This window comes from Brassica napus, chromosome C8, assembly GCF_020379485.1.
Source record: "Brassica napus cultivar Da-Ae chromosome C8, Da-Ae, whole genome shotgun sequence".
NCBI classification, from domain to species: domain Eukaryota; kingdom Viridiplantae; phylum Streptophyta; class Magnoliopsida; order Brassicales; family Brassicaceae; genus Brassica; species Brassica napus.
In genome coordinates, this window is record NC_063451.1 from 42,974,808 (window position 1) to 43,098,052 (window position 123,245).

General features: G+C 33.6%; 18 protein-coding genes, 2 long non-coding RNA genes, 1 other non-coding gene and 1 pseudogene across 23 annotated transcripts; 12 read left to right on the top strand and 10 right to left on the bottom strand.

Moving 5' to 3' along the window:
* The first annotated feature begins 2,153 nt into the window (after positions 1-2,153).
* LOC106420545 (short-chain dehydrogenase reductase 3a) lies at positions 2,154-3,311 on the top strand. Its single transcript, XM_013861398.3, is given in 3 exon segments — positions 2,154-2,296; positions 2,389-2,907; positions 2,909-3,311. Coding segments are annotated over 3 exon segments (771 nt in total). The 5' UTR covers positions 2,154-2,279; the 3' UTR covers positions 3,144-3,311.
* A 4,568-nt stretch (positions 3,312-7,879) lies between these two features.
* On the bottom strand, positions 7,880-10,634 carry LOC106412133 (molybdate-anion transporter). 2 transcript variants are annotated; one of them, XR_001282495.3, is made up of 10 exons: positions 10,358-10,634; positions 10,132-10,276; positions 9,730-9,898; positions 9,395-9,653; positions 9,219-9,307; positions 8,798-8,980; positions 8,623-8,708; positions 8,418-8,502; positions 8,150-8,347; positions 7,880-8,078 (listed from the first exon to the last, which is right to left on the bottom strand). XR_001282495.3 is itself a non-coding variant. In XM_013853024.3 (9 exons), exons 1-9 carry the CDS (start codon positions 10,554-10,556, stop codon positions 8,213-8,215), a joined length of 1,350 nt encoding a protein of 449 aa, XP_013708478.1. In that variant the 5' UTR covers positions 10,557-10,634; the 3' UTR covers positions 7,880-8,212. The 2 variants fall into 2 exon arrangements, 1 of the variants encoding a protein (XP_013708478.1); XM_013853024.3 differs by having other exon boundaries at positions 7,880-8,347.
* A 971-nt stretch (positions 10,635-11,605) lies between these two features.
* Positions 11,606-12,748, top strand: LOC106416316 (uncharacterized protein At2g23090). The gene is made up of 3 exons (XM_013857176.2): positions 11,606-11,898; positions 11,990-12,030; positions 12,433-12,748. The coding sequence occupies exons 1-3, from the start codon at positions 11,823-11,825 to the stop codon at positions 12,550-12,552; spliced, it is 237 nt and encodes a 78-aa protein (XP_013712630.1). The 5' UTR covers positions 11,606-11,822; the 3' UTR covers positions 12,553-12,748.
* A 4,168-nt stretch (positions 12,749-16,916) lies between these two features.
* Positions 16,917-19,792, top strand: LOC106416123 (casein kinase II subunit alpha-4, chloroplastic). Its single transcript, XM_013856958.3, has 10 exons — positions 16,917-17,376; positions 17,775-17,904; positions 17,995-18,189; positions 18,281-18,438; positions 18,665-18,755; positions 18,878-18,943; positions 19,084-19,166; positions 19,256-19,319; positions 19,404-19,472; positions 19,559-19,792. Exons 1-10 carry the CDS (start codon positions 17,018-17,020, stop codon positions 19,616-19,618), a joined length of 1,275 nt encoding a protein of 424 aa, XP_013712412.1. The 5' UTR covers positions 16,917-17,017; the 3' UTR covers positions 19,619-19,792.
* A 1,187-nt stretch (positions 19,793-20,979) lies between these two features.
* Positions 20,980-21,901, bottom strand: LOC106414536 (PLAT domain-containing protein 2). Its single transcript, XM_013855176.3, has 2 exons — positions 21,747-21,901; positions 20,980-21,632 (listed from the first exon to the last, which is right to left on the bottom strand). Exons 1-2 carry the CDS (start codon positions 21,777-21,779, stop codon positions 21,228-21,230), a joined length of 438 nt encoding a protein of 145 aa, XP_013710630.1. The 5' UTR covers positions 21,780-21,901; the 3' UTR covers positions 20,980-21,227.
* Positions 21,902-27,731: 5,830 nt separating this feature from the next.
* On the bottom strand, positions 27,732-32,616 carry LOC106415489 (putative calcium-transporting ATPase 7, plasma membrane-type). The gene is made up of 7 exons (XM_048765043.1): positions 32,102-32,616; positions 31,334-31,388; positions 29,300-31,245; positions 28,975-29,133; positions 28,729-28,900; positions 28,352-28,650; positions 27,732-28,273 (listed from the first exon to the last, which is right to left on the bottom strand). The coding sequence occupies exons 1-7, from the start codon at positions 32,273-32,275 to the stop codon at positions 28,034-28,036; spliced, it is 3,045 nt and encodes a 1,014-aa protein (XP_048621000.1). The 5' UTR covers positions 32,276-32,616; the 3' UTR covers positions 27,732-28,033.
* Positions 32,617-35,602: 2,986 nt separating this feature from the next.
* LOC106415488 (DNA (cytosine-5)-methyltransferase 1-like) lies at positions 35,603-41,870 on the top strand. The gene is made up of 12 exons (XM_013856218.3): positions 35,603-35,850; positions 36,194-37,675; positions 37,758-39,240; positions 39,346-39,510; positions 39,621-39,816; positions 39,904-40,015; positions 40,101-40,248; positions 40,320-40,517; positions 40,634-40,912; positions 40,988-41,149; positions 41,233-41,451; positions 41,553-41,870. The coding sequence occupies exons 2-12, from the start codon at positions 36,204-36,206 to the stop codon at positions 41,697-41,699; spliced, it is 4,581 nt and encodes a 1,526-aa protein (XP_013711672.1). The 5' UTR covers positions 35,603-35,850; positions 36,194-36,203; the 3' UTR covers positions 41,700-41,870.
* Positions 41,871-43,818: 1,948 nt separating this feature from the next.
* Positions 43,819-44,826, top strand: LOC106414850. Its single transcript, XM_013855432.3, has 3 exons — positions 43,819-43,998; positions 44,378-44,491; positions 44,629-44,826. Exons 1-3 carry the CDS (start codon positions 43,897-43,899, stop codon positions 44,728-44,730), a joined length of 318 nt encoding a protein of 105 aa, XP_013710886.1. The 5' UTR covers positions 43,819-43,896; the 3' UTR covers positions 44,731-44,826.
* A 2,220-nt stretch (positions 44,827-47,046) lies between these two features.
* LOC106416005 (putative glycosyltransferase 7) lies at positions 47,047-49,118 on the top strand. The gene is made up of 2 exons (XM_013856825.3): positions 47,047-47,260; positions 47,651-49,118. Exon 2 carries the CDS (start codon positions 47,664-47,666, stop codon positions 49,008-49,010), a length of 1,347 nt encoding a protein of 448 aa, XP_013712279.2. The 5' UTR covers positions 47,047-47,260; positions 47,651-47,663; the 3' UTR covers positions 49,011-49,118.
* Positions 49,119-52,362: 3,244 nt separating this feature from the next.
* On the top strand, positions 52,363-53,090 carry LOC106413802 (VQ motif-containing protein 29-like). The gene has a single exon (XM_013854545.3). The coding sequence runs from the start codon at positions 52,537-52,539 to the stop codon at positions 52,951-52,953; it is 417 nt and encodes a 138-aa protein (XP_013709999.1). The 5' UTR covers positions 52,363-52,536; the 3' UTR covers positions 52,954-53,090.
* A 647-nt stretch (positions 53,091-53,737) lies between these two features.
* Positions 53,738-55,460, top strand: LOC125591233. The gene is made up of 2 exons (XR_007327201.1): positions 53,738-55,029; positions 55,134-55,460. It is a non-coding gene; the product is annotated as an uncharacterized LOC125591233 (long non-coding RNA).
* An 811-nt stretch (positions 55,461-56,271) lies between these two features.
* LOC106411684 (serine carboxypeptidase-like 10) lies at positions 56,272-61,083 on the bottom strand. 2 transcript variants are annotated; one of them, XM_013852492.3, is made up of 14 exons: positions 60,838-61,083; positions 60,611-60,756; positions 60,457-60,533; positions 60,266-60,385; positions 58,331-58,433; positions 58,220-58,257; positions 58,032-58,133; positions 57,840-57,926; positions 57,666-57,752; positions 57,229-57,300; positions 57,029-57,147; positions 56,708-56,821; positions 56,568-56,613; positions 56,272-56,481 (listed from the first exon to the last, which is right to left on the bottom strand). In XM_013852492.3, exons 1-14 carry the CDS (start codon positions 60,960-60,962, stop codon positions 56,401-56,403), a joined length of 1,317 nt encoding a protein of 438 aa, XP_013707946.2. In that variant the 5' UTR covers positions 60,963-61,083; the 3' UTR covers positions 56,272-56,400. The 2 variants fall into 2 exon arrangements, with proteins under 2 accessions (XP_013707946.2, XP_048621001.1); XM_048765044.1 differs by lacking the exons at positions 60,457-60,533; positions 60,838-61,083 and having other exon boundaries at positions 60,611-60,753.
* Positions 61,084-71,535: 10,452 nt separating this feature from the next.
* LOC106415304 (myb-like protein X) lies at positions 71,536-74,481 on the top strand. Its single transcript, XM_013855964.3, has 2 exons — positions 71,536-71,851; positions 72,029-74,481. The coding sequence occupies exon 2, from the start codon at positions 72,056-72,058 to the stop codon at positions 74,297-74,299; it is 2,244 nt and encodes a 747-aa protein (XP_013711418.1). The 5' UTR covers positions 71,536-71,851; positions 72,029-72,055; the 3' UTR covers positions 74,300-74,481.
* Positions 74,482-75,370: 889 nt separating this feature from the next.
* On the bottom strand, positions 75,371-76,713 carry LOC106369566. Its single transcript, XM_048765045.1, has one exon. It carries the CDS (start codon positions 76,490-76,492, stop codon positions 75,596-75,598), a length of 897 nt encoding a protein of 298 aa, XP_048621002.1. The 5' UTR covers positions 76,493-76,713; the 3' UTR covers positions 75,371-75,595.
* A 4,750-nt stretch (positions 76,714-81,463) lies between these two features.
* LOC106413461 lies at positions 81,464-82,351 on the top strand. Its single transcript, XM_013854234.1, has one exon. The coding sequence runs from the start codon at positions 81,464-81,466 to the stop codon at positions 82,349-82,351; it is 888 nt and encodes a 295-aa protein (XP_013709688.1).
* Positions 82,352-87,029: 4,678 nt separating this feature from the next.
* On the bottom strand, positions 87,030-90,865 carry LOC106414386 (cytochrome P450 708A2). The gene is made up of 8 exons (XM_022708929.2): positions 89,076-90,865; positions 88,665-88,989; positions 88,426-88,578; positions 88,093-88,341; positions 87,918-88,010; positions 87,764-87,842; positions 87,556-87,662; positions 87,030-87,469 (listed from the first exon to the last, which is right to left on the bottom strand). Exons 3-8 carry the CDS (start codon positions 88,549-88,551, stop codon positions 87,242-87,244), a joined length of 882 nt encoding a protein of 293 aa, XP_022564650.1. The 5' UTR covers positions 88,552-88,578; positions 88,665-88,989; positions 89,076-90,865; the 3' UTR covers positions 87,030-87,241.
* LOC111198339 (cytochrome P450 708A2) lies at positions 88,722-89,290 on the bottom strand. Its single transcript, XM_022708816.1, has 2 exons — positions 89,076-89,290; positions 88,722-88,989 (listed from the first exon to the last, which is right to left on the bottom strand). The coding sequence occupies exons 1-2, from the start codon at positions 89,288-89,290 to the stop codon at positions 88,722-88,724; spliced, it is 483 nt and encodes a 160-aa protein (XP_022564537.1).
* Positions 90,866-97,085: 6,220 nt separating the features above from the next.
* LOC106412161 lies at positions 97,086-100,663 on the bottom strand (annotated as a pseudogene).
* On the bottom strand, positions 98,865-98,985 carry LOC125592225. Its single transcript, XR_007328066.1, has one exon. It is a non-coding gene; the product is annotated as a small nucleolar RNA snoR130 (small nucleolar RNA).
* A 1,596-nt stretch (positions 100,664-102,259) lies between the features above and the next one.
* On the bottom strand, positions 102,260-103,404 carry LOC125591234. The gene is made up of 3 exons (XR_007327202.1): positions 103,158-103,404; positions 102,760-103,034; positions 102,260-102,677 (listed from the first exon to the last, which is right to left on the bottom strand). It is a non-coding gene; the product is annotated as an uncharacterized LOC125591234 (long non-coding RNA).
* A 3,210-nt stretch (positions 103,405-106,614) lies between these two features.
* LOC106413463 lies at positions 106,615-108,969 on the top strand. Its single transcript, XM_013854235.1, has 5 exons — positions 106,615-106,843; positions 106,952-107,274; positions 107,372-108,599; positions 108,758-108,830; positions 108,879-108,969. Exons 1-5 carry the CDS (start codon positions 106,615-106,617, stop codon positions 108,967-108,969), a joined length of 1,944 nt encoding a protein of 647 aa, XP_013709689.1.
* A 401-nt stretch (positions 108,970-109,370) lies between these two features.
* LOC106414237 (cytochrome P450 705A12-like) lies at positions 109,371-113,066 on the top strand. The gene is made up of 2 exons (XM_013854920.3): positions 109,371-111,164; positions 111,555-113,066. Exons 1-2 carry the CDS (start codon positions 110,259-110,261, stop codon positions 112,152-112,154), a joined length of 1,506 nt encoding a protein of 501 aa, XP_013710374.1. The 5' UTR covers positions 109,371-110,258; the 3' UTR covers positions 112,155-113,066.
* Positions 113,067-123,245: the final 10,179 nt, after the last annotated feature.

Consider the following 123,245-nt stretch of genomic DNA (forward strand, 5'->3'; position numbering starts at 1 on the left):
ATAAGTGAAAGATTAGATAAATCTACCTTTACAGAACACACAAAAATACATATCTAAAAATAATAGATCTACCTTTAAATTAGTGGAAGATGAGTACCATCTAATTAAAAACCTGCAAAAAAGATAGATTAGTAAGAAAGACATGAGACAAAACTGGAAAATTCATATAAAGTTTGGTGTTTTCAAGTCAAAGAGACTAGAGTAGGTTTGGAGAGTTTTAGTTTGGGAAAAAAGTAAGAACTTTATACAACAAGAAGTTACCAAATGAAGAAAAATCAGACATAAGAACTTACCAAAACGCTCAGATCTATTATGAAAGGAAGACTTCGTCAGAAGACTTCCATGAAGTTCAGACGACTTCCTGGAAGTCCAGACGACTTCCTGGAAGTCCAGACGACTTCCTGGAAGTCCAGACGACTTTGCCAGAAGACTTCCAAGAAGTCCAGACGACTTCCAGATGACTAACAGGTAAGTCGTCCAAGAAGTCTTCCAGATCTGAAAAACCTGCATATCCAAAAACGTTCAAATGACTTAAAAATAGAGAAAATGAGTGGAAGATTAGATAAATCTACATTTATAGAACACACAAAAATACATATCTAAAATTAATAGATTTACCTTTAAATTAATGGAAGATGAGTACCATTTGATTAAAAACCTGTAAAAGAGATAGATTAGTAAGAAATACATGAAACAAAACTGAAAAATTCATATAAAGTTTGGTGTTTTCAAGTCAAAGAGATTAGAGAGAGGTTGGAGAGTTTTAGAATGATGAACATTACATTTTTGTTGCAGCCATTTGAGAGGAGGAGAGAGAATGTGTAAATTTTTCTTTATATAGGGAGACAAAAAATCCAATTAGATTAAATATTTTTTACTCAGACGACTTCCTGGACGACTTACATTTCAGTCGTCTGGTGAAGAAATTAAAACAGACGACTTACATGTAAGTCGTCCAGAAGAGTTTAATATTTTTAGCGGGAAATTAAATATTTTTAGCGGGAAACTAAAATAGAAGACTTTCCAGACGACTTACAAGTAAGTCGTCTGGTTTAAATTATTTAAGCGGGAAAATATTTTTTTTAAAAAAATTTAGGCGGGAATATTTGGACGACTTACATGTAAGTCATCTGTTTTAATTTCTTCACCAGACGACTGAAATGTAAGTCGTCCGAGTAAATTATTCAACAGACGACTAAAATATACGTCGTCCGAGTAAATTATTCAACAGACGACTGAAATATAAGTCGTCCACACCCTAAACATAACCCCTAAACTTAATTATCTAATTAAAGACTTCATAAAATCAAATCAAACTTGAAAAGTGTTTACTATACACATAAATAAACACCTATACACATATAGGTGAAAACTAATTTTTGAAAAAAATATTTTAGTTTTCCAAAATCTAACCCTAACAATACATACAATACTACAACATATGTTTGCCAAACTCCTAAACCAAAGTATTTTATGATTCACTACTTCCACTCATCTATCTTCAAAACAAATCAATTTTATCATATCTTAATTTATATCACTTAAAACTGTTTATAATTACTTGATTTTTATTTTTCACGCATCAAAATATTTTTTTACAAGATTTATAAATTATTTTTAAAATAAACCGGTACCAGACGACTTACACTTCAGTCGTCCAGACGACTTCCAACATCTCAGACGACTCAGACGATTTACTAGGGCTATATTCGTAAAAATTGCTTCTGTTTTTTTGTTTGGTCACAAGGGGCTGAGCTGTAATTTCACTAGGCTTTTAGGTTAGTTTTGCATTTGATTCAAGTTTGGGTATAAGTTTGGGGTTAAAATCAAGTTGTGGGTTAGTTTTGGCAAAAACCCCAAAATTTGAACACTTTCTTTACTTAATTTAATTTGTTATTCTTTTAGATTGGTTTTATTTAGTACTTAAGATTAGTTTTTTGGATTTATTTTGATATTAAATTTTGAATTATGTTTTTTAAATATATTAACTAGATGGTGGTGAATACATAAATAAATAAAAATAAGCATTAATATTTCTTGATATCGGTGTAAATTGAAAGAAAAGTTAACTTTCATTAAATATATGGGTGTTAGGTATCTTTCATTTGCCGGAATTATCCTTGATAACATAGATTAGTTTTAAATTTGAACTTACCTTCTTTCAAAATTCAGTAACATGGTTCTAACTGGAATCGTGGGCCAACCCTCAAATATATGTGTATATATGCACTTAGCCTAGACATGTTGTTTCTTCATATCTTCTTTGACATCAATCAACAATGTCCGGACTCATGAGGTAAGTGCTCCAACACATTATACTATATGTTTTCTAATTTATTTACGTTGTCGTATATACTTGATCGTTGGGACTACCATAATATATAGCAGATTGGATGGCAAGATCACTATTATAACAGGTGGAGCCAGCGGGATTGGAGCCGAAGCCGCTAGGCTATTCACTGAGCACGGAGCCAAGGTGGTTATCGTTGACATACAAGAAGAGCTTGGTCAGAACGTGGCCGTTTCTATCGGACAAGACAAAGCATGTTTTTACCGTTGCGACATAACAGACGAGACACAAGTGGAGAACGCGGTTAAGTTCACCGTCGAAAAACATGGAAAGCTTGACGTTCTGTTTAGCAACGCCGGTGTCATGGAACAGCCGGTAAGCATCCTCGACTTGGATCTCAAACAATTTGACCGGACAATCGCCGTCAACGTTCGCGGCGCGGCGGCGTTTATCAAACATGCAGCGCGTGCAATGGTGGAGAAGGGCACGCGCGGGTCAATAGTCTGTACGACGAGCATAGCGGCGGAGATCGGTGGTCCTGGACCTCATGCGTACACGGCGTCGAAGCATGCACTTGTAGGGTTGATTAAAACAGCATGTAACGGGCTGGGGAAGTATAAGAGTCAACGGCGTTGCACCCTACGGTGTGGCGACGGGGATAAATAGCTACAACGAGGAAACGGTGAAGATGGTGGAGGAGTATGTCGCCGCTACTACGATTCTCAAAGGTGTGGTGCTCAAGGCTAGCCACGTGGCTCAAGCAGCTTTGTTTTTGGCTTCGGATGATTCAGCTTACGTTAGCGGGCAGAATCTGGCGGTCGATGGAGGTTACAGCGTGGTTAAGCCCATGTGAAGAAATTAATAAAAATATTTGGCTGCAGACTCTTTTGGTGTTGAATAATTCTGTATTGTCTTCCATATCTATTCGGTATAATTTATGTTTTTTGAAACAAAATTCAGTGTAAGATCATGCCTAATGCTTTAAAGACTTCAATGGATAAAAGTTATAATAATATTTTGAGAAAAAAACTTATAGAAGAATGTGTTCTAAAACAAAACTTACAATAATGTAACTAAGTTTCTTGTACCAAAATTATAACGGCAAACTATACACCTAATCTCTCCCGATTTATCTTTTTAAACTAAACATTTCAATAAAATAATTTCAACATAGAAACATAGCATACTAAATTAGTAAGGGAACCGAACACTATAGCAAAGTAATACTTCCCAAGTGGGCTGTTAAAATTATTTAATAATTGTTAGAGTATATTTATCCGGGTCCTTAGTGAGGTTCTTAGTGCGTGGACCCCCACAAAATCCTTAAAAATCGGTTACAAAAACTACTAATTAAGAACCGATTTTAATGAGTTTCTTACACTGTTTACGGGTCCCACTAACTCGTGGCGGCCCGCAATTGATTTGCTTTTTTAATTTTTTTTTTTTAGAAAAAAAAATCTAAAAAACCCAAATGGGTTTCTCAGTGATAAACATGGTCTTAGGAGTAGGTACAAACCGCCGGGTACTTTACATTTTATGTATATTTGATATTTGATTTGTCTCGTACAACTATTGAAAGTTTGGACTTCTACTTGATTTGTTAATAAAGACAAACTCCTTGATTGGGTAGGTTCAAATCCTATCTCTGCATATTATAAAAGATGAGAGAAAAACACGAATCTTGTGATATAAGAATCTGTTTAATTCTCACAATAATAAAAAACTATTTTATAGACAAATAACGGGTCTTTGCCTTTGCTTTGTGCCGTGGATTGATGGTCGTTTGAATTTATGTTGTATTCAAGTTCATTTGGTGTGGTTGGTGATAGTTCAAATATTTGATCTGGTTAGCGGGTGGTTATCATAGCTGGTTCAGTTGATAAGACAACTGACCACGTCTATCAAATATTTTCGCTTTGTACTTTCAAGTATATAAACGCTAGTGCTTGATAACCATACCAGCTTAACAACTACAAATACTTGAAAAATCAAGGCCTGCGGATAAGAAAAATGAATATAAGACGAACAATGAGTATTTAGTTATTTATGCTCATCCCTAATATTATGGCCTCAAGTACTCTGCTTGGTGTGCCTTATTAAATAACCAGGATTGTTGATAAATACATTAAATACTAGGTGTGGAACCATCAGCCGCGAGAAAAACGTGTGCAAAAAAGACATTGCAACTTGTAGAGGTGGTTCATATTTATTATTCACTAGGGGGGTGTCGCGGAATATTGTTTTTATTATTGCTAAGAACATGATTTTTTGGATAATGTAATTATGTTGTCGTTTTTATTTGTTAAGATCATTATTTGGTGTTTTTAATGTGTTACGTAGTAATAGATGATATGTTAATATATTTTGTGTTTGTTTTTCGAATAATGTGTTGTTGTATGTATAGTATTTGTTAGTAGTGAAATGAGCATCTAATGTAAAAGAATATTGAATTTCAATAACTTTGTTGATTCTAAGATTAACGGGTTCAGCGTCAAAATAGTATTATATATTTTTTCATATTTTTGAAAATTATAATTTTTAAGATGTTTTTTGCCCTCTCCCCATATTTTAAACTTGAGCCCTCACCGTGTATGTATTTCGTTACATTTCTGGTGTGCGGTGCTTCTCACCATCATCGGAAAAAAACTCACATTTTTCTATTGTTCTTCTTGCCTTCTTCACCTATGAGATTATATGGTGTTTGTTGCAGATCGGGTTTATGAGTTTTCAGTTGTTCGGTTGCTTCCCAAGGCATTGTAGGTTGTTCCAGTCAATATTGACTGCTCCTCTTCTTCCTTAGATTTCAGCTGATGTTAGGAATTGCATTTCCTTGGTTGGGTCAGAGTTTATTCGTCTTTGATTTTGTATTCCTCGTCGTTGGCTTACCGTCAATAGTCTCTGCTCGTTTTGGTTTTCAAGATCTAGTTTTTGGTCTTCTAACTTCTATGCTCTCTTTCATAGCTCGAGGACAGCTCCATAGTTTTTTGATTTCGCTCTGTCTCCCTTTCCCTCTCTATTCTTGCATCTCTTTGCAGCTTTCATCGCATCTCCGGTGGCTCTCCCTTTCACCATGTTTGCCACTCGAGATTTGGATAATGTTTTTGTTCGTGTATGCTATGTGGGCTTGGAAGGTTATTTGTGGTCTCAAGTTTAGTCTCTATTTTTTTGTGGTTGTCTTCCATTCTCCCTCTCTCAAGTTGTTTCTTTTTTTTTCATGTTTTCCTTGGTATAGGTGTGCGGAGTTGGTCTCTTAGAGCTTTGGTCCCTTCTATCCAGAGTTTTGTGGTTTTTCAGTTGCATGTTGTCTTGTATGTTCTCGTTTAGTTTGTGAGGTGTTTCTTACTTTTTAGCTACTGGTTGTGATTCCGGTGTTTTAGACATATATTTTCCTGCTTTTTGGTGGCTTTGGCATTTCGATTATTATTCTCCCTTTGGCCCGCTTTCTTAGTTTATGCGTTGGTTGTCTAGTTTCTTATTCTTAATTTGATTATCTTATGATACTAATAGTGAAATAAATATAATTTGTAAATGAAATAATAAAAATTAGTAAAAATAATAAAATGATGAAAAGTCTTGCTATTTTTAGGTGTGAAAAAATTAAATATTTAAAATATATTTATATTATTTTATTTATTTCTTATATTTTAGAGACCAATAAGTGTGAGAAAGATTAGAAAATACACAATTAGAAATTGATGGAAAAAATTGCAATAATTTAAAAGAAGAAGAATTTAAATACAAAAAAAAAACATGGTGACACATGTCAACAAACCTCTCTTCCACATGTCATAAGAAGGAAAAAATTCAACTTTATATATATAGATATAGATTTTGTTTTAAAATAGTGTATATTTTAAAGTTTTTACACATTAAATTTTAATTACAAATACATTATTCTGTGATAAATTATTTTTCATAACTTTTAGTCAATCAAAATAAACAAAATTAATTTCTTTGAAATTTATAATTTATCAGAAAATCCAGTTCATTGAGGTGAAATTTTAACCTTTGTGCTATAGGGAACTTTTGATAATCACTTACAACTACATATATATTAGGAGTTTTTCCGCGCCATGCGCAGAGATAATAAATCTAAAAGTATAATTTTGATTTAAAAAAATTCTTCAATTTTCAATTTCTATATTTTAAATTTATTAGTTAAAAAATAAAACTACAATGTAATTATTTGTAGTTTTTTTTTACAACAATTATTTGTAGTTTTGTTAATTCAGGTTTACTTTAATTTTTTAGTATGATTTATTTAAATGTAAATAAAATTATTTACATTTCATAAAGATTTTATTCATATTATACTTTATTTAATTACTTTTATTTTAAATTTGTGTATTTTTAAATATATAAATTAGTTATAATAAATATATATACACACTAAATATAAATAACATATATAAGTTGATAAAATATATAATTATAACTACACTTAGTTCAATAATATATATATATATATATATATAATAAAATTTATGATTTCTAAATTAATATAGAAAATTTATCAACTATTACCATATTTCAAAATCATATCAAAGTGAATATCTATAAATAAATATAAATTTGTATATAGAAAACAGTTATTACCATATTTGAGTAATATTGCCAAAAACAAAAATTTTAAAATATGAAATTTTATATATCCTAACTATGTGGATGCCATATCATCTTTTTTTTAGTGACATGTCATCATTGTTTTGTGAGAATGAATGTGGTGATGACACATGTCAAAATCACTTTTCAAATATAATATAGGGGATGTATTTGCTATATACTCTCTCCTTAATGTATGATGTTTGAGAAATTTTTGATATTTCAATATGTAAGATGTTCTTATTTTTCTAGGTAAGTTTTAACTTTATTAAAAACTGTGTAGTTAATAGTATTTTGTTCTCTATTTTGTAATTGTTTAGATAGTTTTTAATTTATTTTTTAAAGGGTAAATCTCCAAAATAGCACATTTCTAAGTTTATGTCACAAAAATAGCTCTCAAAAACTAAAAAGACAAAAATATCATTTTATCTTTAGAATTTTTTTTTTTTCAAAATTTGAAATCTTATCCCAAAACCCCGCTTCCCAACTCTAAACCTTAAAATCTAAGCTCTAAACCCCAAACCCTAAATCCTAAACCCTAAACCCTAAATCCTAAACCCCACCCCTTAACCCTAAACCCTAAACCCTAAATCTTAAACCCCATCCCTTAACTCTAAACCCTAATGTCTAAATTAATTTACCATTGGGGTATAAGTGTATATTTATCTCTTTTGATAAAACATTAAGTACTATTTTGGTCATTTTTATTCTTAGAGATTATATTTGTGACAAAAACTTTTTTAGTGCTATTCTAGTTATTTTTTCTTTTTAAATGATATTTTTAGATTAAAAGTAACTTTCTTAATTGTTGTGCACATGTCTAAAATATCATACATTTTGAAACGGAGAAAATATATAATACTACCAAACATCGAACCCTCAAAAGATGTGTAAAGAGTCTAAAGACTATTGGTTTTGTTGTTGCAAGATCTCTCCGGAGAAGCTGTCCCGTTTACATAGCGTGAGAAATTGATCTTAAGAGACGAATGATAAAAATAGATTATGCAGATTGATTTTTTAAGAACATTAAAATAAGTGCATTTATATTTACTACTTGAAGTCCAAAGATAGTCTTAAAAAGACATGAACAAAACAAAAAAAGAATCAATATTTCAAAATTGATAGAATTCGTTCTCTGCATCTTTGAGTTTCTTCGAGGTTTGTCTGTTTGCTTGCTCACTTCAAGCTGCTACCGAGACCATTAACACAAGATCACAAATACCAACCTGAGTTATGTAAGGGAGCATGTAGATTTACCTTTGTCCTGCTTCCCCTTACGTGGGCAAGTCCCCATAATTAGAGACCAGGAGCTACACAGAATCATAACTTGTGCCAGTCTTGGTGTGGTGACTTTCCCCATCGTCGTAATAAATATATACAACCAGATGCAGAGAATAACGAAACGGAACTTAGAGCCATCATCGTTGAATTCTCAATCTTGTCGGAGTACCCTCTCTGCAATATTAAGATCAAGTTTACACGGAACAGAAGCAAAACATGTTAATGTTTGTAATGGCACACATACCTGTATTAAGCAAAACAAAATAGCTGCATTAGCTGGGACTTGAGAAAGGCTTATCATCCCTCCACGCAATTCATTCGGTACATACCTGTAAATAAAAAAAACAACACATTCATTACACCAGAGACGAAGAAAGATTCTTATCTCAGCTAAATAATCCAAAAAAAACAAACAGATTAAATGCATATAAGAGCATAATCATAATTACATGGTCCTCAGTCTTGCAAGCAAAGGCAGTACCAGTCCAGCAAAGCCATGATACAAGCAGAAAAGTACTATTAAGGTGCTGATTTCCTGCAAAATAATGTGTGAGGGCCTTCAATATGAACGGCACCGAGACTGTTTTTAAAGCTTTTCTGAAACTAAACTAGTAAATAATTTACCTGATAATCATAGGCTACTATAGAAAACACAACCGCAAGTATTGCGTATATGTAGACTAGGCAATCTTCAAGCCGGGGAAATGATTGTCCGCTCATAAGCCATGGGAATACTGTACTCCCAAGCATTCTTGAGCCCAAGAAACATGGATATATCAATCCCAGATTCACTCCTCGCCCATCAGCCTGACCCAACATAACACATTATATATTCAAACATGGACTATCATCATGTGACTGTCTAATCTTATTATAAAAAGATTCTTGTGTGTCTTTGAAATAAATTCTAATCTAAAATCCCAATTTGGGGATCAAAGGGTGTCTTAAACATCACATGAAAGTAAGCATCATGACTAATATGATTTCTGAAACATGACAGTTGATTCAAGTAACTGGAAAAGATGCTAAGGAGGTTGATCAATACCACTATCGTCGGTGCCCAAAGAATCCAAAAGACTGCAGTGGAAAACTGGAGGCAGGCCTGTGCAGTTCCTAGAAACCATATTCTTTTATCTGATATAATTAAAAATAAAAATATCAGTTTGAATCAAATTTGGAAAAAGTTTCGAAGCAAAAGGAAAACAATGACACAGCCCTTACCACCAAGAACATATGCATAGAACACTGCAGAATAATCTCTAAGTGGCAGCGTCTTAACAGGCTCTTTCGCAGTCCGGAAAATACAAACAATGGCCACAACAGACAAGAACAGAGACGCCGTAGCAGACAACGCAACGCCACTCTGAACATTACCATCCGCAAGCCAATTCGCAAGAACTTGACCTCCAATCAAAGAAGCAGACTCGAGAAAAGTCATCAGCCAGAACGTCTCATTCAACGAATCATTCCGCTGACTTTGCTACAAAGATACAAGAACACTCTGTTACAAAAATCAGAACTTTATGTTCTACAAATACAGTCACGAGCACACATACTTTCTCATGCTCCACAACGAGCCAAGTCTCAAACCCAAATGAATGCACGAGACCAGCAAGAGACAAGCAAACGTTAGCAAACCAAGCACTAGGACTCATTGTAATCCTCTTCCACACACCAACAACGAAGTGCAATACGCAATAGAGTAAACAAATCCTCTTCTGACCTCTACAAAAAAACATTCAAACTTAGCAATCACTTGGAAATTTTTCTTTTAAATAAACAATTTTTTTATAAATTAACCATAGGGGTGTCAATCAATTTTCATGTGCACGAGTTCTATATCTCAAGGCTCATTTAATAAATGAATTTAATGATCAGGCTTAATTTAAATCACGAGTTATATGAACAATGTTTAATGAACATCAGCTAGCTCATTTAACTCACATCGATAAACTTACATGAGATCAGAGAGGACACCAAGTAAAGGACCAAGAACAAGAGAAGACGAGTAGCCAACACAGAGATAAGACACCGTTGATTCTTTACTCACGCCATAAGACGCTAACTCCGATTCTCCATACACCGACCATATACCTTCCATCACTGCCGCAAAAAAAAAAGGTTCAAATCCATAGATCTCTAAATCGCGTCGAATTTCACGAAGAAACATACGGAATATTTTACCTGAAGAGAGAGTGTAGATAGCTAGAAACCATCTTTGGAAGCGCGCGAAAGATGAGGAGACGGCGTGATCGAAGGTACCGAACGTTCTGCCTTTGGCGAAGTAGGGGAATAGGAATATCGATAGAAATGTGGAGAGGAGGAAGAAGGCGAAGACGCTTGAGGTTGGCTCCCAGACGAAGCTCTCGATAACCACGCCCATCGATCACAAAAGTCACCTCGCCGGTGAAGCCACGCACGCCGGAGAGAAAGATTGGAGTTTTAGATCTTAACTAATGTTTGTTCGCTCGTTTTAGAAGATTTCAGGTTACATCGGCCCAATAGTGAAAAGATCTAAAGGCCCAACTAAGTCGTAACACACCAAAGGAAAGACAATAAAATAGATTTGGATGTAAAGAAAAGACCGTTTATGTCTGAATTAGACGAAATGCTGTACACAAAATGTAAAATTATTATTTTTCTTCGTTAAATCACATGTTTATATTTTCAATTAGATTTTCATAATTTAAAATTTTTATCTATGATATACTTTTCACTAAATTTCATTCAAATAAATAGAATACATTGTTGAATTGCAAAGTTGAAAAACTCTACATTTTCAGATAATAAATTCCAAATTTGGAAAATCAAAGTTCTATCATTGGGAATCAAAAATCATAAACATAGAACCATAAATCTAAAGGAACTTTATTGTTAAACACATAATATCATTCTATAAAAACAAAATCAAATCCAGTGACATAATATATAAACAAAGTTTGAACCTTATAACAAAAAAAATACACAGTTTCCAATCTTTCAAATTTGGAAAAACTTTTTTTAATATACACAATATAGTAAATAGTACGACTTATAACAAATACAATAGAAAAGTAATTCATATAGTAAAATATAATCAAATGACAAGTAACTTATATAACACATCACTTTGATTAGTTTAACATTCAACCATACGAAAAACTAATACACATACAAACAATAAAAATCATCTATTAACCATAATTGATATTCATTACAAAATTAAAAGAAAAAGCCCGGACATGCGAATCGAAATCTAATAAATTTTTCTCATTTGCCGAAAAATCATAACTTAATTTAGTGATTTCGCATTAGAGTCACGGAAGCAATAATTAAGATCAGTCTCCATTCATACAACGTACGATCAGGCCAATAGGTTAAAAGGCCTAAAGCCCAATATAATAAGAATCGAATTATCTAAGAGGCAATAGCGCGTTGGGTGATTGGTGGATGGTGCAGAAGTGGCGAATTTATTACGGAGTGCGCATTATAGAAAAGAAAACGCAAGTGGGATAATTTATTTTTGTCGTATAAATAACTCTTTATTCAACATTGTCGGCAAAATTATTCCCATTTCTTTCTGATAAATTAGGGTTTGCGTAGTCTCATCTCTCTTCCTCTCTTTCCTTCCTTCCCTGCGGGTAATCTCGAAGCAGACACAGAGAGAGAGATGGGTGGAGGAAACGCACAGAAATCAAAGATGGCTCGTGAGAAAAATCTCGAGAAGGCAAGGCAGGCTGGGAAAGGTTAACCGAACTTAACACGTCCCGATTCAATCAGAGATTTCAATTCAGGGTTTTTTTTTTTATAACATAACTGTGTTTTGATCTATTACAGGAAGCCAATTGGAAGCAAACAAGAAAGCTATGTCGATTCAGGTGATCTCTTTTACTTCTGTTTATGATTCAATTCTTGGTCATTATGTTGATATTGAATTTAGGGGGTACCAAACCAAAGTTTGGTGGCATGTTTTTTTTCGTAGGAATTGAATGTTTCAAATTTAACTATACTAAATACAACTTATGGAACCGTGAAACCTTAGTTTAAGGTCTTTGTAATGGTCCTTAATGCAAGAGTTGATGATGCACAAGTTCTCATGGTTATTGAATATTGAGTCGTAACCCATTTTACTTTCTTGATGTAAGACTTATCTTGTGTCGATTCAAAATTATTGACATTCATATATGAATTTGGTTAATGTTACCACTAAGCAGCATCGAATATTGAGTTGAGTGGTCTTTCTATTCATTAACCTTTTGGTTACTGGTTGGTTTATTCAGTGCAAGGTTTGTATGCAAACATTCATCTGCACAACCTCGGAAGTGAAATGCAGGGAGCACGCTGAGGCCAAGCATCCCAAGGCAGACGTTGTCGCTTGCTTCCCACATCTCAAGAAGTGATGAAACTATCATCTCTCGAAAAAAGGATTCCAATGTAAATGTATGGATCCTTCTTCTACTATGTTTGTATCATCAAGTGTCTTGTGTCAACAAGATTAGTGGTTCTGTTTCTCTTTCTACTTAAAGACCTGTTTCAACAATAAGTCTCTTGCTATTATAATTATATCATGAATGGAACTTCTTTTGATGGTTTTTAGTTCAAAAATATAACATCACAGTATTTAGTTTAAACGCACTAGAAAGCACCAAGATTTTGTTTTCACAAGAGTTCGTAGTCTGCTGCTCTCAGCTTTAACTTGAGCAAATTATGGATGAGCTTATAAAACAGAGTACCACAGCTCATAAGTCAATGGTCTGTAGATGTGAAAGAAATACCTCTCACCGTCACCGGCCAGAGAGCCAATTACCGTAAATCACTTTGTTTTTCTCAATTGGTATAATAGCAACCAATTCCCTTTTGCAATGTTTTGAAATCTGTCGCGTACTTGCGCTTGAAATTTGTGGTTGAACTGACTCGATATGTAATCTATTTTGGGTTTTAAGAATGGAAAAATTCCTTAAAAATACACGGACTAATTTTTATTTGCTAATAAAATACACGAACTATTTTGGATATCCGTTTAATACACGAACTAACTTTCGTTGCCTATTAAATACATAAACTTTTGAAATTCGCAGATTTTACACAGCGTTTTAAACGGCGTTAACTATATTTAACGGAAGTGACGACGGCACTAGTGTTTAATTAACACGTGTTTAGATTTTGAAAATAAAATTTCGTAAAAATACACAAACTATTTTTATTTCCTAATAAAATACACAAACTATTTTGGATCTCCGTTTAATACACAAACTAATTTTTGTTTTCCATTAAATACACAAACTTTTGAAATTTGCAGATTTTACACATCGATTTAGACAATGTCAACTATGTTTAACAGATGATGTTAGTTTTAATTAAACAAGTGGTTTAACTGTGAAAAGCACGCTCACCCTCAACCAATTGAAATTAATTTGAGTTACTTTCAATTCGAGTTTGGTACCCTAATATGTTCCAACCTATTTTATTCTCCAAACTATATTCATTTTCTTCTTCTTTACTTTGATTTCTCTTTATATCGATTCGAAGTGGAGTCAATTTCCATATCGTGAAAAAGGAAGAAGAAAACAACGTAGTTTTAAACGAGTTTCTGATTTTGGAATTAGTTTAGTGTTATGCATTTCTAATTCGTGTTTTTCGCTTTGATAGCAGTGATAATGATTCAACGTTAATTTACACTATGATAAATAAGTTTAGTGTTATCAGTTAGGTTCCACGTATATTCTTTCTACTATGATCAAAAAATTTAAAATTTCATCAAAAAAAAATTTACACTATGGAAGCGTAATAGAGAAGAAAGCTAACAATATAATCTATCGGAATGATTTTTAAGGAATTTTTTTATTCACAATTTAACCACATGCTCAATTAAACACTAACATTATCTTCACTTTTGTTAAACATAGTTGACATTGTCTAAATCGATGTGTAAAATCTGAAAATTTCAAAAGTTTGTGTATTTAATAGAAAACAAAAATTAGTTTGTGTATTAAACGGGGATCCAAAATAGTTCGTGTATTTTATTAGCAAATAAAAAATAGTTTGTGTAAGAATTTTTTTTTTTACAATTTAAACACATGTTAATTAAACACTAACGCCGTTGTCACTTCCGTTAAATATAGTTAACGCCGTCTAAAATGATGTGTAAAATCTGTGAATTTCAAAAGTTTGTGTATTTAATAGGCAACAAAAATTATTTCGTGTATTAAACGGAGATCCAAAATTGTTCATGTTTTTATTAGCAAATGAAAATTAGTTTGTGTATTTTTAAGGAATTTTTCTGAATAAACCTTGTAAAACTTTGTTAAACCCCAAGACTTGGCTTCTATTGAACCCCATTTATATATTTATTTTATAATACATTTAGTGTATATTTATGAATGTTACAATGAACGGTGGTGATATTCTTGATGTAAATCTCCAACTTTGAAAAAGTTAGCTATAAAGGATTCTAATTTAATCGTTTGTTTCAACACTAGAGCTGGTAGATCTCCAAGTATATAAAATCTATATTATAATAGATCAGTTTTTGCTCACTCCTGAGCGCGCCACGTCATCGTTTTGTGGGTCCCACTTTTAAAAAGTGTAAAAAAGTGTCAAGCTCATGGTTCGAACCCGGGTTATTAAGATATAAACACCAACATTTATACCACTAAGCTAACTGATACCTTTGTACATTGATGGCCGAACCTAATATATATTTATGAAGGTCGGAAGCCCTTGCTTCTTCGGCTTCCTCTGAGGGTCGGACCTACAAGTGTGTTATGGTTTCATTTTTAAATGGGATTCATCACGTTATATGAAAAAAGCTTAAGTTTGCAACAATTATGGTTTTCCTATATTGTAAACTGTTGTAGTTTAATATGGGTTCTTTTCATCATTGTCTCAAACAAGTCTGAGTTACAGAGTTACGCCGTGTATATGTTCGTAATCTATTTTTTCACCGGTGAACTCTTCATGTCCCCATCTTAAATCGCTTGATCATAAATGTTCCTGATTTGTAGCCCCTCTGTAAACCATATATATATGATTCTCATCTTTGATGAACTCAATCTGCATCTCCACAAAACTCATTGATTCCTCTTAGCTTTAATCATCTTCTAGAAAATGTTTCTCTCTGCCTCTCCAGTTCGTCAAACCGGCGTCCCGGCGTCCGTCACTCAACCTTCGAGTCTCTCCGTCTTGGTCTTAGTAGTCAGAGCATATCCTCTGGCTTCCTCCGCTTATGGGATTCCCTGAACTTCAAGAAAGACAGGGAGTTTGTGGGAATCACGGTTCTTTTCCTCGATGAAAAGGTAAGTTAATCTTCGATCTATCACACTTATTTAACATAATAGTTTTAATTTATTTCCTGATTCTTTGTTGGATAATACTATTTGCAGATTCCGTGATTCATGGGTTTACTCCCGTCGGACTTGCTAATCATTATATGCCATCTTTGAAAGCAGATTCCATTGTGAAAGTCGATCGTTTTGAGGTTGCTAGGTGCTCCAAGTGATTGCGAACACAAACCTAGAAATTGGTAAACATAGCATATTTGGCAGCTCCAAGCAAGATTACAATCAGGCAAATTCAAGTGGAATGACATACCAACAACTGAAACTGGTAATTAGTCAACAACTTATCCCATATTTTCCTTATCTGAAAAAATCTACTGTGTTTCTGATCTATTTTTTCATCTACGCAACTTTAGCCTCTGTCATGGATAGCTCTCTCCCAAGGATTGCATTGACTATGGTTTCTGGAAAGAAAAAAATCTTGCTCCTGAAAAAAGACCGTGACAACTCTGTTGTAAGATTTTAGTTTGTGCAGAACAAAAAACCTTGATTTATTTTCTATTTAGTATAGTGATAGTTGTTGACAATCATTAATTATTTGTCAATATGTTTTTTATGCGGCATTTCAGAACTCTCCATTCCAAGCGGAACAGCAGATGGAAGCTAATTTTTTTGGAAGCTCCTCGACTTCAAGACAGAATCAGAAGATAGATGTTGGTGGGAGCTTAATCAAGGGAATACTTCAGAGAAGTGAGACGGCCTAGCCAGACTTCATCTATTGTACAGCCTGAGCAAAGAGTGGAACCCACAAAACACGAGAGAAGGAAAAACAAAACACGAAATTAACATATTCAAATATTCTCTCTTGCATGTCTAACATCTGACGCCGACGAAACTCAACACCCACGGCAGACGAAGCTGATGCAAGTAAACCTCTCATCAATCATGCTTAAAATCAATCTACGGTTTTCAATCTCACAAACTAAAAAACAATTTTACCTACATGAATCGGAAAATTAGTGCTCACATTCCCGACATAGAGAAAAAAATGAGTTGAAGTTCTAACAGTTTTTTCAGTATTAGACTAAACCACAGATTCAAGGCCCAGTTATTTTGAAACCCTAACATTTTAAATCCAAATTTATTATATTTTTTCATGCACTATTTGATTTATATACAAACAACTACCTAAGTAAACACTAACAAGTTCCATCACCCTCAACTTTGAACATATAAGATATAAAAATATCAACATATGACTTCATCGTTCATTCTTATATCAAACTCATCAACCTATGTAATATCCAAAGTCTCATCAATCACATTATAGACAAAAAACAATAAAATCCCGTAAACAAAACTATACAATACTCCTATAATGTAGCTGACTCCGCGCTTGCGCGGGGACTATGCACCTACTATAGCGAAAATTACTCAAAAGATATACAAAGAGACCCAAACGTCACCGTTTCATGCCAGCGAAGCTAAACCAAAAAAAAAAAAAAAAAAAACGAAGACAGGAAAGCAATTCGTTACCCTCTCTTTCATAAGTCTATTATTTAGAAGAGCTTTATTACTAAAATGTTAAATGGCCTTTAGGCCTTACGGATTCACAATCTCCTCCTCCCTTCGCAACGCTTCCGCAGCCAACGGCCGCCTCTTCTCCTTCCTCTCCACCTCTCCTTCTTCTTCTTCGTCGAAGAACCTCCTCTCGTCTCTCCGTGGATTCGCCTCTAGCGCCTCGCTCTACCGTCAACATCTCCGCCACCACCAACAACAACAACAATCTCGCGCGAAAGGTTTAGATAAACCGGAGACGATGGCGCAGAAGATCGGTAAATCAATCCGGCGTGCCGGTGCGCCGTCCAAGGCTAGGGTTTACACCGATGTCAACGTCGTTAGGCCTAAGGAGTATTGGGACTACGAGTCCCTCGCTGTTCAATGGGGGTATGTATGGTCTTCCTTCTTAACCTAATTACATCGCTCTCTAGGTATGGAGATTCGTTTGCGATTGCTGGTTCTGGAATCTAGGTGGAATGTTGATTTACGGTTTACATATGTGTGTTTATCTTGAGTTTGTGTATGGTGTGTGTTGCTATTTGTGTTTGAGGTAGCTTCGTTGATGATGATGATGCAGTGTGTAGAATGATTATGCGATTATCAGTGTTATATGAGATAATCTCTTTCGTCTTTGGTATGAGATTGATTTGGTATTGCTGGTTACTTTTCGTTAGTAACCTCTTCAAAAGATCACGATGGTGGTTCTTGGCGTTATAGTTTTGTGTGGTGTGGTTTATTTGTATGTGTATCATTGTTTTGAGGTAGCTTCTTTGATGATGGTGCAGTGCACAGGATGATTATGAGGTGGTGAGGAAAGTGGGAAGGGGGAAATACAGTGAGGTCTTCGAAGGCATCCACGCCACTGATGACGAGAAATGCGTTATCAAGATTTTGAAGCCTGTGAAGAAGAAGAAGGTTTGTAGAAAGATTCTTGAAGTTAATGCGCAGGAGGAAGTGTGAACTTTCATCTCTAACATAAGAGTTTTTTGCTCCTCCTTGCTGCAGATTAAGAGAGAGATCAAGATTCTGCAGAACCTCTGTGGCGGGCCAAACATTGTGAAGTTGCTTGACATTGTTAGAGATCAGCAGTCGAAGACGCCCAGCTTGATATTTGAACATGTGAACAATAAGGATTTTAAAGTCCTCTATCCGACGCTCTCAGACTACGATGTTAGATATTATATCTATGAACTTCTAAAGGTAAGCGATCAAGTTTTCTTGAACCCTGGTATAATGAAATGTTCCTTGATACTCTGGCAAAAGTAACTCGGTATCCATTTTGTTTATGCAGGCGTTGGACTTCTGCCATTCGCGAGGAATCATGCACAGAGATGTGAAACCGCATAATGTCATGATTGATCACGAGCAACGGAAACTACGTTTAATTGACTGGGGTTTGGCGGAGTTCTACCATCCTGGGAAAGAATACAATGTCCGTGTTGCTTCAAGGTAGTCCTTTTGTTGCTAATCTCTCTCAACTGCAAGATTCTCTTTCTTGTAATTGTCAACTATTCTCATAGAGGTTTTAGCTGAAATAAGTAGATAGTTTGGATGTATAGATGATTGCATGCATTGAGATATTAGAACTTGCAACATACTATTATTAATTATCTGGCTGATGTATGCCTAGCGTTTGCTTTCAAATTTTGTTTCTCACTTAATATCTTATGAGCAGATACTTCAAAGGTCCAGAGCTGCTGGTTGATTTGCAGGACTATGACTATTCCTTAGACTTGTGGAGCCTCGGGTGCATGTTTGCTGGAATGGTTAGCGTTTTAAGCTATAACTTGTTTATTTGGCTCTGTATTGATAATAAGTTCGTCAGTGCTGATTTTTTAAAAACCATTTTATACTCCATTGTAGTATCTGATGCTGAAATTTGCTGCAGATATTCCGCAAGGAGCCCTTCTTTTATGGTCATGACAATTATGATCAATTGGTCAAAATTGCAAAGGTATCATCTAACAAAAGCGTTCGTATTTGAGCCATCGTGTCCCTTTTATCACTGAACAGAGATGACATTCCTCCAAGTTATAGCTACTAGTAAATATGATTCTGTAATGGTACGATAATATCTGCTAATAATCATGGCAGGTACTTGGCACAGACGAACTCAATACCTACCTAAACAGATACCGCATAGAGTTGGACCCTAATCTTGCGTCCCTCGTTGGGAGGTATCTTTCGATTAATAGTGTTCTTGAAAGCTTTCATTGTTCCTTTTTTAAGAAGCTTAGAACGATGCACTCTTGTTTTTGATATATAGACATAGCCGGAAGCCATGGTCAAAGTTCATCAACTCTGAAAACCAGCACTTAGCAGTTCCTGAGGTACATTTTATTTAACAAGCCTTCGCTGATTTTACAGATGAAGATGGCTCAGTTAGGTTCCATTTTACTTTTGTTTTGAATCAGGCGGTTGATTTTGTGGACAAGTTGCTGAAATATGATCACCAAGAAAGGCCAACTGCTAAAGAAGCAATGGTAATCAACAGTTTCGTAACCTTATTTTTATAAAATTATTAGATTTTATTAACTCGAATTGAGAATATGTCGATTCTTTTTTCCAGGCACATCCGTATTTCTACCCGATTAGAAATGCCGAAAGCAGTCGCACCCCTCGCGGCTAATGATCCTGAAACATTTGGTTGTTCAGTATTTTGATTTTCATTTCTCTACGGATTCTATTTGTTTAAAATCAATTGGCCGTGTTTCTTTCTCTCAATTGTGTGTTGCTGTGTGGTTTTTCTCAGTTTCTCTTTTGAATCTTCTATAATATAAAATCTAACATTCTTCTTTTAACACATCAGTTTGCCTACAGAAATGGTCGAGTTTTCTGGGTGTTTATAGAAAAAGTTATGGTTGTTTTTTGGGAAAATATATTGAAAGAAATTTAAAAAGAAAAAAATAAAATATTTAGTTTATAAAAATGCATCTATGTTCACAAATTATTATTATTTTGCACTAGAAATATCTAATATAAAGAAATATAGAGAAAAAGACAAAAATAGCACTAAATTAAGTTTATGTTTTCAAACTAGCACTCAAGGTCAAAAGTCATAAAAATAACACTTAGTATTTTATCAAAAGGCACAAACTTAGGGTTTAGAGTTAAAAGGGTGGAGTTTAGGATTTAGGGTTTAGGGTTTAGGGTTTAGAGTTTAGGGTTTAGGGTTTAGGGTTTAGGGTTTAGGGTTTAGGGTTTAGGGTTTAGAGTTTAGAGTTTAGGGTTTAGGGTTTAGGGTTTAGAGTTTAGGGTTTAGGGTTTAGAGTTGAGAAATGAGGTTTTGGGGATAAGATTTCAAATTTTGAAAAATTAAAAAATTAAAATTTTCAAATGATAAACTTAGAAATGTGCTATTTTTGTCATTTTAGTTTTTGAGTGCTATTTTTGTGATATAAATTTAGAAAGGTGTCATTTTGGAGATTTGCCCGGAAATATATCTAAAATGTATTTAAAATACTTAATAAGTGGAAATATGTATAAAATTGAAAGTTAAACATATATATGATTTATCTTAAACATATATAAAAATGAAATTGATAAACTAAAGCATAAATCGGAAAATTCAGTTAAAACTAAGGTAAATCGTCGCAAAAACATTTTTTGAACAACATATATATAATTTCACTAAAGATTTTAATTCTTCACTATAAAATTTAAATTTCAAAATTATAAATTTTCAATAAATTTCACTATTGATGTCTTTTATAATTTCTTTTAAATTTGTGTGTTATTAAATTCTGTTTTATATTCATTTTTAAGTTACTTTCGATTCTACTATCACTTGTAGTTGTTGTTTTTGGTTATCAGTTTCGTTTAGTTTCATTATTTTTTTTGTTCCAAAAACATATAAACTGTACCGATATTTATGAACATTGGTTCGATTCCAATTCAGTTTTTGGTTCTCGGTTTATATACCCATACCTAATCCAATTGATTAATAAGTTTGATAATTTAAAAATACATTAAACTAAAAATGAAACAAAGTCCAACTAATCATCCATCTCACATATAACAAAAATATTATAATTTTATACAATGGGATATTTTACATAACTGCCAATTTGCAATCCCAGGCTTTATTCAATTTACATATGGGCAATAGCACACAAGACAATAATTTTATTTAATGCACATATAGCCAATAAACGTTCACAAGACAATATAGAACAAGTCTTCATGACACCCGCATTCATTTATTGATTTAAACGATTGAATAGAGACTCTTCTTGATCTCAGACAGGGCAGTTGCTCCGCTCGGCATATAGCTGATTCGGCGGCTCATCGACGGCAAGCCACTGCTCCACTGTGAAGCGTTGATGCTTGCTCACACTTCCAGGCTTGCTCGTCGTTACATCCACGTACACAACATACCATCCCGGCTTGTAGCCGGAGTTGTCAGAGTTTAGTCTCATAAAACATACTGGGCCCGGAAGACACCGCTCCGTCCCACTGAAAATGTCCAGATTACCGTTTTCAAAGTAGTCGTGACCTTCTGGCATTTTCCCACCCCAATTCACTAGGTCTTTAATTTCGATGTACTCTTCGGATTGATCGGCCAGTACAATCCCTATGACCGCATCTGTGCCGGAGTCGGCTCTTGTTCCGGTTTGGACATTGATTGTGTAGGTGCAAGTTTGCTGCGAAATAAAGAGAGAAAAATATGATTATAGCCAAATAGTTTAATCTAATTTGGCAAGATAAAAAAAAAAAAGTCATAATCTAGGAATAATGATGAGATTTGGGGGACATACGTCCGCCGATGCAACGACTGAGTTGGTGGCCATAGTTAGTGATTTGAATGTGAGAATTAGGCATTTGATCTGTCCAACTATTTATAGAGTTGGAGACTAGATATCTCTCAAGGAGAAGAGCCCATTTTTAGTTGTTTTTTTTAGTAGAGTGTGAAGTTGACGGGACAACAACAGAGAAAGACATGTACAACGTTTTCTTTGCTTAGATTTTTTAAAATTATTGGATTAGGTGGAGTGGAACATATAATTTTAACATATATGGCATAGATGACATCATTGATCGTCGATTCGAGATGAAGCATAACATCAATAAGTGGACATCTATGTGTTTCAACACATTGAATAAATTTAACACATCTTAATCCACCTTAGATTTAACAATCTATTCAATATTTTCATTATATTGATTCTACAGTTGAACAATTGAATGTTGTGTTCAAACCACATTCGCCAAAGCACCTGATTATGGAATAGAGCTCTGGAGTTTGCTTGAAACGAAGTCCATTGTAAGTGGTCTTATCGTAAATCTGATTAAATCTAACATAAAGTAGAAAAAACATTAAAATTTTATTGGATTGGATTTTTTACATTATTGCCATCCCACGTCAAAAGACGATATCGCAATAGCACAGAAGACGACAATTTTATTCATTATACATATCGCCATTAAACGTTCATAAGACGAGTCTCCAAGATACCCTTATTAATTTATTGATTCATACGATTGAATAGGGACTCTTCTTGATCCCAGAAGGGCAGTTGTCCCGTTCGGCATATAGCAGATACGGCGGCTCACTGTTGGCAAGCCATTGCTCCACTGTGAAGTGTTGATACTTGCTCGGAGTTCCAGTCTTGCTTGTCTTCACATCCACGTACGCAGCATACCAACCGGGCTTGTGGCGGAGCCGTCAGAGTTCAGAGTCATAAAACATATTGGGGTCGGAAGACACTGCTCCGTCCCAGTGAAAATGTCCAGATAATCGTTCTCGAAGTAGTCGCGACCTGGTTCCATATTCCCACCCCAACTCACTAGGTTTTTAATTTCGTTGTACTTTCCGGATTTGTCGGCCAGTACAATCCCTATGACCGCATCTGTGCCGGAGTCATGTCTTGATCCTGTTTTGACAGAGATTGTGTAGTGGCAATTTTCCTACAAACTCGAGAGAAATAATATAACCCCAAGGAATTAAATTTATAACCAATTAGTTTAAACTAACTTCACTAGGTAAAAAAGTCATAGGAATGACGATGAGATTTGGGGGACATACACTCGCCAATGCTTGAGAACAAAGAGGAGGTGAATGTCATGACGAGCCATAGTTAGTGATTTGAATGTGAAGAGTAGAGATTTGTTATGTCCAGCTATTAATAGAGGTGGAGACTTAAGATTTCTTTCAAGGAGAAGAGCCCATTTATTAGCTGCTTTTTGGAGTAGAGTGTGAAGTTGACGTTGCAGCCTCAAAGAAGACAATTACAACGTTTTCTTTTCTTAGATTATGTTAGATTAGGTGTAGACGGTGGACAATATAATTTTAACATTTCTACTACGACAAGATTAGGTGGAGTGGATCATGTAGTTTTAACATTTCTAGTACAACAAGATTAGGTGGAGTAGATCATATAATGTTAACATATCTAGTATGACATACATGACATCCTTGATCGTATTTTAGGTTGGAAATGTAGCATAACACACATTAATAAACTTAGGGGTTGATCCATTTATTAGCTGCTTTGGAGTAGAGTGTGAAATTGCCGGTGCAACCTCAAAGAAGACAAGTACAACGTTTTCTTTTCTTAGATTATGTTTTTTTTTTCTTAGATTTTAGATTAGGTGTAGTGGGACATATAGTTCTAACATATCTAGTATGACATCAGGTATAGTGGATTATTAAATTATTATTAGCATGCATTTAACGTTGTTTAAAGAAGTCAGTACAACTTTTTTATTTTCTTAGATTATGTTTTATTAGATTAGTTGAAGTGGATATTATGATTCTAGCATGTCTAGTATGTCTCTAATTCATTTCAGTACCGCGCCTACACTACCGGGGGTCCGGGGAACATGAATCTAATACTCAATCTAAACTATTAAAACATGAGTACAAATAAAACTTGAACCTGACTTTTTCTAAATAATTACAACTTTGTGTCACTGTATTTAATAACATCAATTTACAAAATAACTAAACCATCGAAATTATAGCACATCGCAAAGAGTCATAGCCAATTAATTAACTGTTTAGTATTGTCTACAAAATCAAATCATATCTATCCAAAATTCCATTCCATACTTTTATATACCAGTTGTTTACGTGTTTGAATACCATTTATTTCTCGGTTTAGTATCGTTAGCATAATCAAATATATCCAACCAAATGAAAATTCAATATACTTCTTTATACCAATTGTGTAAAACCTACCGAAAAAAATCGATTATTCAACCAGGCATGAACTATTTGTCATCTAAGTATTGTTTTACACTTTAAATAGATAGAACTAAGTCGATCATCTTAAGTTCAAAAAAACTAAGTCGATTATGTTTTGGTCGATTACAAAGAAAATTAGTTAGGTAATGGTAAAATATATTTTTGGTCCACCAAACCTAAACTCATAATTACTTAGCACAGTTAAATCAATAACATTTAAAAACCTTTCCTATTTTTCAGCAATCATCATCGTTAAAACAATAACAATTATACTAACGAAAACCTAATGGGCTGAATTAGAATTAAAATTATAACTATAATTAAATTCGTTTTTGAGCATGGCCCAAATTAGACTTATGTGTCTCAACGACCAGTTTTATAATTATAATTTATAATTACTGTTTTTTGTATGGCCCAAATTAGAAATTATCAAATCATTTAGTGTTTTTGTATGATTGTTATTAATTATACAAGAAAAAATAATAAAACCTATACTCACATGTTTTAAAGGTATTTTTAATACATTCAGTAACAACATAAAATTCACTTGTATGACATGTATTTCATAATACCATTTTTAATTATATTGTACACTATTTTTATTAAATAAAATAAATTTTATATTTTAATTTATTTGTTGTTAGTGTTTGGTTTTATTTTATTATAAATGTAATCATAAAATTTATTAATATATAAATTATTGATACCGTATAATTACATAATTAATCCGACATATTCCAAAAGAAAAAGCCACACGATATATTAATAAAATATATTTTTAAACAATACACTAAAATATAGTAAAAGTGAAACCACTTACTTTTCAAGTATCCCTTCGTGTTTGTTTCGGATCTATTCGGGTTTTTGGTTTTCGAGGTAAAAAATTTAACCCCATTCGGGTAGTTATAAAATTTTGGTTTGGGGTCGATTCAGATCTTTGCGGGTTTGGTCAAATTCGGATAAGTCATTTAAATTATTATTTTTAATTTAAAATTTATATATATTTTAAATTTCTCAAAATCTAAAAATAAAAATAATATATTACATCTAAATTTAAATAATGTATGCCAAAGTACCTAAATTTAACATATAAATTGGTTTGGTATGAATATTTGGATAGAGAATCCATAGATATTTCAAGTATTTTTGTTGTTTTGAGTATTTTTTAGCTATTTTAAACATTTACTTTCAGAAAATTAAAAAATATCTTATATATTCAAGATAATTCTTATATTTAAATCTAAAAATAATTGATATATTTAAGTATATAATCTATTTCGGATGCATTCAGGTATCCCAAATACTTCGGTTCGGATCGGGTTCAGTTCTCTAGTTACCAAAATTTTAAATTCATTAGGATATTAAAACAATTTCGATTACGATTTGATATCACTTTTTCGGATCGTCGGTTCGGTTCTTCGAATTCATGATTCAGGGGTTTTCCCCATCCCTATTTTATATGTTTATATAGTTTGTAGAAGTGAAATACCTGCGCAGGCGCGCGAGTCAAGATCTAGTGCTATATTCTTGTCTAAGACATAAAATACAGAGTGTATTCTAGCCACATTTTTCATATGGTTAGTTTGTTAATTTTTGTTGGTTATATGCCCCGATTTCTCTTCTTCTTCTTTTTTTTTAACATTTCACGACAAAAGTATCAAAGCACCTTCCCTACTAACATGTTTATTGTAAGTTTGTTTATCATATTTGTTTATTATACTTGTGGCAAATACTATATACTTCATCTATTGTATGTGTCATGTAATTTATCTTTATATTATGATAAAAGTCACCATCTTACCAACCAGAGCCGGCCTTGGAGGTAAGCGGGAGAAGCGGCTGATTCCGGCCGTCATTAAATTATCAAGTTTAGCGGCCACATTTTCACAATATTTATCCATAGCTCCAGTGGTAATGGTGAAATTTGAGCTATGTGAGGGTGTTCGAGACTCTACGCAGTAACATTTTTCTAAAGTTGTTTCTTTTTTAAATAATTAAACATAAATAGGCCACTTTTTCTTCGTTCTGCTTCCAGCCCGGTAAATACACGGACCGGCTCTGTTACCAACTAACATATTTGTTTATTATAATTACATTATTGTGTTATATATGATGAAAATCCAGCATATTCCTATTAACATGTTTTGTTTATTAAATTTGTGTCATCGTGCATATATATAATTTGATCTATTGTGTATTTAATGAAGACATGACAATTATTGGTACATCTTCTAATCGCCGAAAGGTAAACCAAAATTATATAGTTATCCAATTTTAAAACTCTCTTAACTAAATCCCATCTCATTATTTTTTCTTTGTCTCCGTCACTGCTTTCAGGTGGCCGGCGTTCTTTACCGTCACCGGAAGATGCCACAACTCTTTCATCTCTTCTCAACTGTCTCATCAGTACTAAGGATGAGGGATTTTAAGGAAAGGGAGAGCGATTATATACAGTGAAACCGAATTGTTTGGTGTGCGGGGCACTTAGGGCAAGTTTATCGGGGAAATTAGGTAGTTTCTTAGCGAGGTGGGCCCTAACGAAACACAAAAAACGATAACAGAAAACCCAGATTAAGGATAGACTATTGTTAGGGTGTTGGACTGTTCACGGGCCCCACTGACACGTGACGACCTGCAGTTGGTGCATCTTTTTAATTTTTTTTTAATCAGAAAACAAAAATTAATTAATTTTTTTTTAAAGAAACCCATTAAGGGTTTTATATAATCATGGTCTTACAATTAAGATAGTTTAGTCAATTCTCTTTAAGAACAAAGAAGAACTAAATAATTAAAATGAAAATTTAATAATTGATATTTTTGTTCTATATTTAAGTTAAAAATGGGAGGAAACAATAGATAAAAATATATTCCTTGTAAATAATGTAAAATTAAAAAAAATGAAGAGAAATTTATTATTTTTACTCATTCTCTTTTTTTTTTCTGTGCAACGTTTCTATTTATTTTCCTGGTCACTATTTAGAGACTAAAGAAAATATTATTAGTGAATTTTTGAGAGATTTTTCCACCAAAAAATAATAAAAAAATAAAATATAAGGAATGTGTAAAAAAGGCATATGATTATTTTGTAACATTCTGATTTTTGGTATATATGCAAACGCTTAAGAAAATTGATTTGATTATCTATGTTACCAAAATTCGCTTACCTTTTCGGGCACACATCCGTTTAGAAATTCATAGTTGAGCGTGTTTGAACTGGACTAGTAGAAGAATGAGTGACCTATCGGGAAATGATTTGCGATATCATGCGAGTGAGGCCAAAACACAGGGAAAAGTTATGTTGTGATTACATGATCAGTAAATATGACTAATGAACCTTCCAAAAATTAACGCACTGCCGGTCGCAGGAATGGCCCACGGGCTGAGAAAATGGACGTGAGAGGTCTACTAGCCGTATACGGTCGGCGCGTTACAGATTTCTCACTTGAGAAACTTAAGAAAAATGTTGAAAGACTAGTGTTACACATGTGTACATGTCATTTTAAAATATTTTATTTTTAATAAACAACTGAATTATTTTAAACTGCTAATATAATAATGTCTAGAGACTAAACTCATGAATGCATATGCTCTAGGTGTCTTTGATGATCTCCTAAATAGAACTTAATTAATGGGTGAATTGTGAGTACGAGAACACAAAGGGTTATTTTTGAGAACCAAGGAAAATACGGTGTTGAATCACAACAATAGGAAACTATTGGTAAATAAATAAACTTATTCAAAAATGGAACAGAAAAAAAAAAGAGATGAAAAGTTGCAACCAAAAAAAAAAAAAGACAAAAAACATTGCTTGTGTCAAAAGGAACTTATATTCTGTGAGAATAATAGGTTTTCTCAGCATTACACTGCTATTTTCTTCAAGCCAGCAGCGATCGGCATCCCTAAGAAGCCAACGAATATGCTGAAGAACCACTGGACAAATGTGAGAGGTGTGGTGCTTGCAAATGTCCCCAAGAACTCAATGATTATGATCTGAAAGAAAACAGTTACACCAATAACAACCACGAACACATAGTTGTCGAGTATGCCTTTGAATACATCGATCTCTTCCATCTCCCGCGAGCTTATCTCATTGAAGACCTGAACATTAAGAACAAAACCAGAGTACTCGTAATACCCACTTTTGAGTGTTTTGAATATTTATGTTTTTTTTTTTACCTGACAAAAGACGAAACAGTTGAAGATAAGTGTGTTCAACACAAGAGTAGAATCAGAACCAGCAAGACCGAACAGTGACTTCCCTTTGGCCTGTAGAAGCCAAATGATAACGAATTGATACACAGCTTGTCCTAAGATGTTCCTCCACATTGCGTTTGTAATGAAATTCCCTTTCCTTCCAACGGGCATACGTTTCATCAGCTCGTTGTTAGGCGGCTCAGTAGCTAGAGCAAGAGCTCCAAGCGTGTCCATTATCATGTTGACCCAAAGCAGCTGGACAGCAGTTAGAGGAGCACTTCCTGTGTAAAGATGCATAAACATCGTAAAAATGAAAAACATTTAACATAACTAAATCAGCCAGTTTGGTTTAAACTCACCGGTCAAGCAAGCTGAAGAGAAGTTAACAATGAGGGCGACAACATTGACCGTTAGCTGGAACTGCACAAACTTCTGGATGTTAATGTAAACCGAGCGTCCCCATTTCGCCACTGTCACAATTGTACTGAAATTATCGTCGAGTATGATGACATCTGCGCTCTCTTTTGCCACCTAACGTCATTGCAAAAAAAAAGTTTTTGAAGAAGTTTTGAGCCTCTTTTTTTTTTTAACATTTTAGACCTCACCTCTGTTCCGGCAATGCCCATTGCTAATCCTATGTCAGCCTCATGGAGTGCTGGTGCATCGTTCGTTCCGTCACCAGTCACAGCAACAACTTCATCAAAAGTAGTCCTTAACTGCTTCACAAGTGTGTGTTTGTCCATGGGAGAAGAACGAGCCATCACCTGTCAAGAGAAAGTTTTTCGTTTCAAGACTTCAATAGATCAAGAAAAGAAAAAAGTCTAAATCAACCAACGAGCTGTTGGCCTAGTGGTAAAGGAGTGTCTAGTAGACACTCGAAAATACTATTTACAATGTTTGGGTTTTTATCAAAAAATGATTGATGATGACCTGAATCTTGGGAATGAGTTCAAGTAACTCTTCCTGATTCTTCTCTCTGAACACAGGACCTTCAATGGCTACACCATCATCAGTGAGGATTCCACATTCTCTAGCAATAGCTTTTGCAGTGTTAATGTTGTCTCCTGTAACCATTCTCACCATGATACCAGCACGGCGACAAAGCTCCACGGACTCTCTGACTCCAGGACGAACAGGATCTTTGATGCCAACGATGCCTATGCAAGTAAACCCTGAAGCAGGGATACCTTCGTCCGCCGAGAACCCATTTTCGATATCCATATAAGCGAGGCAAAGCGTGCGAAGCGCTTCATTTGCAAACTCGTTGATCGTAACATTCAAGTACTTGATAGATTCTTCATCTAGCGGAACAGCTTCACCACTCGAGTTGATAACATTTTGGCAAGCAGCTAAAACTATTTCAGAAGCTCCTTTGGTGTGAGCGCGAACGCGTCCTCCTTCAGGTAGCTCAATGACTACTCCCATTCTCTTCTTTGTGGAGTTGAACGGCTCAACTTTGATGACTTTGTAGGATTGCCTCTCTTCTTGGAACTTACCTCCAAGAGATAGTCCAAACTCCAATATAGCAGTCTCCGTTGGCGTCCCCAATATCTCCGTCTTGCCTTGTTTGTTCACAACAACTTCGCCTCCCGTGTTATTAAAAATCGATTGTTGAAGTAGTTTTAAAGCAGCCTCGGGGATGTCAGACTGCAAACTCGAACTCTTGCTCGCTACATCTTGAACACTCATGCAAATGCAAGACTTCACAACGGTCATGTGGTTGGTTGTTAGAGTACCAGTCTTGTCGCTGCAAATAGTAGTCGCGGATCCCATCGTCTCACAAGCTGCTAAGTGTCGAACAAGGGCTTTATCGTTCATCATTTTCTTCATCGCGAACGCGAGGCTAAGAGTCACAGCCAAAGGCAAGCCTTCAGGAACCGCAACGACAACAATCGTCACAGCGATGGCAAAGTATTCAAGAAGCTCTAACGCTTCGTCTCCTGACCACCTCCAGTGAGTGCTCAACGAAAGCTTCCTCATGAACATTCCTTGCACCAAAACCGCAAACGTGACAACGGCGAAGAAGAGACCTATTTTACCAATGATAGTTGCAACTCCGTTAAGTTTCACTTGCAACGGAGTTTCGTCGTCGCCTCCTTCGCTAAGAGTGGCCATTAGTTTCCCCCACTGTGTTCTCATACCAACTGTTGTAACCATCATCTTACAAGACCCATCTTGCACTTTAGTCCCGGAGAGAAGAAAAGGGTTCTGTGAATTCACCATGACAGGCTCACTCTCTCCAGTCAAACTCGATTCATCGATCACAACGGAGAAACCCGAGAGGAAAAGACCATCGGCAGGAACCTGATCTCCAATAGCGAGATGAACAATGTCACCAGGAAGCAGCTCATATATAGACAGCTTCTGTCTAAACCCGCTTCGCGTAACCTGAACCGTGATCTTCTTTTTTTCTTTGTCTAAATCCCTGAACTGCAAAGATTGTCTGTAGTCACTAGTCGCTGTGACGAACACGACCAAAAGGATACTAGCGACAATGCCAAGACCATCATGCGACCCTTGAGGCCATCCTTCAGTTGCGATTCCAACTATCAGAGAGAAGAAAGCGCAAACGCCTAGAATCATAAGCGTCATGTCATGAAGGGCTTCCCAAACGAATATCCAGAAACTCTTCAGCTCGCTTTCTGCGAACTTGTTGATTCCGAAAAGCTCTTGCCTTTGGACCAGCTGATCAGATTCACCTGAGAGACCAGCGTTAGGACACGCCTTGAGCTTCCCATAAAGCCCATCAACTCCACCATGAAACTTGAGCTTCTTCACATCGTGACTTTCCACTATTGATCCTAACTCATCTGCACAAATGTCATATCCTGCAGCTTTTACCTCTTCAGGCACGGTGTAGTCACTTGGAGAAACTCCTGAAAAAAAAATCCATTTCAAAATTAGAAAATAACATTTCACACAGAATGCAAAAAAAAAAAGTGAACATTCTGATAAATTACTCACCCGAGATAAATTGGAATGCGGCTTTTGACACGAGAACTGCAATCTTCAATTTCTCCTGGATTGTGAAAATTGCAAATATATAAATTAGGAGGGAAAAATTACAAGTTCCAGGAACCTATAGATCCAAAACTAAATCAATCTCACGTTAGATGTTATACAAGTCGTGACAGGATTATTAAAAAAAAGTAACCAAATAGACTAAACATATTGAAATCAAAATTTTAGGTCAAATGGCCTAAAACAAAATTTTAGGTCAAATGGCCTTTAATAAAATTGAATGTGTGAAAATAAATGAAATATACATGAAATTGATATACCTTTGTGCATTAAGCTTATCCTTATATAGACTAAAGTATAGTATACACTTTTAGTTCAATAAATATTATGCATGTTTACCACTTGAATCATATTGAAAACTGTGAATTATTTCACCATATACTTTTATAAATAAAAAGTTATGTAAATGTTTTATGATTGATCTATAATGGTTCTGCAAACGCTAAGATCATCTGATTTACACAATACATAAAACGGTTTCGGCGATAGCCTAAGGCACGTTCACAATAATACAGCGTAGTATTCTATAATCGGATGTGATTAGTCCCGTTGGGGTTGTGTCCTATGTTTCAAAGTTTCTAAATAACATCCTATTAAATAACATTGAGTTAAGGAAATAGAAAAAATCTCGCATATGTATTCATACAAAAAAATAGACTAAAAGTGTGCAACCATTTCAAACCATAATTTGAAAAATACAAGAAGAAGCACCTGATTGGTCTTGCGCATGGCGGCAGCTTCGTAACGCTTGGAGAGGTTTGCCGTGAAGCGAAATCGACGTTTTGGATTCTTTACGACGCCACAGAGATTCCGCCATTTTTCGAGCACTTCCTCCGACGAATGTTTGGCCTTAACGTCAAAATTCTGGTTCAAGTAACTCTCCATGTTTACTCCTATTATGGATCACAGCTTCAATGGCTGTTTCTTATGTAAAACGATCTCAACCTTTTCTACTCTCTTTTATTTTATGTTTTTTTGTTTGTGGAGGAAGAAAATAAGAAGCAGAATAATCGCAAACTTAAATGGAGAAGGGAGATGAAAGCGAGTTTTAAGATCTGAGCTTTTTTAAGCTTTGAGAAATTGACCGAGTCCTTGGTTTAAGCAGAGCCGAGTAGCTTAAAATTAAATTAAATAGTTTCGCGAGATTCAATTATGCTAATCAAAACCCAATCATCCGGTTTATTAATAAGAGTAATAATGTATATGAAGTAGTGTATTGTTTATGCACGTTGGTATAATATGCTACATACATTCATGCAGGACGTATGCATGAAGAGCAGGGACATAATGAGTTATGTTACTGTTATTAAAATTTTCGTTGCATATTAATAAAACACAATAAAATATTTTCTGTTTGGTCATTAGTGCGATGAATAATATACATCAAATTTGGTACAGCTTTATTCATAAAACACCAAATTTGATGTGATTGTGTAGTTTTTGAAGCTCCATTGATGAAATAGCATGAATTTTAGTGTTTTAGAGTCGTATTGGAATTGGCCTTAGAAGAAAATCTCTTCCTACATGTGCATTAGTGATTTTCGCTCAAGTATTCTAATTGTTTAAACTTCAACCATAAACTTTTCTACTTTAGTCAAACTGATAATATTAGTATTATAATTATGATATACTATCAGTAGTTATTAGACTATATGAGTAAACCGGTTAAACCGAATATATTAAGTATAAATAGATACTAAAGTTGTAACAAACATTATCAAGTTAATAACAACAAACTTCTTCTTCCTCATGATTGAAGCTCCATCTCTTGATCTAATAATAGTATCTAGAGCAAGCAATTTTCATTTATGACAACAATTTTCAGTATAATAGCAATCAATTTGAGATACTACAAAATACTGATAATAGCTACTTCACAAACTATTTTTTTTTTTAAAAAAAAATTCAAAATCACTGGATTAAAAACCTAGTTCATCAAAAACTTAATAAAAAATTTATGTTAGAGAAAGAAATTTTTATGTTAGAAAAAGAAAATTTATTTCTCTTAAAGCAAGCAATTATCGTTTTCTAACATTAAATTTTTATTAAGTTGTATTATTTATTAGGTTTTTTAACTGGCTAACTGTGGTTCATTTTCTTCAAAAAGTACAAAATGTATTTTTAGCTATTTAACCATGAAAATCCACGTTGTTCAACAAAAAAAAACCCATGAAAACCCACGTAATATCCATTTTTTTTTGTCTAAAATATTGGTAGATACTAGATACTTTGTCTATCCGTGACTGTAAAACTAAAACTATAGCCACAAATATTTTATACCTAGTTTTTGGTTATTTATAATTTTGTATTGCAGTTAAATAGTTATGAAAGGAGTTGTGGACATATGATTGCATCCAAGTGTTGGATAAATCCATTGGTAGCTGTCAGTTGATATGTTACCATTGTTTACCTATTACATGTAAAAAAGTATTACATAAGACAAACTATCGAGTACACATTGATATGAAAAAAAGCTTTCCCAACTTCTCGACATCAACACTAGTCAATTCTAGAATACTCTCTCAACGCTAGGTCGATTTAGAGAGTATTTTTGAGAAAATATTTTACTTAGGTTTCTCATTAAGAAATTTTTAGTATTTATATGTATATATAATTTGTAATTCTTTTGATAATAATAATATTTATTAAAAAAAAAATCATCATTATTTATAGAACTTTTACTAATAAATTCATTTAATAGGTATTGTTAAATAATAATGAAACTCAGAGCATTTGTGTTTGAGGATTCGAACCATCAGAGATTACGGGGAATCTCAGATACACAAGCTCGTTCTTCGAAACTACATCGTGGTGGTCTAGTGGTTTCCACTAAATGAGGAGTTGCCATATTGGTTTAGGCCAGAGATCGATTCCCATCTAGTGCGAAATTATTAGCTCTACATGTGACCACGCGGATATGGACTCATTGCTTACGATCCATTTGAATATCCGGGAGAAGGTCCACGCGGAAATTATTAGGTGTGTATCTTTAATAGATCCGGGTTTAACCATTTTCTTTGTAAAAAAAAACTCGTTCCTCGACCATCACTTGATCGAAGATTTCAATGTCAAAAAAATTGAGCCCTCACAAATCTTTTATTTTACGAAGTTGTTTCTTAAGTTTTCCTTTTGTTATTACCACTACTCCTCCATCACTCTAGTGAGTTTCGCACACACATATTTTGGTAGTTTAAAGTACGACATATCGAACATTGGAAAAATCCTACAGACTTAAGAAGAATTTTCGTACTCCATGAGACATACACTTCACAAACCAAACATAAAGTCAATTCTACAACTTTTATGTATAAAGCTCAATGGTTTGTAACAGTGTAATGAAGTATATATCAGTATATATATCATTCAGAATAAGATGAGTCTATAACTAATGGCACATTATAAGATAAAAAAAATATGAAAATTGACATGAAATCTTTGGCAAAAATATTGTAAGGTATAGTTGCCTATAGGGGTGGGCGTTATGATACACATTCGGATTCGGTTCAGATCTATTCGAGGTTCAGATTTTTGGGTTAAAGATTTTAGTCTCATTCGGGTATTTACAAATTTCGGTTCGGGTTCGAATAATCCGTTTAAATTATTTTTAAAATTTTTAAATTCATTATATACTTTAAATTTTTCAAAATCTAAAAACAAAATAATACATTACATATAAATTTGAATAACGTATGGAAAAATACCTAATCTTAACATATAATTTGGTTTTACTAGAATATTTGCATAGAGAATCAATAGATATTTCAAGTGTTTTTATAAGTATTGTTTAACTATTCTAGTTTGACTATTTGTATATATTTTTAAGTATTTTTGAAAACTTTAAAATATCTTATATATTTTAGATATTTTTATATATTAAATATAAAAATTATCAATATATTCATGATATATTAAATCTATTTCAAATACATTCGGGTACCCGAAATACTGCGGTTCGGGTCAAGTTCCGTGTTTCGGTTCTTTAGATACCAAAATTTTAAATCCGTTCGAATACTTAATCAATTTCGGTTCAGATTTGATACTATTTTTTTGGATCGGATTCAAATTTTTGTCCAGTCCTGCTTGCGTAACTGGACAGGGGCTAAGTCCCGTTTTTTAAAATGTCAATAAATATTTCTAAAAATGCTGGAATATCAATCATAATCTTTTTTTTTCGTGGGGGTAAATGGAATTAAATATCTCAAGGATTTTGTGGACTGCCCTAAAGAGACGCGAAAGAGATTTTAGGCGGGATTTGTCTTTTATTTTTTCCCCTTTTAGAACAGAATTTTTTAGCGCCGGTTGTTGCCGCGCGTCGCGTCTTTTCGCTCGTCTCTCTCCTTCTTATACCTCTCTATAACCCAAGGACCCATTAGCGAAACCTAAACTCGTCGTCCTATCTTCAATCGCTCTACCTCTCTCAGGATCCTTTCACATTTCTCCTCTCGATTTCGCTGCTCAACGTAAGTCTCCTCTACTGTTCCGATCTCTAATTACAACGCCCCAGCGCTCATTGCTCAACGTTTTTAACCTAGATTCGAACTAACTAACCTGAAATTGCCTGGAATCTTGAGTTGCTTCGCCTCAATTTCGCTTTCGATAGCAAGTTTCTGCCGTTTTTGATCTCAATTTCAAAACCCTAGCGCTCTAATTGTTCATCATTTCAACTTCGATTCGAAGGATCTAACTGAGATTTTCGCCGCATGTAATGCTTAAACCCTAGATTTCACTCTAATTGTTCAACATCTCAACTTAGATTCTTAGTATCTAACTGTTAATTTTGTTTGTTTTTTTGCTGACGTGTAGGTTTTTGGAGATGGTGAGTAACGGAGCTAAGGCTGGGGAGCAAAAGAAGAGACCTCTCCCAGAGATCAAAGTAGACTCAGACGGCGAAGACCTCTCCACGCGGAACACTAGGCCGAGGCGCGCTGCGGCATGCACCAACTTCAAGGAGAAATCCGTCCGCATCTCCGAGAAATCCGCAACCGTCGAAACCAAGCAGCATCAGACTGTGGAGGACGAGGTCGTAGCTCTGCACTTCACGGCATCTCCGCAGATCGGCGACGAGCCTCGTCAGACCAGGAGGCTGACTGATTTCATTTTGCACGACGCGTATGGAGTCCCGCAGCCTGTGGCCATGGTTGAGATCGGTGACATTTTCGTCACTGGCGTTATCTTACCTTCTGGTGAATGCGCTGACGAGGAGAAAGCCAAAGGCGTGAAGTGTGATGGCTTTGGGCGCGTGGAGAATTGGAGTATCTCTGGGTATGATGATGGCTACCCGGTGGTTTGGTTCTCGACGGAGCTGGCGGATTATGACTGTGGTAAGCCTGCTACAAGCTACAAGAAGATGTATGACTATTTCTATCAGAAGGCGTTTGCTTCCGTGGAGGTTTATAAGAAAGTGGCCAAGTCTGCGGGTGGGGACTCTGATATTAGTCTTGATGAGTTGCTTGTGGCGGTTTCGAGGTCTATGAGCCTTGAAAGCAAGTGCTTTTCTACTGATTTCTTGGTCATTAGAAATTTCCTTATACGTCAGGGAGAGTTCATATATAACCAGCTTGCTGGTTTGGATGAGACGGCCAAGAAAGCTGAAGCTAGCTTTGCTGAGATTCCTGTGCTCGTTGCTCTTAGAGATGAGAATAGTAGACTTGACAATGGTGCTGTTCTGATGGAAGGAAGACCTTCTAATGGGGTTCTGAGGATTGATGGAGTTTCTGAAGCTGCGAAGTGCGAGGCCTTGGCATCTGATCAAGAAATGGTTGACGAGGATCAAAGATATGCTAGAATTATGCAAGACGAAGAGGATAGGAAAACTATGCAACGGCCGAAAAGAAACAACGGCGCAGGTTCTGCATCTAATAAAGGCTACGTAAAAACCACTGAAGATGAGATTGCTGGTGATTATCCGCTCCCAGCTTATTACAAGAATTTCAAAGATGAAGCAGATGAGCTTATAGTTGCTGATGACTATGAGGTTAACTACGAGGACCTGCCTCGCAGGATGCTGCACAATTGGGCTCTGTACAACTCCGATTCAAGGTTCATATCCCTGGAGCTTCTCCCGATGAAGCCCTGTGCGGATATTGATGTGACCATATTTGGATCTGGTTTGATGGCAGAGGACGGTGGGTTCTGGTTTGGTCTAGATGATCCTGATACTTCTACCTCTGGACAGCCAAAGAAGGATCTTGAGGGGATGCCCGTATTCCTCAGTCAAATAAAGGAATGGATGATTGAGTGGGGGTGTTCAACGATCTCAATTTCAATACGAACAGATGTGGCCTGGTAAGCCGTCTATTCTATTGTTTGTTCCCCATATTTCTGCATTGCTTTCTTCTTCTTCTGCTGATGTCTCGGGTATATGCAGGTATCGACTTGGGAAGCCGTCAAAGCAATACGCCCCTTGGTTTGAGCCTGTTTTGAAAACAGCTAGGGTTACGATAGGCATTTTTGGTCTGCTAGAGGAGCAAACTAGAATGTCTAAGCTCTCATTTGAAGATGTCACGAAAAGGGTGTCTGAGTTCCAGAAGAACCATAAAGCTTACATTTCTTCTGATCGCTTGGCTGTTAACAGATATCTAGTCGGCCATGGGCAAATTATTTTGCAGATGTTCTCAGAATTTCCTAAAAAGGATATCCAGAGGTGTTCATTTGTTAGCGATCTTGCAAGGAAAAGGGCTGAAAGGCACAACACAAGATGGACCATCAAGAAGAAGAAGATTTTGTTTAAAGTAAATTGTAATCCAAGGGCAGGCATGGCACCTGTGGTATCCAAGAGGAAAGCTATGCAAGCAACAACAACTCGTCTGATCAACAGAATTTGGGGAGAGTTTTACTCCAATTACTCTCCAGAGGAACCCGTGCAGGCAGTTGGTGCAGAAAACGAGGAGGAAGAGGTTGAAGAGGAGGGCGAAATTGAAGAAGATGACGCAGAGGAAACTGTACCAGAACCTGTTGAGGAGGTTCAAAAGTCTCATACCCCTTTGAAGAAAATTCGAGGCGTTTCTGGTAAAACGGAATCAAGTTGGAGTGGCGAGAGTCTAGGAAAAACTTCTGCTGGTGAGCCTCTCTATCGACAAGCCCTTGTTGGAGAGGAAATAGTGGCTGTAGGTGGTGCTGTCGTGTTGGAAGTCGATGGAATTGAGGTCATCTATTTTGTGGAGTACATGTTTGAAAAATCAAACAACTGCAAAATGCTTCATGGAAGACTCTTACAAAGAGGATGTGACACTGTTCTGGGTAATGCTGCTAACGAGAGGGAACTATTCCTGACTAATGAATGCAAGACGGTATCGCTTAAGGAGATAAAAGGAACAGTCAGTTTTGAGATACGATCAAGGCCATGGGGGCATCAGTTTAGGAAAGAGAATACCACCGCGGACAAGCTTGACCGGGCGAGAGCAGAGGAACGCAAAACGAAGGACTTGCCTACGGAATACTTCTGCAAGAGTTTGTATTCACCTGAGAGAGGGGGTTTCTTTAGCCTTCCACTAAATGATATGGGCTGTGCATCTGGATCCTGCAGTTCATGTAGGATAAGAGACGATGAAGAGAAAAAGACAGAGATCAAACTCAATGCTTCAAAGACGGGGTTTTCGTCCAATGGGGTTGACTATTCCGTTGATGATTATGTCTACGTAAAACCAGAAGATATAGATGGATCGAAGGAGGCTAATGGGAGATTTAAGTCTGGTCGTAACATTGGCTTACGACCATTCGTTGTTTGTCAAATACTGGAGATCATCGTCAGAAAGGAATCTAGAAAGGCTTCCTTTGAGGTTAAAGTGAGAAGGCTTTATAGGCCTGAGGATGTTTCTGACGAGAAGGCCTATGCATCAGATATCCAAGAGGTATATAGTGATGTTCAAATTAAGTTGCTTTGCTGGTTTCTTCATTTGTGTTTATTACAATCTTTTTAACTCTGTTTTTTCTTCCTTTTTTGGAATTTGTTTTAGTTGTATTACAGCGAGGACACTGATGTTCTCCAACCAGAGGCTCTAGAGGGAAAATGTGAAGTAAGGAAGAAAATTGATATGCCCTCACGCCGTGAGTATCCAATATCAGAGAATATCTTCTTTTGTGAACAGATCTATAACCCGTCCAAAGGTTCTCTCAAGCAGGTACATATTTTTCTAAAATCATATGATAGGTGTCATATAACTCATTTGTTATGATTATTGCTGTTTCCGATACAAAGTTGAAGTGTTTCTTTGATCTGACCTGTAAACAGTTGCCTGTCAATATCAAGCCGAAGTACACTACTGTTAAGGACGACGCACTTTTAAGAAAGAGAAAGGGGAAAGGGTTAGTGACTGAAACTGATTCTGTGACTGACAAGCCTGAAGAGGTATCTAAAGAGACGCATCTTGCTACACTAGATATTTTCGCTGGTTGTGGTGGACTGTCTCAGGGACTTGAACAGGCAGGTATGTATTATCTCCAGTAAACGCTTCTTTATCAACCATAAAACCCTAGAACTAGTTGGATTCATGGGCATGCTTTTTATGTACAAGGTATATCGGCAACAAAGTGGGCGATAGAGTATGAAGAGCCAGCTGGGAAGGCTTTTAGAAAAAACCATCCCGAAACAACAGTTTTTGTTGACAACTGCAATGTGATTCTTAGGTAAGTAACCGACAAAGATAAAACACTTTCTCTTCCAGTGTGGCTATTTTCTGTGTTGAGAACTGTTGTTTGAAATGATCTCTAGGGCTATAATGGAGAAATGTGGAGATCAAGATGAATGTATCTCTACTAAAGAAGCTAATGAACTCGCTGAGAAACTTGATGAAGACCAGAAACGTACTCTGCCACTGCCCGGCCAAGTGGATTTCATCAATGGAGGCCCTCCATGCCAGGTATATGTTCTGGTCTTTACAATTGTGTTGAATAAGTGAAAGAAAAGGTGTTAACCAGTGCAATTTTTCAGGGATTCTCCGGTATGAATCGGTTCAACCAAAGCTCTTGGAGCAAAGTTCAGTGTGAAATGATATTAGCATTCTTGTCATTTGCTGATTATTTCCGGCCAAGATACTTTCTCCTGGAGAACGTGAGGACCTTTGTGTCATTCAACAAAGGGCAGACGTTCCAACTTACTCTGGCTTCTCTTCTCGAAATGGGTTACCAGGTAAATACCACATTTGTGGTCTCCTGCTCCCTGTTCTCCATTTGATTGCGTTGGCATGCCGTTATATTGTATGTGAAATTCTGAATTTAACATCTGTGAAATATGATGTTTCTCAGGTGAGATTTGGGATCTTGGAGGCAGGTGCATATGGGGTTTCCCAATCTCGCAAAAGAGCTTTCATCTGGGCAGCTGCACCAGATGAGGTTCTCCCCGAATGGCCTGAGCCGATGCATGTCTTTGGTGTTCCTGAGTTGAAAATCTCGCTATCTAAAGGTGTACATTACGCTGCTGTTCGCAGTACTCAATACGGTGCACCTTTCCGCCCAATCACAGTGAGAGACACAATTGGCGATCTTCCATCCGTAGATAACGGAGAATCCAAGACGAAGAGAGAGGTATGAATGATGTCACACATCAGGAGAAAAAAGTATCAACATGTAGGAAACTCATATGATTCTTTTGTCTTGCAGTATAAAGTTCAACCAATCTCGTGGTTCCAAAAGGAGATAAGAGGAGACAATATTGTTCTCACTGATCACATCTGCAAAGAGATGAACGAACTGAACCTCATTAGATGTAAGAAAATCCCAAAGAGGCCAGGTGCTGATTGGCGTGACCTCCCAGAAGAAAAGGTCAGAGTCTTTTATATCAGACTGGAAATCAAAGGAATAGTTCAGTGACGCTAAATGCTACAACTTGTTTACCCTATTTTCAGGTGACGTTATCAAAAGGGCAAGTGGTAGATTTGATTCCATGGTGTCTGCCAAACACTGCGAAGCGACACAACCAGTGGAAAGGACTGTTTGGGAGATTAGATTGGGAAGGTAACTTCCCAACATCAATCACTGATCCTCAGCCGATGGGTAAGGTTGGGATGTGTTTCCATCCTGACCAAGACAGGATTATCACTGTCCGTGAATGCGCCCGGTCACAGGTATATAGATATTATGTTCCTAGTCAAGACGGAAGCTTTTGATTTGTTCCTAAAGTCGAAGTAATGAAATTGATTGGTTGTATTATAAAAAATTGTGGCAGGGGTTTCCGGACAGCTATGAGTTTCAAGGGAACATAATACACAAGCATAGGCAGATTGGGAATGCAGTGCCTCCACCTTTGGCATTTGCTCTTGGTCGGAAGCTCAAAGAAGCGGTTCAACTCAAGAAGGTCCCCAAAACAAACTAGAACGGTGTTTCCTTTTTTTTTTTTTTTGTTTTGGCAAACGATTAGAACTTTTTCAAACACGGTTTGATATTATAGTTAAGTCGCTGTAATAATCATCCTCTTGAATATTTTAGACATCATGTATTATTATGTGCTCAGATAAGTTGAAGAAAAGAGCTTTGCTTTAGTGCACTTTCACTATGTCGTCGTCTGTTTGAATTGATAATAATACATGATGTTCGATGTCAATAAAAGTAACAAAGACAAATGTTTGAGTAAAATGTTTAATTAGCTGGAGTTTTTTAGACCTTTGAATTTTGTTTAGTCATTTTTATCAGTGACAACAACTATAGATATTTATATATATGGAAAATGTTTTAAAATTTATCATAAATTAATTTGTTATTTGATGTTATATATTGTGTCATATTGTTAATTTATATTGTTCAGTATTACTACATAACAATTCGCATTTAGATTAGTTATAGTGCTTATACATTAAAGCTATTAAAAGAACTTGTTATAAAAGGTATATTAAAATTTTAAAGTTAAATTATAAAACATTAAATGCTCAATCCAAACGTAAAACATAAAATGCTCAATCCAGACGTATGTCAAAGGCATATAGTTTAAATCCAAACATAAAGATTTTGTATAGTTTGCAAAGATTTTGTAATCTTTGATTATTGTTACAGGATGTTTTTTCTGAACAGTAATACCGTAACATGTTATAACTAGATTTTGAACTTGCGCCTCCGCGCGGATATATGTTCAAACTTAATAGATGTTAAACATTGATGTTACTATTTCATATTTTTTGAGTTTTTAGATTTATGTTAACCCAAAATAAATTCGGTTCATTTTATTACTAAAATTAAACCCAACATGAAAAAGTAATTATTTCTAAATTTGTTGTTGATTGTTTATATTGTGATGGAATATTAAACAAATCAAAACGATTTATTATATAAGATATTTGTCAATTAGTAATACTTAACTACATTATCCTATTTATAATGTAATTATATATTTATGTAAATTTATAATTCAAAATTTTCAAAATAAAACATCTTATGTAAATTATAAATAGATGGGTTGATATATAAACGATATGTATTATATTAAGAACATGACAAATAAAAAAATAACTATTTGGTAATTAATTTATTAAAATGGGCCAAAACTTAATTACAATGTTAAAACTTTATTTTCATCACAATATATGTGGATTATGCTTTAGTTATATCTTAATGGACCAAGTCCATAAAATACTAAACAGGTTAGTCCGGTTAAATGATATGATTTTAAACGTGATTTGCAAAATAAGAAACCCAAAAAATCTTGTGCTAGTTATGTGAATGATTTGATATCGTGATTGTTACAAAGATTTGCTAGATTTAAGAATGTCATTTTTTTTGGAAATTAATAAATGATAAGTTCTATCTAATATAAGTGTTTTGATTCTCCAGACTGAGAAAACATGTGGTGTTATAAGATGAATATGCGATGTAATACAAGAAGAAGGTACTATCACAATTTAATACAATGTTTTATCAATGGTTTTCTTAGCATATGTAGGAAACCAACTCATCTAGTTTGATGATTTTTAATGGTTTGGTTTAGTATCAGTTTCTAATTGTATGGTTTAGTAATGAGGCAAAACGCTGTGTTTTATTAATTGTATAGTTGGTTTAGTAGTTTTCTAGTTTATTAATAAGGCAAATTGTGTATTTAATTAAAAATCAAAACTCTATGTTTAATATCAGTGGCATAAAAAAATAATTATTGAGCAAAATTAAAGGTTAAGTACAAAATGTACTTCACTTTTAATAGATTAGATGATTTAAATACTATTACATATTTAGTGATTCAAATATTGTTATATGTTTTGGTAAACCATTTAAAATTTAAGTGATAATTTTTTATCAGTTAGATAAAAATATGACTTTGAATTAATAGAATAGATTTATGAATAATAATCTATATCTCTCTCTGGGAAAAATATCTACATTTTAAAAGTTGATCAGTAGGTATTAAATATAAATATGTGCATATCCACCAAAATTAAAAGATTTGAGTGTTTTTTAACCATCCAAATATATTATTTCCTAAATTTGCCTTATAAATTTCCCTTATAAATTTGACTCTTCACTCGGTATATATCACAAACCAAACAAAACATTAAAAAGAGAGAGAAAAGATTAAGAAGAGTAAAACTATGTCAATGTGTAACATCCTAATCTTCGCAGCCCTTTTACTCAGCTTCATGATTACTGCTTCGGTAGCCCGTCCATACTCGACTCTCCAGAGCAACGATACGGTGAATATTCATTTTCTTAGATTTTTTGTTTACTTTATTGATTATATCGATTTAACTCTACAACAAAACCAAATTGAAACTGAGAAAATATCATATCTATCATATAGAAAACCCCAATTGTTTTAATATTTTTCTGTTTGTATACGTTACATTAATATGAAAGACTAAGAAGTTTTGGGTCCGAACGTTCATACATCTTTCTAGGATGAAATCCAAACATATTAAATTAACTTTTCTAAGAGAGTAAATCCTTTCTAACAAAACTTTTTAGATCTCTATTAGATGGTCCAAGAGTTTTAGCTACTAGATCCACATCTTGTTGATGTATTTTTTATTTATCAAATTGTTGACAACTAAAATTGATTTTAAATGTATGAAGGAGACGGAGAAGAAGTGTGAAACGAACGAGTGTCTGATAAAATCGACGTTGGATGCTCATCTTGACTACATCTATACCCAATCGCCTCCCCCGAAACTGCATACAGTCGTTAAAGTAATCCTCTAACTATATGTCCATCGATTTCTATTATTTAGTAATAATACATTTTTCACAATATAATGAATAGTAAATCAAATGCTTTTAAAGTATGAATTGAGAAATTAACTAAATTCATTTTTAACTATTTGAAGGAAATAGGAACACTATGTGAAACGGAGGAATGTTTGATGAAAGCAACGTCAAGTGCTCACCTGGATTACATCTACACTCAGAAGTCTCCTCCACAACATTAAGCCAATCAATAATTAATATATTCAACTTGTGTTCCTTCAATTTCTGTTGTGATCTCCATATTTCTATACTACCAATAAAAACTTAATCAACAAAAACTTAATACTGTTTATGTTTTATTTTAAGTGGTTTCTGACCTTAAACAAACCAAAAAAAACTCTACAAGTAAATGAACAGGACACAATGGTCACGTCAATGACTCACTCTACACACGAGCGTAGCTGCTGCATCCAAATCAGAAGATATGCGTACAAGCGGCTAAGCCTCTTCTTACCGATGGCATTCTTGCTATCTCTTCAATGCTTTGATCCATCTAAGGCTAACTTCGTCGAGAACTTGTACAAGAGCTTGATCGACTTGCCTCTTATCAGCATGCCAAGGAACTCACGACTGTAGCTACCTCCGCAAGTACAGCTAAAGCAGGGGTGCAAGCCCCGTGTTTATAAATATCTTTGCTTTCTTTATTTCCAAGTAAGTCTGCAAGCCTAAGAGGATCATCGTACCTTTGCTTTCCAGACCACAGTTACTAATTACTAGAGCATGTCCATTCATCTTTAAGCAATCTCCAGACCAAGTTCCTCAATAATACTTTTCTGATAAATGCCAAATCAATTAAATTAATATGACATAAATTTTATAATAATTATTTATCAGAATTAAAATATTTTATAATTATGACTATACTCATATTAAAACCTAGTTAAAAATTTAGATGTTTTATTGTCGCATAACTAATAGTGTGATCAGATTGCATGTTGCTTCATTTTGATGTTGCATGACTGATCGTGTAACTAGTCGCAAATCGTGATTTTAAATCACTGATATATTAGCTACTAGTTTTGTCATAAAACAGATGTTGCAGTCGCATATCGCATAACTTGTAATGAACAATGTTTTGGGCACGAGTCACTTTGACATGTGCAATAACAAAACCATAATTATTCATATAATAAAATTAGAATTTACTATATGTTTTTAAATATTCCGATTATTTTAGTATAACGGCTTCGTATCTTGTGCCTCCTCATTAACTGTGATGGGCAAAGAGATGCCGCTCTTTGTGACTGTCTTCGCTGGCTAGGGATAGGGGTGGGCGCAAGACCGGTATTTGCTTTTTTACGAATACTTGATATTTGATTTACCTTGAACGAGTAATAAATTTTTTGACTTGTACTTGATTTGTCAGAAACGAGTGCTTGTTATTTCGAGTACTTGTCCAAATATATGTTACTTGTCTTGTTCGATTACTTGCTACTTACAAGTATTTATTAATTACTTGGATATATTTTCAAATTTCTAAAATTTATTTGATAGATAATATTTACTTGGATATATTTCCAAATTTCTAAAATTTATTTGATAGATAATATTTTACGAGAGAAAGTTACGAGAGTTTGTTTTATTTACTCGACTTGGTAAAAACAAAAAAGTTATTTTAAATAAAATATTTGCACCTAATATAATATGGAATTCGATAAGAAAATATTGTTTATTTCTTACAACAAAAAAATATTTGTTTAGGGCTTTAGTTTTTGTGGTTTAGTTATCATTTTTTAGTCGTAAAACATGTAACGAATAATATCAAAGCGAGTCGTAATTTTTTTTGTGATACTTGTTACTTTCCTTGTACTTGCAAGTAGCAAAACTCAACGCCTTGATACTTGACTGGGCAACGACGACTACTTAGAAAAAATAAAGGCAAGTATGGATCAAGTAGCGGATGTAAAGCAAGTACCGAATAATTGTGACCAGCCCTGATTAGGGATTGGGAATACGATATAAAAGTATACCACTATCTAGCTCCAATATAATATGATATGATAAGCCATTTTTTATCAACAGGTCGAACCAAATTAATCAAAAGAAGCATATCACTTTCAACACCGTAAGCCGAGAATTGCGGGTGCAATAGTAATTTAATTTACCTAAAGTATCGTCAAAAATTGGCGGCACTTAACTGGTGTGGGATACTGCAAAGTACAAACTTTTGTAGCCAAAGGAGTAAAAGTTCTCTTTTTTTTTTGCTAAAATAGCAGTAAAAGTTTTAAGTGGTAGTATGTGCATTATAGTCTAAAAATAAAAACTAAACTGATGGTATACAAATATAGATGATGTAATTAATAAGCTTAACTGAGAATTTCAGTCTGAGATAAGTTATAAAAAAACTTTTACCTTAGAATGAGCTGAACTGAGGTTAAAAATAAAAAATAAAAAAATAAATTTTTTACCCAAAAAAAAAAACTGAGGTTAAAATTACAGGAGAAGAAAAAAAAAACACTATCAACTTATATATAAATCCAACGGGCCAAAACACTTTATTCAGCCCATGAGCCCTGGATCCCGAGAAAAGATACGACGTCGTTAAACACTGTCGGTGTCTGAGTGAGAAGCAAAACAAGGACTTGCAAGTTTCACATGGCCCTTCCCCCTACTTTCAAGTTTCATAGTATCACTACTCTCTCTTCTTCATTCCCAGTAAAAATTAAAAATTCACATTCGAAGCTTCTTCCCTCTCTGGAATTTCATTTTCAGGTAAAGTCCCCATTTTTATTCAGATTTTGTTTGTGCTTCTTCTTATTTAGTATACCGGTTTGATTAAATCTCTGCTAATTGCTTAAAGATTTGTTCTAATCACTTATACACTTACTTAGATCCGATAAAGATTGTGATTTTTGGTTCAAGTATAGAAATTTAATACCGTATACTGTTTTGAGTAATGGTTTATACAAAGACCAACACTCAAAAACGAAAACAAATCTTCCATAAATGTGAATAAATTGAATTTCAATTGACTCTATGAAATCTGAAACAATTCAGTAATATATCAACCGAATGACTAATGTCACATTAATGTTAAATTGGAAAATAAAATAAAAGTTATTTCCTTTTAGTTAAAAAAATATTGCATATTTTTTTTTGCAGGTAAATATTGTGGATGGTCTCGCCTGAGGCATCGCATTTCCAATCATCTCCGATGGCAAAATACGCCGGAGCAAGAGCCAGACCGGTCATCTGCTTCAACGACGTCGTTCTCTTCCTCGGCGGAGCTTTCATGTCTCTCATCCTCGTCTGGTCTTTCTTCTCCTTCTCAAACTCCCCAAACCTCACCTTCTCCGCCGACAAAACCGACGCTTCCACCAAATGCACTCGCGGAATCGATATGCGGTACGATCCAACCGACCCGGTTTTCTACGACGACCCGGATCTATCCTACACAATCGAAAAACCGGTTAAGAACTGGGACGAGAAGCGAAAACGTTGGTTAGAGCTACACCCCTCGTTCATCCCCGGATCCGAGAACCGGACGGTTATGATAACCGGTTCTCAATCCGGTCCGTGTAAAAACCCGATCGGAGACCATCTCTTGCTCCGGTTCTTCAAGAACAAAGTCGATTACTGCCGAATCCACGGCCACGACATCTTCTACAGCAACGCGCTTCTCCACCCGAAGATGAAATCGTTCTGGGCGAAGCTCCCGGCGGTTAAAGCGGCGATGATTGCTCACCCGGAGGCGGAGTGGATCTGGTGGGTCGATTCCGATGCTCTCTTCACCGACATGGATTTCACTCCGCCGTTTCACCGTTACCGTAACCATAACCTCGTCGTTCACGGCTGGCCTGGAGTTGTTTACGATGATCGGAGCTGGACGGCGCTAAACGCCGGCGTTTTCCTCATCAGGAACTGTCAGTGGTCGATGGAGCTGATTGACACGTGGACAAGCATGGGCCCGGTGAGTCCTGACTTCGCTAAGTGGGGAGAGATCCAACGGTCGATATTTAAAGATAAGCTGTTTCCGGAATCGGACGATCAGACGGCTCTGATCTATCTGCTGTTTAAACACAAAGAGGTGTATTATCCTAAGATATACCTCGAAGGAGAGTATTATTTCGAAGGGTACTGGTTGGAGATCGTACCGGGTTTAGCCAACATAACCGAGCGGTATCTCGAGATGGAACGAGAGGACGCCACGTTGCGCAGGAGGCACGCCGAGAAAGTGAGCGAGCGATACGCTGCGTTTCGAGAGGAGAGGTTCCTGCGAGGAGAAAGCGGCGGGAAAGGGAGTAAACGGAGACCGTTCGTCACGCATTTCACGGGGTGTCAGCCTTGTAGTGGGGACCACAATACGATGTACGACGGTGACACGTGTTGGAATGGGATGATCAAAGCCATTAATTTTGCTGATAATCAAGTGATGCGTAGGTATGGGTTCGTACACTCGGATCTAGGCAAGACCTCCCCACTTCAACCTGTACCGTTCGATTATCCTGATGAGCCCTGGTGATTTTTTAAATGAATTTTTTCCTATGTGGCTCTTGTTGTGTGTTTAATTTTGTTTTTGAACGCTTTAGATGGTGGTTTTATAATTTTATATGAGTTTACTATTATAATCTATGATTTGAGAATCTTTTTGAGTAATATAATGATTATTGTAGGGCGTATGAGATAAAGAAAACAGTATCTTAGTTGTACTTTTTTTACTTTTCCATAGAGTGAGCCATGATGAGTGGGATTCTTCGATTTGTTGTCTTCTATCACTTCTCTGTATCTTAGATTGTACTTGATCTCTCAATCACCACTAGTCTTTTTTTCATAAAATATAATACTTTATATAATGTGCATTGTAAATATTGTTGGGCCTCGGAAATCTCGCCCCTTCTCCAGGCTCCAGCTATACAGAAGTGTCAATTGGGCTCGGTACAAAACTCTCGCAAAATCCGTAAATATTTAAGGTGTCCCAAGAAGGCAAGAAGTGAGTAGAGAATGGTGGTTACCTGCGAGGGAGGTATTTAAGTTTGATCTTGGCTTGCGCAGAAATAATTTATTCTATTAAAATATGAGTCACTATTTAAGTTTGATCTTAGTTTGCCCGGAAATAATTTATTCTATTAAAATAAAAGTCACAATTTCTTTTTATGTGTGATTTTTTTTTTAAAATGAACTTTCTCTAGAAAATTATTTCATTTATTTCTATTGATATTTTGATATCATTAAAATATCAAATCTTATATAATCAACACATATAACAACTTCACCTATAAAAATGTCATAATTTTATTTTTAATTATAAAAATTATGTTGACAAAAAAAATTTAACCAAATCTTAATAAATTTTTAAAAAATATTTTTATAAAATAATGCATTAATTAATTTCGTAATTAGTCATATAATATTATGACAAATTAATATTAATTAAGATTTTATTATAAAATAAAAAATAAAATTTGTATGTTATTTTCATAAACTTTTAATTACAGTCTATATTATATTAAAATAGAATGACTATATGAATTAAATATAAAATTCTATTAAATTGATAAATGAACTTATTTTATTTTTAAAAATTCATTTAAAATATCATGCACCATTAAGGCAGGTAAAAATTTGTAATCTATGTATAATATCTACTAAAATAATAAGTCTAAATTATTTAAACATAAAAATATATTTACCTATAAATCATGCTATATACTAAAATTATAGATGCTAATGGATATTTTTTAAACACAACAAGGAAATATAAATGATCTTGAACAAATATCTGTTCTATAGTGTAACTATATAAATTAAAAAAAAATATTTTGTATGCAAATTGTAGAATTAAAAAGATATATTTTGAAGGGGTTATATTTGATTATTTATGATTATGAATTTATTATACCAAAATTAAAATTATATTAGTATATAATAATAAGTAATAACAAAGTAAAATGAATAAAACAAATCTTAATATATCGATAATGTCAAATAAAAAACACAAAAAATAAGATTATAAAATTACATTATATATAATATTAAAATATAAATCATATATTTAAAATTTTTACGATTATATTAAAGCTATTCATTTATAGATGTGCGGGTAAAGCTCTAGTTTGATTTATATTCTAAATCCCGACCTGACCCTAACAGAGTTATTAAGAGTTCGGGCTTTTCGAGAAAAATTTCTAATCCTGATGTTATACTGCCCTTTTCACCATTTAAAAATATAAGTGTTCACAAAAAATCAATTTCAACTTTCTGTCATTAAATACAAAGTCAGTCCAAACTTTTTTTCTGACAAAAGTGTGTGTTTTTATACAATTTAAAAATTATATTATAAGCAAACTAAATTTAACGAAACTTAAATAATCAAATATAAATTAAAACTATATATAAGAGACAACAAAATTTATCGCAAACGCAGTCAAACTTCCACACTTTATATTCTAATGGAATACATGTTTTACACGAAGAATAAAACACAATTTATCGAATTTATAATACAACTCTTGTAATAATTTATACTAAAATACATAAATAGTTAGAGTTTAGATTCGCAATATAAAACAATATGTCAATATCAAAAATGATTTAATTGATCATAATAATGATACAAAATAAACTGATATGTACAGTTTCAGGTTTTTTAACAAGTTCGAACTCAAACGAACTTAAACTCAAAATATTTGAAATCCAAATAGGCATAATCCGAAAGACCCCGTTTCTTGTTAGATTTATATAACAAAGCCCAAATTCGGTTATTTTATGGTTGGGCAGATCAAGATTCTATCAAATTTAATTTTTGAGGTTTTAAGATAATTTTACTCGTGAAACTTATCTATCCAAAGCGAATTAGTAATAAGATGAGTGTGTTTGATATTAATTTTCTTATAATTTGTTTGATAATATTTCACATAACATAAGATAAAACAAGGTTCAACAAATAGATAGGTGGTAAGGAGACACTTTGCATAGGACTAGCGTTAACAATTATATGTTTATTAATTGTACATCTTATATTTGTATTACATATTTTTATATTTTATATGTTTATTTAGAAAATGACTTTGAAAAATATCTATTCAAAAGGAAATCAAACAAATTAGTGAGCTTACAGTAAAAAAACTGAAGAGAAAAAATATTATCATTTGTTATAGTCTTATAGACAAGACAATATAACTAAATTAGTCATAATCCACTCTTATGTTATTTGAGTAAACCAAAACAAATTTGAGTCTGGTTTGAACTAATTTAGGATGATTTAAACTAAACGATATTCTATCCGTTCCGAAATGTAAGATGTTTAAAAGAAATTTGATGTTTTAATATGTAAGATGTTTTCATATTTCTAGATAATTTTTTAACCTTATTAAAATCTAGGTAACTAATCAAATTTAATAGTTTTAAATTGTAGTTGGTTAAATAGTTTTAATTTATAGTTTTAATAATATTTTTTAGATAAAAGATAAATTTTTTAATAAGTGTGTTTTACCTAGAATATCTTATACTTAGGAATGGAGGGGGTAATTGTTTATATCATTTTTAAAAGTCTTTTTGGTTATGATCGATTTGTAGCTTAGAAAGACAAAAAAAAAAGGCTTAGAAAGACAAAATATGCATCTTCTACACCCGAATAACATTGGTTAAAACAATGTTAAGAAGTCATATAAATGACCAATAAATGTCATATGATTCATAACACACATGTTTACCTTGAATAAAACACATGTAAAAGCCAAAGGTTATTCATATTGCTTTCCCACCTAACATTTAAATTAAAAACCAAATAACAAAGCACACACACGTTGAAAATTCAATTCCGCATTACACGATATTATTTTAATATTCTCCTGAAAGTCAAATCCGATTAAGCCGCAAAAGAAGATCAGAAAACGCTTGACCCACGCTTAAAAAGGTTTGACATATATACGCGCATACACACACACATATATATAAATATATGTACACACAAGCCATCAAGATCACAAACACTTATCTTCAAATCCTGATCAAATCTTTGTCTTGTAAACACAGAAAGTTCTTAAGCAATGGAAGCTACTTCACAGCCTTGTTTCTCTCATAATTACCGTAGATCATCTGAAAACTACAACTCATCGCTCCATTCGACACGAAAGCAACCAGCAAAGCCATGGAAAAGACCCGTAACAGCTTCGCTTCAACGAATGCATCCCAGAGTTTACCGAGTCGAGCCTGTGAACTTCAAAGAGTTGGTTCAGAGTCTAACCGGCGCACCACAAGATCATGAGAGAGATCAGATGCATCAAGTTGAAACTAAGCCACTACTCAAGATGCAACACGGTCTAGTTGAGGTTAGGCAGCCACTCAAGATTTTCCATGAAACAACAACTCAAGAGAACCCAGTGGCGTTTGATCTGTCTCCTTCATCATCTCGTTTTTGGGAAGCTTTCCCTCTTCTCAGTCCTGCGAATCTATCAAGATGGTAGGAAAAAAGAAAACGAAAAAGCTTTCATTGATTGCAATTCTTGAAATTTATCGCTAGAAAGATGTATGTATACGAAGAGAGAACACTTGTTACTGTTACATTACAAAACATCTGTTTTTATGAATCTTTTTCGCGCTCTCTATTGATATCAGTAGTTCCTTAGCTGCGACATGTGAAGAAAAAGCTCGTCTCTGCCTAAACCAGATACAGGCTGATGATGATAGAGTCATGTTCATCGAACTCAATGTTTTTTAGGGTTCTAACTCCACTAATAATACCAGTAGACTAAAAAAATATTTAAGAAAAAATGGACCAAAATTATATATATTATTGACGACTGGAAGCCCATGGCTTCTATAGCTTCTGTCAGAGCCGGACCTGGGTATTAGTCAAAATCCAAAGAGGGTGTTGTCTATATATAACTCTCTCTAATTTTTTGTTTAAAAGCTTTAATGTTCTCGTCGGGTGTTTTTCCTTTGGCCACTTTAATTTCGTCACATTACACAAACACAAAAGTCTACAGTACCTGAAAAAAATCATCACAATATTAGGACAATCAAGAAAATTCTAAGAACAAACAAAAAGACCACATGTATCATACATTGTTGGGGCCAAACCAATTCTCACAATCAAGATCAATCTTCTAAGGAGGAGATTCTATGTACACTAATCTGAATGGAAAGTTTTGACATGTAAAGAAGATGGATATACAGGCCGCACAGACTATTGAAGCTGTGAAAAAGGCAGGAAATAATGATATCTGGGTAGGCTGAATCAAGTCAGAAACACTTTATCAATGCTGTTATTGCCGAGCATAATGAATGGCACGAATTTGAGAAGCCTCAGGAGCCAAACGAAGGTGACTTGATACCAAACTTGATATCAAAGCCCAGTGTCGATCGATACCCTCCCATCATTGATATCGGGGAATGTCACGGAAACTTCACAAAAAGACAACATCGATCGGCAGCTTCCTGTTATAATTCAGCACGCAGCAAAGCCTCGTATAGCGATTGGAGAAAGGGTTAAGTCTAGACTGCAGTATGTACCCAGACATCTCAGAAGGTCTATTAGTGCTGCAAAGCTTGCTGGTTTTCCCAAGCGAGTGAAAGAGTTCATGAAGATGGATCTTTTGATGATGCTTATTACATCGTTTTGGTATGTTCTTCAGGGATTGGTATGTTTTTGGTATGCTTTTATTACATGTATCGTTTTTGGTATGTTCTTGAGGTGATCACTCAGAACCATGCTTTAATGCTTTTGCTGATTCAGATTGGGCAACATGCCCAGAAAGTAGATGTTCTATCACTTGGTACTGCGTTTATTGTTGAAACTCTTTGATCACTTGGAAGTCTAAGAAACATGACACTACAAGAAAACATCCTCCATACCGATGACATTTTCCGAGAAATTTGTTTGTCTGAAAAGTTGAGACGGCTTTGTGAGCATTTTCCGAGAACACAAGAAATTTGTCGGAATGCTTACAGAATTTTCCGATGAATCATTTTTCTTGGTATTTTCTCGGAAACTATTGTTGGTATCTTGTCGGAAATACAAATTTTTCCGAGGGATGAGTTTTGTCGGAAGATCCTCAGGTGTTTTTATCAGTAATTTATCGGAACAATTAATTTTCCGACGATTGATTCTCTTCTCAATACATCATCGGAAAAAACAGACAGAAAATTGTCGGAGTATTCCGATGAAATACCGACAATTGTGTTACCGATGAGATACCGACAATCCGACGATTGATTCTCTTCTCAATACATCATCGGAAAAAACAGACAGAAAATTGTCGGAGTATTCCGATGAAATACCGACAATTGTGTTACCGATGAGATACCGACAATGGTTTCTCGCCAATTTCTCGAAAATTATAACTTTATATCTATGGGGTATGATTTCTTCTTTTCCTCATTCCCATCATCTCATTTCTCCTTTACCTTCGACTGTCTGCAACTCATGGGCAATGGTGGTGATGATTGGCGGTGATGAAACAATGGAGAACCTCTCCACGTTTCTTCTCTTCCAAGCAACAACAAAGCTGATGATGAATTGATGACGGTTTGGAATGACGGTGATGACCACGACAATGTCTCGGTTTTTAGATCTAGATTTAGATCTAGATCCAGTTTTGTTTTGCATATTTAATTTGTACTAAGGAGTATTGTTGTACTTTAGTGGAGGCGGCGAGTTGAGGGAGGCCCTGTTTTCTCTGCATTGCCGGGGGCTTGGTTACCGGAGCGAAAACATGAACTAAGTGCTCTGATGGCTTGACGGTGGGTGAAGGCTCCGAAACAGATACGTCGGTGTTCTGGTTTTGTCTTGCCGGAGACTCTGAAACTGCTTCTATCTGCCGGTTTGTGATTAGTTTTGTAACATTTTTCTTTTCCGGTGAGATTTTTGGGTCGGCTCCTAATTGTACGGTGGTTCTCATGTCTCTTTATGTAAATTATTTTTTAATAAAGAGGATCTACACATGTATGTTATTCATGAAGCTTTTTCTTACCATGGTTTTCCATTAAGATGGAGATGATACACCTCCATGTATGTATATATATGTATATGTATGTATATATATATTTGTTTTATTCAATAAATAATTTAAATTTCTGATAAGACTCCGACGTATTTTGTATCATCGTATTTCATCGCCTTATTTTCGGTAATTAGCGATAAATGTTTCCGACAAGTTCTCCGAGAATATAACGCATCGGTAGTTACCGACAACTATCCGACATACGTCTATTTCCGACGCCCAAACTCCGACCAATTATGGTTTCTCGGCAAACAGTCGGATACACCTTACTCCGATGACGTTCCGACAAACATGTCCCTCGGCATGGAAGACGTTTTCTTGTAGTGTGATATGGTGAGTAGGAGTAGAACTGAGGCAAGGTATATGAGTATGGCTCATGCTACTTGTGAGCTTTTGTGGTAGCAACTTCTCACCTGCCTCCACATTGGTGTTACTAGCTAGCTTTTTTTTCTGATAACAAATCAGCTATGTACATAGCCACAAAACCAGTCTTTCACGAGCGCACCAAACATGTGGAGATAGACTGCCACACGGTCCATGATCAAGTGAAGAATGGTTTCTTACGGTTTATGCACGTCTCTAGTGCTAATCAGAATGTGGATATCCTCACCCAACCTTTGCATCCAGGTCCATTCAACTCTGTATTTGCTCGGATGTCTACTTCAAGTCTCTTTACTCCACAAGCTAGTTTCATTTCAGAGACTTGAGGAGAGTGTATTACTTGATATAGAGTGGGTATACTCTGGTTTATATTAATGGTTATTATTTGGTTTAGCTTCCTTTTACTAAACAAATGTATATATAGTGAACCATGTAAAAAACTTTACGATCAAGAAGTTTAATTTTATTTCACTCAATAATACATTTAGCATTCCAAAAAAATTATGCTTCCAAGGCCATGAGTCTCTTTTACAAAGCATGGCCACTGATCCACCTTTGGAACATGATAAATGTCTCGTTTGGTTTATACTCTGCTGTGTGTCCACCTCCCTAGCTCAAAACATCAGTAAACACATTCTTAGTGATGCAAATTATGCAATGCTAGTAAAATGTTAAGTTGAATCAAGAAGACTTACTTTGATGGTCGCATATGTCATCTTATTGGAATAAGTTCTCGTGTATCTGTCAAAAAAGAAGGCAACATTGATTTTTATGTGAGTTTGATAAGCTTACAATGCAAAAAGATAATGAACGAACAAGAGATGATTATATATACCCAGCGATTTGATCTTCTATCATCCATGGCCTCCAGTCATCAATGATGGAGTAATTCAGAGATTTGATCCAAGCTTGAGTTCCTTGGAATGGCATCGTGATGTCATGATCACCACTGTTTACCACAAATCACACAAATTTTATATTCTTGAGTTTGTACGTAAGAATGGACAATCCAGTTTACGATATTGTTTAGGTATCTGATCTTAGGCTTTATAAAAACTAAAACCAAATGAAGTCATTTGTATTTTAGTTCAGATTGATGAAAATTCGGATTAGTTTCCAATTTTAGTATAGTTAAGAAAATAGAGTTAATTCAAACCTATAAATAAGAGATCGATATCCGCTGATGCTGTTATTCATATGATAAGGTACGCTGCTTATAATGTCTTGATTGTATGGAATAGTCCAGTTACATCGCTGCCAATGTCCTTTAGTCCCCTGTATCAACAGATCGTCAAAATTTTATTCTAGAAACTTTCTTTATATCATCAATGATCTTAAATTAAAGTTGGCGTATACCTTTTCAACATGAAGAGCTTCGCGAACTCTCTCGTTGTTGGCCCAACATTCAATGAGATAATATAGATAATACTGTCGAGGCAACCATGTGTCTCAATGTTTCAATATCATAAATTTATACGTTCTATATATCAGTTGCTTCAATCGTTACACATGTTATACCTGAGACCTTTTTTAATGAAAATCATCTATGTAATAACTGTACATAGCAGTATTGTCATTCTTTGTTACTCCATTTTAAGCAGTATTTAATTTTACTATATCTACGATATTTTCTGTAAGATTTGTTCCCACTAACATTATGAACCTACGATATTTTCTGTAAGATTTGTCCCCACTAACATTATGAACCGAATAAGAGGAAAACAGATAAAATCCTACGGGTTTCCCAACCCTTTTAAATTGTCACTAAGATGGCGGAAAGATGCATTACTTACATAACAATCAGGAGATGTATTTGATGAATTACTTTTGTCATCGCAATCTGGTAATAATATATGTTGTGTGTTTATTTTGTCAGTGCACTGCAGATAAAAATAATAATTAAATTTAGTTTAATGTTGGTATTTAGTACTAAAGAAAAAAAATTGATTTAAGTTCACAGTTTGTACCTTATGGTATTCTTCAACAAGTTTCAAACATTTTGTGTTACGTGGATCCACATTTCCATAATTTCCTTCGCAATTTCTCTTCAACGACTGTTAAAAAGATCGTGTAAACTGTTGTGTCATTTGAGGCTTCACAAGTGATATAACTATACGAAAATAAAGATAACTCGGAATTAGGCTGCATATATTACATACCTCGTATAGTTCATCAGAGATTAATGACATTCCATGTGAAAATGGAATACGATAGTTTTCTTCAATTTCAGGATATGTTACTGGGTTTCCCAGCACATAACCCTGGTTTTTGTACAGAATATACAATTATGAACTTTTAGTTTTAGAAAAATGTACAAAATAATTAGAAGCAGTTAAATATTAATTACCTGTAGATTAATGAGAGGTTTGCAACATATATAATTTCCTGCATGCATCATAGTGCCAATATCGTTAAAACAGATACAATATCAGATACAATATCATATATAATTACCTACCTTTTGAGATTTCTTGAACGAGTGCTGGAATAGTCTTGCCGGAATAAGAATCTCCGGTAACGTAAAACGGGTTGGAGAGAAACTGTGGATGCTTGCTTAGCCACTACCAAAAAAACACATCTAATCTATTAAATTATACTAGGACCATGTTATTAATAACATCTTAACTAAAGGATATTCTCAATATACTCAAATAAGAAATCAAACAATTTCTTCAGCAATCATATAATAATAAAAATCAAACCCATTACTCTCGAAATCATAACAATAGAATATTCATTTTTTAACTAATAAGAATCCTAACGAAATCCTAGCTAAACAAATAGTAATACTCAATATCCCCATTATTAATCTGAAACAAAACCACGTGTCGTCTAAACCCTATCTATACTATATAGTACTATCAATCCCACAACTCTAACTACACACTGCAACCACACAAACTGAACTTCCATTTTTACGATGGTGCCTCCTAAAGATATTATAAGGAAATTAATTAGATCATATATAAACATTTCAAGAACACAGAATTTTAAAACCAAAATTTACAATGAAATTATTAATAATTCATCTAAACCGAATGTTTAACACTAAACTTTTTAATATGATGTTTCAATTTTTTTTTAAAAACAATATGTTAACATAAGCCTTGACATAAAAACCAAGAACCGAACAAAAAAATCAAAATCAAAACCAAAGCGAATTCCATAAATAACTGAACGGTGACTATATCTTTTGACAAAAAAATCAAAAATTTAAAATATGAACCGAAACTAAACCGAATACCAAACACCCAGATCTATGTTAACATATGACAATTATCATTTCATCTAATTGTTTTTTCACCAAAATAAAAGTATCAAAATAAAATTTTATACAAAACACTAAACTTTTATAAAACATATATTCTCATAACTTATTTTATGTTCAAATTTTCTTATAAATAAAAATATACCGCCTGCGCGCAGGTTAAACTCTACACACTTAAATCTTGGTGTTTTAATTGATAACCCTCGCAGTATACCAAGAAAATCCTAAACCAGTTCAAATATGATGGACTACATCAGCGAAGGCAGTATAAATTATAAAAGCTTATCCGTATACACAGATGCCTAGGCAAAAGTTGGATAAATGTGTATTTTACCTGTACGTATATACTCCTTTCGTTTCACGATATAAATAGTTTAGAATAAAAACATTAATGTTAAGAAAACTGATATTTTATAAAAAATAATATTTAATTAATTAATTCAACCAATTATGAAAAAATTGATATTATTTGATTGGTTACGCTATATCCAATAAATATAAAAATTGTCTAAATATTTGGAAACTACTTATATTTTGAAACAAAATTTTTTTTCTTAAACTACTTGCAATAAGAAAGGGAGGAAGTAATATGTTATGTATAATATATATACTTTATGCTGATTGTGTTTATGTATGTGAAGTTGAAATCAATATATTTTAATTTAAGATAACTGGATAAAAAATATATTTCAGAAATAAAATTATGTATGTAAATTTTTTAAATATATATATGGTTTTAAATATATAAAAACAAAAACATGCTTTTAGACATATACAAGTACAACAGTTTTACATATATATTTAAATATTTTATAACTAAATGAAATTAAAAAGATTTCTGTGAACAAACTAATAGATGTAGAAAAATAAATTAAAAAATAACCAATGTAAATAATAATATTAAAAAAATTAATTATCTAATATTCTTAAAAAAATATGTACGCAAAATCCATCCAATCGTGCGTATAGACTGCAAAATTTCAACTCTAATAATATCCAGTGTTTGAATTGTTTTAAAAACCGCCTTAAGCATCGCAAAGCATAAAATTGGGACACTGACTCTATACACCGAGAAATGTAACATATACAAGAGCTTTAAGAAGACACTTAAATTTGCCATATTACCTTTTGAAGAAACTCATGGATCATCTTTGCTTCATTTGTGTCACTAGTTTTATCAAGTGGAGTTCTTGAGTAGGAGAAGCCAGCTCCAACAGGTTGATCCAAGTATATTATGTTCACCACCTGAAAATGTGATCAAAGTTAAAAATAGGTCATTGGGTTTTCAATTGACTAATAAGCGTACTTTTGGTTACCTGTGTCCATGAATATGTAGAAGAGACCAAAGAAACTAGACTTCCATTGTAAACCTCAAACTTCAGACCCACAGGTCCTAATTTTTGGTTTTTACCACTTTAAAACAAATTATTGAAAATCATGCTTAGTGAAAAAGATATTTTATAGATTTACCATTCTCAAAAAAAAGGCCTTCGAGAGAAGAGCATCCAGGTCCTCCGTTTAACCAAATAAGGAGAGGATCTTCTTTTGGATTCTTCTTAGATTTGATGAAGTAGTAGAACAATTGCACTTCCTCTTCCTCACCAATGCCGATGTACCTTTCGTTCAGAAGAATAGCAAACTACTAATTCCAAACTCAAACACACATTGGGTACAAAGAAAAGAAAGATTTGACAAACCCTGTTTCAAGCTCGAACGGAAGAGGGCCTTCAAAACCGGGAAGAAACTTGACGATAGAGCCACAATCAACATGATGACTCAAGACAAGTAGGAGTAGAAGATAAAGCTTTAGTGTCAAACTCATTCTCTTTTAATTTCTAAATATTGAGTCATTTACGGAATAAAATGAATTTTTATACTGTAGGTAGCATTTTGCTACTACCCTCCTCCGTCCATTTTGAGGCACGTAGTCAGTACAGCAACCATTCATCTTACCTAACAGTGATAATATTGTACAGCTCGTATCATCAGCAATCAGCACTGTATAATGACGAGATAGTGTCAAGGCTTCAGCTCGTCTCAGTATAATGGATTATATATTTATATAGAAACTTTTAGCGTTAGTAAAAAAAAAAATTAGTGAAAAATACGTTCAACTGCAGATAATTGGGGAAAAATATTTTAGAAATTTAATACAAAACCTTTCAACTGATATTTCATTTGTATTTTAAAAAATTCATTAGTGTTGTTAACTAACACACTCGTCGGTCCACTGGGAATAATGGGCGACCATTTTGAGAGTCACGTGGTTGGTGCAGCCACCATCCATAATATTAAGTCATAATAACTGATAAGAGTGACAATTATTTTGGAGTAATAATGTGAAAATGATACGGAGAAACAAATAAAACTAATGGCAAATCAAACCAGAATAGATTTATCTTCATATATCTTTGTATTAACTTATCATAAGACACAATTATCCTTGTACTAATGAAAACAATTATAAGAAATTGTATATAACTCAAAAAATAAAAACCAGTAATATTCATAGGAATATTTTACATGTTTTCCTATAGAAAAAAAGAATTAAGACACATTTAGCATTTGTTGATCTAAGTTTTTAGAATGTATATTATAACCGTTTTTACAAGGATAAAATTAATATTCTAACAGTTTTACGTTTTAGATTGGTTATTATACATATTGTAATGTTTTCTCTATCGTCTATCTAAGTTTAGAATATGTCTTTTACAAAACAAAAAAAAAAAGTTTAGAATATGCCTCTGCCATAATTATAATTCATGAGAAAGCTTTAATTTTTTTTATTACAAATATATCACACAAAGATCAAAATTAAATATATGTTTTATTAAAGAGGTAAAATATATTTGTATTCCTATGATTTATTAATCTAAATTTAAGATTTAGGAGAATGTATTCAATATAAAGTTTGAGGTGATTTGGTTTTTAGCGAGGTTTTAAATGATTTCAATAAATTGAAAAATTTAAGGCGATTTTTGTTAAATCACTCTAGAATATCACCTAAAACTATGAGATTTAAGTTTTATTTTTATTTTTAACTAAGAAACTCCACTCAAACACTTTAAAGTCACTTAACTTAAAATATTTTCAATAACAGTAGATTTCGTAGTACTTTATGAAATGTCAAGTTCAACAACAGTGAACTTTAAATGAATTTTAAAATTCATGTTTGAATAACATTAAATTTGTCATTTTAATACATCACCTAAAACTCTCAGTTGAATACACTACCTCCTTTCCTTCCCCACAAATTTTAGGGTGAAGTTTTGGGGATTAGGTTTACTTAAGAGAAAATATAATTATGATTTAAAATTTAAAATAGTAATTTTAAAAATATTTTTAAAAAAGAATTTGGATTTCAAATAAATTTTCAGAAAAGATTCGAAGACTTTTTTTTTAAAGTCAATTTTTTTAATCGAGTAACTTTTTCTCAAAAATAAAATATTTTTTTTAATTATTTATTTATATTTATATATCTATAGAATAAAAATATATTTGTCATTTACCTAATTAATAAAACATTTTTTGGTTATTTCTTCTTTGTGTGTACTTTTAATCAAAAAATCTTTTGAAACATTTACATTGCAGGTCACATTTTTACTTATTTATTACAAGCTAGGTTCTACTACCAACACACTTTCTCTTAACTTTTCTTTCTTTTATCGTTAGGTTTACTAACTAGAACACAACCATTTATTCTAATTGGTGGGTCCCTCATTTCTTTCTTTTTCTTCTTTTATCAGATCTAACACAACTCTTCTCTTTTTTTTCTTTCTCAGATCTGACGCAAGTTCGTTTTTTCTTTTTCTTTGAACAAACTCTATCTCTCTTCTTCTTTCTTAATTTTTCTCCATTGTCATTTCTCTCATTTCTCCCACCGGCCACCACACAACATTCAAACCTCTCTCTCAAGTTTTGCAGATTTCTTTCTTTTTTTATGTACTAAAATGCAATATTATTTTTTATTTTTATTTCATATATCCATTCAAAATTAACTAGCTATTGGACGGATTGGATCCAAAATTTACTACCTATTGGAAGTCTGATTGCTTCAGCTACTACAGTCCTACTGGATTTGGACTCACTATTCATTTATGCAACTCTTCTTCCAAATGTACAAGTTTATCTATTCATTGATTCAAGTCCATTTATTCACAATCTTAGCAATATTCATATCTAAAATTTCTTCTCTAAAAATCAACTTCACATGGCTTAGGTACTCGTTAAGCTCTTTCTAAGTATTATTTAGTTGTCGCTGCGACGAGTTTAAGCTTGTGCATTTCCCAATTCTCATTTCTTGTGCGTTTTACAAATGTTTTTGTTTTATTTGTCTGGTTTTGAGATGTCATGGTTTCATAGTGTTTTTTTCATTTCATAGCCATCATTGTAAGCATTTTAATATGTGTCCCCTTCGTGTGTGGAGTACTTCCGTACACCAATTTCACAATGTACATGTGTTGTACACTTAAATGGTAGTGTCAAAGGAACTTGTAACCCGAATCTCCATACCTCCGGTCATGCTAATCCACGATGGATCTGCCTTGTACTTCTACCGTCATTTCGAACTGATTCAAGACAAAATTACATGAACTGAGTCAAGACAACATTACATGAACTGAACTAGTCATGATGATTGTGTACATATGGATACCATGTTTGTTTACGTTAATTATGTGTACATATGGATATCATGTAAATATGAATATCATGTACATGTGGATATTGTATTTATGTATACACGTGGATATTGTTCCCACAAAGATCCAGTCCATTCATCCAACGCAAAATACATCTAGTGATACTACATACAATTTTCTAACATAAAGCAATCAAAATTTTGAAGTATAAAAATACACATTTATGTTTATATTGCAATCCACGAGTTCTCGATCTCTAATGTCCATATGTACACACTTTCTCTATGGTCCATATGTACACATTTTTTCTAATGTCCATATGTACACATTCTCTTGTGTACACTTATTTAACTGACTGTACAGATGGTTGGTTTAAACAATATCCACCCACCCCATCAATGAAATATGTGATCCAGTTTACAATAATGTTTTAAATGGTTCTCAACGTAGAAAGTATTCAAATAAAAAATAATAAATGAATTTGCAATGGAGTATATTGGTATTGATATATGTTGAAAGATTTACATTTTTGTGTACATGTGAATATCATTACATCGGTGTACACATGGATATTGTTCATATGTACCGGCTCCTACACCAACAAACACAACATATACATGTCAAACTATCAACAAGAATACTCATATCTACATTACTTATTACATGCATATACACGCGCGTACACATGTACAAAATCTTGGTTGTTCATATGCACACACGTGTTGTTGTACATCCGACCACAGTTTTGTCAAAACACCAAAACTAGCAATAAGCTTCGACCTTTTCCTCCATGCACCGCTCCCTCTTCAGTTTATGTCATCTCTGTAAAACAAACAGAAACTAGAAAAAAACTTATAGAACTTGGAAATCTAGAACCGCACCCCTAAATCGAAACTTTAATCTATAAATCAAAACCCTAATAGGAGTTTTGCGTAAATCTAGAACAGCGCCCCCAAATTGAAACCCTAACACCTCACGTCGAGGCTTTTACCAAACTCGAAAAATCGAAACCCAGAAATCAAAACTCTAATCCCTAATCCAAAATCCAAATCGATGAAACTAGGAGGAAGGAAAGTATTTAACCTTTAGCCTCGCCCTTTGAAGCTCTCCGCTTTCAAGACGACATCATCTTCTCCGTCCGAAAATCTTGTTCGTCAGCTTCTCCGTTCTTACACCCGTTCTCCGTTCTTTGGTTTCTCTGTTCTTCGTTCTTATTTTTAGTGGAGATAAAAAAAGAGTAAAGAAACAAAACAGTTACTTTCACAGGTAAAAAAGAACAATTAAACCCAATCTCATATGAGATTCGCGTTCGCCACCACCAAACCAATTGTTTTCAAATTTCAAAAAATCCTAACCAGTCCAACTAGAAAGCCCACGTCTAATTACTTAATTGTCCATTCTTGGTTTTGCTTTTTGAAGGTTAAACTTGTCTTCAACCACTAAAAACTACCTTAGTAGCACTTTATGCTCTGCAGTGTAGTAAAAAGTGATAATGTGTCTATATATGAAAATAACTCAAATCTTTTTAGGTTCCGAAAGATTTTCTCACAATTCTTTGTTTTTCTTTATCATAGGTTTGCACTTTGCACTAAGTTTAATTTTCTTTTAAACATTAACTTTTATTATATCTTTTATTCCATCATCTATTCTAGATAAACAACTTATTTTTGCGTTTATGCTATGTTTTAAACCGGCTATAAGGTATAGTAAACCATACATCATTGTTCTACCTAATTTTTTTTGTCAACTGTTCAACCTAATTTAAAACGTGTATTCTAAATTTTCACTATTATTAAATGAAAAGTGGATCTTTTCCAAATTTTGGTACACCTATATGCAGAGAGATTACGAATCTTAAATAAAGCTTCTAGAATGTTTCCAACCCTACAAAGGTTTGGCACTTGCAAATTAATATCACATGCCTAACCATCATGAGAGATGTAACAACGTATGGTTGCTGAGCATCGTCATAACCTTACAAAATAATATATACAGACAAGATAATTCAAAAGGCTAATAATATCCTCGTAAAAACTTGTGTCTGCTGTTTGAACAAAAAAAGAAAAAAACACGTGTGTCTGCTGATGCTACAACTATAGAACTAAAGACAGTATCCTATTGTCTCCTTCCTGGTGTGATCATAACGAGTCAAAATTTGATTAGACATGAGCAAAAAAAGTGTTAAACTGTTCTGTTTCTTGTGTTTGATCGATCCCTCATTAGAGCATTTACCATATATTTGTTATCGGCTGCTTGTCAACGCCACCACCGAGTCCTCTCTTAGATCCCTGGTTCATTGAAGAAAGCAAACAACAATGAAAAAAAGTTAGCATAAAAAAGATATAGAAAGATTTATGTGTAAAACCTATAACACAGAAGTACTATATCAAAGAATAAGATGATTTTCTCAAATTGTTGTCTTTTATTAGATATTTCTTAAACAAATTACATTTTTTGTTTAATTATATTAATTCGATTTCACACATGTGAGTTGACATTGAAATTCCTAATCTACCCAACCTTACAAACACAACATCGTTTATTCACTCACACAAGAAATCTTACACGGTCTCACAAAATATCACATAATGCTTGACGTACTCGTCTCGCCCTCCTGCCTTTTAGAACACAAGATCTCTTCTTTCCAGTATCCTGATAAGTCTAAATCTCCAATATTCTCTTATTATATTTTCTTATCTTTATACATTGTACAAGAAAACCTTTTCTTTATTTTCTTGTTTAATAACTTCATCCAATGAAGCAGTGGCCGTCACAAATCATTGTATGCAGATATTCACGCCATAAAATCTTGTAGGTAAATATTTTCACGTCACCTTTTGACTTGCGCATGTGCAAACTTTGTTGAACACTTTGTTCTTGTGCTACAGATTCCATGTCTTAACAATCTCCTATTTTTATGTATGACAATCAAGAAATCTGCACATAAAACAAGACACACACCACTATGCAAGTACTAACATGTAAGTAACTCAAGACATGATTCAAAACTACAAAACTTAAAACCATCTGAGACTTGAGACATAGTAAGGACATAACTAAACTGTTCAAGACTCGTATTAATAGTTGCACACATATGCTCAGTCACAATCACATGATAACATACTTTCCATGTCTAACTAACCCATCAAAACTCATGATTTTTCTTCCCATGCTTGAGTGCATAAATACATAAAAACCATTCATAAACACTTACATGCAAGATAAAAATTCCCCCATGATGGATCAGTACTCGCTTGACATGTTCCATATGCACACCTGTTTCTTAAATCACACACTTAAACCAAACAATTAAATCATGCCGATCAAATCAAAGGAAATCGGTACATGCCAAGATCTGTGCAACATGATGAACTATTTCCAGCGATCGTAACACATGCAGTTTGCACAAATGGAATTTTTGTTAATCTTTTATCAACTGCTTGTGTTACACAAATGTTACACACGAGTTCGAGAGAAAAAATAAGATAGACGTTTCAGGCTTATTTCAGATAGTTCCGAAAAATGAATTAACTTGTCCTAATTACTTTGTATTATTGAGATTCTTGTGATAATGTTTACAATTTATGATTGATCTTTATATAGAGATCGAATCATTTGATCAAGAGACACACCTCTTGACATGAAGAGTTACAACTCTTTGTGTAATAACATAATAACTAATTGGGAGATATTAGATTATATAGTTTAACAATTTTGAAGGACTTTGAGTATGAGATGAACATGCTTTTCAGAGACTAAAAAATGATGTTAGTCAGATAGTATTAATATGAGTTTAAGCACATTGGCCTGAGCTGAGATGACATGAAGAGAGAATGACTTGGATTTTGCAATCAAGACTTCAAGATGCTCATGTGAGTTTTGTAGAAGAAATAAGAGGATCAACCCATTGGCTCAAAAACGTTTGTACGAACAACTTTCATCATTTTGATCGATAGTGTTACTGTTATTTTCGGATTTTTATAGAGGCTTCGAGATAATGAATATATAAAAATTAAATAACTAAAAAGCTTAGCTGAGATAAGTCGTAAAACACTTAAATCTTAAAATGAGGTCTCTCTCTCTCCAACTTTCCTCTCGAGGCTCAAAACAAAATCTGATAACGCTCCGGCATCCGGCAAGCGCGTGAGCACCACCGCCGGCGCCGGAAGCTCTCTTCTCTCTATACCTCGGTTTTCCCTTTGCTTCTCCACCTGTTTGTCCCTCTCCCTTCCGATATGCTTCAGAAACTGGTTTTGGGTTTTGTTCCAGGTGAAGGCCTTGCTCGAGAGAGGTTCGATCTGGTTACGTCTCCGCTTTATCTGGTCTCTTGGCGAGGTTGTGGAGTGATTTCAGGTGGTTTGGAGCCGGCTTTTAGGGTGTAAAGGAGGAGATCTGATTTTCCCTCTTTCAGATTTGCTCTCGGTGCTCGTCGTTCTTGGCGGAGGAGTGAAGGTTTGGCTTCCCTGGTTTGTGGTTCGTCGTAATCTCTGGCCGGTGGTGTCGTTCGGTATCGTCAGTGGACATAGCTTCTCTCCTCGGTGTCTTGGAGTTTGGGTGTCTAGTCGGCGGTGTCTAGTGAACTCCGGAGGATCCTTCTACCTCGGAGCAGTGTCTTGAATTTGGGCTACGCAGGCGGAGATGGTGGCTCGACTCTGTTCAGGCACGTGGGGGTTACGAGAACAGCTTGAAAGGTAGTCGTCTATGGCTCCTCGGTGGCTGTTCGTCGACCCTCTTCGCTATGGACCTCCGCTGCTTTGTCTCTCTATGGTTCTTCGGGTTGGTGATGGCGGTCTTCCTCTCGAAGTTTGTCTCTCGGTTCACATTGCTTCCTCTTCTCTGTTGGCACCAGGAAGAGGCTTAACAAGCACGGTCTTCTGCTTCTCGGTTCTCGACAAGCGGCGAATGTCAATGTGAATTGAGCTTTTGGTCTTCATCGATCATTAGCTCTTTGGCGCTTGGTGTCAACATTTGACTGATTCACATATCCTAGTGTCAAAGGTGGTCACTTGAACAGCTTTGGTAGTGTGATAAGCATTTTTCGTGCAGGTTTGGAGGCTTTCTATATGGATTTTGGTGGTGAGCACAAGCCCGATTCTTGCATCGTCCGACGTTGGAGGTAACTTTCCCTTGTATGTCTTGCGCTTCATCGACAAAGAAGAATGCAAATCCGGCAAGATCACTGATTACCAGCTCCTTCAGGCGACGTCTCGGGGACTCTGGCATCCGAGAGGTAAAACCCACTTCCCCGGGATTAACGTCAATAGAAGAGAACGATCACCGGAAGTCTAGTGATTACTAAGCTATTTAGCAGAACGCGTCGGTTAAGTGGTGGTGCGAAACTATATTAGCAAACATATTGGTCTAGATCATTTTGTTCGAGTCCGGTTTGTATTTCGACTTTGACGCCCTTTCTGGTTGATCAATATAAATATATAATTTACTAGGGCCGGTCCGCCCTACGGGCGAAAAGTTATAATAAAAACTATTTTATATGAATTTATATTAATTTTATGAAATATTTTAAATCATTATAGATTGAAAACGATATTATAAATACTGAAAAAAATTGAGATCATATTGTTATTTTTAATAAATATTTCTGGTTTGAATTAAAATGACAGCAACCTTCATTATTCTTTATGTTAGAGAATACAAAATTAACAAAAATAATTCAGAATATGTAATAATATATAATTTATTTCAAGAAGATTCAAGCTTTAAAATTTGTTTTACATATTTACTTAAACATTTAAAGTATTAATCTTGTGTTGGTTGACAGACTCGAAGGCAATATCTTCTCAAATTATTCTTCTCAAACATTAATAACGGATATGCTTATTTTTAATGCGTCTTGATTTTTTTTAATTTTTTTTCAAATATGTTTAAGGTCATTGTATAATTTAATTTTATCATTTTTGTTATAGTTTTTTATTTAATAAAAATACAATTTCATTCTCATGTGAATCTAATTTTCGTTTATTTGGTATTTGAAATCACATTATTAATGTCTATATGATGTGATTTTATTTTGGATTTAAAAATATTTCAGTATGTTTAATTTGTTATTATATATTTTGTCTAAAAATAAAAAAATATTTTAACTGAAAATTTGTATTTATAATTTTATATTGAAAACCTGAAACCAACACCAGATCAAAAATTATATTAGACTTGTTTTTTCTTAACTTTGAACCAAGCTAAGTAATTTAAATCAATTTATGATGGGATTAATAAGGGTAATATGATCTTGTGAAAGATTTGATCATATTCCCTATCCCTAATCTGACGTATTAAACATTTTTCCTGTTTTGACAAATACCTTGCACTAATTAACTTTTATTTGTAACAGATACAATACTTAAGAGAATTATTTGTTTGTATCTCTTATCGAAATTAAAGTTAATTTTTGATAGTAACAACAAAAATCAAAAGAATTATAACATGGCAAGCCTTTGAACAAAAAAAACAAATAAATAACATGGCAAGCCCGTGCCAGCTTGTAACTTATATTTCTGTTGCAATTTAATAAATACTTTTCCATCTTCATAGGCTTCTGTTGATAGCTCTCGATTTTCTGCATCTCTTAGAACTTCCGATTCCTCTTTCCTCTTTAATGGTAGAACTAAAATCTTAAATTTTCACATCTCTCACTAAAAAAACAATGAAGATTATGTCTTTCTCTCTCTGTAACAACCATTTTCTTCTTATCCTTCTTTTCTTTTCACTTTAAACTTCACCATCAAAGTCTTTGTACAGAAGAATATATCATCTTATAAGCTTTAAAAACGTTTTTTTCTGAAAAGAATCTACCCCAAGACTGGTCTCCTAAGATGGCATGACTTGCAGAGATGATGATGTTTCCTCAATTGATCTCTAAGTTCCAAATCGATCAACATCGGAGTCAATCGTGTGGAAAGTTTTTGTGTTATTATGATTGTGAAGAATGAAATTGCATTTACGGATACAATCTAACCTATTTATAATTGCAAATTCACCGACTGGAAGAAAAGAGGATGCAATGAATGTGAAAACATGGAAGGAGTGGGGGAGATGGAGTTAATTGGGAAGTTAATGAGAGTGATTGAATGCATATGAGATCCATAACGTTCCAGGTTTTCTAAGGCAAGTAAGTAGCTACGCGAACTTACACCGACGGCGGTTTCCACCATAGATTGCCCGGATTTTTAACTCTCGTAACCCACCCGGATCCTCCATAGTCAGTTGGTTAAGAGGAGCCCTAGACGGCGTTTCTTTGAGAAAGCGTAGGAGATAGTTGTCTGAACCGCTACACCTACTTAACCAATGATCTATAGCCCAAATATATGACTTTGTATTAGAAGCCCACGACCTATCCTCTTAAACCCAAATCAATTCTTAATATGAAAACCCAACAATAACATCATCGAAAGAGTAAAATGAAGTCTCGACACGTGTCATCACCTAAAGAGACTAATTAGTGACGTGGCATCACAGGAAAGAGGCAAATATTTCTTTATATATATAGATTTTAAAAAAAAAACTGAGTTGAGGTTAAAATTAGAGGAGAAGAAACAAACAAAAAAGAACAAAACCAAGAAAAGCGTTGACAAGCTCATAGTTCAGCTGAAAGCCTGAAACCATCAACCTATATATAAGCCCAATGGGCTAAAAGACTGAAACAGATTAATCAGGCCATACCTAATTTAATTCTCTAGGCCCACAAGACAAGATACGACTTCGTTACATAGTGTCGGTGTCTGAGTGGAGAAGCAAAAACAAGGAGGACGTTGAAACCAGATTCACATGGCCCCCCCTCCCCTTCCTTCCTACTTTCAAGTCCCAAGTGTGAAGTTGCCATAATTTTCGCTCTAATTAAAAAAAAAGCAAAATAATAATAATATTTAGTTTACTTTTCTGCAAATTGAAGGGACGCACGATTTTTAGTGGCAAACTCACAGCTCTCTCTTCTTCCTTTCCCTCAAGATCTAAATCTAAAAATAAAAATCTTTACTTTTTCGGGAAAAAATTGTTCATCATTCTTCATTGTTTCGAGAAGAAGAAGAAAAAAAAAACGAAAATTCACATTGTTGAGGTAAAGTTTCCATTTTTATAAAGATTCCTTCTTATTTAGTATAAAGGTTTGGTTAAGATTTGTTAAACGTTCACTTAGATCCGATCAAGATCGTGCCTTTGGTTGCAAGTATTAGAAATTTAATTAATGTATATGATTTGGTTAAAGATCTGAGATTTGGGTTTGGTTTGATTTTAGGGGGAAGTTAAAAAAAAAGAAAGAAAGATGTTTAGATCATCGCCAAGAAGAGGACAGAGATCAAAGGGGTTCAAGGTGAAGCATTGTGTGCAGCTGACGCTGTTGCTGGGTGTTGGGATATGGTTGCTTTATCAAGTGAAGCATTCTCATGAGAAGAAAGATCTGTTTGAGACTAGCGCAAAGGCTGTTGTTGGAGGTGAGAAAGCCGTGAAGCTCGGGAGGAAAGATCTTAACCCGGGCGTTGTCGTTGAGGATGAAGCTGCTGTGAATGTTGATAGGGGTTTTAATGATAGAGAGATTCAGACAAGAGATGAGGTTGTAGAGGGAGGAGGTGATGAGAATAAGGAGAAGGAAAGTGAAGAAAGCAGCGAGGTTGAGGCTAAGAATGACAATGGCAGTTCAGAAGAAAGCGAGACTGAGGAGAAGAAAGACAATGCCAATACGGAAGAGAATGAGCAAAGCAAAGAGAAGAGTGGTACAGAAGAGAGTGAGATTGAGGAGAAGAAGGACAATGGTGGTGGTACAGAAGAAAGTGAAGAGAAGAGTGGTACTACGGAAGAAAGTGAAACTGAGGAGAAGAAAGACAATGGTGGTACAGAAGAGAGGGAGATTGAGGAGAAGAAAGACAATGGCGGTAGTGAAGAGAGTGAGGAGAGCAAAGAGAAGGGTGATGCAGAAGAGAAAATAGAGGAAGTGACTGATGAGAATGAAGGGAAGGAGAAGAAGGATAGTGAAGAAGCCAGAGAGAATAATTACAAGGGAGATGATGCTTCTAGTGAGGTGGTTCATGAGAAGGCAGATGAGAAGGTGCAAGTGGAAGAAGATAAAACCGGAGAACCGGAAGACACTGTTATTAAGAGTGTTTTGCCGACTGATAATGAGGGAAGCAGCAGTGATGAGAAGAACACTGGTAATGATTCGGATTCCTCTAGTGAAATTAAATCTGAGGGTGAATCCATGGAGAAGAATGAGAGGGTGGAGAATGAAGGGTTCAATGATTCTAATGGCGACCTGGCTGAGTCCAAAGAATCTTCTGGGAAGGAGGATGGGTCAGAGTCTAGTGTGAAGACAGACGAGAAAGAGAAAGTAGAATCTTCCGAAGTCTCATCTCAAGACAAGGAAGCGGAGACAAAGGAGAAAGAAGAGTCTTTGTCCCAAGAGGAACTTAAAGATAGAGTAGCTGAGGGAAAGGAGAAAGATGAGTCTTCGTCTCAAGAGGAAACTAAAGACAAAGAGACGGAGGAGAAAAAGGAGAAAGAAGAGTCTTCATCGCAAGAGGAATCTAAAGACAAGGAAACCGAGACCAAAGATAAGGAAGAGTCTTCGTCTCAAGAGGAAACTAAAGATGGAGAAACTGAGACAAAGGAGAAAGTAGAAGAGTCTTCGTCTCAACAGGAACCTAAAGACAAGGAAATTGAGACAAAGGAGAAAGTAGAAGAATCCAAAGATGGAGAGACTGAGACAAAGGAGAAAGAAGAGCCTTCATCTCAGGGTGAATCTAAAGATGGAGAAACTGAGACAAAGGAGAAGGAAGAGTCTTCGTCTCAAGAGGAATCTAAAGACAAGGAAGCGGAGACAAAAGAGAAAGAAAAAGAGTCTTCGTCCCAAGAGAAAAGTGAAGAAGACAAGGGAAGTGAAAAAGTTGAGAAAGAAGAAGAGCCTTCGTCCCAAGAGGAAACTAAAGACAAAGAAACTGAGACAAAAGAGAAAGAAGAAGAGTCCTTGTCCCAAGAGAAGAAGGAAAACAATGAAACCGAGAAAACTGTGAAGGAGGATGAATCTTCTTCACAAGAGGAAACTAAAGACAAGGATTCTGAAACAAAGTTGAAAGAAGAGTCTTCTTCCCAAGAGGAAACTGAGACAAAGGAGAAAGAAGATCCTTCGTCTCAAGAGGAAACTAAAGAGAAAGAAGTGGAGACAAAGGAGAAAGAAGAGTCTTCATCCAACAATGATTCACAGGGAAATGAAAGTACTGAGAGTGAGAAGAAGGAAGGAGTTGAGGAAACAGAGAAGACGAAGACTGAGGAAGACACGAGTGAAACTAGCAAAGAAAATGGCAATACTGAGACTGAACAAAAGCAACCAGAGGAGGATACTACACAAACAGAGTCAGAGAAAGAGGAAAGCAACAAGAATGGTGGTGAGACTGAGAACGATCAACAACATTCTGACAATAGTCTTCCTCAAGAAGTAAATGATGTTCGTACTGATCTTGAAACTCTTCCAGATTCTGGTAATGGAGGAAACAGTGATAACGTTGCTGCTGAGTAGATCAAATTCTCTCTAAATTTTTGAATTTGTGTCATGTAATCTGTTGTAACTTTTCTTTTACACATATGGGCTGTAGTCACATTTATTTTATTGTTTTCTAAGTTGTCTTTAGAATCAAATTCTTGAGACTTCATTATCAATGGGGATTAAACGTTTTTGTTGTAAGAAGAATTTGTTGGCTCTTTGTTTTGTGTCTGTGTCCAAGTCAATCTATGGTGTTGCTTTTTTTTTTTGTCTCGTATCTTTTGGTTCAGCAGATTCTTTTAGTACCTTGTTTCAGTAGTGGTTCTTGCAAAAAGTACTGAAATTGCATTTACATTTAGAATGATTCAAACTTTGCCAAAAATAAAATAAAACATTCAAAATGAAGACTTTTAACTCATTGAACCACCACCACCCACCAGTCCACCTTTCAACGATATCTTGTTACCAAGTGAGTTCAATGACCAAGAAGACCATTTACATTCATTCACGTGTCACAAGACTGAACAAAACTTTAGATTATTTCTACATTACATCTCTCTAGTCATAAAATATTATATTACCAAAATATTTCTACGACCCGTAACATTTTTGGTCAACAATTTTTAACATATTACCAAAATAATTCTACCACCAGAAAAAAATAACACTTTTAGTCAAAATGTTAAAAAGATCATGTTAGCAAAATAACCTTATTCAAGAAAAGATTATATCATTTCTAGTCAGAATGTTCCGACAATAAAATCAGCATTTTACTAAATAGAGTACCCCAAAAAAAAGCATTTTATCATATAATTTTAGCAGAACACAAGTTTAAGAGTAATTTTGGCAATCTTTTGATTTAATATCTGTAAGAGATAAGCTTTATGCGCATTGACGCTTAGCAGAAAGCATCGAATACACTCGTTTTGTGTATGTTGTTGTCATGTGCTGAAGCGATTATGACATTGCCAAACCTCGCCTTGCACCATGGCCACATAATCGAACACTTTTTATAAAACCCAAGATAAGAAGTTAACTTGCCACAAAGCCAGTTTAACTTCCTTGACAACATGCCTACTGTGCCTCTCAAATTGTGTTGACGTAAAATACGGATTTAAAAGTTTAACCAAAGTAAATATATGAGACATTTACACGGCCAATAACCAATTTCTCATTACAAAATCAAACTCCACCAAAAAAAAATTTATTTTCATCTAAACCATAGACAACGTTAGTCATCTACATAACTAACTCATGTGTTACAAAAAAAAAAAAAAAACATAACAAACTTATCAACTTTTAGCTAATCCAACGGTCATACAACCTCACGGGTCACGGCTCTTGAGAATACAGCAGAGCCCTCAACGTCGTTACCTCTCCGCCTCTCCGATAATCTTCATCCTCCGTACACGTGTCTCCATCTACTCCGTCCATCACCATCATCTCGCGAACTTCATCTTCTTTCCATCCCGCCTCTCTCAGCTTCCAAAACGCGTCGTCCAAACACGCCCTTATCCTCTCGTCGCAGCTCAGAGCGCTCCACCATCCGCGCGTGGGACCACGCGCCACCGTCATCCTCCCTCTCTCCGCCACGTCAGTCCAAAATTCCACCCGACGCCGTCGTCGCGAATCACCGGGATCCCGAATACCGTCCGATCCGCTCAGTCCTTGGAGAAACCCAGCGACGTCGCAGCTCAGAACGGTAACTCCGTCGCCGTCGATTCGAAACACAGGGTTTCCCGCCAAATTCGGGGTCGTCGAAGGGACGTAGAAGTTCTCGTAGACGGGGACGAGAACCGGAGCGAACTCCACGAACTTCTTAACGAGCGACAAAGCCTCCGCGTCGGACCCGGGTCGGGTTCCCCAAGAATCGACCCAGAATCCGTTTCTGACGACGAGTTTGGATACATGGAGAAGAGGGAGATTGAAGAGAAGGAGGAGGTTATTCCGGGTCGACCCGGATCGCCAATTGGGGAACTTGGTACCCACCGGAAGACCCGTCTGAAGAATCGAACGGAGATCAAGAGGGAAGGAGATGCCGATAGAGGACTCAACGGCTGAGATCTCTTGATTGGTGAGGCCAGGTGAAACATCGAGACCGGTTAGAGATTTCAAATGGTTTATTGTGGTTTTGCAGTAAACCGGTACCGGAGGCTTAACAGAGGATCGAATAGGATCGGTAGTTATGTAACTGAGAGGGCTGATTATTCCGGGAAGACGATGATTCATCTTTTGTATTAAGCTGAAACTAGTCAAGACAAGAGATGCGTTATTTATAAGTAAGAGAGAATCAAATCTAATGTCTTGAAAATATTAAATACAAAATTGAGTGAATGATTATGGAAAGTTACGTTAATTGGAAACAGTTATTTTCTATCATACGACGAAGTGAATAAAAGAGGAAACTAAATCGTGTTATGTTTATTAAAGGTAAAAATAAATGCGTGTGAATATCTTACAGCTATTAGTTAATGATCTATATTAAATTATTAAAAAATATTTTGACACTTAAAAAGTTAAAGAATTACCTTTCTCAACACACCCATGGATTCATTAATATACTTGAAACAAAGTTTTTTTGGATCAATTATTTTAAAGCTGTAACTGTTATTATTCCCCAAACAAAAAAAATGTAATTGTATTTATTTTTAATTCAGAAGATCCAAAGTTGAATTTTTTTCTGTCAGCAAAATCCAAAGTTGAATATTTAGAAGAAATTATGGGAAATGACCAATTGAACAAGTAGGTATGTTCAAAAAACTTAATTAAGCTGACTCCGAATCAGTGCTGACTCTGAGATTTAAAGAGCCATAGACAGTTTATGAAAGATTTTAACTAATTTTCTCTTTTTACAAATTTAGGGACACAATTTTTTTAAGAGCTTATATCAATTTTTCTTCAAAGCATTTGGAGCTTTAAACCAATGTTTCATTTAGATTTGCTCAGGATCGGTCCTTAATCCGAATTGAAAGTTTCGAACCGGTTTGTCTCTAAATTGATATACAAAAAAAAACTAGTATTAAATTCGATTTAAAGTGAAAACTGATGAATAGTTAAAAATATCTTAAAAGTTCATTCTTGTATTTGTACTATACACAACATCATGAACCTGAATAGATTTAGTTAAATCCGGTCAATCCAAGTACTTTTTACCTATTTGAAAATACATACTTAGAATAACTTTAAATAGTTTGAATATAAAATATTTGTTATTTTTAGGTATAATAACCAACTAAATCATAATCCACGTTTAAAAGCGTGGAAATATCTTTTAATAAAATCTAATTTACAATATCAATATTAATTTTTAATAATGTTAAAATCTGCTCAAATATTTTATAAATTGATTCAATTAATATATTATTTTGTTTATATTTTCATAAATAAAAATAATATATCAATTTAATTAATTTCATATTAAATCACTTTTTAGTATCTAAACCCGTAAAAATAATTATACTTATTTTTTGAAAATTTTAAAATATTTGAGTAGTTTTAAATCAATTAATTTTTAAAAATAAATAAAAGTTATTAAAAAGTAGGACATAATGTTTTATAGTGTTTAGACACATGATCAGTTATTGTGTTGTTTTAAAACATATTTAGTAGTCTAATGTTATTTTCCATAATTAGAATATTGAATTTTAACTATATAGTAGAGAGTGTATTTAATTTTAAAATTTACAAAAAAGATTTAGTCTTTAATAATGATTCTGCTTTAATAAGAGAGAGATATCAATATCCAACAAGTATTCATATGGATTTTGTAATATTAAAATATATAGAAACTAAAAATTGATAATATTAAAATATTTAGAAATGTCCTCAAAAGACTTTATATTTTGAAGATTGCTATGTCACATGGTTTAATTAATAGAATAATTTTTGACGTAAGAAAAAAAAAATTATTTGAGAAACTTTCCTTTAAAAGTATTTATAACTCATGATCCTTAAAGCTAAAAATGCATAAAATAAATTGAAGTGCAATTGGTCGATAATTACGCATAATGGATTCATCTCTTCATTTTATCAGGTATTTTCTCCTTTGTATCAGTTCTATTAAATCTCGCAACGAAATATTAAAAATATCATATTAGTAATTGAAGCCTACACAGTTAGATTCTTTTTTTTTTCTGGGTGAAATACAGTTTTAGATTCTACATAAATGTAGTATCCCTTCTTGATTAACACCAATGGCAAAATGCCATCAGGAAATGGGCCCTTTCCTTGTCTTGTCTGTCTAAGCAGAAGCGGTTAGGTTGGAGCCTTCTTAGAGGCTTACTTTCATAGTTGTAGTCGTGCAAATTTTAATCAATGGAAGTTTATTTGAGCCAAAATCCTTTTGAGTCTGATTAGGTAGGATTACAGACAGATTACTAAAAGTTAATCTTCCTTTCTAGATTTTATTTGTTTATTTTATTTGAAAGATTCGAAGTGTTTAGCTTTTGGTATCCAAAATATCTGTCATTGGAGACAGAATGTGTCGGCTTTGAGTCTCATGGGCTGGTTTTGTCTTATGTTTATATGTGACCTCGCTTTTGTAGCAGAAGCGGGGATATGCTACATAATAGACTGTTTTTGTGTTGCTCAAACAAAAATAGACTGTTTTTTTTTTGAAACAGTCTACATAATAGACTGTGTGTAAAACATGTAAATTTGTCATTTTTAGATAATTGGTAACGCCCCGTCTGTTTAAGGTTTATAGGGTTTCCATGACCATTTACTTGGTATGTGGATTTCTTTTGTGTGCTGGTCAATGCGTTAATTTTTGAAGTTCAAAAGACTGATTATTGATTATGTCGTCACTATATGATATTTTCCGTGTTTTGGCCTTACTCACACATTATCACATCATTTCGCGATAGATTACTCATCATTTCAATACCCCAACTTAAGAACGTTTAATTCTAAAGTTCTTTATAGACAAATGACCAAAGATATGCACATTTTAATGACATATGTAGTCGAATCAATTCTACTAATTTTTTTTTATCATATACCACAAATCAAAATGTTACAATTCACCTCATTTCACATAGTGCACCATCTTCGTTGCCCAAGATTGTCACACGTAAGAGTAAGCCTGTCTACACCAACTCCATACTCGTCTTGGTTTGGTTTTGATACCACTTGTAACACTCTGATCGTCGACTAATGGATCTTTCACGCTCGTTCACTCAACCCATGAAACCTATTATAAGTGATGGCTGGTGTATTAATTATTTTAAATTTAGCATTTATAAAATATTCAAAAATAAATAAAATTATCTAAAAATAGCTATAACCCCCTCAATATTTGAAATACATACCATTTTGCCCCCCAAATATCCAACTCGAATCAAATTTCATGTTAATTTATGTATTCAAAGATCCGAACTGAAATTTATAAACACTTGAATATAACTTAAATTCCTTACTCCAAAAATCTAAAATCCAAACCGAACCAAACGCTCACCCCTATTTTGAAACACTGATGTGATGTCTTAAGAATATTCTCGTTTAGGCGAGTACCGTGCACATCATTTATGAGTTAGACGAGTTTGATGGCCTAAAATTAGTGGGGTGTATTCAACTAAGAGTTTCACGTGATTTGTATTAAAATGACAAATCCGCTGTTATTCAAACATTGATTTTAAAAAACACTTTAAAATCCAATGTTATTGAACTTATCATTTCATAAAACACTTTGAAATCCACTGTTATTGAACAAAATTTAAGTTGGAGATTTTAGAGTACTTTCATTGTTTCTAGAGTGTTTGAGGGGAGTTCTTTAGTTATAAAAATAAAAATCCAAATCTCACTGTTTTAGATGAGATTCTAGAGTGTTTTAACAAAAATCACACCAAAATCTCTAATTCTCCTGCAATCATCTACAAACTCATTAAAAATCAAATTACTTCAAATTTCAGATTCAATACACCCCCCTTAGTTAGTATCTGTGTTATTTGATTATATAGTGAAATGTAACAGTTGATGTAATTAGAACTGCAACCTTTTAAGATTTAATTAAATTTTCAAAATATTTAAATTAATATGAGAGTACATGAAAAAGTTATTATATTATTTCAATTGTAAAAACATAGAAAAATAAAAAAAAATTAACTAAATGAGATGAGTTAAAATGATAGATTATCATATTTAAACTATAAAAAAGTAAAACTGAATTTTATCCTGGACATATTAAATAGAGAAATAATTTTAGTTTTACCGCAAGTTTGATACCACTTTTCAAATTTAGTTTTAAAAGATAATTATTTCATGAATACTTTAAATTTGTGATAAAAAAGTTAAATTAATTTTCATAAATCATTTATAAATATTTAAAATAATTAAAAAATATTTAAAATTTTTTATAAAATATTTATAAAAGTTTATAAATCTAATCCAACCCGTAAATATTAAATCATAAACAATAATTACTAAACTATACAACCAATGTTAAAATATTTTTCATTAAGTATATTTTTAAAAATAGTAACTAATTTAGGGTACTTTAAGTCTTTTCTCTTAAACAATAGATGTATTATCATATTCTGATTCTCAAATATCTATATTTATACTAAAAGATAAAAAAAATAGACATAAACATATCATATTAATTTTCTTTAAATCAACTTAATACACATTAAACTTGTGCCACAGCACTTTTAAAATGTGTTTTATGAAAAATAAAAAAAATTCTAAAATATATATCCAAATCTTTGTAGTTTATATAAAAAATACATACCACATTGGATATTTTGGCAACTCTAAAATAAAATTATTCACAAACTTAAAATTAATAATAAAATATAGAAAATATGAAAATGTTTAACAAAAATAAATATTTGAATAAAACTATAGAAAATCTGCTAGTTTGTATTTTGAAAGAGACTCGTCGTAACAGTATTAGGCGTTTCCGAAATGAAGCCCATTAGCCCAATAAAATTTGATCCCAACATAAACCTATCCGAAACCTTAGCGGATCCGATCTCCGAGAAGACGAGGACAGTGACACTAGAGTTAGCGACGGCTGCGACGAAAGACCAAAAGGAGGATCTTACGTTGAACCTGTTAGAGAATGCATTATCACCGGGGTCGAGAATCGGTCGGATGGTCTCTGCGGATCTTAGCTTGAAGAAGCTTGAAGAAGCTTGTCGGATCTTAGCTTGAAGAAGCTGGTCGGATCTCTGCGGTTCTAGCGTGAACGATACTGTGATGATGGTTGATGATGGAGGAAAGTATAAGGAAGATAAGAAGATGAATCTTGAAGAATCTGGAGAAACATGGAACAACATGGTTCTGAAAAAGCTTCTTCGTCCAGCAAGGTACTTCGACCCTCCCGACGAAGCTGATTCGATGACTGATTCTTCTTGCGATAGCTCTTGGGAGCAAGAAGATGCAAATCCTCATAGGAAGCGCTGCTTTATATGCGCTAGTTTCGAGCATGTCGGGGAACAGTGTTCGATGGGACACGACTCTTGTCCTAACGACGGGTCCGTTTGCTTAAGATGCGGAGACATGGGACATGATATGTCTTTGTGCAAGTACGAATACTCCGAGGATGATCTGAAGGATGTGCGATGTTATGTCTGTAAAAGCTTTGGCCACATGTGCTGCGGCGAGGCGCTCTCGTCGTCATCGTGGGCTGTGTCTTGCTACAAGTGTGGTAAACTGGGTCATGTCGGGCTGGGGTGTGGTAGACACTACGAGGAACCCCCCGCGTGTTGGGGGAAAAGGCATTGTTCAAGTAGATTAGCTGAGAAGAAAAGGAGACGCCTTGCAAAGGCTCTTGCTACTTCTGCGGCCATTAGGGATAGGAAGCAGATGATACTGGAGCAGCATTCCACTCTTGATGAATCCAACGGGAAGGCTGAGAAGAGTGATGGAAACTTTGAAGAGGGTTCTACTTCCCACGGGAAGAAGAATGATGGAAACTCGGAACAGCATTGTACTCTTGATGGGAAGACGAAGAAGGAGAATGTTGAGTCGGAACAGAAGGTTACTAAAGAAGAAGAGGAAGATGAATCAAATGATTGGATAACAGAGGGTTTTGTCTTTGGAAAGCATCAGGAGGCTGAGTTCTCCCATTACACCATCAGGTCATAACCATTGATCACCAATAGTCAGTTCTGGTAAGCATTACTTGTGAAAACCATACAGATTCACTTAATTCGAGTGTTGTGGGCATCTCTCGGGTCTTCCAACTTCAAGGTGGCTGGCTGCTTTATTATCCTCATACATCTTCCCAACATCATCATTACTGTTAGCAGCACATATATGGTCATGTACTTTCAAGATAGTGTTGTTTTGTTTGTTCTCTTAGACAAGTAGTTTGTGTCTGTCAGTCCTTATTTGTTAAGTGATATGTTTTTGTTCTAATTTATGAAAGATAAGGTTTTGATGGCAATGCAAGGAATCAGATTCAATAGTTCAATATACTAAGTAACTGTTATATTTCCTAGTGATTTGCAAGATATAAACATCACCAGCATCATTACTGAAATCTTCTTTGTAGATCATGAGGAATCAGGTTTTATAAGTTTTATACATACGAAGTGATCAAATACATACAGGCGCTGTTCGTTTCACCATCTGTCATCTCCATTCATCTGAATGATCTATCCAGATGATCCATTCAGATTTTTAGGACTGTTTGTTTGTCTATCTAGATGAATCATCTAAATGAATCTTATGTTTGTTTTTCTATTTTCATTTCCATCCACATGAATTTAGTAAACAAATGACTAAAATGCCCTTGTTTTGACTTAATCATGCGTTTGATATTAATTTTAACTATATTATCTCCAATTATTTAGGGGGGTTATTAGGAGATGAATTTGTGTAGAGTTTGTGAATTTTAAGAATCTATTGTTATTGGTTCTTGGATTTCAAAAATCTTAGTAGAATCCATTATTATTGGTTTAAGAATTTTCAAAATTCATTCAAATCTCTTGTTTTAGAATTACCATTTTGACGTTTATAAATTATAATTTCATATAAATTTTTATTTAGATTTGTATTAAAAATTTACTACAATAATAACTTATAATAAACAAAAGATTGATAAACATGTATTTAAAAAAAAACTTTAAAGTTTCAAACTAAAAAAGTATTGGTAATAAACAGATTGTAACTTCGGTTTTCGCGGGAAAACAAGATTTTTCGGCTCTGGCGGAAAAATAAGATTTTTTTTTGTTTTAGCGGGAAAATAAAATTTTCGGTTTTGGCGAGAAAACAAGATTTTTTCGGGTTTGGCGTGAAAACATGATTTTGCGGTTTAGCGAGAAAATGAGATTTTGCGGTTTTGGCGGAAAAACTCATTTTTGTTGTTTTGACGGAAAAACGCGTTTTTGAGGTTTTGGCGGGAAAACATATTTTTGGGGTTTTGGCGGGAAAACCCGTTTTGCAGTTTTAACGGGAAAACACGTTGTGCAGTTTTGGCGGGAAAATACATTTTGCGGTTTTGGCGGAAAAACGCGTTTTTGCGGTTTTGGTGGGAAAACGCGTTCTGGCGGCAAAACAAATTTTGGCGGGAAAACGCATATTTCGGTTTTGGCGGGAAAACACGTTTTTGCGATTTGGCGGAAAACACGTTTTTGTGGTTTTGGCGGGAAAACGTGTTTTATGGTTTTAGCAGGAACACACGTTTTCGTGATTTTTGCGGGAAAACACGTTTTTGCGGTTTTGGCGGGAAAACACGTTTTTGCAATTTTGGCGGAAAAATGCTTTTTTTGCAGTTTTGGCGGGAAATACACATTTTTGCGGTTTGGCGGAGGTTTTAGCGGGAAAACACGTTTTGGCGGCAAAACACGTTTTGGCCAAAAAACACATTTTGCGGTTTGGCGGGAAAACACTTTTTTTTTTGCGATTTTGGCGGGAAAACGCGTTTTGTGGTTTTGGCGGAAAATGTGTTTTGGGGTTTTGACGTGAAAACACGTTTTTGTGGTTTTAGCATGAAAACGATTTTTTGTGGTTTTGGCTTGAAAACATGTTTTTGCGGTTTCTGCGGGAGAATATGTTTTTGCGGTTTTGGTGGGAAAATGTGTTTTGCGGTTTTGGTAGGAAAACGCGTTTTTAGATTTTTACGGAAAAATGAGTTTTTAGATTTTGACAGAAAAATGTATTTTTGTGGTTTTGTCAGTTTTCGCGTGTGACAAAATGATATTATGTTTATGTTTGTAATTTGTGAATTACATTAGGGGTAACATAGACATTATACCATTTTGATAGAACCATCTCCATCCAGATGGTTCAATTTGGATCAGCCAGCTGATTTTCAAAATTAAGATGGCTCATCAGGACGGAGAAACGGACAGGCCCATATAGTAAACAGGAAAAAACCCTTTGACATCCCTTTGCGTAACTTAAAATCTAAAACGTCCTTGCAAGGGCTCAAGAGGGCATAAATCTTTCAGCATAAGCAATGTGGTTTGTTACTTATGTTGCAGATGTGGATGCTAACTACCTTCATCAAATCCCTAGAACATCCATTCTAGTAACTTCCTCCAATCTCCATGAGACTAATTTTATTATGCATCATTGGTATCTCGCTACCACATGAGAAAGAGCTCCCCTTCCTTGCTGTTGATGGACGTATTCCACTGTGCTAAATTCAGTGGCACATGGAGGAGACCGATGAATCTGAAAATCCAATTCAGAAATTCGGTTTAGGGTTTCGAATACGAGCATGAGAAAAAATGTATAAGAAACTTATATATTGATGATCCTGGGAAAGAAATATGTTTAATTGATAATACGAATACATGAGGTATTTAAAAGCAAAGACGTGTACTGAAAGTATAATATTGCTCTAAGAGAATTCGATCACTTTCTTTTTGTCCTTGGTCTTGCTTTTATAGATCTCCAGGAGTCGATCGTAACAATGACATAATTTCGGACGGATATCAAGGCCATTAATGACACTCAATGCTTTGACTCTCCTTCAGCTCAGGTATGACTATGTGAGCTCGGCATGGACCGTTCGTCTAGCTCGGGATGGGCATGGGCCTGTTGTCTGCTTTTTTGGTCCATCAGACTCTGGTGGGACTCTCAGATCGGGGTGAAATCCGCCTCCAACAATAGCCCCCTAGAGACCGATGTGTCTCGGGATGCCGTTCAGCTCGGTTGTAGGTTCCAAAGCTAGGTTTTTGAGATCATTGTTTCGTAGGATACCCGAGGCCCAGTTCAAGATTCTGACTTTATTAAATACCGATTCGGTTGTATAGCGGATGTAAGCTTGTGAATCATTTTTCCTTTTTGGGAGTTGAACTGTTCCGAAAATTTAATCATTCCCTTTCTCGGGCTTTTTACTTTCCCTTTTTTTTGCCACCATTACATCACTTTGATTGAACGGTTTTCACTTCCGTTTATAAGACCATCTCCAGTGATACACAATAACATTCTCTATATTTCACTCTAAAATAGAGTTACTCTGTTATAGAATTGGATTTGCTCCAATGGTTCACTCTATAATAGAGTTACTCTATAACAGAGTAAAATATAGAGTAATGTTATTTAGAGTAAAAAAATAATATTACTCTATATTTCACTCTATTATAGAGTAACTCTATTTTAGATTGAACCATTGGATCAAATTCAACTCTATAATAGAGTTACTCTATTTTAGAGTGAAATATAGAGAATTTTTTTGTGTACCTTGGAGATGCTCTAAGTTTGCTTTTAGCGTTGTGTTTTCTCTCTATCCTCTATTCTATTCTCTGTTTGTTTTTGCATCTGTTATTTTTCCATGGAGCCTTTGATCAAGAGAAACTCGAGGAGGACCGTCTCCTAACGGTTCCAACAGATGTTTGTGGCTCAAAAGATGGAGCTTCCACTGCTCGAGGCCTTGATTGCCTTTAGGTCAGTTTCATCAAAGCTTGGGACTCCTCCTTGAGTAGTGGTGCCCAACAATGACTCGCCTGGTAACTGGGCGAGGAGTTATTTTTTTGTCAAGATAGATGATAATTTTGTTGTTGGGGATTTTGTGAGGTCGGTTCGATCGGAGTGGAACACCTCTCCTGGTAGGAATCATGTATTTTGAATTTCGAATGTATGGCCTTAAGAGATTATATATATGTGTATTTTTGAGCAGTTTATCCCGAGGCAACATCTGTCGGAGCCGAGTTTGTGCAATTTCTGATTGGCAGGACAAAAGATGTTTTCTTTGATTCAAAAATAGTTGAAAGGTTTTACCGATTAAAACATTTTTAAATAATTGGTTTAAGAAAGGAATAAAGAAAGGCTCCGACTGGTGACCTTTTTGGGAACACGGGAAACAAATAGGAAAGGAACATATAGGAATAAAATTGCAGGGATGAAAAGAAATGTTTGTTCCTTATCAAATTTAACAAGAAATGCTTTTGTTCTATATTTCTCTACAAAAAAAGGAATGGGGAGGAACAAGAAGGAAAAACTATTCCTTGTGAATGGTGATTTTTTTTTGGGAATGATAAGGAATTCAGCGTTCCCTTTCGTTCCTTGGTCACCATTCAAAAACATTTCTAAGTATCAAATGTTTTTGTTAACTAAAACCATCTTTGGCTTCTTAGTATATTAGGGAGGTAAATCGATTTATAACTTGAAATTATCAAAAAAACTTTTAAAAAAAATTTCAGATCCGATTTTCTGGCCGAATAGCTTCAATCCGCCACGCTTGGTCACCGTTGAACATGGCGGCCGAGTTTTAGAACAGGGATACTAAGTGACTTTAAACTAAAGTTAAGTGAATGAATTAGTTATAGTAAAAAGAGAATGCTAAAGTCAACCAAAACAATAACAACATATATTTCATTAAGAATGTTTAAATTTTATAAACCAAGAGCAATGGAGCTTACAAATTCTAAGAATCTTTAGAGTCCATCTACCAATAATCCCAGAAAGATTCGTACATTCCTCGGGACTATTCATTATTTGCATTAAGAAGGAAAAAAGCATGAAAGGAGAATTGGAATATATTATTATGATCTGATTTTTCAGATATGGAACTGCAGCGTTCACCTAGCTGGGAGACTTGGGGGAGATGTTTATAACCAGGTCCTTGGTGAAGAAAGGAAATGGTACCCGACATATCTCACATTCTTGGACCACCGAGAAATCGTAAGTGGTTACAAAATGATGAATGAAGACTGCCAAGTGAAGTCTTGCTAAATCTGATCCTATACACTGTCTTGCTCCACCTCCAAACACCATCAATGTTTTAGACCCTGGCGACTGCAAATCTTTTCCCTGCCATACAAATTAAGCTCTAAGTACATGATTCTTGTTCGAAATTAATGGTCTGGTAGATACACTAAAATATATAAAATTAATACCTCCCATCTCCATGGATTAAACTCCAATGGATTCTCATAAATTTCAGAATTATAGTGAACCACTGAAGGTGCAACGGCCACTATCCAACCGGCTGGAATCGTGTATCCTGCATATTTACAAATATTGTCCCCCATATCTCAACTTCTGATCAAATATTTTGGAGAATGGATATATGAGTAGTTGTGGTTCACTTTACTACTAACTTGCCTTTGACTTCGACATCTTTCACAGCCTTTCTAAAGATTATGGTTCCCAAGTTTGCCAGCCGAAGCGACTCGTAGATAACCTGCACACGATCCGTAGACATCATATAAATGGACATCCCATCTCCTTGCTTGGTACTAAAAAGGAATTTTCTTACCATGCGGGTGAAAGGCATGCAGTTTTTATACTCCTCCCAGCTAAGTCCTGGTTCTTTATCGTCTCTCTTTTGTACAATCGCCTCATGCTCTCTCTAAAAAATGATATAGGAAAGACAATCGAAATTACTATATCTTCTCGGCCTATAAGTCTATAAATGAGTATATATTAATTACCTTCAACTCCGTAAGCACTCTTGGGTTTTTTGAGATAAAGTTGACGGTTAAAGCGGTAGCGTAAGAAGTGGAATCTCTAGAGACGAATCCAATATTTAATAGGAGGCTTACAATAGACTCTTTGTAAAAAATGCTGCCTTCTTTCTTCATCTCCTCTAGCAATGTATCGAGGAAGTCTCCTTGTTTCTCTATTGAATCTTTCCTCTTCTCCAGAGCTTCGTTAATTATCTTGACTGCTTCTTTTCGGGCCTGAATACAAACTAATTGGGTAAGTTCGTACACAAGTAGTTACTAATATAGGAAAATTGGAAAACTCAAGAAAATTTCTCTCACCCTAAGGACTTTGTAGACAGTCTTCCAGGTAGAGAGGGCGAAAGGTGACTGAAACCACTCAATATTGAAAGTTTTGAAATGATCTATAAGCTTTTCTTGAGTTTCTGGCTTTAGATTACTAATCATCTGCGGTGTTATGTACGATACTATCAACTACAAAAGGAAGAGAAAAATTAGATTCAGAAATTGAAATTGGTTAAAAGAAAAAAAAAACTACTTAATTAAGATGTGTATCTTACGTTTGAAGCAGCATGCCTAAGGTTGAAAGCGCCCTGGGTAGCCTTCCATCTAAGATGCTAGCGGGTGGTCCGGTTCATAAATCCTATCAGCTTTCGCTTCAAACCTTCCGAGCCAATGAGATGCATAGTGGCATGTTTGATATGTCTGTGGATGTCTCCTGTCTTGAAGAACACATTGTCTTTTCCAAGTACCTTGACAAAAATATCCGGATAGCTTTGTATAAAAGACTGGTTCTCCTGCCGGAAAATCTCGTAGATAACATCTGCGTCCGTCGAAATCACCGTCCTAGAGCCCAAAATGTTGGTCCGAAACAATGGCCCGTACCTGGAAACATTCATACACACGCAAACTTAAGATTTAAGGAAAGTGACTAAGAAAGCATCTAAAGAGGGATTTAAAACACGTTTGACCTTAGCATCCTCTTCTGGAAAAAGGGTGGGATCTCGAGTAATCCAGAAGACCTAAAGAATTCCAACGTCTCTCCGACGATTGGAAAACCCATTGACCCCGGCGGTAGCTTGCCACTGCCCTTGGAGTTTGGATTCGACCATTGCCACAACCACTGGCTGATCTTCACAACCACTAAGGCGATGATCACATACACAACGTTCCACATGAAACTCATCCCTCTGAAGTTTAGATGTTTTGCCCTCCCTACAACTTTGTCTTAGATTATATAAACAAATATATGTCTATGGTTTTAGTTCGGTGCCGAGAACTTTCCCAGGTTAACTTGTAATAAAGTTACTACTGAGAGCGGCAGATAAATACTTAAAAATATTATTTCTTTTATATAACTAAATTTTTATATTATTTATTTATCTAAATATGAATCCAGTTTAGATTATGAAAATCCATGTTTAGTTAAAATTTCATAAATTTGATTTTGCCCAAGAGTTTTAGATTTGTCGATTAAACCTAGATTTTGTAGTTTTCACCATATAATATGTTACTTTGTACATGTGACATTATGAGTCATATACATCGTAATGTCAGTGTCATATTCTCAAACTTAATATGTTTTCCACCATTTACCCCATGCTTGTGCAGATGAGAAACATTTTTCCTGATTTGTAAAAAGATATTTCAAGTCACAACTAGATTTTTGAACCGCGCTTCGAAAACGCATAGCTTTTCTTAATTATAAACAAAATTTGATATGATATGAATTAGTATTGTGGAATTGTTGTACATGATTATGTTACATAGTCGTATTATACCGAATAATAAAATTATATAATTTAGGAATTAGTTTATTTAAAATTTGTAGGTACATTCTTATGTAACTCTTTCTTAGCCTTGAACAATATTTTACCTAGATCCTAAAAATTAAACCAAAACTGACTTGAAAGTATAGGTTCGGTTCAGGCCCGGATCCAGGACAAAGTACATATTAGGTATTTTCTGGACCTGTGTGTTTCGGTTCGGGTCTGGATCCTACCCGATCAGAAATCCAAAGTACCCGAATTTTTGTGGGCACCAAAGGTATATTTGGGTATTTTAGAAATGTTTTTGATATTATGTATATTCTTTTAAATTTTGGGTTTGGATTTTGGTTATAGTTTCGGGTTTTGGGTAAATTTTCATTTTTTTAAAATACGTTTCTGGTATTCGGATAAATTTTAGGTACTTTCAGTTTCTCAAGTTAGATTTCAGGTAAAGTTTCAATTTTTTTGGGTGTTTTAATATTTTCGAGTATTTGTGTGGAGTTTCAGGTTTTTTGAATCCTAAATACCCGTGACAACCAAATATATAACTCTTCTTAAAAGTCCCGATTACCAAATATCACATTATTTTTTCCATCTTTTGTATGACAATGATACTTTTACTGAAATATTATCTTTTTACCAAAAATTAGTGGTATCTTTCGTAAATCATATGAAAAAGTAAAATTTATTTCATATAGTGATTTTATTAATAGATTAGATTTCAACAATTTTCATTTTAATTAACTTAATAACATATTTTACGGAGTTTAGATATATGTGAATCATATAATTTATATATTTAAAAGTAGTAAGATTTACGTTCTAAAGTAATAAAATCATATAATTATTATCATTAACTACATTTTTGATTAAAGATAGATAAATAACGTGCTATATGTTAGTAAACCATTCTCCAGAGAGAGAATGTGAAAGCCCCGGTTACCACACGTGTGGAAATCTGGTGTGGTGTGGATTCGAACTCATATCTCTTTAGAAGTCCACGGAACGTTTTGACCACCGACCAAAAACGCGTGGTTAAAGTGCTATATGTTTATTGTTAGAATAGCTTGTTAGGCTATTCAAACTTTGAAAATGTAATCAAAATCCTCTCATTTTTATTCTAGATCATTTTGGATCCTTTAAACTGGAAATAATTCGAATGGTTAGTCATTATTGATAAATGTATGAATTATAATAATATATTGGTATAATTAGGGTATAAGAAGTAATTCATATATCTATGTAAAATGATTTTATAACGATGAAACTTGGTGAAATGTTTTTATATGAATGTGTCTTCATGAGTCTTTTTATGTTGATGACAAAAAAAATTAATTTTCATCAATATTTTTATGTGTGAATTTCTTATGTTTGTATTTTATGCTAAAAAAATTTGTTTTCATGATCTAAATAGTTTATTTTTTATATATCTATGAATGAAAAATATAAACAGTTAGGTAAAAATATTTGAAGGATAATACTAATCCAATATATTATCCTTTAACATTTTTAAATGAAGGTATTTTTTTCAAGTTTTCTATAAGTTTTTTGTTTTAAGTAAATTAATTTTAGTTAGTCCATGTCATCATTTTTCTTGATCCATGAAATCAGCCAAATATATAATATAAAATTTTTCACATGTTCATTAATTGTTTTTTGTTTTGTTAATTGGTTGAGATGTCTTGTTAATCTCTCCCAGTTAATTAATAACAAAACCACATAAGGCTGACAAAATAAGCACATGTTACAGTAATACATGTAGACTGATACACAAATCTTTTAATTTATGTACACTTAATATACAATTATATACGCATGTGGATATGATCTTTTAGAATAACCTATCATGCAAAAAGATAGACAACAGCTAAGTCAGGCAAACCTGATGACTAAAGCCGATTTTCCCGTTGGATGTGATTCAACCATAATTGTCTTATTCCTCGTGGTGTTTATTATTCAATTTAGCTCATATGATTATTAACGTACATGATTGATTTTATATAATGATTTAGTTAGTTAAGAATGGTCTATTAAGAATGGTCTTATTTATCAGTTACATTGTCTTCTTATCTCCCAAATTTAATAAATTAAAGCCATTTGATGGTGATAGAACAACCACATGAACAACCGATACATACACCAGTACTGACATACACACTGGTGCACAATTTTTTTTTTTCATATGAACGCAACGTATATAATCGTATACTTATAATATGGTATTATTAGTTGTGAATAATGTGAAATATCCTTAAAATACCCTTAAAGTAAGAATGAAACTCTTCAAGGTGGAAGAGATGGTCTATGGCAGAAACGTCAAAAGATCATTGAACCTGTGATGTTGTGGGAGAACATTCTCAAAGAAACGAGATGTTATGAAAGACCCATTCTCAAAAAAAAGCCCTGCGATTACTGGTACAAGGTGGTGCCAAGATAATTTGCTGAAGGAAAAATACACGAGATGAGTGTGGTCCTTAGTTTGAGGAGGAGAAAGTGAAATATCAAACAAAGTCCCACATTGGATATTAGACGAAGGAATGTCTAATATATAAAGATGTCCAACTCTAATTAGTACGAGGCCTTTTGGGATGGAAACCAAAAGTAAAACCATGCGAGATTGCCTAAAGCCCAGAGTGAACAATATCGTATTAATCAAACAATATAGAGTTGACCATGAATTTAATAAATCCCAACAAATAAAACTTTTTAATAACATTTTATCATTACATTTTTACTCGAAAAAAAAACATTATATCATGACAATAGACAATCATCACGTAAGACAGACACGCGTAACTTGATTCGTTTTTTTTTTTGAATTGCTATAAAGTTCGGGCCGAATCCCTAACTCCCTGGGCCCGAAACCACGTAATATTACTTGATTCGTTTTGTCGATCACTATTAGATTATTCCTCAATTAACTTCGTTTGACTACAAGGCTCATATGGTTTTTGTTTGACATTAATCTACAAGATTGATTGACTAGCGGTAACCTAGTTTCCTCTCGGGCACCAAAATCGAGAAGCCTCTTTCGAATCCGCGTCTCCTCTCCCGGCGTCGGCGGTAGGCCTAAGCATTTTATCTGGACTCTAAGACCCGAATCGGAACCACTCGACAATGTAGGTTCGGGTTCGGGTTTGGCCTAGGCTAAACTACCTATTGGGTATAATTATTTTGGACCGCGGGTCTCGGTACGGGTCCAGATCCTATTTGAGATCCGATTAGATACCCAAAATATCCGAAACTTTTAGTATATTGAGTATACTTGGGTGTTTAGGTATATTTTTGGTATTACATATATTTTTTATAAGTTTTGGGTTCGAGTTTTTGGGTAATTTTTATTTATTTTTAGAAATATAATTCGGGTATTTACATAAAGTTTTGGGTATTTTTAGATCTTTGGATCAGACTTCATGTAAAAATTCAGGTATTTCGCGTTTAGGGTATTTTTGGGTTTTCAGGTATTTTTTCGGGTTTTCGGGTATGGGTCTAGTTAGGGTACTTCAGATCTTAAATACCCGAACCAAACCGAATCTAAAATATACCCAAAAATTACGGGTATGTTGCGGGTATATAAATTATACACCCGAACTGGCCATGACCCGATAGAAACTGACCCGAACCCAAACAAAATTTTTTAAGTACCTAGTTGGATCCAAATGTCTAGTATCCGAAGGACCCAGATCCGACAAGAACCAACATGAAACTGATCCGAGGATCCGAATACCCAAGCCTAGTCAGCGGTGTCTCTCGCAAAATGACATAGTTATTTAATTAAGTCATGATTCCTTGAGAAATGTTATCGAGAGGATTTTTGTTCAAATCTTGATTCCTATTTTTTTTAAAATCTACCTTACAAGACACAAATGGATATTGTACTTGCATGTGCTGGTTGACATAATTTTAGCACATAATTTTTCTTGGAAGTTCTATAGAACATATAATTTTCCAGAAGAAAAAGACTGATGATGAAAAAGATCTTAAAAAGTTAATATAAATGATGAAAAAAATTTTGTAACTCAAAATCTGTAAAGTGTAAAGAGAACATGCCAAACAAGTGATAGCCACAATGTCAACAAATATGTGGAGAGATTTTATGTCATAAAAATAACATATGAAATGAGAAACATGTGTTTTAGTTTTTATATATATATATTATTTTATTATAAAACTGAAGTTATTACAAATCTATTTGACTGATTTAGAATAATTTACTTATTTTGACTTTTAAATCTATATCATTGATTATGAAATCTATATCATTGACTATGAAATCTTCTTGTTTGAATCTAAAATCAATGGATTTATCAAAATTTATAAATCCAATAAGGATTTCTAAATCTATTAAAATACTAGCACCAATAACCCAAGTTGATTCGTCTAGCTGTATATTATTCATTCACTAGTATTGGCTTATTTACCAAGTAAGACAAACCTCTATGACTATTTTAAGCTGATTTGTCTAGCTGTACGTGATTCAGTCACTATTACCAAATAATTTTCCAGCTTCGTTATTATTTAATTTACTTCATTATAATCTACGGCGCACATTGTTGTTATTTAATATTAACATTAGATCTCGATTCGCGCAACCATGCAAATTTTATTTTTCATTTATTTTTATATAAACATTTTGTTTTCAATTCCAAATTGATATATATTATAATATATATGTGTCTATCAATTTTTAAAACATAATAAATTTACGGTATATTTTTTTCATTGAATAAATTATTTCAAACTTTCACATGTATTTGTATCTTCTTCTATATATATATTTTCGGATTATTATTTCATTATTAAAATTGTAACTATATATATAAAGATTTGTAAAATATTGTTTTATTGTCATATTCAAAAATATTGTAACATTTCACAAATTTATAAATTTTTTTAAAAATTAAACTTTTCGCTTCATAGATTTATATTAATTAGTAAATAATTAAAAAATTAGTTTTTGTTTAATTTTTAAAATAAACTATATAGTTTAAAATTTGTTTTCATTGGTTTAAGGTAGTAAAGATTAATCATTGGTAGATAATATGATTTTTGTTATTTAAAGAAAAAACTTTATAATTTTAAAAGTTAACATCGACAAATATTTAAATAATTAACATATGGAGGTATAATATTACAACACTAAATTATATCTATTTAATTTATACTATCTATAAATCCAATGGATCATCTATTGTTTAAATCCAATTATTGATGGCCCAATAAAAATTTCTGGTAGGTCCAAAATTTAAATTATAAAATTAGAGATTAAATGTAACATAACTTTCTAAGAATAGGTTCATTAGGTCCATTTTTAGAAATATCACACATGAATCAAGGTTGTGACTTCTGGTTTAATATATAAGATTGATTCAATCATGTATGCATAAATATCAAATAATATATATTTATATATCATTAGTATACTATTTTTTTAAATATCATGCATAACACATAGACAACCACCAAGTAAGACCTTAGTGACTATTTTAAGATGATTTTCTAGTTGTATGTGATTCTATCACTACAACTAACTTTTTTCAAGTTTGTTATTATTTAATTTACTACATTAAAATCTACAGCTCACATAATTGTTATTTAACATTAACATTGATTCAATTATTTATGCATATTTATAAATAACATGTTATATATCATCAATTTTGTAAAAAACTTTTTCAATATCACGCAAAACACATGGACAATCACCAAGTAAGACCAACCTCTTTGACTATATTAAGTTAATTTTTCTGGATGTATGTGATTTAATCACTACTATTTGCTTATTGAGGAATTTTCATCACCTTTTGGTACCATTATTCATGTTTACTACTACTAAAAAAAATATTTTCAAAAATATTTTTTTTACTAAATAGCAAAAGACTCTTGTTAAATAATTATATATATATATAATAAATAATTATTTAAATAAATAAAAAAATAATTTTTTATGTTTTCGAATTATACCTTTTCAAATTCGAATTTTTTTATAATTTTTTTTGAAATTTTTCGATTTTTTTTCAAATTTTTTTTTTAAAATCAAAAATTATTTCTGAAACTATTTTTAGTTATTATATATATATTTTTATAAGTATTTATTTATATATTTATTAGAGCATCCGCATCGATCACATTTCTTCGTAAGTCTCTCTTAAGTTAATTAATAAAATAAAAGTAAAAGTAGGTGAGAGAAGGAAAATCAAGAGGAGAGATAGAGAGTCAAATGTTCGCAGAGAAACGTAAAAGAAAAGTAGAGGTACTCAACTGAAAGGTGTTTATTTATAATTGGTCTTGAGCTTTTATATTTAAATGTTAATTAAAAATGTAAATTATATAAATATAATACACGGAAGAAACTTTTGTGAGATTAGTTAACTCTAGGATTATAAATGTATTTTATCTTTTATTAAAAGTGAGGGTCAAAATTGTTAGTGTAAACATGAAAAATTGTACTACGAATGTGGTATTTTTGGTAATTTTCCTTGCTTATTTTCCAAGTTTGTTATTATTTATTTACTTCATTACAATAATTTGTTAACATTAGTTTAATATTCGTTTAATAATATTGATATTAGGCATTTTATTGGACATCGATGTTGGATGTGTATCGGGCTTGGTTGATCAGTTTTAAAATAGGGTCTAATCCTATATACAACTAGGTGAATATCCGCTGCGGCACAAAAAAATATAATTTTTTTAATTACTTACAATGATTTTATGATATAACTATTAATGATTTTATATTCTCTTCGTGTAAATACCCATAATTTTTAGCTTTATGTTAAATATGTTTTATAATTTATGTTGTTGGTTTTGTTATTTATTTTCTTGGCAAAACGATTAATAGCATTTGGAAATTGGTTTGTCTTTATTTTAGAGTTGAAATACGCTTTCTTTTAAGCTTGTTATATTAAGAGTTTCAGAAAATTAAATTATTAAACTAGCTCTATTTGTTATCTTCAGTTATGTTGTTTATTGCTGACCTTTCGTTCGTCCTTTGTCTACCCTTTTTGTTATCTATTCTTAGCCAGTTTTATAGCTCTTCTTTTTTTTTTAATACGACCAGTTTTATATCTCAGTTGATGTAGTATTTATGTTCCCTCCATTAACGACTTTCGCTAGACCCACGATCTTCATTGAAAAAATTAAAGAGAACAAGACAACATATGCATCAACGACATGTATTGCTTCTCTATAATCTAAACGCAATTCAAGGATAAGAAAATAAGATTAAAACCCAAGGGGAATCCACATTTTAAACATGCAAAGAACATAATATATCAGGAGAAATAAGTGGAAAAACTGCAACAGTCTGAAATAACAAACAACACAACCGATCACATACAAATGTATCAGGAGATTGAACATATATATTGTAGGAACGCAAATTCTACAATAGGACGAACTGAATAATTGTAAAGTTTTTGCATAAATAAATCGATAAATAATATGAAAACATATAAAAGAATTTGGAAAGAAAAACAAGTTTGCAGGAGCATACACTATTTGCTTAATTCTGTATACATCCAGTAATGTGACGGTTGCATGGCATTTCAAAATCAGATACAACTGCATATATTTCTATCTCCCATCACTGAAGAATAAAACCTTTAGAACCTAATTATGTGTTGTATTCTGAGACACAAAACAACTAAAAATAAATATTTTATCATATTCAAGTCGGTTTCTCTTATGAAATGGGGGTGACTTGCTTTTTATAGTTTCAAATCCAACGTAGGGATCCAAGAAATAAAGGGAGATGGAGAATCTATTCTCCACTTAATTATTTGGAAATGCATTAAGGATTTTATGTTACAAAATCAAATTGATATTGCATTTAAACTATCCCTTAATTATATGAGATACTAGGGGTTTGCCCGGGCTACGCCCGAGATTTTTATTCAACTTTCTAAATCTTGTTACTTTTATTTGAATATAATATATAAATATATATTGGAATTGGTTTTAAAATAAGTTGATATAAAAATTTAAAACTCTCTTTATGAAGTGTTTTCTGCCTAATACAGTTCAAATGTTAGAACTGTTTGTTGTATGTTTTATTATATAATTTTTTAAAAAATTATTTTATTTAAATTATGAGATGAGGGTATGAGTTAGAAATTAATTATATGCATGCAATCTTGTTGAGTGCACCCTCTATAAACCAATTTTCTACTTGGTTTATTTCAAATTAAATATATCTGGTCTAGCTAAATTTATATAGCACGCAATCTTGGTTTGATATAAATATTAATCTTTTTATCAGTTTGACCCCAAAAAAATTTCCTAGCTTGATTATTACATAGAAAAATTGTTAACATGATTTTAGTTAAACCTATAATTAAAAATTATAAATTCGACACTCGTGATGAATCTCTTGACCTCTTTCTCTTAACTGTAATTATTATGCATATGGAATGAAACCATAAACAACGTCTGGTTATACTTTTTGTGATGGGTGTGTGATAATTCTGTAAAAATACAGGAAATTTTAAAAAATAACCTTAGTAATGGTATGGATACGGTGGTGGAAGGAGAAGTTTCACATTAACTGTATTAAAAAAGTGAGAGGGGATGCATAATCATGATAATTAAAGCAACCAAAACCAAATATGCAAAATATTTGAAGTATTCTAACTTCATTGTATTTGAGAAATATATTTAAAACCTAATGCAACATACCTGTTTATTAGTCAGTCTGTGCCCTTTTCCAAAGGACACAACTTCCTTCTGTGGTGCAACCTCGCTCGTGTTCCTCCTATCATCAGAGCTATTACTTGGTTCAGTGGCCTCACCTCTTTCACCTTCCACAACACTATTAGCATCACACACACCATGGTTGACGACACTGCTCTTAGGGCCATCATTACAGAGTGATCAAAGTAACTATAATAATTACAGAGTGATCAAAGTAACTATAATAATAATAAAATGGAAAGACAGAAGTGTAGTTCAGAATCTCAAAGAAAAAGTTAAAAAAAGAACCAGTGAAGAAACCCTCAGAAGTTGCCAAGAATCTACAGCAATGGTTCCTCTAAAACCTCCATGGTAAGCAACCCAAGAGGGAGCCCCATTTTCTCACCGTTACAGATTACTAAAACTTTAATCACTGGGAATCTTGACATAGTTTCAAAAACATATCAGACCTAACTTCTAAAAAAAAACAAATTAAAAATCATAGCGCTTTTAAAATGTATCTAGTGACCTCAAATTTTAGCTCAAGTGTTGAATGACATAACTATGTTTGGTCCACAACCTACCGCTACTATCTAACAAATCTTGTTGAGTGAGCGAAAGAGATGATGCTTCTTCCTCTTCGAGTGTCTTCCCGGACCCTTCTTCATCACATATGGAACAGATGCGATATGTATTCATGATAGCCAATCAAAACAAAGTTAAAGACAAGTACATTGAACATAGTACAACAACAGAGCTAGATTAACACTTATTGAAAAGACATGGATGAACCTGAGACTTGTTCCGGACTCCGACAAACAAAACTCTTGTAATAACAAAGGCTTCTCTTTTCCGAAAAGATAAAAAAAGGTGAGAGCTTTACCAAGAAATGTGGCGATGACCCATGTTTGCTTGATCCATCTCATTAACTCTCTTCTTGATCAAAAATCTTCAAATCCTTCAAAGTAGCTGAATTCATAACCGCCACATCTGCCAAAAGAAGAAAAGCAAATGTAAATCTACAATGCACACCAGATGTTCAACAAAATGCCAATATAAAAGTACACTACCCAAGGAGGAGCTGTCGAGTTTGACGATGGAGAGTCGCATAGCGCTTCCTTTTTCAAGGCTGACGAGAGTGACGACATCCGACAGTGTTGGGTTCCTCGGAATGTCAGCGAGAATCGGATCGGCGAGTAGTTGAGAGAGCAACGACCACGGCTTCTCTCGCTTCGTCTCAACGTCGTAATCTCAGATTCCGACAATTTCTCCGCTCTCCATTGTGGTGGTGTCTCGGCTATCTTAGGTTTTCTCTTATCCAAGCCCAATCGACGAAGCCAAAGGATAGTCCGTAAATGAGATTTAACGCATTTATAGGATCCAAATCCTGAAGAATCCGAAGAGATCGAAGGTTCTAGTGAAATAAGAAGTTAGTAGGAGAGAAATTACTGAAATTAAAGGCTGAGTTTATGGCTTCAACATAAATCATGAATCCGTTACTTGGTGGTGTCTTACGAAGAAGATGGTGAAATTAGTGTTCAGCTACCTGCGGCGTCGAAGGAGGAGATTAGCTGGTGGGCCAAAATAATACGAAGCCCATCAAAATAACAAACCGCAACGAAGCCCAAAATCTAGAAGAGAGGATGCTGACGTGTCACAAAATGCCCCTACCTCCCTGATGACTTGGACGCAGGAGGAGAGACTCAAGCCAACTTTATTGTATAAGATCTTGTTGACTTTTCCAACACCAAAATTCAAAAGAATTTAGTTCAAACAAAAGCTAATCTTTTGATCTATTGGCCTATTGGCTATTTTCCAAAATCCGAAAGTCGAGTCCGGTCCATATATCTCTCTTATTCATTTAATATTACAAAGTAAGATATTTCACAAATATTATTTTAAGCTTTATAAGAAATCCATTTTGAATCTCCATTTCTTAGTGAAACCAAGTCTGATTTTGACATGTGTTCACACTATTTTAATAGTGTTAAACATCCGTTTCCAACATATATTTCCTCAAAGAGCAAAATTAGTGAACTATACCGGTGGATAAGTGGAAGCATCTTATTTAGAACCTAAGGTGGATGAGCATCACAATTGAAACTGTTTGCTAAAATCCAATGATGATGTCTTGTAGAGCTGGGCATTTTATCCGATACCCGAACCCGTATTCAAACCTGGTCCAAAAAATCTGAACCAAAGTGTGGACTGAAGTAGCAAAATACCCGAACGGGTATAGAATTAGGAGAAATTGGGTATCCAAATCCGAACGGATAATATCCGAACCCGAATAGATATACGAAGATAATCGAACATATGTATATAATCCTATATTTCTAGTTTACTTATCTTATTTTATTCAAAATATTTATATTAATAGTTAACATTGCTCAAAATTAGATAATATACATATAATAGATTAAGACCCCCCGCACTTTACGCGAGATGAACATTATATATACGAATAATTTTTACATATTATTATTTCTTTTTTTTTAATTTACGTTTGTATTACGTATATAATTAAATTAGAGTAAGCCTGTAATCAAATCAATACCTCTTTTTTATTTACAATAATTGTTTTGGTAAATAAATCAAAACAATCATTTTATTTATTTTATATGGTATATAACTAAATTACAATGATATTGACATATATATATATATATAGTATATTTTTAATATAAATATTTATTATTAAAACTTCTTACTCATATGATTTTATTGACACTGGTATATTTGTGTACCAAAAAAATTAAGGGAGAATTGGAAAAATGGGACACTTTGAACTTTTGTTTGTCACAATAAGACTTCTCATACTTTTGGTAATTTTGGACATGTTTTACTCTTCTCTAATGGGAAAAATAGTAAATTGAATTTTAAAAATGTAAAAAAATATGAAAAGTGTTGGAACCATAAGTATGACAATATATATGTTTAAACTTTAAAAAAAAAATTAGAATCATATTTTATTTTATCTTCTACCTATAGTTAGAATACTCATTCTGGTAATCTACCTAGTTTATATGTCTGATTCTAAGTTTTAAACATAGATATATCATAGGTATATACCGTAAACTACCCTTTCCTATATATTCTAGCAAAGATAGAATCGGTTACGTTATAATCAAGAAAGATGTCTTCGGTATACCTACAGTTTGATAACGATATATAGCCACAACTCAATGATATAGGTCGGTTATATTACATGACATAACTTGTTCTGTCTTTTACCTTATATGACGCCTACAGGAAGAATACATCTCTCACCAACTATATGGTGTTCTGCTTAGGTAGTGTACATATTCTAGGCAAATCGTGAAAATATGTACACTTCCATATTCGGTTAAAGAAGTTTCCTAAATCTAAACTAAATCTACCCTAAATCTAAACTAAATCTACCGTAAATCTCTCAAAAAATATTTGAGAATATTTTCTTCACGTTATTCTCCTCCTCCTCCTCCCACGATCTTTTTCTCTTTGTTTGTGTTTCTCTCAAATTAGGTATATGGATATCTCGTTGCAGTGACAAGTGGAGTTTCATGGTTGACCAAGAAAGAAAGGTGTGGTTCATTCGTGATGTAGTTGTTGTGGCTAGTGGAGCTTCGTGGTTGACATATAAAAGCGTTCATAGAATTACAAACTTGAGTTCTTAAGAAGCTTTTTAATCAAGCTGAAAAAACTTGAAGTTTCAGTTGAACAAAACCATTTCATGTACATTGAGAATTACTTGCTCATTTTTGTGACGGTTACAAAATTTGGATCATGAACAAGGAAACGAAAGCTTACAAGATACAACTAATTGATTACTTGGTAACATTTTGTATGTTCGGGAAGTAATGATGATAATATGGATCAGGACAAAAAAAAAAGAGTGAAGAAACGTGCATTTGGAAGGCAAAGCTGTTGGTGCACAAAAGAAAAAAATGAAAGGCAAAGCCGTTTTAGAGGTCTTGCTGGTACAATAGATCGCTCATGTAAGATCATGTTTCACTCCAAGACGATGTACTGCAACATCTCTTGTGATGAAATTGAAACTTGCTCTGCTGGCCTGAACTGCTCCTGTTGTAGCTTCTTCACATCACTCTGAAACATAACTTCTTCTGGAACTGTTCCGTCAATCGAGTTTGTCTGCAGCAAACAAGAGAGAATAATGTTATACTAAATTTTGTCTGTAAAGAGAAGAAAAAAGATTGTTTGGAATGCTACTAACCTTGTCAAGTACCGCATATGAACTACTAAGAAGATCCCCTGTGTTGTCTTATTTAATATCAGAAACAGTGATGTCAGACGTTGGATCATTAATGAGTATCATATTTTTAACCATGGAGGACTACAAAGTCTCCCGCGCTCATGGTTCTGTATCTTTGAAATTCTTGAAAAGAAACATACACCATCCATAAACCGATCCAACTAGTTTCTGATAAACTTCAATACCTTGAGGAGATTTTCCGCGGAAACGTTTTCACCAAGACTTGAAACAAAACACTGACAAGCAAAGAAAAGAATACAACTTGATTCATTGAGAAATATCAGAATCAAATTCACAAACTCAACAAAAAGTGTATCACTAATGTACAAATCATTGATACTGAAACACTTAAACCATACCGAGCATAATATATTGCTCTAGAGCTTCTGTAGAAACTTTGTAGCGGATGCAAACATGGCAAATTCTGATCAGATTTGCTAGACAGTTTACTGCATATGAACAACTAAGCATAAATATAGAATAGAGACAGACGGATTTAACCGTTCGAAGAAGAAGAACAAATCGCCATTGAAGAGAGGAAGAAGCTCTTGGCGGAGAAGACGCTAGAAGAGAATAATAGATTTTAGGTTAGCTGTGTTCCCTTTTTCTATTTTACATTATATATTTTAATTAAGTTAAAATTTGATTAATCTAAGGGTATAATCGTATTAATAGTAATTAAAATCTTCAAAAAACAAAAATCTTAGAGAAAATCTTATTGAGACAAATCGGAGTTGAGAGTGTCTTTTTTTGCCAATTTTTCCAAAAATTAAACCATTAATCACAAAATTTTCAATGTGCGATTTTTTTCAAAGTAAATTTCAAAATTAAAATATTAAGGTCTCAATACTTTTTCGATGCAAATTCTGAAACTTATGTATTTTTCTATGTCATATAGTTTAATTTAATATATATATATATATATATATATATATATATATATCTATTAGATGAGACTTCATATTCATACGATTTTATAATAATTTGTATCTTGTTATATAAAAAAAAGTTAAGCCATTGATCACAAAATGTTTGTGGGACTTTTAAAATTTTTAGTAATTTTTAGTTCTTTAAAAGAATTCAAAATATAACATATAAGAAAAATATAATTTTTATTATATGGTTAATATGATTATTTTATTTCTTTTAATAATATATAAAAAAAGGAAGGAGGATACAAAATTATTATCAAATCTTTATTATTAATAATCATTAATTGTCATATATATGTTAATCATATTAGGTAATTACATAGCTTTTATTTAATGAAATAACAGAGAATATTATTTTGTAAAATACTAATCAATTTGATAGTAAATTCAATAAAAAGATAATATATGTTTAGATTGACCAACCTAATTTTCTAAGGATTTTAAAAATTATCCTAATGATGACACGTGACTACAAAAAGAAGTTGTAATGTTTCTCAATTAATATATATGAGATTTATGGACAAAATCATTTACTACTCACTTAAAATACATATGAGATTATTGTTTCTTGCATTAACAAAAGTTGCATCCAAAATTTCAAAACAATAACTAAATTAGTGTTTTTTCTATTTTAAAGTGTTATCTCCAAACCTATTAATTATCTAATCTATTAAAAATTAGAAAACTAGTTAAGTTAAAAGTATATTTTAAATACAAAAATCTTAAAAATAAATAATTTAATTATTTTTCTCCAAAATCTAAATATCCGAACCCGACCCGAAATATCTGATTCCAAACATAAAATACTTGAACCCGACCCGCAGTATAGACCCGAACGGTTTCTATACCTCTATACTAAAATACCTAAAAACCTAAAATATCCGATCCAAACCCTAACGGGGTATCCGAACGCTCAACCCTATTGTCTTGTAATTGCAGTGCGGCCAACTTTTCAAGTTAAACAAAAGCAGTTATGAATTTACAAAAAAAAAACAAAAAAAAAAGTTGTGAAATAAACCCAAATTAATTGTTCAAAGAAAGCAGCAACCAATCGAAGCTTCATCCTCTTCCTTTTTACAACACAAATAATGGTTTAATATATAGTTGAAATTTTAAACTTTACTAGTAACATCCAATACATAAACCAAACGGATTTGCACTCAGTCCCATTTGATGGATGTAGGGAAATTTGCCTCTATGTAAGCAAAAATCTAAAATACACTAACTAACTAAAAACACCCTTTCTCTCTTACTTTCTATTCAAATCTCTTTCTACTATTTCTCTAAAAAATCTAATTTCACTTTTTTTTAGTTATTTGGCAAATAAGCCCTTTGATGTATAGCATTCATGTTTGGTCGTTTGGGAATTTGAATTCTATAAATATCATTACTGGAAAAATCAGTACGAGAGAGTTTTTTCTTAGCCATTACATTTTTTTCTATTCAGTTGTTTCCATGAGACAACTATGCTTCAAGAAAATATATACTCCCTCTGTTCCATTTTAAGTGGTGTTTAAGATTTTTATACAAAGATTAAGAAAATACAAATTTCTATGCAATTTATCTTGGTTACATAAAATTGCATTAAATAAAATCAGTCTAACCAATAAGAAAAACATGTAGTGTTTTGTAATTGGTTACAAATTTCAATTGACATTAAATTTTATCTAGAAATGTGAAAACATCACTTATTATGAAACAAAATAAAAATGCTTAAACACCACTTAAAATGGTACGGAGGGAGTAACAATTTAAGAACTTTACTACGTTTTTTTTTTTTTTTTTTTTTGTAAAATTTGATGAACACCTTTGTCATCGTTGATGGGAATTTCACGATGCTATAATAAGCTTTTGCTTTTAGATTTTTTTTTTACTAGTTGTCTTCAAGATGTACTCTCTTCACGTATTAAAAAAATATACGTACTCTCTTCAAAATTATTAAACAATTCAAACCTTCCAAGCTTCCTTTTTCTAACACACAACAAATTCGCGTGAACACTCATTTTTATCCAGTTTTCGAGAATTAGTAAAACTTTCGTCCTCTTACAATCTTTTTCTCAAATAACTTGATTCGCTCCTATAATAACAGATATATGCGTAGTAGAACTTTATTTCTTTTGTTATATATATAACACTATAATGAGAATTTACCAATTTATATATACAAAGCCTCGTAAAGGAAAACAATATCAAAAGTCGAGGCACATGACCAGAGTAATAACAAAGGCGACAGTAGGTTGAATCTCCCTTAGCTGCTAACTAATCCGTAATTTTACATAAATTTGACCTTCTCGATTACGACCATGTAAAAGGGCAAACAACAATCGAGAATAACCACCGGCTTTGACAACTTGTCAAACATTGATTTGACCTTCTCGATTGCCTTCATCACGTCGAATCTTCTGACCATGGTTCGCTACCTCATTTTACTGTGAAGTTAGTAGTTTTTATTATTGAGATTCGTTCGGAAATGCCTTGCCGTCGGAAATCGAGGAGATTCCATGAACGTTGTGTTACTGACGGATTTTCATCCACCTTCTATCAGTCTTATTGGCACATCATAGGCGCTGATGTAGTAAGGGACGTGAGAAATTTCTTTCTATCCGGGTATCTACACCCTCAGCAGAATGAAACACACATCCGTCTCATTCCCAAGATCACATGACCGAAATCAGTGGTTGACTACTGCCCCATCGCTCTATGCAACACACATTATAAGATTATCGCTAAGCTGCTTACTCGACGCCTCAAGCCTCTCCTCCGTGTCCTCATATCCAACACGCAATCAGCGTTTGTGTCGGGACGAGCAATCTCGGATAACGTACTTATCACTCACGAGACCTTACACTATCTGCGAACATCCGAGGCAAAGAAACGATGTACAATGGCTGTGAAAACAGACATGAGTAAAGCTTACGATGGGATTGAATGGGGTTTTGTGAAGGAGGTTTTGAAGCTTCTTGGGTTTGATCCCGTCTGGATAAACTGGATAATGGCTTGCATTGAATCAGTTTCTTACTCCTTTCTTATAAACGAATCTCCTCAAGGGTTGGTGAAGCCGTCGCGAGGCCTCCGGCAGGGTGATCCGTTATCTCCCCATATCTTCATCCTATGTACCTAGGTTCTGTCTGCTTTATGCGCAAAGGGACAAGCAGATGGCTCCCTACCGGGAGTTAGAGTCTCCCGTCACAGCCCCCCGATAAACCACCTTTTATTTGCAGACGATACCATGTTCTTCTGTAAATCAAAGCCGACCTGTGTCTCTGCGCTCATGAAGATCCTCTCTCTCTACGAATCAGTTTCCGGCCAACGGATCAACCCTCAGAAATCTGCAGTTACTTTCTCGGCGAAGACACCTGAAGCTGTCCGTAATCGAGTCAAGGAGACTATGGAGATATACACAGAGGGCGGGGTAGGCAAATATCTAGGCCTTCCTGAACAGTTTGGACGTCGGAAGCGCAACATTTTTGCCTCAATCTTGGACAGGATCCGCCAAAAATCACACAGCTGGACCGCAAAGCTTTTGTCTGGTGCCGGCAAGCAAGTAATGCTCAAGTCCGTTCTCTCTGCTATGCCATGCCATGCCATGTCACGCCATGTCATGCTTTAAACTCCCTCTCTCTCTATGTAAACAAATACAGTCCTTGCTCACGCGATTCTGGTGGGATGCAAATCCAGAGAAGCGAAAGATGTGCTGGGTAGCGTGGGAGACGATGGCACTACCGAAATATGCGGGTGGACTCAGGTTCCGGGACATCGAAACGTTCAATGATGCGCTGTTAGCTAAAATTGGCTGGCGCCTAATAAAAGAGCCCAACTCCCTGCTAGCGCGTGTACTGTTAGGAAAATATGCTCGAAATGTTTCTTTCATGGACTGTCCTGTTCTGTCTACTGCTTCTCATGGGTGGAGAAGTGTACTAGCGGGCAGAGACATTCTGAGACGGGGGCTTGGCTGGGCTGTGGGAAACGGTGAACAAATTAATGTGTGGAATGCACCTTGGCTATCTTTCAAATCCCCTCGCCAACCAATAGGTCCGCCCCCTTTAGAAAGTCGATCGTTGATGGTTAGCGACCTACTATGTCCCCTCACAAATAAGTGGGAGATTGTGAAGATCAGACGTTTCTTACCTCAGTATGAGGATACTATTTTGCAGATAAAAACTAGCTCAACAGCAGCCCCCGACACACTCCTCTGGCTTCCGGAGAAATCAGGAGTGTATTCCACCAAGACAGGGTATAGGGTGGGAATGACTAGTGACAAACCGCTGAGCCTGGAGAATTCACCGGTTAACTGGTTGTCGCACATCTGGAATGTCAAAACTGGTCCCAAACTGAAAGATTTCCTATGGAGAGTGGTTAGAAAAGCCATTCCGGTTAGCTCTAACCTTGAGAAGAGAGGGTTTCCAAGCTTCAATTGTAAAACGTGTGGAGCAAGCGAAGATGATCTACATGTTTTCCTCAAGTGCCCACTCGCCGAAGAAGTATGGAATCTCGTTCCGACACAACACAGACCGACTAGTGCGCTTCCCAATGTCGCTGAGCTGATTAAACATGGTAGTACCTTCACTCCACTCCCCCCAACAGGACTAACCTCTCCACTGTGGCCGTGGGTTTTGTGGAACTTATGGAAGGCTAGAAATAAGCTTGTGTTCGAGAATAGAACCTTTACAGCTCAAGAAGTAGTGCTCAAAAGCATTCAAGACGCTAAAGAGTGGAGTCAAGCACAAGATCTAAACAGAGTTTCTTCGCAATCAAGCCCCCTGTCGATCCGAACGAATCACACCTCTCCTTGCCCTCCACCGCCGATCCAAACGGGAGTCCTCGTCTGCAAGGTTGATGCAGCTTGGGACAACATTTCAGGGCAATGCGGTATAGGGGGGGGGGGGGTTTCAGCGGGTGTCCTCAGGCGACTGCCCACAACTTCTCTGAATCTCACAGTCACGTTTCATCAGCGTTAATGGTCGAGGCTATCGCTATCCATCGCGCAGTAGCTCTTGCTGTGTATTCAAACGTCTGATCCTTGGCAGTTCTATCTGATTCCTTATCTCTGATCAAGTTATTGAAGAATGGAGGGTACCAAGCTGAACTGTTCGGTATCATGTTTGATATCTATCACTTTATGTCTTTCTTTGATGTTATCTCTTTTAGCTTTATCTCTCGTAACTTTAATTGTGAGGCTGATTCTGTGGCAAAATCAGCTCTTGCCTTTGCTGTAACAAACCCCCTCCATGGTGGGTAGAACTTTTTAGTTTGAATGCAATGCTTGTTTGACCAAAAAAAAAAAAACTTGTTGCAGTAGATCACACAATGAAAAAGAAGATCGTGAAGCATCTCCATGAAAGACGCTCTACTCTCGTGCATGGTCTGAAACTAGTATCTTATTATATAAAACTAAAACGTTCAACATAAGTGTGAGTGCCAAATTATAACTCAGAAAATTATGACATCTATCAATTAATCGATGAGATTATAACATGTCTAACCTATTTAAATTTACAATTTTTGTTTAAGTAGTTTTTTCAATTTATAAAAATAAAATAGTAAATAAAACAGAAAATTGATTTCAAATATTTTTAAAACATGTTTTTCTCCAAAGTAGTCTTAGGGAATAAAAACTAAAATTTTTTTTTTTTTAATAGATTTGTCCTATTAAAAATGGTAATTGGGTTATAATTGACCAGATTATTGCATGTATCAACTATGTTATTCCCTATGTACCATTTTAAGTGGTGTTTAAGTTTTTTACACAAAAATTAAAAAATACAAATTTCTATGCAATTTATTTTGGTTACATAAAATTGCATTAAATAAAATCAGTCTAACCAATAAGAAAAACATGTAGTATTTTGTAAATGGTTACAAATTTCAATTGACATTAAATTTTATTTAGAAATGTGAGAACATCACTTATTATGAAACAAAATAAAAATGCTTAAACACCACTTAAAATGGTACGGAGGGAGTATAACTTAACGATTTTCGTTAAACCAACTTTTGACATATTTTAAATATTAAAAGTGGATAACTTCATTAATAAAATAAATACATCACAAGCAACAATATCCATAAATATATTATTTGAATATCAAATATTTAAAATATAAATTAAGTATTGGATAAATAAATTATATATAATAAAATATATTTTTTGTATAACAAAATAATTTCAAATAATTAACAGCGGGGCTTAAGTTATGTCTCTGAAAAAATATTTAAATGAATTATAATTTCAAAATGTGTAATATTTTATCTAAATATTAAAATTTTAAAATAATTTTAATATATAACTTAATTTTGATATAATTATAAGATAAGTATATCTTATTGTATAATACACGTAATTTCAATTTATTAATAGCAGGTTTAAATTAGATCTTTATTAGTATTAATAACACGAGTTATAGTTACATAAATTATAATTTCAAGATCTAAATTTACAACATTATTTTTAACATATATTTTTATCCGTTGGTCCTAATCTAGTTATATATTACCTTGGATTCCTTGCATCCTTCTCTCACTCAAACAATGGCAGCAATGATAGTTGACTTTCAAAACTGCTCCATCTTCATCCTCCTCTGCTTCTTCTCATTTCTCTGTTACTCCGTCTTCTTCTTCTTCAAGAAGACAAATGACTTGGGTCCGAGCCCTCCCTCTTTGCCGATCATCGGCCATCTTCACCATTTTCTCTCAGTTCTACCCCACAAGGCTTTTCAGAAAATCTCGACCAAGTATGGACCTCTCCTCCATCTCCACATTTTCAGTTTTCCCATAGTCCTTGTTTCTTCTCCCACAATGGCCCACGAGATATTCACGACACACGACTTAAACATCTCGTCTCGCAACACACCTGCCATCGACGAGTCTCTCCTGTTTGGACCTTCCGGCTTCACGGTAGCTCCTTATGGAGACTACGTTAAGTTCATAAAGAAGCTTCTTGCGACGAAGCTTCTTCGACCGCGGGCAATCGAGAAGTCACGAGGTGTCCGTGCAGAGGAGCTAAAGCAATTTTATCTTAAACTTCACGATAAGGCGTTGAAGAAAGAAAGCATTGAGATTGGTAAGGAAACGATGAAGTTCACTAACAACATGATCTGCAGGATGAGCATTGGGAGGAGTTTTTCAGAGGAGAACGGTGAGGTAGAGACTCTGAGGGAATTGATTATCAAATCGTTTGCCTTATCGAAGCAGATTCTGTTTGTAAACGTATTACGTAGGCCACTGGAGATGCTTGGACTAATGTCACTGTTTAAGAAAGATATAATGGATGTTTCAAGAGGGTTTGATGAGTTGTTGGAGAGGGTTCTTGCGGAGCATGAAGAGAAACGGGAGGAGGATCAAGATATGGACATGATGGATTTGCTGTTGGAAGCTTGTACAGACGAAAACGCAGAGTATAAAATCACTAGGAACCAGATCAAATCATTGTTCGTGGTAAAACTAATATCATCAGAAACTATAACCGTTTTTTATATACTAAAAAAATAGAAATTTCTTAGGATAGTCTTTTTAGTTTATTTTCACAAAAAATAGTTTTCAAAAAAAAAAATACCAAAATTTTTTTATTAAAAGATAAATATACATTTATACTCTAAAGTTAATTAATATATACTTACGATTTAGAGTTAAGAGCTTAGGTTTTGAGGTGGATTTTCAAATTAAAAAGAAATAAAAGTTAAAAATTTCAAAATAAAAAAAGGCTATTTTGGTAAATGTTTTTTTTTTAGAACTATTTTGATCACAAAATTTTAAACAAGACTATTTGAAAGAATTGCCCTTACAAAAAATGTGTAATGTGTTAAATGCTAATACTTATAACTGCAGGAAATTTTTTTGGGAGGCACAGACACCTCGGCACACACAACGCAGTGGACAATGGCGGAGCTCGTTAACAACCTAAACATTCTTGGGAGATTAAGAGACGAAATTGATCTCGTTGTAGGGAAAGAAAGATTGATTCAAGAAACAGATCTACCAAACCTCCCTTATTTGCAAGCAGTGGTTAAGGAAGGGCTACGCTTGCACCCACCGGCACCTTTACTGGTTAGAATGTTCGACAAAAAATGTGTGATCAAAGATTTCTTCAAAGTACCGGAAAAAACAACACTTGTTGTTAATGTTTATGGTGTGATGAGGGATCCAGATTCTTGGGAAGATCCTAATGAGTTCAAGCCAGAGAGGTTTCTAACTTCAAAGCAAGAAGAAGAGAAAGTATTAAAGTACCTTCCTTTTGCAGCTGGAAGAAGGGGATGTCCTGCAACAAATGTAGGCTATATCTTTGTAGGAATCTCAATTGGAATGATGGTGCAGTGCTTTGACTGGAGTATCAAAGATAAGGTTAGTATGAAAGAGGTCTATGCAGGAATGAGTCTTTCCATGGCTCATCCCCCAAAGTGCACTCCAGTTTCTCGACTCAGCCTTTAATGTGCAGAGCCCGAGCTTATGATCTCGAAGATCGGGCTATGGTTCATCTTCTTCACTACATTACTGTTCTTTATATCATGTTTGCCGTTTGTATTTGAAAGTCGAACATCCAAAATAAATAGATTTTCGTTCTTTTTTTTCTTAAAAAACATCCAAATAGACATTTGCCAATTAGTTATTATCAGAGCACATATCTCCGACCAGAGTATTGTTCCTGTTCTATATATAATTTTTTTTCTTTGTTCTTTATCATAAACTAGAGATTGGTCCGTGTTTCGCTCGAAAAGTCGATCTTCATTAGTTTAAAAAGTTTTTTTTCATGTTATGTTCTTCATATTTTAATTTTGTGGTTGTCTTCTTTATTTTTATCGTCAATTTTCATTCAACTTCTTTATCGTAAGAAGTTTTAGTCTGCGTCACACTGAGATTGGGTAAATTTCCTAATATAATTGTTAAGATGATTTTGAATGAGTCTGTGTGTTTTTGTTATAGCAGTGTAAATTTTTAATCTATTTACTTTATTTTAAGTCATCTAATTTTATTATGTGTTTAAAGGAATAGATCTTAAAGCATAGAGATTAGACTCTTACAATCGGTGCCAAAAATCTGACATGTCTATAGCAGAATGGGATCCAAGCTAACTACTTGTATCATTGGTTCATTTCATAAATGATATTCACATTCTTAGCACAAAAAAAAATTTGACACGTCGAAAGTTGTAGATGCATTCCGTAGGCTAAATAAGTTTTATATTTATTTTGATACAATGATTTTACCTCTCTTTATTTTAATATAAATAGTTTTATTTATTACATGTTTGTAAATTTTTTTATTTATACGAAATCATGTCTTCTGTAAATGTTTTGGGACAATTGTGAATATTATATTGATGTCTAAATTCACTTTGACTTATATACTTTCTTATTTTAGGTTATCTATGAACTTACTTTCAATTATTTTGAATTTTTGACACCATTATGAGTTTCTAATATAACCTTTTAAATATTAAAAATTTGAGATGGAACTACTACATAAGGTCAAAAGGTAATTTGTTTCTCAGAATCATTTAAATATCTTACATATAAAAATTTCAAATATAGTTAATCTATCTTAATCTTCAATTTTAAACTGGAACCAATAAAATTTTATAATTTTGTTAACCAAACCATTTTAGACCTATAAAAAGTAAACTATTAAATATTTACTAACAGATTTAACCTTGACTTTCAAGGGTTCTAAACTGGTTGAATCATCAAAAGTATTGAATTTATTCATATTTAACTGAAAAGTTGGTGATTAAAATGATGCGTTTGTGAGTTGCAGTTTTTTTTGCTTATTTTGGTAAGTTCTTGTTTAGCCTTTTTTTTCTATTTTTTTAACCCTTCCTTATTTGATTTGACATTTGAAAAAATTCAATAAAATCTCAGTTTATTGGATTAATCATTTGAAAAATTATAAAAAATATTGTCTTATATATTGCAGATTTATTAATAAAATCCATCAAATAAACTAATGAACAGAAATATCATCTCTTATATATGATGGTATCAAAGGTTTTTAAAAAGTTATTTTTGGAAAAAAAATAGTTTCAATTAGGGCTGGGCAAAAAACCCAGATCCGAAGAACCGAACCGAACCCGATAAAAAAAAATAGTACCGAATCCGAACCGAAATTGAGTAAATATCCGAACGGGTTCAAAATTTTGGTATCTAAAGAATGGAAACCGAACCCGACCCGAACCGAAATATTTCAGGTACCCGAATGTAACCGAAATAGATTTATATACCTACATATATTACTTATTTTTAGATTTAATATATATTAAAAACATACAAAATATATAAGATACTTTTAAGTTGTCTAAAATACTTGAAAATATACATAAATAGTCAAAAGTAAATGTCTAAAATAGCTAAAATATATTCAAAACACAAAAATACTTGAAATATCTATTGATTTTCTATCCAAATATTCAAATCAAACCAATTTATATGTTAATTTTAGGTATTTTGACATATATTATACAAATATATATGTAATATATTATTTTGTTTTATAGATTTTGAGAAATTTTAAGCATATAATGAATATTAAAATTTTTAAAATAATTTAAATGGGTTATCCGAACCCGAACCGAACCAGCAAAGATCCGAACCGAACCCGAACTGAAATTTAAAAATATCCGAATGGGACTGAAATCTTTAAACCTGAAAACCCGAAACCCGAATAGATCCGAACCGAACCCGAATGAGTACCCGAACGCCCACCCCTGACTTTCAATCTTTTAAAACGAAATGAAAATTGTTGAAATAAATAAGGTAATTTACTTTCAATCTAAAAATATTTAAAGCATCTTATTCTTGTTCTCGACAGAGATCAAAATCTGGTTTTGTATAGATTCTTAACTTTGAGCGTCTATTAATTTTTTTGTGAAATGTGAAACACAAAAAAAAATTATAAGATTTTTGTAATATAGAGTACATTAAAAATATACTAAGAAAATCAAAAGAAAAAAAAAATCGTAAGTAACATGTAATGGTAAAAATTTACGGCTCTCAGCCAGGAACATTCTAGTCATAAAAGAAAATCTACGATAATATGTCAAGACCGGTTTAACTTTTCATTGAGCCCATTATAGATGATTAAAAAAATATTATGAAGCCCTTATTAACAAAAAAATAAAAAAAATTAGGGCTCTTTTTGTTATTAAATTTGATAGGTTTTAGGGTGAGCCCCGGGTGAATGCACTGCTGGTCAGCGCTGTAATATGTGAAAACGCAACGTAAACAATAAAAGAAAATAGAATTTACAAAAGAAAATTTTGGGAGATTATTGACATTATAAAAAATCATTTAACGAAGTTAGTTTTCGACTGTCAATGCAATCTTATCATGGACACCGTAAATGGTCCAAAAGAAGGTCAAACAAAAAAGGTTAACATGTTAAATAAGAAATAGCTACGTTTATTGTATTTCGTTTTTGTTTTATTGGTTGAAATTGTGGTTCACTCTCCAAGATAATTAATTAATGGACAACCAAATAGACAACCTAAATTGATTCGCGAATCTTTGGTTTCATATTCACTCATAATAATACATCTTTGTTTTACTACTTGAAATTTTGGTTAGCTCTCCAAAATAATGACAACCTAAACTGATGCATGGATCTTTGGTTTCATATGAACACATGATATGTAATCATATATGCATGACTTGTTAACTAACATGTTAATGATAATTATGCTAAGACTTATTTGAAAACAATATATTATGCGATAATCATCAGATAAAACAAACATATGTGACTTATTTAAAATGATTTGTCTTGGCCATCTGATACGAATGGATTAGTTGCGTACGCAGTTGTAAGATTTCGTGAAATTAGTTTTTAGGTCTAGAAAACTTTTGGGATTCTTATAAAAAAAAAAGTGATGCAACCAATATTGGCTTACTCTCTGAGTTGGTTTTTACTTAATTTACATCATTTGATTCTCTAGTTCGTATAATTGTTGTTTGACACTATTTTAGCACTTTGATAATAATAAATTAAAGAAAGCAGGTTGGTCAAAAATTAAATTTTCAGATACCCGTTCGGGTTTGGATCGGGTATTTCAGATTTTCAGATATTTCAGTATAGGGATAGAGAACCCGTTCGGGTATTTCTGTATTTCGGATCGGATTCGGGTATTTTTAGTTCGGGTTCAGTTATTTTGAATCGGGTTCGGATATTTAGATTTTAGAAACAAAAAATTAAATTTTTCATTTTTAAGTTTCTTGTATTTAAAAATATGAATTTCACTTAACTGATTTTTTTTTTATTTTTTATAGATCGAATGATCAATAGGTTTGGAGATGATATTTCAAAAACAAATAGATATTAATTTGGATATTGTTTTTAAACTTTGAATGTAACTTTTGTTAATACATGAAACAAAAAGTTTGACATGCATTTTAAATGAATATCAAATCATTTTCTCCATAATTATATATATATATATTTGATCTTAAAGTATGTGTAACATCAAAATAAATATTTTTAAAAAATAGAGAGATGTAAACTAGAAATATAAGGGTAAGTATATATATGTTCGATTATCTTCGGATATCCATTCGGGTTCGGATATTACCCGTTCGGGTTCGGATATCCAATCTCTCCTAACTTAATACCTGTTCGGGTATTTTGCTACTTCGGTTCGGATTTCGGTTTGGGGTTTTTCGGGTCGGGTTCGGGTGCGGCTTCAGATATCAGGTAAAGTGCCCACCCCTAGTCAAAATACATAAGGATAATGATGTGTAGTGGTTCTCTTAAGTTTTCACGTTTTGATAATACTATTAACACATAACATCCATACATAGTACTAAACATTGAGTGACAAAAATGAAAACTAATAAATTATGTATAACTAATTCCATATTCTTACAAAATTATAGATAGTTTAAAAAACATATGATTAATCTAATAACGGTAGCATCTTGACATTTAGTTAAGATTTTCTCATACTGATTCGACTGGTTTGTTATTCAAATGTTCCGCTATTATGTTATTTCTTGACATACCAGTCAAATTCATAAGATTTAATTAAAATAATATTAAGGATGTCTATTGGCGACCACGAAATATCATAAAGTTATCATATATAGCCCAAACTCAAACTCCTTACTAAATTTTCTGCAAGAAAAGAGTTCAAACCTATTTACACACCAAAACAAACATAGTTTTTCTACATACACAAATGATTGGATTTAGTGGTTTGCCACTTAATCCGAACGTCAAACCACCTAAACCAGATACCAAACCGAATTGAATCTACATACAGATTTATATTTTTTTTTTAACCTGATCTAATAAAACAAAGCAGCCGACCAGTGTTTTTAAAACCGGACCGGGAGCTGAACCGGATAATTTTTAGGTCACGGTTCAATATGGTTCGACTGGGTCAAACCTGGTTTAGTAATCTGGTTTAATATATTTCTGGTGAATAAATTCAAAAGTAATTTTAGTAAATATGATACTCAATTAAAATATAAATTAAATTAAAACATAAAATATTATAAATATAAACAAGTTTTATGTTTATATGGATGATTTATAGGTTTTGTGATAGTTTTAATGGATTTTATCAATTTAATAATTTTGAGATCCAATCCATCTATGTGACCGGTTCATGGTCGAACCAACTATTAGACCCAATTCGGCTATGTAACAGATTCATGGTCGAACCCGGTTCAACCATCGGGTCGGTCTGGTTTTAAAAACACTGCAGCCGACAGTTTTTTTCTTTCATTTTTTTCTTCTTCTCTTCTCTTCCTTTTTCTCTGCGATTTTTCTCCCTCTCTGCGACTAGTGATTCTTTCTTTTTTTTTCTCCACCCCCACGCCAATTCTTTTTTTACTTTTTTTTCTTGTTTTCTTCTCCTTTCTTCACCACAGAAACAAAAATGATTTCAATAGATCTACACGGTTTAAATTGTTTAGCGGAAAATATGACATAAATAGAACATCGACTCTGCTTAGATATATGATGAAACAACGGGAAAAGTGATGAAAGCAGCATCAATGGCGATTTCTTCTCCTGCTCGCGCTTCAAATCTGTGCTGAACGGTGACATATCAACATGACTTGACGAGGAATGCTAGGTATTTTTCGATTTAGGTTTTTTTGTTATGGATGATTTTTGAATTTAAGATTATTAAAAAAATTATGGGTTTTCTATGATTTATGGGTTCTTCTTGTTCTAGTATGACTCGGTATCTGGGTTTTATTTATTCATCTACAGATCTGAATTCAGTACGAGTCTGGTATACTAACTCAGTCCAATTCGGTATAACTAACCAAGTGGAACTCGGTATCTATATTATTAAAACAGAAACATTGTGTTGGACCTAACATTTATTTTATAAGTTTTTAAATTAAATACATCTTTCTACTTTATAGTTAAACCTACATTAAATCACTAATATTCTTTTTCTTATACTACTATCAATATTTCCAAACAATATAGTCATTTCTTTATACTACTATACTATCCATTTTCCCAAACAACATTATAATTAATCTTATGTCCAAACAATATAAAATATTGGAACTTATTTTTTTAATAACCAAATATTTAAATAAATTAAATATTTAAAAAAATATTCAAAAATTTATAAAAAACGAAAATAAATAAAACTTACTTTTGTAGGTTTAAATACTACAAAAATACTGCAATCAATAATAAATCAGTTAAATTAACATATTATTTTATTTATATGGTTCTATCATTTATTTAAGTAAGATAACAATTCAATAATAGCCATTACATAATATATAAATATATAAACATTATACAGTGTACAATAACTATAATAACAAAAATAATTATGAAACAATGTTCAAAATATATGTTATCTACAGAAAAATGCTTAATACTAATTGTTAATAAAAAAATTAAAACGATTATAATATAAATGATTAACACGACAAATTACACAAAACAATTATAATAAAATTAATTAAGTTATATAAAATGGAGTAAAATGATCAAGACATTTATAGTTGTTAATTATTTTATATCTATTATTTTCTCTATCAAAATTTTGTAGAAACGTCATAATTTAATAAAATTGTAAAACAATAAACTTTAAAATTTGGATTAAAAGGTGACAAATTATGAAACTATAGCAATTTAAATCAAATTGGATATGTTAACATATCGGGCATCCATCAGTTCAATTTGTTAGTCTCGGATATAATGATTTTTATAAATATGGATATTTTTAAAACCTAACTCGAATTATCGAATCACCAGATTAACCGATATGACCGCGGTTTCGGGTCGAATTTAAAAGCATTGATTTAAATGCAAAGAAAATTCAAATAAACAAAATTCTTACAAATTAACAAAATATTTATTAAGTTATTAGTGAAAATTTTCATCATAAAATAATCCGCGCTTGCAAAGCGCGGGTCATGATCTAGTAACTCATTATAACTAGTATAATTCGGTACAACTATCTCAGTAGTACTTAGTGTGACACAGGATAACCAGTAGAACTCACTATTACCTAGTATAACAAAATGTAACTCAGTAAAACTATAGCAGTATAACATAGTTGATCAGTTGTACGTTGATAATTAAAATTTGAATTTTTAAAAAATCCAAAATTTTGAAAATTTGAAAGTTCAAAATTTTCTGATTTTTTCAAAATAATTCCAAAAATACAAAAAAAGTAAAACTGGATATTCATATTTCATTAAAGGGAAAGAGGCATATGCAATTAGAGAGTACCATTGAGTCATTGACGGTTGTTCCTTGAGATGCGGAGGCAGAGAAGATATTTAGTTTTACTTTTTTCAACATTTTTAATATTTAGTAATCTGTCTTTATGTTTTCTCTTGCATATGTTTAACGTGATATTTCTGAACAATAGTCTTTTAAAATATTGTTTCATAACGCTGTAATATATTCTTTAAAAATAAATAATAATATAAAATAGGGTTAATTAGCTCAATATACAAAATGTTGGAAGAAATTAGGTGATCGTGTAATTTTTTTATTAATTTGCGAATCATGTTGCGCGTGGTTGGAAAAATATAAAACTACCCTACACAAAATGATAGACACGCCGAAAAAGTACATGTAACCAGGTATAGGAGTATGACATAATCATTTTTAGATACTTGTCAGGATATTGTCTGGAGTAATATAAAATTGAATTTTTTATCAAAAATTATATTGACAATTGAGCCGACGTCTCAGAGAAAGGAATTGTGAATTTGGACATTTGAAGACAATCAGAGCCACACATCATTATGCGCAATGTTCCATTAGTGATATAAACATATGGATGAATATTCGCCACAAAAACTTACACTGCTACGATTACAACATAGGTTTAAACTAAAAATACTAGTTTTTCATAATGTAAACAACAATAGAAGTTAATCATGAACATATGATTAGGTTGTTTTACTAGTAAATATCAATGTTCGAAAACGCAGCTTAGGTGACCGATTAACGGCGTTGACGCGTTCACCAGTGGATGGCCATGGCGATTTAGCCATCCTCGGGCAAAAAATCGGGTTCATCATTTTGTTTTTGATTTTGAATGACTAAAATTATAAGAATATGGTAGATCTACTCATTTAACTATAAAACGAAGAAGATAATGCAAAAAATCAATAGAATATGATGAAAATATGCATCGGTGGCCATGGAGTTGTAGAAAAAAAGAGAAATATCTAAGGAAGATGATAAGTAAATTACGATATTGCCACCCATTAAAAAAATAACAAGAAAATGCATTGTATCCGGTTTTTTAATTTATGACCGGTTATATGTGGTTGACTAAATTATTTGAATATGTGAAATAGGTTTCATATTTTATCCGGATAAATAGAAAGTAATTTGGTAAAAATGAAAACTATATAGCAATATTTTTTATTGTTGAAAAATGAAAACTGAAAACTAAAAACTTAAAATTCTCAATAATTACTAACATGAGCGTGGAAGAAATTAGCGCAATTCCGAACATGATTGAAAACCCAAAGCTACAAGAGATCAACTTGCAAAAGCATTTCATTGCTCGTGGTGGAGTCTGATTCATTTTTCGGTTTGTTTGATGTTGTTTTTTTACTGCTTACATAAGTCTTTTATTCAACTTGTTTTGGATCTAGCTTTGTGTGCTAGGATGAGGAAGAAAAGAGTTACTTTTTGCGGCCGTCTTCATGGAAGAAACAACAGGAAAAGAAACAAATATATGGATATTCAACAATTTAATACAAATAGCTAGATATTCAATCATATATAAGCATTATTATTTAAAGAATTAGAAAAACAACCAAATAAAGAAAAAAAATCTGGATATTCAACATTTTAATACAAATAGTTTAGTCACACATATATAAGCATTATTATTTAAAGAACTGGATAAATCATGTATAAGCATTTCAAATGTGTTAGCTTCAAATGAAACCGATAATAATTGAATTTTACATATATGATCTGACTTTTCATGTTGATAGCTAGAAAATGGTTATTGTATAAAAAAATAAAAAATAATATTAATTGACCAAAAAACAAATTGACGTTGTTAACGCTATAAGCTAAATCCTTTGAAAAAAAGAAGCTAAACCATAAGCACTAAATCCTAAACCCTAGGGTTAACAATAAACCCTAAAACTCTAGACCCTAAACTCTAAACCCTAAACCCTAAAATTTAGAGTAAACCCTAGGATTTAGGGTTAACCCTAGAGCTCAGTGTTAACCCTAGGTCTCAGTGTTAACCCTAGGTCTCAAGTGTTAATCCTAGGGCTTAGAGTTAACCCTAGGATTTAGAGCTAACCCTAGGATTTAGGGTTAAACCTTAAGTTTATGATTAACTTAACCATGATATTAAGTTAGAGAACACCGTCATCAAAACAGTATAAACTAGTTATAGAAGGTAAAACAACATCAAAATTAGTAATCACTATACCCTAAACCCCTAACATCCCAAAACCCAAATATCATAGGTTTAAACTATGTTAAGTATTTAAACAATTAAACATAAATTATAAACACCCCTTAACCATTGGGTTAAAGTTCATCACACCTACTATAAAACAGTATACACTATTCATATATACTAAATATAAATAGATAATTGTAAAACCAACATCAAAATTATTAATCACTATATCCTAAACCCTTACATCCCTAAACCCTTACATCCCTAAACCCAAATATCATAGGTGTTAAGTATGTTAAGTATGTAAACACTTAATCATAACATGATAAGTTACTTTATAACCGAATATACTTATAAGATTCGATAATTCTCTAAATTATTTGTCAATTTTTTTTCATATTGTATCTGGATACATTTTAATAAAATGTATTTCAGAGAAGTTCACAATAATATAGCAATGATTTTTTTTGTAAATTTTATATATTAATTGATTAATAGTACTAGATATACGGTGATGAATCTGATTAAATATATATAAAATGGGTAGGTATTCATCTTGTAGATATATATACTTATTCGTGTGACATATTACATTTTTAAATTAGTAGTATTCAAGAGATATATGTTAAATATCCAAGTATTTATTCCTCTATCCGGTTGTTTCGTCCATGAACACTACAATGTTATGTCTTCATCGCCTTTCTTGGGAAAATGGGCATTTAATTCCCGAAGTATTTGAAATCGGCAGTTTTAATACTCAAGTATTGCTTGCGCATACTTATTCCCCAACTAATAGTTGACTGCGCAAAATTGAGAACAAAATAGTCAACCGTTAACTGATGAACGGAAAAATAACGGTTTCCGTCAACTTTTTAACGGTGGAATATTTTAATCATGATTTTGCGCAGTCAATGATTAGTTGAGGAACAAATATGCGCATATAATACTTGAGTATTTAATTTACCGATTGAAAATACTTAAGGAATTAAAAACAACACTTTTTTTTTTTTAGAAAATCATAATTTGAAATATTCTCAAGTTAGATATAACCAATATACGAGAGTTTTATCTATTAGACAATTATATGTTGTACATTGGATCTCTACTTTAGACGATCATATATAATTATATGTACTTTACACATTCATATATTGTACATCACCAATACAATGCAAATGTAATTATCTTATGTTATCTTATATGATTTTATAAACTAAATAAATCATTTTCCGTGATTAAATATCTTGTATATTATTTCAAATTATGAACCTTTCTAACTATGAATTATTTTAAAAATCATCTAAAGCGATATAAACATGAAGTACATCAACAATACGATGTAATTGTAATTATTTTGTATTATTTTATATGTCATTGTAAAAAATCAACAATCCATTTCTAAAGGTAAATATCTCGTATAATGATTTTATTTAACTTGAAAATATTTCTACTTATGTTTTTTTTTAAAGGGATTGATGTTAGTGACTTTCAATCTTATACGAAATATAAAGAAAAAATGAGTTTTTAATTCCTCAAGTATTTTCAATCGGCAAATTAAATACTCAAGTATTATATGCGCATATTTATTTCCCAATTAATCATTGACTGCGCAAAATCATGATTAGAATATTCTACCGTTAAAAAGTTGACAGAAACCGTTA

What these genes read in the sequence shown, in the direction of transcription:
- LOC106369566 (XM_048765045.1), bottom strand. Translation starts at nt 76,492, where the DNA reads ATGAATCATCGTCTTCCCGGAATAATCAGCCCTCTCAGTTACATAACT.
- LOC106414536 (XM_013855176.3), bottom strand. Translation starts at nt 21,779, where the DNA reads ATGGCCACCAACTCAGTCGTTGCATCGGCGGAC. An exon ending in CAGTCGTTGCATCGGCGGAC is followed by an intron (nt 21,633 to 21,746) that starts GTATGTCCCCCA and finishes TTTATTTCGCAG; the next exon opens with CAAACTTGCACCTACACAAT.
- LOC106412133 (XM_013853024.3), bottom strand. Translation starts at nt 10,556, where the DNA reads ATGGGCGTGGTTATCGAGAGCTTCGTCTGGGAGCCAACCTCAAGCGTC. An exon ending in CTATGCATATGTTCTTGGTG is followed by an intron (nt 9,308 to 9,394) that starts GTAAGGGCTGTG and finishes TAATTATATCAG; the next exon opens with ATAAAAGAATATGGTTTCTA. An exon ending in TTTGGGCACCGACGATAGTG is followed by an intron (nt 8,981 to 9,218) that starts GTATTGATCAAC and finishes ATGTTGGGTCAG; the next exon opens with GCTGATGGGCGAGGAGTGAA.
- LOC106415304 (XM_013855964.3), top strand. Translation starts at nt 72,056, where the DNA reads ATGTTTAGATCATCGCCAAGAAGAGGACAGAGATCAAAGGGGTTCAAG.
- LOC106414386 (XM_022708929.2), bottom strand. Translation starts at nt 88,551, where the DNA reads ATGATTAGTAATCTAAAGCCAGAAACTCAAGAAAAGCTTATAGATCAT. An exon ending in CTGTCTACAAAGTCCTTAGG is followed by an intron (nt 88,342 to 88,425) that starts GTGAGAGAAATT and finishes GTTTGTATTCAG; the next exon opens with GCCCGAAAAGAAGCAGTCAA. An exon ending in GAGTGCTTACGGAGTTGAAG is followed by an intron (nt 88,011 to 88,092) that starts GTAATTAATATA and finishes ATCATTTTTTAG; the next exon opens with AGAGAGCATGAGGCGATTGT.
- LOC106415489 (XM_048765043.1), bottom strand. Translation starts at nt 32,275, where the DNA reads ATGGAGAGTTACTTGAACCAGAATTTTGACGTTAAGGCCAAACATTCG. An exon ending in CGCATTCCAATTTATCTCGG is followed by an intron (nt 31,246 to 31,333) that starts GTGAGTAATTTA and finishes TTTTTTTTTCAG; the next exon opens with GAGTTTCTCCAAGTGACTAC. An exon ending in AACTCATTCCCAAGATTCAG is followed by an intron (nt 29,134 to 29,299) that starts GTCATCATCAAT and finishes TTCTCTTGACAG; the next exon opens with GTGATGGCTCGTTCTTCTCC.
- LOC106414850 (XM_013855432.3), top strand. Translation starts at nt 43,897, where the DNA reads ATGTCAATGTGTAACATCCTAATCTTCGCAGCCCTTTTACTCAGCTTC. An exon ending in CTCTCCAGAGCAACGATACG is followed by an intron (nt 43,999 to 44,377) that starts GTGAATATTCAT and finishes AAATGTATGAAG; the next exon opens with GAGACGGAGAAGAAGTGTGA. An exon ending in AACTGCATACAGTCGTTAAA is followed by an intron (nt 44,492 to 44,628) that starts GTAATCCTCTAA and finishes AACTATTTGAAG; the next exon opens with GAAATAGGAACACTATGTGA.
- LOC106416005 (XM_013856825.3), top strand. Translation starts at nt 47,664, where the DNA reads ATGGTCTCGCCTGAGGCATCGCATTTCCAATCATCTCCGATGGCAAAA.
- LOC106411684 (XM_013852492.3), bottom strand. Translation starts at nt 60,962, where the DNA reads ATGAGTTTGACACTAAAGCTTTATCTTCTACTCCTACTTGTCTTGAGT. An exon ending in TTGTTGAAGAATACCATAAG is followed by an intron (nt 57,753 to 57,839) that starts GTACAAACTGTG and finishes TTTTATCTGCAG; the next exon opens with TGCACTGACAAAATAAACAC. An exon ending in TATCGATCTCTTATTTATAG is followed by an intron (nt 56,822 to 57,028) that starts GTTTGAATTAAC and finishes TGTGGTAAACAG; the next exon opens with TGGTGATCATGACATCACGA.
- LOC106416123 (XM_013856958.3), top strand. Translation starts at nt 17,018, where the DNA reads ATGGCCTTTAGGCCTTACGGATTCACAATCTCCTCCTCCCTTCGCAAC. An exon ending in GGTGCATGTTTGCTGGAATG is followed by an intron (nt 18,756 to 18,877) that starts GTTAGCGTTTTA and finishes AATTTGCTGCAG; the next exon opens with ATATTCCGCAAGGAGCCCTT. An exon ending in AGCACTTAGCAGTTCCTGAG is followed by an intron (nt 19,320 to 19,403) that starts GTACATTTTATT and finishes GTTTTGAATCAG; the next exon opens with GCGGTTGATTTTGTGGACAA.
- LOC106413802 (XM_013854545.3), top strand. Translation starts at nt 52,537, where the DNA reads ATGGAAGCTACTTCACAGCCTTGTTTCTCTCATAATTACCGTAGATCA.
- LOC106415488 (XM_013856218.3), top strand. Translation starts at nt 36,204, where the DNA reads ATGGTGAGTAACGGAGCTAAGGCTGGGGAGCAAAAGAAGAGACCTCTC. An exon ending in CCAAAGGTTCTCTCAAGCAG is followed by an intron (nt 39,511 to 39,620) that starts GTACATATTTTT and finishes ACCTGTAAACAG; the next exon opens with TTGCCTGTCAATATCAAGCC. An exon ending in TTCTCGAAATGGGTTACCAG is followed by an intron (nt 40,518 to 40,633) that starts GTAAATACCACA and finishes GATGTTTCTCAG; the next exon opens with GTGAGATTTGGGATCTTGGA.
- LOC106413463 (XM_013854235.1), top strand. Translation starts at nt 106,615, where the DNA reads ATGGCTGTGAAAACAGACATGAGTAAAGCTTACGATGGGATTGAATGG. An exon ending in TCCCCATATCTTCATCCTAT is followed by an intron (nt 106,844 to 106,951) that starts GTACCTAGGTTC and finishes TTTTATTTGCAG; the next exon opens with ACGATACCATGTTCTTCTGT. An exon ending in TGTCTGGTGCCGGCAAGCAA is followed by an intron (nt 107,275 to 107,371) that starts GTAATGCTCAAG and finishes AAACAAATACAG; the next exon opens with TCCTTGCTCACGCGATTCTG.
- LOC111198339 (XM_022708816.1), bottom strand. Translation starts at nt 89,290, where the DNA reads ATGAGTTTCATGTGGAACGTTGTGTATGTGATCATCGCCTTAGTGGTT. An exon ending in TTCCAGAAGAGGATGCTAAG is followed by an intron (nt 88,990 to 89,075) that starts GTCAAACGTGTT and finishes GAATGTTTCCAG; the next exon opens with GTACGGGCCATTGTTTCGGA.
- LOC106414237 (XM_013854920.3), top strand. Translation starts at nt 110,259, where the DNA reads ATGGCAGCAATGATAGTTGACTTTCAAAACTGCTCCATCTTCATCCTC. An exon ending in AGATCAAATCATTGTTCGTG is followed by an intron (nt 111,165 to 111,554) that starts GTAAAACTAATA and finishes TTATAACTGCAG; the next exon opens with GAAATTTTTTTGGGAGGCAC.
- LOC106413461 (XM_013854234.1), top strand. Translation starts at nt 81,464, where the DNA reads ATGGTTGATGATGGAGGAAAGTATAAGGAAGATAAGAAGATGAATCTT.
- LOC106416316 (XM_013857176.2), top strand. Translation starts at nt 11,823, where the DNA reads ATGGGTGGAGGAAACGCACAGAAATCAAAGATGGCTCGTGAGAAAAAT. An exon ending in GGCAAGGCAGGCTGGGAAAG is followed by an intron (nt 11,899 to 11,989) that starts GTTAACCGAACT and finishes GATCTATTACAG; the next exon opens with GAAGCCAATTGGAAGCAAAC. An exon ending in AGAAAGCTATGTCGATTCAG is followed by an intron (nt 12,031 to 12,432) that starts GTGATCTCTTTT and finishes TGGTTTATTCAG; the next exon opens with TGCAAGGTTTGTATGCAAAC.